The sequence below is a fragment of the Petaurus breviceps genome, unplaced genomic scaffold, assembly GCF_028583685.1.
Source record: "Petaurus breviceps papuanus isolate PSGF00001 unplaced genomic scaffold, PetGlider_PUasm1.0 164, whole genome shotgun sequence".
In the NCBI taxonomy this organism is placed as follows: Eukaryota; Metazoa; Chordata; class Mammalia; order Diprotodontia; family Petauridae; genus Petaurus; species Petaurus breviceps.
In genome coordinates this window covers 14,268,423-14,396,607 of record NW_027185735.1, presented here as the reverse complement: position 1 = coordinate 14,396,607, position 128,185 = coordinate 14,268,423, and the positions used below count along the sequence as shown (strand labels likewise).

Sequence of the window (128,185 nt, the reverse complement as noted above, 5' to 3'; positions counted from 1 at the left end):
CTACCTTTCAGCGGGTATAGCTATTTATATATGCCTCGAGAGGCATTTTAACATTAAGAATGTAGAACAGGACATAGCTTTGGGCGTCAATGAATGTCACAAGATCAAAAATTTTATTTGTTTACCAGCTTTTTTCCCTGAAAACTTTAAAGGGGGCATTGCTGCAGTGTAGTATGGTGACAAATGAAAACTCATAGTTTTTGCTTTCTAGAAGCAATTTTCTATTCCAAGATTCACAAGATCTGTTATTATTATAAGGTGGTTTATCCCTGTTTGAACTGAATTTATCCATGCATTCATGGCTTAAATGTAAGACTTAATTGTAGAAGGGTCCACTTTCACTAGTTAGATCTTTTTTGGAAGCATAACTAATAAAATAACCCATTAGACTTCACATATAATTGTTCCAAACAATTTTTGAGTTTTGAACCTTGTATTTTTCTCTAAAGGACATATGTTTTGGGGGAAAGTTTAAGTGGATCATTAGTCTAACTTAAACAACTGGAATGTTAACATTTCTACTTGATAGGATTCAGAAACAACAGTCTGTTTTCTGTATTCCTCACTTAAACTACTCTAAATCTAATTCTTAAGTTTTAATTCATAAGATCATACAGGTAGAGCCAGAAGGGACCTCAAAGGCTATCTGATCCAAAACCTTTGTTTTACATGAGGAAACTGAGGCCCAAAGATGTTAAGGGGCTTGCCAAAGTGACACAAAGACAGTATTTGAATTCTTCTGTCCCATGGGTGGACATTATTTTTTTCTTTCCCTTCTCCATTACTGAACAATTTTTTTTTTTAATGTACAAGAAACCTTTTAAACTTCTGGGAATTAGAGTAACAGTTGAAAAGAGTAATGTTGAATCCTACATCAAGATAAATAGGAATCCATGCATGATGTTAGCAGGTGATTCTTTTTGTGTGCTCCTCCCCCCTCTTCCCCATTACCTAACGACTAAATATATAGTAAATATCTATAAACATTCATACAGACTTCCTTGGTCAATTACAGTCATGATGCAAAATCACTTGTAGGTAGAACAAATAGGTATGGGTGGCCCTATCCCCAATATACAAAAGTGTTCCCCGTACTAGGTTAGCTTTCCTAAGTAGGCCTTACAATCCTCCCTCTCCACCCACCCCCACCTCTTTTTGAGGCTCACTAACTCAATGGAAAGATACCTGCCCTTCCCTGGGGCTACAGGAAACTCATTCAGTTCAGTAATGAATTAGAGCCTTTTGTTTTTGAAGGAGTTGGATTAAGGGCAAACAGTTTACTCTGAGGGAGTTTAGGGCAGACAGACCACCTGGTAACATTCACAGAACATTCCTGGATTTTTTGGTCTGAGTAGACCAAGGGTCAAGTTAGACATCAATCAAAACAGGAAGACCTTACTACTTATAACCCAGAATAATATGGTTGAGACCATAGGTAAATATTCAGAATTTTTCTCATAGCTTGAATTCAGGTTACCTTCTCTTAAATTTAGATGTATTTCTAACATCTTTCACAAAAACCTGTCACATTCTTCTAAGTCTAGTGAAACTGATGAAGAAACTTGGGTAAACACACAAATCCATAGGAATAAAAACAAAGCATTTATAATGCCTTATTAATTTAATTTACTGCCCTTGTAACTTGTCATAAAAGAGAAGCTATATAAGTAGAATTTGTGTAAATTAAAGACTTTTAAATGTTCTAAAAGAAGCTTATTTCCTACACTTCTGTCTATCCCCACAGCATCTAGTCCTACTCTGTGTATAATGATAACTGGTTTAATAAAGCAGAATCCTTTGGAATGAATTTTAATTTGTTTTCACAATTTGGGTTTTCTTAAAGTGTGTTGGGGGGAGAGGAGTGAAACATACACCCTCATTAAGCTGGGGGGAAAATTCTCTTTATCCTCCAAACAAAACTGAGAGGCAAATGCTGTTATCCCCACTTTACAGATGAGTTACTAGAAATTCAATGACTTGCCCAGGGTCAGTCACATAAGCTAGAGTTTGAGCTAAAATTTGAACTCTGGTCTTCCTGACTCCCCATCCATTGCCCTTATCCCTGCACTACCCTGTCTTTATCACAAAATGCGTATTAGTGCTCTAAATTAGTAAGACTCCTTATGAATAATACTTCTAAATGTATACTGTAAAATATTTATTTTTCCAACATTATTTTAATAACTTTCCCAACTTCATTGTTAGGAATAGAATTGAATTTGTCTTCCTGTTCCTTATGCATAAATTATACACACATTTCTATGTCATGGGTTTGTATGTGCATATTTGCAGATGCTTTTGTAATTTTAGAATTCTGTGCATGTAGGGAGAATAACTTAAGTTGGCTCATTTAAAACTGTCTTACGTATTAATGTATAAGACGTTGATAAAGTAATGCTAAATTCTGGAAAAGAAAATGGCAAACCACTCCAGTATCTTTGCCATGAAAACTCCATGGACAGCATTGGGTGCTATGGTCCAGGGAGTCATGAACAAGACTAAACTGAACTACAATGCTAAATTCAAGGACAAATTGACTTTGTTACCCAGTAAAACCAGTTCTCCACTAAAGGCTGGAAAAACTGGTCCCTAGTGGGATGGATGAGATATGGCCAAGAACTTTATCTGCTTAAAAAAGGCCAGAGCAAGAAATACAGAACACATAATTTAGATTCCCACCTATCCCAAATTGTTACCAAACCCTACTATGAAAGGATAAAGATCAAGATATGGATTTAGCCTTATTTTCATGCTCTTCCATGTGATTCTTTATTCAATTGAAGTGGTTTAAAGTATAGCCCTTTAAAATATTCCACCCACATTTTCTCAGCAAGATGATTAAGGGGAAAGCAACCATTTGTTTGTAATGTTACTCTGTTGCTCAACCTAACCCAGAAGCATATTGTGTATTTAGAACTTAGAAGAGACAGTAGATGTCTTCCAGTACAGCCCTTCATTTTTATTCAGTATACAAAGAGATCAAAGCCCAGAAAAATTGAGGTTTGTTTTGAGCAGTTTTCTGAATTACGCAAGTATATATGTTGACTAGAAATGTGAGGACTGCTAATATAGGATCACTGGATTCAACTCCGATTTGGTTTTTATGAGGTCGTATCCTCACCAAAATTTTAGAACAGATAAACAATTTACAAGTCCTGTACTTGAGCCACAGAGCATCAGTCTATGTATGGTCAAGATACTTTCCCAATCTCCCAAGCTATCGATGATACAAACTTAAAAGTACGACTGCTATCCCTAATTTGGTTCATTATGACCTCTTGTTCTTTTATATAAATTAAAATGTAAACAAACACTTTTGACACCATAGTATTGACCATTTTTATGCATTGCCTATATAATGTGTATTACCAAATAGGAGAACAAATTGATGGGCCCAGATTTAACTATATTCTACTAAGCTTCTCAGAGATCATCTTCAATTAAACCCTAGCCTATAATAAAGATGCTCACTATCCTTAGAAAAATATACATTAAAAATATAACTCTAAGACAAAAATGCTATTAGGGAGCTACAAAAGATGTAGATAGTTTGCATGTAGTCTGCTATACTAAGCATAGGATATTTATTTCCCATTCTTAAACTTTATTTTGATCATTCTATACGATATTTGCACCATTTTTCTTTTTGGAGGGCAATTGGGGTTAAGTGACTTGCCCAAGAACACAGAGCTAGTTCTTGTGTGTTAAGTATCTGAGGCTGGATCCGAACTCAGGTCCTCCTGACTCCTGGCCAGCCCTCTACTGACTGCACCACACCCCTGCACCATTTCTTAAACCTAGTTGTCTACCCTTCTAATTTTTTCCCCAAGCCACAAAGGATGCTCATAATTGAAACTGTATCTTAACATATGGGAGGCAGTGTGGCAGAATTTAAAGAGTGCTGGATTTATAATTTAAGTGATCTGGGTTCAAAAGCTAGCTCTGATACCTATGAGCGATGTGACCCTGGGCAAGTTATTTCACTTGTTTCATCATCTGCAAAATTGGAATATAAAAAATTCACAAAGTTGTAAGGTTTTACAAACCTTGAAACGATCAGGAAATTTGAAATATCTTCTTCTTGGTACTTTTCGACTATCACTTAAAAATACTAGATAAAGCCAAGGACAACTTTGGTTTGACAAATTGCTTGATGGAAACATTAACTGGCTGTTTAGGTGACTTTCCCTTAGTAATCTGCTTATTAAAGTCTATGCTTTTGAAAACAAAGTGGAGGGAAGGGGGGTAGAGTTAGCTACACTCTACTGTGTTCATTGCATTTAATTTTCAGGTTAAATAGCTGCAAGAAAGCTAAAGCAAAACAGCTTTAAAGTTGAGTCTTAGCTCTTCACTTTATGACACCATAGATTTTCAAAGATGTTGGCAAATCACCAATCTCAGTACCCCCAAATCTATTTGGCAATAGGCAAATGATATCAGCTCCAATTTATATAGTGTTTTAAGATTTTCATAGGTCATTTCTTTAGAAGTGAGATTAGTATTACAAGTAACCCCATTTTACAGGTGAAAAAACAGGTGTAGAGAAGTTATGTGACAAATCATAATTATAGGTTAGCAGATGTTGGGGCTACAACTCAAATCCAAATTTAAAAAAAAAAACAGAAAAAGGATTAAAAGGTAGCATTTTACAAATCACTTTTAAAGTTGCAGGAATGCAAGAACATTAGTATCCTTGATAACTTGCTTTAAGACTAGAGTCTCAGCCAGGGACTGTCTTTTAACAAAGTTCTTTTGGCACTTCAGTATGTAAATACTTTTAGATAGGCTAAAGACAAATCATCCTTATACTAAATACTATTAAGTTTTAAATAAACCAAAAAGGGCCAAAAATGCAAATACTTTTAAAGAGTAAATTAAAGAAGAGAGGTAGATTATATATCAATAATAACAAAAGTTCTACACGTTTTCCTTTCAGGAAGATCATTGACTCACTCAATTGGTTTATTTTCTGGGCAGTTTTCATGAATTTTTTTAATATGGTGCTATCTATAATCATTCACATGCCTTTTTTTCTTTCCCCTGAATACCAACTCTACTAAATGGAGTCATGATTTTCAAATCCTGGATATTTTAGTTTTTCAGAAGGAAATAAGATTACTTGCATTTCTCCAAAATTTAAGTATGTTTTTTGTTTTTGTTTTTAAGGAAGCTTGTATAAATGATAGAGGACCACTGGCAAAACCTTGTGTTCCTACGATGATTTTAAAATTGCACAGAAGCCATCCCTTGGTTCTATCATTTAACATGTAACATTAGAGTTGAGGGGAAATACACTTGGGCTCTAGAGAGTTGACTGGATTCTAGAGACTGAGGTCTAAGGTTCAAGCTCTGACAGAAGTGTTGTGTTCTTGGGCAAATCACTTTTTTTCCTTTTAGGTAACATCAGTTCTCCCGTCTATGGATTATATTACCTCTAAGGCTCCTTAATTCCAATGTTCTATGATCTATGATGCTTGACATTGAAAGTTACTGCTTTCTTAATGTTACCACTACAAATATATGAAGCAAACTCAAATTGAAAAAAAAAAGTCCAAATGTCTAAAGGATAGTGGAGAAAATGGGGTTAACCCCCCCCCAAACATAGCTTTGCTTTCTCAAAATTAAATGATTCCTCTTATAAGGAGCAAGTCAAACACCTGAGAAATTTAAATGCAATTTTATGTAACTATAAATAGCTTCCCAACCCTTCCCTCTCTTCCTCCCTCCCAAGAATAGACTATAAATTGCCCAAGTGTTGAATATTATTTAAATTTTGGTCAAAAGTTACAGTGATCTTACCTTTATAATTCTGGTAAGTGATCAGTGGTTAAGTGATCTGGTAAATGGTACAGTGATCTTACCTCTATAATTGTTTTCTGTATAAATTTTAAGGACTTCTGTGATCTTTAGAGAAACTTTAAACATAAAAACATGATATATACAGTTTTAATGGAGTGTGTATGAGTGTGTTGTCTGCATGCACAGGCAGCCTTCCAATACTTACAAAACACCTTGGGCAAGTTACTACTCCCCTGGGCCTCAGTTTCCTCAACTGAAAAAATGGCGAGGTGGGAATAGATGGGCCAAGGTCCCCTCTCACTCTAGCTCTACGATCTTTATTAAATTTGCCACAAAAGGTCACTAATCCCTGTACTTGAAAAGTCACCCCCCCACCCCCATCCCAGTTTTTACAAATTTGGTATACCTGAACATTGAGAAGTCATAGTTTTAAGTCCATTATTCCCAGTTAAGTGTGCTGGTAGCAAGTTTTGTGTATTCACACATTAAAGAAACAACTTATTTCAACTTCTGATTTCTACTGGGGGACCTCTTCAAAGGGTAGTGCGTTCATATCATACTTAATGTCCAAGAAGTTAAGAGGGCATCGAAAGGCCCCATCTAGAGTTATATACTGAGAATGTTTACCCAGTTTTTTTCTTTGGATTTTGGTAACTTAAGTCAGTAGCCTGATCTGACAGCTATACAAATTGTTAGATTTTACACTGTAACACCATGTTACATATACATAGACATTTATTTAAAGTTCTCTCCTCTTCTCCCTACCTTCTTACCAAGGACCTCTGATATCAAGTTTTAACCTCTTCAAGAGTAACCAAAAACTTTTATCAGATTTGTTGTCTATATGGCAGCAAAATCAAGTAAATATTTGAGAGCCCAGAAGCAGTCATTCTGAGACCAGTTTTGCTTTTTACAATAATTGACAATCTGTCAACTAGCATCTAATGATTTAAAGCATTCATTAAAATTGCAAATTGTTCTTATAAACTTATGAAACTTATTTTTAAGCTAACGAATCAAATTTAAAAGACACCAATACATAAAAATTAAGCAGGTTAAGCTTCTCAATATTTTATTGTTACCAAAGCTTCCATAGGACAGGTGGGAAAACGGTTTTTTATAGGTGTTTTTTTCCTCCCCAAACAAAATCTTCATGCACAAACTGTAAGTATTAACAAAAATGCTCAAGTTAGCAAACACACAAAATGCATTAAAGACAAACCCTGAACATTAGTTTTTTTTTAATAAACAATCTTTAGAACTAACCTTTACTAAACTAAGTTGTTGTACCTTTGCTTTCATATGCACACAGCAGGCTAAGATTTTCTTCAATAAACTTTGTACTTGGCACACTGACACTTTAAAGTATAAACGAAAAAAAAAAATAACGTGTAGAGAATGGTAAAGGTTTGCTGTTAACTGGGAGTGCATGTTTTAGTCCACTTCTTCAATGGTTGGTCCCCCAGAGGCACCCGAACCGCCTCCACCCGGTCCTCCTTGGTAAAGTTTGCTGATGATAGGATTGCAGACTCTTTCAAGCTCTCTCTGCTTGTGTTCAAACTCATCTTTTTCTGCCATTTGGTTTCGGTCTAGCCAGCTTATCACTTCTTGGCACTTGTCCAGGATCTTGTTCTTGTCCTGTTCGCTTATCTTGCCCCTCAGTTTCTCGTCTTCGACGGTCTGCTTTATGTTGTAGGTATACGACTCCACTGCGTTTTTAGCAGCAACTCTATCACGATTTGCTTCATCTTCTGACTTGTATCTTTCTGCCTCCTGTACCATCCTGTCAATATCATCCTTGCTTAGACGGCCTTTGTCGTTGGTTATGGTTATTTTGTTCTCTTTACCGGTGCTTTTGTCTGCTGCAGTGACATTGAGAATGCCATTGGCGTCTATATCAAAAGTTACCTCGATTTGGGGCACCCCTCGGGGAGCTGGAGGGATACCTGTAAGGTCGAACTTGCCGAGCAGGTTATTGTCCTTGGTCATTGCCCTTTCTCCCTCGTATACCTGCACTAAGACGCTGCTCTGGTTGTCGGAGTAAGTTGTGAAGGTCTGGGTCTGCTTAGTGGGAATAGTGGTGTTTCTCTTAATCAGGGGAGTCATCACTCCACCTGCGGTTTCAATGCCCAAGGACAGCGGAGTAACATCAAGCAGGAGGAGGTCCTGCACATTCTCTGATTTGTCTCCGATAAGAATGGCTGCTTGAACAGCTGCTCCATATGCTACAGCCTCATCAGGGTTTATGCTCTTGTTAAGCTCCTTGCCGTTGAAGAAATCTTGCAGCAGCTTCTGGATCTTAGGGATACGAGTGGAACCGCCCACCAGCACAATCTCCTGGATCTGCCCCTTGTCCAGCTTGGCATCTCTTAGGGCTTTCTCTACCGGCTCCAAGGTCCCGCGGAAGAGGTCGGCGTTGAGCTCCTCGAATCGGGCTCGGGTGATGGAGGTGTAGAAGTCCACGCCCTCATAGAGTGAGTCGATTTCAATGCTGGCTTGAGTGGAGGAGCTCAGGGTGCGCTTAGCCCGTTCGCAGGCGGTCCGGAGGCGCCGCACTGCTCGCTTGTTGGGGCCGATGTCTTTCTTGTGCTTGCGCTTGAACTCTTCAGCCAAGTGACTCACCATGCGGTTGTCAAAGTCCTCCCCGCCCAGGTGGGTGTCTCCGGCCGTCGACTTCACCTCGAAGATGCCGTCCTCGATGGTCAGGATGGACACGTCGAACGTGCCGCCCCCGAGGTCAAAGATCAGCACGTTCTTCTCTCCCCCCGCGCTCCCCTTTTTGTCCAGGCCGTACGCGATGGCCGCGGCCGTGGGCTCGTTGATGATTCGCAGGACGTTGAGGCCGGTGATGGTGCCGGCGTCCTTGGTGGCCTGGCGCTGGGAGTCATTGAAGTAGGCTGGGACCGTGATGACGGCGCTCTGCACCTTCCCGCCCAGATAAGCCTCAGCGATCTCCTTCATCTTTGTTAGGACCATGGAGGAGATCTCCTCCGGGAAAAAGGTCTTAATCTCCCCCTTGTACTCCACCTGCACTTTCGGCTTCCCGCCCTCGCTCACCACCCGGAACGGCCAGTGTTTCATGTCCGACTGCACCGTCGCGTCTTCAAACTTGCGCCCGATGAGCCGCTTGGCGTCGAAGATGGTGTTGGTGGGGTTCATGGCCACCTGGTTCTTGGCAGCGTCGCCGATGAGGCGCTCGGTGTCCGTGAAGGCCACATAGCTCGGGGTGGTGCGGTTGCCCTGGTCGTTGGCGATGATCTCCACTTTCCCGTGCTGGAAAACGCCCACGCACGAGTAAGTGGTGCCCAGGTCAATCCCGATGGCGGGGCCCCGCGCAGACATCCTGACTGAAAGAAAGCAAAGGGGACGGGAGACAACAGGCGATAAGAAACAGCGGCGTCAACGGTCGGAGGCCAGGCTTCCCTCCGTCCACCCACACCGCGACACCCTCCTGGCTAGCCTTGGCTCTCCCGGCCGCACCCCCCCCCCCCCCCCCCCGCGACCACCGCTTTTATAACCACCTCCCACCGCCTCCTAGAAACCACCAGGACCAATCTACTCCCGGGCCCGCCCTCACAAACCCTTCCAGCCGGTGCCACAGGCTTTCCTCGGCCGGAGTGATGGGCGGGTGGCCCAACAGATTTCAAGCAGGGCGTGGGGCGGGACTTGAGCCGGCGCGAGGAGGCAGGAAGGCGTCCGTTATGCAAATGAGCCCCCCACCCCACCCCGCGCCCAGCCCTCGCTGGCGAGCCTGGGCGTCCGCTTCTCGCGCCTTCTGGACGGGTCGGGGGAGGGTGCGGGGGGGGGGGGGGGGGCGCGTTGGGCTCGCGACCCCACCAGTCCAGGCTCTTTTCTACCGCTTCCGAGCGGCCACAAGGCGGGGTTGCCTGACGTTTGCTTGATTGACAGGGGGCGCAGCCAGTGAGCGGAGCCCGGTACCCAGGGCGGTTGACTGGGGTTGGGGCCGCTCGGAAAGAAGGGGGGGAGGGGGCAGGGAGGATAGGAAAAGCAGAGGTGGGGCGGGTGCGCGGGCACCTGGAACGGACAAGCAGAAAGGGGGAGAGCCTCGGGGGCGGCCAGGGTGATTGACTGCGACGTCCGCGCTCCTTCTGGAAAGTTGAGCTTAATGGCAGATGTCACGGTTGAGCACGCAGAGGGCGCGCGCTCGAGCGAGCTTGCAGGGGCGCGCAGGGTGCTGGTTACCCTTATTTGGTGACTGTGGAAAATTCCAGCGGCTCTGAGGGGTGAGGAAGGAGCGAGGCAGCCGGGACGTCCCCCTTCCCCTTGCCAAGGAAAGGTGGTGTGGGAATAATGCTAATTGCCCTTATTGATTGCTGTATCGCTTTTAAGGTTTGCCGAGCGCTTTTACAATAATCCCTTTTTTGCCCTCTCTTTAACCTTATGAAGTATATGCTGTTTCAAATAGGTTAAGAGGCTTGCCCAAAGATTCCACCCCCACCTGCCACTATCCCCCCACCCTACCCCTATCTGGAAGGAGAGGGACTGGGTTCAAATCCTTACTAAATGTGTGACCTTGGGTCACTTAACCTCTCTGGGCTTCAGTTTTCCCGTCTGTAAAGTGGGTGAGGGAGGGAACGGTGTTGTGGAATAAAATGGTTTCAGAGGAATCTTCCTTCCAGCTATGAAACTGAACATCTAATTCAGGGCCCCTGCTAGGGGAAGGGAGAGAATTGGGTGCTTTTAAAAAATGAAAGTGACCACTCCTGGACGGTCTGCGCCAGTAATTATTCTATGCATCACCTCACGGCAATTCTTAAATAGTTAATGGTCTCTAAAACTTGAGCCCTAAAAGGCCAGCGGGGAATCAGGGTTTCACTTACTTTGTGTTTCTGAGGAAGGGAAAATAAAAACCCTGGGGCTGGAAAAGGTTAATGCATTACAAAGCCTATTGCAAGCCTTCGAGTCCCAGACTGGCATCGTGACTTTTACACCCAGAAATCTGTAGTCAGTAAACATTAATTAAGCAAACACTTCCTAAATGCCAGGTTCAATGCTAAGTACTAGAGATAGAGACAAGCAAAAAAAAAAACCCCAAAAAACCTGACCCTCAAGGGGCTTACATTTCAGTGGGCAGATACCGTATGAATAACTTTGTTTGTACATGATGTATACAAGATAAATTGGAGGTAATGCCAGAGGCAAGAATCTACTATTTAGGGGGACCAGGAAAAACATTCTTGCAGAAATAGGGCTTGAGCTGAGATTTGAAGGAGGCCAGGAGACACAGTTGAGGAAAAGCACACCAAGGCATAGGGTGTAGGAGGGAGGCAGTCACTGAAAATACACATGGTCGGCAAGATGGACCGTCTTAGGCAGAATCGTGGAATCAGTAGTGCTCAGGAGCTTGAAATGACCACTTTCTGTGCCTTGGGTTTGATTTTTGCCTTTAGTCGTCTCTACTTTACCCCCCGCCTACATTCTTTCTCTTGCTTCCCGTATTTTCAGTTACATACAGATGGTGCTCTGTAAATGGTACCTCTCACTTAAGGTACCACCTCCATTTCCAACCAGACTACATAGTCACCACATTGTGACTCTAAATTTGACTTTTATACTTTGTGTCAACTGGTTGAGCACTCTTCATTATTTTTTTCTTTTGTTGAGTTGACTACAGTATTAGGTTTAATTAATAACTGCTGTAGTGGAATGAAGACAGGACCAAGTAACTCTTTTACTACCTATTCTTGAGTGACCTTGTATCAAAATAACTTCATTTCTCTAGGCCTTACTTTCCTCATTCCTAAATTGAGGAAGAGATCTCTAAAGTCTCTGTCAACTCTAAATTCTGTCTTCGTTTGAATTGCAGTATTAAAAGAAAGGAGAGATATTAGAACTCTAGAGTCCTGATTGAGAAGTGTTTTGTATATAATACACGTGGGAGCAGTAAAAAAATAATGCCCTGCAAACTCTGGCACTGAGAGTTTAGGGTTCTCTTAGCTGGTCATGGCAGTTTCCGATTTTAAGTAATTTCTTGTTTATTTCTTTTCATTCTAATTTTTTTACTTCATCTTTTTAAAACCACAAACAGCAACTCCTGGGATCCTTCTCTCTTAAGGGAGTTGAAGTAAAATGGAAGAAACAAAGTTTTAAAAGTGTGTGCAAAAGAATGATAAAATTGACAAGTATCTACAATTCTGCTGTTTTCGAATAGTAAGTATGAAGGGCTTAATACCCATCTTATCTTTTTTCATTTATTTTTAAAGTCAGGTATGAGATCACACATTTTTATTTTTAAGTTAATGAGAGTAGAGAAGCCAGAGGCAGAAATGAAGGCACCTATAGAAATTATTATGTAACATGACACAGAGAAACTTTTTGTCAAAACCATAAATACTTTGTTAGCATGGTGAGACTCATAAAAACCTTGCTTACATCTTTGATAGACAGGTGGGACTCTTTCATATTTTTGGACCAGATCTATAGTTTCATTGATCTGAGGAGCTCCCGGTGAAGAAACTCTCTACTAATGCAGATTGACCCCTGCTCTCAATTCAGTCTTAAAGAGTAGCCAGTGAATCCTGAAAGTGATTTGCCCTGATACACACTGCCAATACACATTAGAAGGAGGAATTGAACCCATCTTCCTGATTCTTGAAGACAGCTCTCTGCAGGATACTCTGATACCTATCTGGCATTCATATTTACCTCTAGCAAAAATCATTCCATAGTACATAGAACTTCAGAGCATTCAAATAATTACTAGACACAGCTCTCACAGACAACACAGAGAAAGCATAGTATAACCACTACAAATATCTTTAACACTGTTTTCTAAAAACCACAATAAGTTTTCATTTTCATTATCTATGATGTCTTGAGTTAGCATTTTGCCTGCTAAAGTTAATTGTTTCTTACTTGAGATAGTACCCTAAACTTTGGGCAGGGGGCATTTGCATTGATGTGGTCTGAAGTGAACATTTGCAATACTGGGACTTTGGGAGCAGGGACACCATCTTTGAACGTAGACGGTAAATATTTATTAAGAGCCTACCATGTGCCAAGCACTGTGCTAAGTGCTTAAGATGCACAGAAGGACAAAAGACAGTCCCTGACCTCAAAAAGCTTATATTTTTATGTGGGAAGACAACGCAGAAAAGGAAGCTGAAAAAGAGAGGATATAGAGGAAAGATATCAAGCATGGGAGCACGATAGGAAAGTCCAAAGTAGTGCAGTTGGCTGGGAAAAGAAGAGATAGGGCTGGCCTACTCTTGGTCTCCTTAAATGGAAGTTCTGAGAGTTCTCTACCCTCCCATGAGAGGGAGGTGCACCTGTGGGAAGAGTCCTGAGGAGCTATAAATTCTAGGCTGAAGTGATCTTCCAGGAGGAAGAGGTTCTTTGTGCATGATGAAGTAGTCCAGGGGAGTACATCTGGGTGGGAAATGAAATGATCCATTTGTTTAATCATTCTTTTAAAAAGACCCTTGGTGCTATGGAGAAAGAACTCAGCTATGGGAAAGAATATTTTGATAAAATAGTGTACTAATGAGACACATTTTAGTTTAAAGAATAATTACAAAAACAATTTTACAATGTAAAGAAATAAAGTACTAAAATAAATTAGCCTTTTAGATGCCTGTGAAGCATTTTATTTCATTTGGACATATTAATTTTTAATGATTTAAAACAATAAAGTTAAATCTGTTAATTTTGACATCTCAACTTTAATATCAATTAAGATTTTTAAAAATTACACTACAGTCACCAAGAAAGCTTCCCAATAAGATAAGAGGTGAAGCAACGAAGCCCATTACCCACACTATTATTCAGTATTGTACTAGAAAAGTTAGCTATAGCAATAAGAGAAGAAAAATAAATTGAAGAAATTAGGATAGGCAATGAGGAAACAAAACCATCATTCTTTGCAGATAATATGATTTTATATTTATAGAATCCTAGAAAATTAACTGAAAAAGTAGTTGAAATAATTAAAAACTTTAACAAAGTTGCAGGACATAAAATAAACCCACATAAATCATCATCATTTCTATATAGAAACGACAAAGCCCAGAAGCAAGAGAGAGAGAGAAATTCCATTTAAAATAACTGCAGACAATATAAAATACTTGGGAGTCTTACCTGCTAAGACAAACCCAGGAACTATATGAACACAATTACAAAATTACGAAAAAATTACTTTTTATATAAATAAAGTCAGACTTAAACAATTGGGGAAATATCAATTGCTCATGGATGTGCCAAGCTAATATAATAAAAAATGACATTTCTATTCAAATTAATATACTTACTCAGTGCCATTCCAAACTACCAAAAAGTTTTTTTATACATCTAGAAAAAATAATCACAAAATTCATCTAGAAGAACAAAAGCTCAGGAATATCAAGGGAATTAATGGAAAAAAATGCAAAGGAAGGTAAACCAGCAGCACCAGATCTCAAACTAAATTATAAAGTGATAACCATCAAAACTGTTGGGCATTAACTAAGAAATAGAATGGTGGATCAGTGGAATAGATTAGGTATACAAGACATAGTAGTAAATGACCATAGTAATCTTGTGTTTGATAAACCCAAAGATCCTAGCTTCTGGGATGAAAACTTACTATTTGACAAAAACTGCTGGGGAAAGCTAGAAAGCAGTATGGCAGAAATTAGGTATAGACCAGCATCTTTCACCACATACTAATAAGGTCAAAATGGGCACATGATTTAGAAATAAAGGGTAATATCATAAGCAAATCAGGACAGCAAGGAATAGTTTACCTGTCAGATAATATAGAAAAGGGAAATTTATGACCATACAAGAGATAGAGAGCATTCTGAAATACAAAATTGATCATTTTGATTATATCAAATTTAAAATATTTTGCTCAAACAAAACCAATACAACCAAGATTAGAAGAAAAGAAGAAAGCTGAGAAACAATTTTTGCAGCAAAAGTGTCTCTGATAAAGGTGTAATTTCTTAAATATATAGAGAACTGAGTCAAATTTACAAGAATACAAGTCATTCCTCAATTGATAAATGAGGAATAATATAAGCATGGCAGTTTTCAGATGAAGAAATCAAAGCTTTCTATAGTTGTATGAAAAAAATGCTCTAAATCACTATTAATTAGAGAAGTGCAAATTAAAACAATTTCGAGGTACCACCTCACACCTATCAAATTGGCTAATGTGATAGAAAAGAAGAATGACAAATGTTGGAGAAGATGTGGGAAAATTGGAACACATGCAATGTGGGTAGAGTTATGAATCGAGCCAGTCATTTTGGAGAGCAATTTGTAACTATTCCCAAAGGGCTATAAAAATGTGCATGCCCTTTGATCAGCAATACTACTACCAGGTCTGAATCTCAGATATCATAAAAAGGGAAAAGGATCTACTTGTAACAAAAATATTTACAACAGCTCTTTTTGTGGTGGCAAAGAATTGGAATTTGAGAGAATGCCCATCAGTTGGGGAATGGCTGAACAAGTTATGGTGTATGAATGTAATGGAATACTATTGTGCTATCAGAAATGACAAGCAGTATTTCAGAAAACCTGGAGAGACTTACATGAACTGATGCAAAGTGAAGTGAACAGATACAAGAGAAAATGGTACATGGTAGCAGCAATATTGTATGATGATCAACTGTGAACAACTTAGCTATTCCCAGAGTACAGTGATCTAAGAAAATTCCAAAGGATTCATGTGGAAAAATGCTATTCACATCCAGAGAAAGAACTGATGGAATCTGAATGCAGATCAAAGCATGCTCTTCACTTTTTTAACGGATTTTTTTTTCCTTTTGGTCTGTTTGTTCTTTCACACCATGTCTAATATGGAAATATATTTTACATGATTGCACATACATAACACATCAAATTGCTTACCATCTTAGGATGGGGAAAGGTAGGGAAGGGAGGAGAAAATTTGTAACTCAAAATTTTTAAATGTTAAAGTTTGTCTGTACATGTAATTAGAAAAATAAAATACTATTAAAAAATTACACTACAATCCTGTTAGAAGAATTTCATCTGTGACTATTTTGACTTTATATGTAAAGTAGCAATCAGAATATATTTTGTATTTTGATAGGTTTGTCTAACTAAAGTCCTTTGATTAGCATTCTTTAATGGACAGCCTTCTAATTTTGGGTCTAAAGCTTTACCTTTTTTTTTGGTTATATCTTTGTTTTGTATATATGGCCAAAGATCTTATGACAATATGCACATTTTATTTTAAAAATTTTAAACTTTTTATTGTGAACTTAATAAATGCCAACTGGAATGAACTTTTCTGTATGTATAATAGAACAGAAAACTGTAAACCTCTTATGTACAGATTGCTTTTCTTTTTATGTAGTATGTACATTTTAAATAAACCTTAAATCTTTTAGGTATTTTAAGTTCCTTTGGAACATAAACTATATAATAAAAACCAAGCCCTAGTCTAATTTTAATCTAATTTTCAACATTGCTTCCTGTAGTCTCTCTCCCCTGGTGGACTGCTGTGCTTTTCCCATTCAAAGAGCCTCTGAATGGTTAAGTGCTCAAAAAAAGATAAGGAATAGTGGTTGGTTTAATAATTTATAATGATATAAGTATACTAAATAATTTGATAAAATATGATAGTGAAATATAATAATTATAATAATAGTAGTGCCTGTGTGCCAGGCACTGTGCTAAGTGCTTTGCAGATATTTTATTTGATTTAGTTTATTATTTTAGAGAGCAGAAAGGATTGCACTATGAGGCCCAAGATGTGATGAATAGTTTATCTAAGCTCAGAATCTGTTACCTCTTTCTCTCTCTTGTTTTTCTCTGTCTCTTGTTTCCTCAGCTCTTTGTGTGAAAGCGGGCATGAGTAAAAAGAGTACTGGATTGGTGAATGCAGTCAGAAGAGTGATGGATTAGACAGCTTGGAATTCTATCCCTGGCAAATCAGATATTTAACCTCTTTAAGCCCCAGTTTCCTCATCTGTAAAATGGAGATAATGATAAGTGTATCATTTATTTATCTTATAGAATTGGTATAGGAGCAAATAAGATAATAGTACCTGACATTTTTCTTCTCTTCTACTCTCACCCTCTGTCAAGAAGTCCAATTCAGCCAATATTTATTAAGTTCCTAATATTATCTAGGTGCTGCAAAGAATTCAAAGTTTAGAACAAATATATTCTCTGTATCATGGTGTTTGCATACTAGTAGGGAAAATCAATACACAGACAACTAAAATAGAAGTGCCAGAGATCCATACAAAGTGCTTTACCAAGACAAGGCACCAATTTAGGGGGGGGGGTGAGAAATCTTCTTGGAGAAGGTAACATTTCAGTTGAACTTTAAAACAATATAGGAATCCAATAGGCTGCCCATGCATCTTTTCCCTTCCAGCCCCCTAACTTCCCATAAGACAAGATGTATGTTTTGAAACTCACCATTCATTGTATTTATTAAATAAAACTTTTGTTTCCCTGTTCTAAGGTATAAAACGGATGAATTTACTCTAAAAATTAAAACAAAAAATCTCCTCTACCTGCAGAATGTTGATATTTAACTTTTTATTCCTGTATGGTTCTCAGTACTTCCTATTGGTTAGTTACAATAGAAAAAAACAGGGGTGGCCAGGTAGCACAGTGAGTAAAGAGCACCGGCCCCAGTGTTGTGATGACCTGGGGGATCGAATCCAGGTTCAGACACTTAGCATCCACCCAGAAACACCTGGCCGTGTAAACTTGAGCAAATTACTTAACCCCAATTGCTTAGGGGTGGCCAGGTGGCTCAGCACCAGCCCCAGTGTAGGGATGACCTGGGGGATCGAATCCGGGTTCAGATACTTAGCACCACACCCAGAAATAACTGTCCGTGTAACCCTGAGCAAGTTACTTAACCCCAATTGCTTAAAAAAAAAAACCCTCTGCCCCCTTCTATCCGATCTGTCTTCTTTCTTACTGACTCACTCAACCTACTCTTTGTTGTCACTGTCTTTTTTATCCCTTCTCCCATTCCATCCGTACTGTTCTGGGCACACTTTCCTCCTTTTTAGTCTTGACCTCTGTTGTCAACCAATCAACTGTAGTCAACAGGGTGCTGCTCTGGAATTGTGAGGGTCATAGCTTTAGAGCTAGAGGGGATCATAAAGGTCATCTAAATCCTGCCTCCTCATTTTACAGATAATCTTATTTACAGATAATCATCTGACTGAGGCTCAGAGAAGTTAAGTAATTTGTTCAGGCTTTTCATATAGGTTGACAATCCATAATGATGATGATAATGATGACAATAAGTAGCATTTATATAGAACTTTAAATTTTGCAAAGTAAAACACTGGATAATTCACCCTGATGTTAATACTTAATTCTGGTTCTCCTACCTATTTTTTTTTTTCTATTTCCTTCCCTGGGTAATCATCCTACTCCTTGAACCCTTGGTATGGATGTTCCCAGAGCTCTGTTCTTGGCCTTTCTTTTTCACTGTACATGTATTCTCTTCCAGGAGATATCCTCTGCTTTTATTAGTTCAAGTGATAGATAACAACAACAATAATAATAGCTAACATTTATGTAGTACTTTAAGATTTGCAAACAGCATGTATTATCTCATTTGGTTCTTACAACAACTACAAAAACTAGGAGTTATTATCCGAATTTTACAGATGAGGAAATTGAGGTTGAGAGAGATTAAATAATGCCCATGATCATACAGCTGGTAGGATGAGACAGGATTCAAACTTAAGTGCTCTTGACTCAAGACTCAGTACTTTAGCCATTATACCACTTAGTTGCCAAGTATCTTTGCTCATATATACTATTCTCACCATCTACCTCCTTTTTTCCCTATTCTTGTGCTGCTGAATGAAGCTGAGGAAAAATCACACCCTGTATTGATTAGGGCCACAACAAATTCATTATCTAATCTCAACTGATCCCTCATTGTAGCAGAGTAGTTCTTTTAATCTTCCCCTATTTGGCTCTGTATGCTACTTTCTATGGTGGGTGTTCCAAACCTCTTCCTAACTTCACACCTGAGGACCTTGCCTCATAATAAGCCAGAATAGAGATCATTTACCGTATTCTCCCTCCTTTCCCATTTTCCATATCTCACAACCATTTGACATCTTTGCCCATTTTTTCCTTTACTCCAATCTCTGGTGAAGGGGTGGCCCTTCTCATTACCAACATGTATTACATATACTTTTGATCCATCTCCTTTTTTTTCCCTAAAGCAATCGGGGTTAAGTAACTTGCTCAAGGTTACATGGCCAGTTATTTCTAGGTGTGGTGCTGAGTATCTGAGCCCGGATTTGATCCAGGTCATCCCGACCCTGGAGCCGGTACTCTTACTCGCTGAGCCACCTGGCCGCCCCTAAGCAACTGGGGTTAAGTAACTTGCTCAAGGTTACACAGCCAGGTGTTTCTGGGTGGGTGCTAAGTGTCTGAGCCCTGGGATTCGATCTCCAGGTCATTCCAACACTGGAGCCGGTGCTCTTACTTGCTGTGCTACCTGGCCGCCCCGATCCATCTCCTTCTATCTCTCCAGCAGATTGCCCTATCATCCCTTCCTCCCTCTTTCCATATTTTTATATACACACACACACACACACACACACACACACAGTCAATCTCTGTCCATCTATTGGTTCCTGTCATCTCGTCAGAACCTACCATATTTTTTTCTCCCTTTCTTTGCCAAATTCCATGAAAAAAAGTTGTCTATACCTATTGACTGCATTTCCTCTCCTCAATCTTTTGCAATCTAGTTTCTGACATCATCACAGAACTCCAACAGTACTCTCCAAAATTAGCAGTGATGTCTTACTTGCCAGATATGATATACTTTTCTTAATCGTAATCTTTCACTTCTGTTGACTCCTTTTTCTCCTAGATATTTTCTTCTTTCTGGGTTTTCTTGACTCTGGTCTCTGAATTTCTTTTATTCAGAGATGAACAAACACTAGATAAAATGGGCATTTCTAATATGTGGAAGAGAATAAAAAAGATTGCACATAAAACTGTGAATCTCATGTGTAGCTTACTTTTCTTTTAAAATATTTAATTTCAACACACAACTTTCAAAATGCCCTACTAGTCTGTAATGTTTTCTAGCCTTTCTGTATTCTGTGCATTCTTGTAAAGAGATGTTTAAAATTCCCTTCTTTTCTTTATTTTTCTTTTTTGTTACCTTATCCTTGTCCTCTATTCATTTCATACTATCCATCTCAAAGGAAGAAAAGAAAAACAAAATATTTGTAGCAATATGTATAATTAAACAAAATGAATTAATACACTGGCCTGGAGTTCCTATGTCATTTAGTATGTAAATTGTTCTCCTGGTTCTGTTCACTTTACCCTACATTAGTTTATGCAAATCTTCCCAAGTTTCTCTGAAATCTTCCCCTTCATTCTTTTTTACAGCACAATAGTATTCTATTACATTTATACACCATAACTGGTTCAGTTATTCCCCAGGGTTCAGAGGGGACACATGTATCAACTCCCATTTTAGAATGTAAGTTTATTCTTGTTTAGTCCATTATGATCATTCATGTTTAACTTTTTATGTTTTTCTTAATTCCTACGTTTGAACTTCAAAGTTTAGCCTCTTATTTCATTAAGGGTCCATTTTCCTCCCTTGTAGAACCCTAAGTGCCTGAGCTAGATCTGGATTGAATGAAAGCATGCTGAGATAAACAGAACAATTGGTAGCAAAGACCAGGAGCTGGAATCAAGGCAGTTCACCTGAACTGTTCCTGGGGTTTGCAATATAGCCCCCCAAGCAATTGGGACCTTACCTATTGGAGTCATGAGACAAGTCTCCAGTGACTGTGACATGATCTTCAGGGGCAGGAAACTCAGTGTGCTGAATATTAACTTAAAATTAAAACCCTGGCCGGGGTGGGAGTGTTACTCTTACTATCAATTAGCATGGGCATTTCTCCCTACAAAGAAGAGAAAAAAAGAGATTGTATATGAAAATATAAGCTTTTTTTAACAAGCATATAATAAATTCAGTAGATTAGTTTCAAAAGCTATCCTGTTTGTTGTTGTCCCTCTCAGAACCTCCAACTATTGTTTTCAAATGATTCATCACTATCACTTGCTCCTTTCCCTACTCAAGACCTTCCAGAATAAAAATATAACTTCCCCTTATATCAAATAAGCCCCAACACAGAAAGCAAAACTATTTATCAGCCATGTCCAGAAATACATACCATGTTTCCCTGATAATAAGACACTGTCTTATTAATTTTTTTGGACAGAAAAACACCAGAGGGCTTATTTTCAGAGGACGGCTTATTTTAATGAACATTGACAGCAATTTTAATAAACAGGTAAATGTGAACAAAAAAATGTACCTTTATTCAATAAGCAAATCACTGAGGAAGAACAGGATGACGCACTCACTGCTGCAGCTCTGATTGGATGCAGCTTGGAGCGCGGGCGTGCGTTTCACGGTGGGGGGAGGGGACAGTGCATACAGAGGGTACCGTAATGTAGCATGTAGCGCAGGGGATCACCTTCACTACAGTAGCAATCTCAATAGGGCTTATTTTCGGGGGAGGGCTTATTTTAGAGGAATCTTACACAGTAAGGGGAGGGCTTATTTTAGGGATAGGTCTTATTATCGGGGAAACACGGTATTTCACTCATAATTTCTCTGTCAGGAGATGGTAACATGCTACTTCATTAGCCCTCAAGAACCAAAGTTAATCATTGTATTAAGCAGAGTTCTTTTTTTTTTCTTTACAATGTTGTAGATATGGTATATGTTCTCTTGATTCTGATCATTTCACTCCCTCGGTTCATGCAAGTTGGTACATATTTTATCTGAATCCACTCCTGTCATTTCTTATGGCTTAGTAATATTCCACTACATCAATACACCATAATTTGTTCAGCCACTACCCAACTGATGAGCACCCCTTTATTTTCAGTTCTTCATAATAACAAAAATCCTTCTTTTTATTTTTGGGGAGTTATATATGGGTCTTTTCCCTGGTTCTGTCAAAAGATATGATCAGTGTAGTGATTTTTGGAGCATGGTTCCAAATTACTTTACACAATGAGGAATATTTCATAGCTTCACCAGTAATGTTTTAGTGTGCCTGTCCTTTCTCATCACCTTTGACAATCATTTTCCTTTTTTATCATCCTTGCCAATATAACAGGTATGAAGTAGAACCTCAGAATTGTTTTAATATGTATTTCTCTTGTTATTAGCAATTTATAGTATTTATAACATGGTTATTGATAGTTTGGTTTCCTTCCCTTCAAAACTGACTTTTCATATTCTTTGACCTTTTAATCTAATTGGGGAATAGCTCTTATTATATATTTGAATCACTTCCCCATATGTCTTGGATATCAGACTTTTACCAAAGAACTTGTTGCCAAGATTTCCCCCATTTAACTCTTTTCCTTCTAATTTCACCTATGCATTGATTTTATTTGTGTAGAGGCCATTTCCATGAAGAAAATTATTCATTTTTTTCTGGTTGATTTCTTTACCTTTTTTCACTTCAAGTCCACAATCATTTATTAAGCATCTACTATGAGCCAGTAGGTTTTACCCCAATGTCTAGGCTCAAAGCCTATGCTGGTAGAACACTAGCTCTGGCAGGTTTTAATAAACTGGAAAAGCTTTGAGTGTAGACCAAGTGATTGATGTTTGTCTGTCATATTAGTACCTAAGTTTAGAGACTCATGTGTGAGTTAACCATTAGGTTACAGTTGTTTTTAAGACTATCAACTCATGAATATCATCTACTAAGGAGTAGAGGAGCTGCAAGTGGAGCAAGTGCCCATACTAGTGAAACATTAGATTCTTGAAGTGTTAAATTATAATTAAAAAATAACTTAAGGAAATCATGGCAGAATCAATCATAGTAAGGTCAAGTAGGTTTTATTTTTATGTGGTAGCACTTTAGGGAAAAAACATCAAATTTAGTCTTTCCTAAAAATTATTTATTGCAAAAATTATAAGGTCACTTAGCATACCTGAGTACAAGTATAAAAAAAATGATAATCAGTGGAAGGGGATAAAAGAAGGGAATCAGTATGTAGGTCATAAGAGGTGACAGGGATGTTGGAATGGGAAGGGGTAATTATAGGCATATGATGTTCAAAGTGAGATTCCCAGGGAAAGGACCAAACAACACATCAATTCTACTATACATCTGTCATGTCTTGCAAACATGCTGCTATTTAGGGTTCAGGTTTAGTTAAAAAATGATAATTTGGTAGCAGTAAGTCACTAGCTCATTGTATCTATAAAATATCATCCTGGATTAATGATTCATGTTTAACCTTTTTCAATACTTGGTTACATTGGTAATCTCACTGGCAGTGGTACAAATCATCACTCATTCACATCTTCTTACCCTACATGACTCTTGTCCATATTCTCTCATGCTTTACAAAGGATCTGACCAATATTTTTGATCTCTTGGCAGTGAATGGGTAATTATGGACCATGTGGGCTGCCCATTAGTCACTCCTTGCTCTCACTACATGACTAACCAACTACCCTTTCTTTTCTTTTTTTAAATTTTTTTTTGGTCTTTATTAATTTGTTTGTTTACTTTTAGTTTTCAAGATTCAGTTCCACAATCCCTTGAGTTTCAAATTTTCTTCCCCTCCCTCTCCTCCGCCCTGCCTCCCATGGCGGCATGCAATCAAGTATAGGATCTGCAAATACTTTCACATTAGACATTTGTCAGGTTATAAAGAAGGATTGTAATGGATGGAATGAACAATGGGAAAGAGGAACCAAACCAAAGAAGAAAAAGAGCAGGTAGTTCAATCTGCATTCTGCTCTTTCTAGTTCTGAAATCTGTTCTTTCCAGTTCTTTCTCTGAATGTAGACATCTCTCTTCATCATGAGTCTTTTGCAGTTGTCTTATAACCCTGCATTGCTGAGAAGAGTCCATTCCATCAGAGTTGGTTGTCACACATACATTGTGTCTCTAATTGTGTACAAATTTCTCCTGGTTCTGCTTTTCTCACTCAGCATGTTTGTAAAAGCCTCTTCAGGTAAGTATGAAATCTATCTGCTCCTCATTTCTTATAGCACAACAGTATTCTATTACATTCATATACCACAACTTGTTCAGCCATTCCCCAATTGGTGGGCATCCCCTTAATTTCCAATTCTTTGCCACAATAAAAAGAGCAGCTATAAATATTTTTGTACATATGGGTCTTCCTCCCACTTCTATGATCTCTTTGGGCTACAACCCTAGAAGTGGTATTGCTGGATCAAAGGATATGAAATTACTTATAGCCCTTTGGGCATAGTTTCAGATTGATCTCCAGAATAGTTGTTCACAACTCCACCAACAATGCATTAGTGTTCCAATTTTTCGACATCGTCTCCAGCATTTGTCATTTTCCTGTTTTGTTATCTTAGCCAATCTGACCAGTGAGATGTGGTACCTCAGAGTTGCTTTGATTTTCATTTCTCTAATCAATAGTGATTTAGAGCATTTTTCATATGCTTATAGATATCTTTAATTTCTTCCTCTGAAAACTGCCTGTTCATATCATTTGATCATTTATCAATTGGGGAATAGCTTGTATTCTTATAGATTTGACTCAATTTTCTGTATGTTTTAGAAATGAGGTCTTTATCAGAGACACTGGTTGTAAAAATTATTTCCCAAATTTCCACTTCCCTCTTAATCTTGATTACATTGGTTTTGTACAGAAACTTTTCAATTTAATATAATCAAAATTATCCATTTTGCATTTTATAATGCTCTCTAATTCTTGTTTGGTCATAAAGTCTTCCCTTCTCCATAAATCTGACAAGTAAACTATTCCTTGATTTCCCAGATTGCTTACAGTATCAGTCCCAACTACCCTTTCTAATAATTTTTTGATATTACCTTTTATAAGCTATTTCTGAGACACAATTCTTCATTAGTAATATGCTGCTGTCTTTTTGTGCTCAATGTTTATCCCCCCATTACTCTTTAGAATACCCACAACTTGAATTCCTCAAAGACTTTAGTACTTCACAACCTGTAGCTGTATGGCATCACTAGAAGAATACTAGTGTTAAAAAAAATAGGCCTTTTATTTTTGCTAAGAAGCCTAGAGTCATTTAAAGCACCGAACAATGTTGTAAATACTACCTAGCTTGTTGTACTTCAATTTTGAGCCTAATTCATTGTCTATCTAGTGTCTGTCCGAGATATATGTGCTATTACATATCACAGTCTAAGGGGTTTTGAGTGGAAAACGTTTAAGAAGACCTGGTCTAGACAATAGGCATTCTTCATCTATCTGTCAAACACTTTTGAGTAATTATGGATCTCCTTTAGGGGATTTTGAATGTTCTGGAGCATAATAGGATTAATATGATGTTCTGTGCAAACAAGTACATTTGGAGGACTTATTCATCGACAGAGAATTCTTGTCCAATTTAGATTTGGTGCTAGATGCTGTTCAAGAGAACATCAAACACATTCAGTGAATATACATCTCCAATTGTTAGGCTTTAATGATATCTTTAAGTGGAGGATTATTGGACAAAATTATCTGTTATTTCATCTATCAAGGAATTTTGCACAATTTGAATGCATGCAGGGGAAGATACTTTGTTGGAAGAGAGCCTCTAAGGTAGCATTTGCTCTTGGCTTTTTTATGGTCTATAAAAACAAAGAAGCTCTGTGGGGTCATATTCACTGTGTATGCTTCAGTCATTTGTATTATTATAAAGATGTGATCTACTATAGAACAGTTTACAAAAGCTTTTTTCTTCCCTTCTCATACCCTAATCAAGGATGTCCACACACACACACACACACACAAATGCAGGTCGATAATTATTGATGTTTTCTTGATCACTGTTTTCCAGCAGTCCCAACACCCATGTTTTTTTTTCCTCCTAAGATATTTGGTATCCTCTGTTTCAGATATCTTGATCCATCAAAATCCTCAAAATTGTGTTGTATTTAGGTGGAATTCTTCTGTATGTAATTGGTTTAGTCTAGCTATTTTTTTCCTTCTTATTTTCTTTACACAGTTAAATTAATCTAAATATGGCATCTCCACTGCCATTGGTGGAAAGAGATTTACACTATGGAAGTCTTAACAGGTCTTTTCCATTTTTTATCTGGAAACTTTTCAGTTTCATCCTTAAAATGCTTTGAGGACTTGGCTTAAGTGGGCCACTTTAATTCACTAGATAATTACTAAGTACCTACCCTTTGCAAAGAACTATCCTAGATACAGACATAAAGTAAAGTTGTCCTTGCTCTGAGGAATCTTACTTGGTGGGGGACAGTTTGCAAACGTGTATACAAATAAGTACAGTAAAAGGAAAATTGAGGCAGGGGGGAGCACTAACAACTGAGGGAAAACTTTATGGAGGGGAAGTTAAATTTGAATTGAGATTTGAAGGGAGATAAGAATGCTGAGGCAGTGATGAAAATTCATTCATTCATTCATTCCAGGCACAGCTAACACTTAGTATAAATTTGTGGTGATGGAAGTTGGACTATCAAGTTTAGGAGACAGTCAACATTTTTGTTTGACTGGAATGTAGGGTTTGAGAAGGAAAATAGTATGGAATAAGGCTGGAAAGGTAGGTGGCAGCTAGATCAGGGGCTTTGTCAAGCTGGGCTTTTATTTTATTCTATAAGCAATGGGAAATCATTTAAGTTTTTGAATGGGAGTGACATCGTCAGACCTATGATTTAGGACAAATATTTTGACAACTATGTGGAGGATGAATTGGAGAACAGAGAGACTGAAAATGGACCAATCTGGAGGCTATTCCAATAGTCCACGACGGTAACTGGGGTCTAACATGTGAGTGAAGATAATTTAGAAGAGGAATGTTTTTGAGACATCAGTAAGAGTAATTCAATAATAAGGGAAGTGAAGGAAAGATTCAATAATTATAAACCTGTGTGACTGGGAGGATGGTGGTTATTTTTCACCAGATTTCCTGTAAATGCTTTCCCCTTTACTGCTTTTTGTTGTTTTGTGTGATAATACTACTTATATCTTCCATCTCCCTCCTCTTTTAAGATTTTGCAAACAAGTTTATAGTGTCCTCCTTGTGGCAAATTATTTATGTGCATTAAGCTTCCTTAGCAAATGTCAGTAGCCTGTACTAATGTTGGTTCTTTTATCCATCTTTCCTCTTTGGGTTACCAATAGCTTGGTTAAATGCCAGATTAGAATTCTTTTAATTGAATATTTCCATTTTTATTTTAATTTAGTATTTATTTCTCCCTGGACTTCTCAGTGGTCTGACTGTATATAAATAGTTGATTTGGAAAGTGACTTCCCTATCAGTAATTAGCTGTTTTCTGTCAAAATGTAATCAATTTTATTTTTTGGTGGTTATTTCAGTACTCATCATGTCCACTATCAACTCTCTTCTTGAAAAAAGTATTAATATTAATGAGTATTAATGATACAGATGTGAAGTTTTTTGTGTAGGCTACAGGTATTTAGCTTCTTTTGTTTCTTCCAAACCATATTTTCCAACTTGCATTGAAGTCAATGGATATTAAAGTATGTATTTGGAGTCTTATGGAATTCTTCATAGAATTTATTAGAAGGTAGATCATCGACATCAGCTGTTGGCAAATAAATTCCAATTGTTCCCTTGATAGACTTTTTACAAATACTTACATACACTGCAATACAAGATAATTAAATGCCTATACAATGTTTCTTGATTTCATTAGCTGCATCATAAAGTAACTTACCATTTTCTTTAGTTGCCTCACAAAAGAAAACCTTGTGAAAACAGTCAACCTTCCATTTAGCTGCAACTTCCTTCCTTCTTTTGGTTTCCTTTATAGTAAAAATGTTAATATCCACACAATTCATTTTTCCCACTATTATGCCCCCTTATTGGTCACTGGACAAGGATAGTTTGTTTATAGTGCAAACAGTTGTTTCTAGATAGTCTGAAAGTTGTGATTCTTAGCATCCTCTGCATTCTTTTCATTACTCTCTCACTATTACTGCAGAAGCAGAAAGGGGTTACATTATATTGAAGATGGTTTTGTATTTTTTAAAGGAATTCATAAACATATATGCTTACTATTCATGTGCATAACACTTGATCATACAATATGGAATCATACCATTATAGATCTGGAAGTGATTTGAGACGATTAGGTACAACCTCATTTTACAGAGGTAGTGTAGTGAAAAGAACACTTGGCTGTAAATCAGGTAAGACCTGTGTCCAAATGCCACCTGAGACTTACAAACTATGTGAATATGGGCAAGTTACTACAAACTATGTGAATATGGGCAAGTTACTTAAATGGATATGAGCCTGTTCCATGATAAGGAAAATAAGGATAATATTTATATTTACTTCACAGCATTGTTGTTTTTTTTGGAGGCAGGGGAAAAGACTATTTGTGATTTTACTGGTAGTGGGAATTCTTGATGAGGAAACTTTCCGCCAGGTGTGGTCACTTCTGCTTTGTAATTTAGAGTCTCTTCAGGAGTTAGTTGGGGAACTGAAAAGTTAAATGACTGTTCAGGGTGACACAAACCACTTTGCGTCAGAAGCGAGGTATGAACTCTGGTTTCTTTGACTCAGAGGTCATCTCTATCCATGGTACCTGTCACAAGTTTATACTGAGAAAATTGATAATATACATAAATTGCTTTCTAAACCTTAAACTACTGTTAATACTATTTATACACATGAATATCATTTATATAGCCTTTTAAATTAGCAAAAAGCACCTTACAAATATTATCTCACTTTAATTTCACAACTGTTACATAGATGGGGAAACCAAGGCAGAATGAGGTGAAGTGACTTGCCCAGGGTCACACAGCTAGCAAGTGTCTGAGGCTCGATTTGAATTCAGGTCTTTTGATTCTGGGTCCCAGCACTCTTATTCACTGTGCTACCAAACTGCGAATGAGGACCAAAGGTAAAAGGCCATCCAAGATTACAAAGCTAATTAGTTTGTAGAGCTAGGACTTTTAATTCCTAGTCCATCACAGTACTCTTTCCATGCTTTTGCCTTACAGCCCAGGTATATTTAACATTTTTATCAATGACTTGAAAGAAAGTATAGATGCCATAAATTTTCAGATGACAAGACTGGGAAGCATAGCAAAAAAAGGAGCCTTGACAGGTTAAAATATTGGGTTGAATCTAAACTTAAATATGGAAAATTGTTAATTCTATACTTGTGAAGTTTATTTTTTAAACCAAATATAAGGTGAGAAATGTTGCTAAACAAGAATTCTATGAGAAAGATGAGGTTTTGTCAACATGAGTCAGTAGTCTGATATGCCAGTCAAATAAGCTCATGCAATTTAAAACTATTTAAAACAGGCTTAGGGTCTAGGACTAGAGAGGTGACTGTTCTCTGCCCTGGTTAGACTGCTTGCATGCAGGCTCCACATATTAGAAAGAACTTTGGTAAATTGGAGGACATTCAGGAGAGAACTTCCATAATGGTGAAAAGATTCAAGTACATGCCTCATAATAACTGGCTAAAGGAATTGAGGGTGTTTGGCATAAAGAAGCACTGGGAATATCAACAGTCATCATGCGTCTGAAAAGCTGAATTGAAAGGATTGAACAATTTGGTACCTAAATAGGCAGAATTTGGAGTAATGAGTTTAAGCTGTAGAAAGACAGATTTGTGACTAACACAGGGAGAAACTTCCTAACAGAGATATACAGAAAATATTAAGGGCTGCTTTGAGCAGAGGCTGGATGGCCAATTAATGGAAATGTTGGTAGGGGGATTCTAGGTCAGATATTGGTTGAACCAGATAAATGTCTTCTAAGATCCCTGAGATCCTGTAATTTTTTGCTGTTTTAGTCCCTCTATAATTTTATCACTAGACATTCTAGAATTCTGCTATTTTGTTTGAATCTATTAGTACTCATTCATTTAAGTTCACACAATAACATTTACTATATACTGTATATCATTCTTCTTGATATTTTCACTTTAAAGTGGGAGAAGGGGAAAGTATTTATACCACTATCTAAGACCTGATAGCACTGCTACCCCTGGACAACTTTCATTAATCTTTTGAGAAACCTCACTCTAATACATGCTGGAATTACATGGCCATCACTGGAAAATTTTGAAATTGCCTAATATTTCTCCCTTTTTTGGCTTTTTGGAGGTGGAATGTAGGGCAATTGGGGTTAAAGTGACTTGTCCAAGGTCACACAGCTAGTTTTTAAGTGTCCAAGGCCGGATTTGAACTTAGGTCCTCCTGACTCCAGGTCCATGCTGTATTCACTGTGCCACCTATCCACCCTCTCTAAGATGTCTTGCAGTGTGATTAGCATATAGTAGGCACTTAATAAATGCTTGTTTACTTGGGGGGGGGAAGGTTTTAAGAGAAATAAAGGAGGCATGATCTTTCACTTTAGGTTTAGTGTTCCTTATTCCCTATTGCATCTCCTTATGGTTGAAGTTACACTAAGGGAGGATCTTCCCATTTCAGAAAATGAGAGGCAAGAGGTAAGCGGATTCAGGTATAAGAACACTGACTAGTTTTCTTCTACCCCTACCCCACAAATGGCAAGATGTAGCCATCAATAAATGCTCACTTACTCATTTTGTTAGCTAACACTTTGTCCTCCTGAGCAAGTAAAAATCTACTTTTAAAAGCCTCTAATGGCTATTTGGTTTCAAAGTAGGAACAAAAAAAAAAAATAGTATGTGTGGTGTTTCTGTGCACATAATGTGGAGTGGTGGTGGGTGAGGAAACGGGAGAAGCATTTAAATGAGCATCAACTCAGTCTCTTATCATCTATAGACACTTCAGTTTCATAAACATAATAAACCTTTATCCTTGTTATTGGCAGGTCAGTCATGGATAGCAGATCAAATTATTGTAAACTAAATTCTACTGCATCAATGGTAGTAGTGCTTTCTAAAAACGATTAGCAGCCCCTTTCTATATAGGAAGAGCAATACAAGAGAGATTCAGGTGACTCAGAAAATCCATTCAATCATAGAGACAATTTTAGAGATAGAAGTGACCTTTGAAACCATTCTAGTTTAACTTTTTTATTTTTTTAGTGATAGTGAAATAAGGCCAAGAGTAGCTGTGACTGTCGCACAGGCATTGATAGAAGAAAATCTTATCCAAAACTTCTAATTCCAAATCCAACATTTGCATTCAGAGGGCAATCTGCATTGCACTGTGCTGCCTCCTTATTTATTCAACTAACAATTTATTAAGCACTTACTTATGGCACTGTAAGATAAAATTATTTCAAGGAAAAGTTCTATTCAATAGTATACAGTAATCACAATTCTGAAATTTTGGTTTTGTCAGCTGCTACCTAACTTTAAAAACTATTTCCAGGGACCTGCACTTAAAGTAACACTTTTGTCCCTCAGGTTCTCTATTGTCATTTGGTATTCCCAATTTTATTTTTAATTTGTATTTTCAAAATCTGTTCATTATTTTGTAAACAACATTAGATGGTTGTGCCTTTAGTAACATACTGTCATGAGAAGTTAATATTCTATCTGAAAAGTATCTAATGCTAAGCTGGGTCACTTTCTATCATATCCACAAAAATTGTTCTGCCTTCCAGGTTGTTATTTGCTGTCTTCTGGATTTTTCTTATTTTTTTTTATGATGCTGCTTGTCATTAAAAAAATTCTTATTATGTTGCTCTAATTCTGCTTTATCTCCTGTTATCTGGCACCTCTCCATAGCATTGCAAATATCTTAGCTCACTGTGTGTGTACTACAATACTTCTCTTTCAACCAAGCCCGTGCTAGCATCCCAGTTCTCTTGGCCACTTTGTCTATTTATCTGCAAAATGTACACAAAAATACAACTTGTGTACCTTAAAATTTCAATGTGAAACAATAATTTTAAAAAATTGTGTACAAAACATTCAAAAAAATATAAAATGCTGTTTTAAAAAAACATTCCTTTTCACCATGCATTTGTATCATGCATTTAAATGGGTCCAGGCAATAAATTTATTTTTAAAAATCACATGACAGCTTATAAAGTGTTTAAAAGATAAATTTTATGTCATTATCTTAGCTCACATGTAATTAAATAGACCCTGCTTTAGCATCTAACAATAATACTGATTTGACTATAATACACTTCAGGTTATACTCTGAACCACATCATTTTATAGATATAGATATATACACACACACACAGATGTGTATACATATACATATATTTGGCATTGTCAAAAATTGTATAAGCCTGTGACAGAAATAGCATGATTAAAAACAAGTATTTGCCCTGTTTTCTCCAAAGTTTAGATAATATATAAACATACTAATATTTGCTCTTCAAGCCTTGTGCTTTTATAGAATAACCATATTTAGAATGGATTTCTTTGTTTTTATTAGTTTTATTAATATACAGTGGTTTAGCTAAAATCTTTTAAAAAATCAGTTTCAAAACTATAATTTTAAAGACAAAAAAGTCATCTTCCTTTTGCTAATTAGGTGACAGTGTTATTAAAATCCAGTTATAAGCAATAAGTAATCAAGTTAAAGTAGTGTGGAATTTAGGACATTTTGATTTAATAAATTTTAATATTGAAAGATACATAGTATAGTTTTTCATTATAGTATTTTGATTTGTAGCATATTAAGTGGTTGGTTTATCCCCACTAATTATATAAGTTGTTTCTTTACTCAATGTACTTTTAAAATTAAATTCATTCAGGTCTTTTTCACCTTTTTTCACTTTTTCCCCTCTTTTTTTTTTCAGTGTATGTTTCTAGCCTATGTAAATTATAAGGTTAGATTTGGCTCAACCAATCTACTTAATATCCTTATCAAATTCAGAATCTGGACTTCATTAATGATAAGAATAAGATCAATGATTAAGTCACTGCTGTATTGACAGAACAGTTACAAGTAGCTAGTCTCTCGGAACTGATTTCCTTTTTTAAATTAAAAAAAAAAAAAACAAAACCCAAGGATGTCCACTGATGTTGTATTTAAAATTTCACAAGACAACTTTTAAGGAAAAACACATGGAAAATAGTGATATCATCATCTTAATTGATATGGAACTATGAGTTTAATAAGTCATTGAAGGGACAGCATTGTGCTTTTAGTCTACATTTAAATGTAATTTTAATCATAGCTAAGGCAAAAACTAAAAACATAAAAATTTCTATTAGCAGTAAAAATAACAGTAAAAATGATAAACATGTAACATGTATATGCTTAACGATCCTAAACAAAGATATTAAAAGGTAAAAAGGTCATAAAATATGCTTTTTCCAACAATTCATTTTATAAAACCAAATTCTAATATATCATATTCCTTGCTTTGGTGTTTTGTTTATTGTCAAGTTAATACTCTTACAGTAGGAATTATTTATGTTCTTTTCAAATGCTTGGCATTATAATGAGATCTCATATCTTTTCGTAAATTAAACTTTGCTCCACATATTCCACATGTATATAGATGAACATCCATGTGCTGCTCCAACTGTTCATTATTTGGAAATATCTGAAAGCAGACCTGGCATATAGTCTCTCCAGAAGATAAATGAGAAATCATATGCCGTACATGGTCATGTTTTCGGAAGTTTCCTTGATCACAAATGGAACAGACATACCTAGCCATGCCTTTGTGCATATCGTTATGTAGTCGCAACTGACGTTCTCTTAAAAACTGCTTTCCACATGTCTGACAAACAAATTGTTTTTCCTTGGTATGGACCGTATAGTGTTCCCTTAAGTGACAACGCTGATAAAATCCTTTTCCACAAAGATTACAGAAGTGTTTTCTTCTATGATCTCTTTCATTCTCTTCTATGATGGCATTCTTAAACATATCTTGGTCTAGGCAGCTGGACATATGCTCAACCACTAGATTTTCATTTTCAAAACGTTGACCACAATTAGGACACCGAAAAGGACATGCAGAATGTTTATATAATTGCTTTTGAGGGAGACTATTTATTTGGAAATGATTATCCCTGAAATCATCTAACATCTCAACAAACATATCTCTTATTTCAGACTGCTCATCAGTATTCTCTTCCATGTCCATTTTTTCTTCACTGTTTCCTAACCCATTCACTGTCAAATCTTGGGGTTCTCCACATCTTTGTGCATGTTCTTGAAGTTGTCTACCTTTGACTAGTATTTGACCACATTTTCCACAAGCACAGATATTTTCTATGTGTTTTGATAAATAATGAGATGACAGGTCTTCTTCAGTTATTGTTTGTCCACACAGTTCACACGATGCACTTTCAGTATCCCCTTGTACAGGACTGTCCTTGTTAGGGTGCCTTATATTTTCCAAACTGCTTCTTTCATCTGTGTTTACAGACATTCGAGGCTTTAAAAGTTTCCTAGCATTTTTCTTCATATTGACCTCTTCTTCAATGTAATATCTATAAAATGGCTCTTCAGGTTCATCTTCTAATTCATCATTGTCAGTGGATTCATTGCAGTCTTTATCAGAAACTTTAATAACATTGAAGTCTTTAAATTCATCTTTAGGATGATCTTCTGGCTCCATCTTGATGATAATCCTTTTCCTCTCAGCAGCTCTGCTTTTCTCTTCACCAGCTACTTCAGACTCTGCTGTACTGCTTTTTCTATTTCCAGTGGCTGATGATGAATCACTGGTGGCCTGACTTGTGTCCCCTCTGTATTTGTCTATTTGTACAGAAAATGTTTTAGAAGAATCCTTTTCACAGGAGTCAGTTTTGGTATTACTGTCTTTTCCATCTCTAACATCTATTATTCTATGATATGCCCTTGCATTTTGATATGAATGTCTATTAGTGCAGGTTAACACATGCTCATCTAATAACTTTTCACAGCTAAAGCCAAATCCACAACTGTCACAGGTAAAGCTTCTTCCAAAGCGTCGTGACACACGATCCTTTGGGTTAGATAATTTGGACACCGAGCTTTTTTTACATACATCAAACAACTGTTCTGGAAAGTTGCCTAACTGTAAAGACTCTTCATCAGGCTCTTTGTTTTGTGATGTATTTACCGTTGAACTTGGCTCCACACACCACCTGTTTGCTTCACTGCCATTTTTAGCTACAGTGTCATCATACATTCGTACCCCAAATATCATTTTGTTATTGTGATTGCTGGAAGCAGAAGATGAACATTTTGAACTAGAACAGTCTGCATCCTGTATGTCTTCTAAACAGTCAGGAACATTGTATAATTGTAAGTAGTTCATTGCCACTTTAAACTGCTCAAAGTTGGCAGGGGCTGTCATAATTTTTCCTAAATACATAAACTGCAAAATTAGATCAAAGCATTCAGCACTAATTTTCATGTTGCTAAGATTCAGTTGTGCAGTGGTGTGCTGATGGTTCATGAAAAACATCCTAAAATAAGAGCTGCAAGCAGCAAGAACTGCTTTGTGTGCTTGAAAATAAATGTCATCAATTGCAATACAACAGTCACAGAGAAAACCCCATTCCCTTTGGTTGTTTAGCTGCTGAAGGACGTAGCTGCTGTGGCTGGGTCTTGCCATCTTCTACTTTAATTATGGACCTATATTTAAAAAAAAAAAAAGATATTAAGATCAGAAAAGGTAGCAGAAAAATAATAAAAGGATAATTTCAATTAAAATTAGGCTCATTTGACTTCCCATTATAATCAAATTAGGAATGCTCATATTAAATATAAAAATATATATTAGAAGCCATTTATATAAGAATAAAGGAAACCCCATTTTTTTGTTTCAGATACTAATGTTGGTTTCATATTAAGAAATGTGTTCAAATCCGGGCTCAGATACTCAGCACCACGCCCAGAAATAACTGGCCGTGTAACCTTGAGCAAGTTACTTAACCCCGATTGCTTTCAAAAAAAAAAAATGTGTATCAAAAGCCAATGCCATTTAGACTTTATTAGAAATACATAGGGGATAATAAATTTAAATTTTAGAATAAAAAAAAAGACCAGAAAAGACATTTGCTTCATAAGGTTAAAGACCATAAAGTGAAAATAACAGTAATTTAAATAAACCAAAAGAGATCCAAAGTAAATGGTTAGCTAGTACAATATTATAAAGATGACCAAGAAATCATCCCAAGCAGTTATTAAGGTTTTGATTGTTGTGGTTTGGTTCCCCCACCTATCCACCCACCCCCATGTCAAAGTGAACCAATTTTGGTTCTGTGAAGGAATGAATACCACTATACACTGCTCAACAATATTTAAAGGAAGCAGGGCTTCTAGAAGAAGATGGCTGGCAAATTTTGTGCAGACTTGATTTTAAATGAAGAAGAAAATGTCCCCAAAGATCTTTATTCCTACAGAAAGCTATAAAATTAATATCTAAATTCAATTTGAAGTAAAATATTAATTGGCATTATCTAAAACTTCTGAACCTATTGCACTCAACTTGGAAACCACCTTTACTCCAAAAACATTATCAGAACAGCTCAAACTAGGTGCAGCTATATTTTTTTCCAAGTTTACTTCCCCATCAAAACTTTTATTTGGTTTTCCACCTTTTCTTTACAAATCAATCAGTTACCATATTAAGCACATTTGTGTGTGAATATGTATATGTACATATATTAAAATGTGTATCATATATAAATGGGTATCTATCCATTTCTCCTTCATTTTCCTCAAAGACAGAAAGGACCACAGAAGAGACAGAGCGTAATGAGGTTCCTTACTGTGTTGTTAATGCTGTAGAAAGACCTATAGCCTTCATATGATTACCAGTGAAGCCTGTATCTCAAGTATTGTTAGTGTAGTATTTCAGCCTATTATTTCAGACCCTGGTCAACTTGGTAAAAATTACATAAATGTCATTTCTGAATGTAGGCAGAATTTATAGGTACTTTGCCATTTGGAGACAATGGACATCCTGAGTGCTCCACTGATAACTTCAAAATGTAAAAAGACCCAGAGGAAGACTTCTAGCATGGTGAAGGGTAAACTCTCTGCAGAGGGTCTGTGGTAAAACATGACCAAACATCACATATCACATAACATGATATGGATAGGTTGTCATCTCTCTACATCAGTGAGATCACAGATGCACTACAGTATTGAAATATTCTAAGTTGCTAAGGCTCAGATGCAGGTCAATTTTTAATAAATCAAGGTCAGTTATCTGAGTTTAGTAACTTTCAGGTACAAAATATCTCAGGCTTGAAAAGTCATTTAGGTTGTGATGGTGGCACACACCTAATCCCTGTTGCTAATGACTCTGAAGCTAGTGGATCATTTGAGTTTGTGAGTTCTGAGCTCATCAGGTGTCAACACTAAGTCTGGCACCAATATGGTGAGCCCCTGGAAGCAGGGGGCTAACTAACAGCCTGCTAAAGGAAGGGTAAACTGGCCCAGGTTGGAAACAGAGCTGGTCAAAGCTCCAGTACAGATAATTAGTCCATGAGTGGCCACTTACACCTCTGATCTGGTGGAGACAGGGAGATGCAGTCTCAAAAAAACCAGAAACAAAAAAATCAACCACACATTTAAAGCTTTAAGGTCTCCTCCTAAATGAATGAAAGTTTATATTTTTTTTAAAAGGGGAATAAGTTAGTAATGAATGTTAAAGGTATGATAGTCAAAAGATGAAAATAAGGAGAATCTGCATAAAGCAGGTGATTTTTAAAAGTTAGCCAAAAACTAATGTAGAAATAATTAGACCCAACTTCATTTTAGTAAGTAATTCTCATATACTTTCAAGGGAAATGAGCAATTCTGTGGCTGATAACTGATTTAAAAAATATATAATTTAAAGAATTCTGACCTTATTTCTAGATTAGTCAATTAATTTAAAAAGCATGTTATATTGTTATATATCTGTTAGCATCTTATTAGAAGTTGTAAGAGGACATAAAAAGCAACAGGAGCATTACTAGAAGAACTTATATCGCTGGGGACCTCAGCAAAACACCATAAGGAAAGAGAATACAAATGAGAAAAAAAAATTATTCAGGGCTTAAAATGCTGAAAGAATGTATTCCTTTCAAAAGGCTGATTAAGTGACCATGCTGTTTAGTCATGAGAAATTCTTTCTTTCCTAATCAATCAACGAACAAATATTTGTTAAACACCTACTATGCGCCAGATACTGATAGGCACTGGGGATAGATAGGACTAAAATTAAACAGCTCCAGTCCTCGAAGAGACAATATGTATATATAATCAGGAAAAGACTCATGTAGGAAGTGCCACTTGAGTTGAGCTTTGAAGGAAACTAGAAATTCCAAGAGGCAGAGATGAAGAGAGAAAATATTCCACATTTTGAGAAACTTCTATGTCCCCAAACAAGCCCACCCAAAACATTAATTTGATCGTGGTTATATTACAAATATGTATGCTACGTTATTATTTTATGTTTAAGATTGGTTTGCATTTTAACGCAACTGCAACAAATTTTACATTTACACATACACACACTTACACTTTCAAGAGGGAGCGTATATTACAAGCATGGAGAAGAGCCCATGAAAAGGCATGGAGATGGGTGACAGAATGCTGTGTAAGGTCCAGGAAAGAAAGGCCAATTTGGTTGGACAGCAGTGTATGTGAAGGGCAGGACTAGATGATTTCAGAGTTCCTTCAGGGTCTGACATTTTAATGCTAGGTATTACTTTCACATGTAACAAATTATAATTTTAAAAAATCTCTAGTCATCAGAAATTATACTGATGGATATAAAACATCACAATGATTTCAATAAATTTGCCCCTCAACCACTTATACTCAATATTTTTCTAGCCTTACAATAACTTCTTCAAGCAGGTCAACCATGTTTTTTCTTAAACTGGGTGCCAAGTTGTTGTCTAGGTCCACATTGACCTGTTTGCATCAATTGGATCACATAAAAGAATACTAATAGCTTGGCTAATACATGGCTTTAAGCTGTGCCAAAAGATGCACTGCCAAATGATGCAGACCTATGAGGTACTACTTGGCTAATAAATGTCAGAGGCAGAATTGAAAACCAGGTCTTTCCTAACAAGCACACCTTTTTCACTTGTCTCAGACCCCAAACTATAACTGAATACGTTTTTTCCTTTATTATAGAACAGGGGCTCCCATGACAGGTCTTACTGCCATTACCTTCTATGTATTTATCCCTCAGACATCATAATAAAAATGCATGCTTCATGTAGGGGCTAACCTATGTGACCCTTAAGGTCTCTTCTAACTGAGAATTTACAGCTGGAATGGACATTAGAAATTCCCTAGTCCAAGCCTTTTCTCATTGTTCAGGTGAAGGTGAAAGGAGTTTAAATCACTTCTCCAAGGTGTCCTGGAAGCATGTGGTGCAGCTAGGATTTAAACTGATGTCCTCTGATCCCAAATCTCCTGCCACTTCTACTACACAAATCGTGTTTGTCAGGTTATAAACAGTGGAATCTCTTATTTCCAGACATTTCCTCTTCCATTGGAGAACAGAAGAGACTGATCAATGGAACATTTCCCTTTTGGGATTCTTCTATGAAGTTAAATCTGTATCAAGGCGTCATGCTTACCTAAAATCTCCAAACATTAAGTACTATTAAAATACTTGGGACAGCTAGGTGGGCTTGGAGCCAGGAGGACCTGAGTACAAATACAGCCTCAGACACCCCTGGATAAGTCACTTAACCTCTATTTGCCTCATGGATCACTGACAAAAAGGTGATCCATTGAAGAAGGAAAAGGCAAACCATTCTAGTGTCTTTGCCAAGAAAACGTTCATGCGGTCACAAAGAGTCAGACATGACTGAAGAACAATAATTATTCAAATTTATTTATAAGGCTTCTGACCAAACATTTTTTGTCTTTTTAATTTTTGTAATGAATTCTCTCCCTTGTGAATGTTTTGCCTAAATACTGGAAAAAATTAAATTGTTTTGGGAACCTGGAAAACTAATAAGCAAAATCTTGTGCTCTGAGTCCTGATTTTTATTTGTATTATGTTTACATTTCTATTACTGTCACAATTATAACTGATATAAACTCGATCCCATTATTTCCTAAATTCCTATTCAATTCCTCTCTGAGTCTCAGTTTCCTTAGCTAGGTACTGAGGGTTGTGGCAAATGTGCCCTGCAAATCATAATACATTATATAAAATTGAGTTGTTACAATAATAGTTAAGTCTCCTTTCTCACTGTACTCCTAACTTCAAGCATTGTGGAACAACTATGTCATTTTCAGAGAATGGAGAAACTAAAATCTATAGTATCTAAAGAGGCATGTATATACCTGTGAGATTACACAAATTTTTGATGCAAAGTTGTGTCTCTGGTATTTTCACTTCATTAAAATCCTAATCTGATGTTTTACTCTAATATGGAGATAACCCTGTTATCAAAGACTAGGTATGTAGAAGAAAAGTACCGATGGGCCCTCCTGAGATAAAAAGTATGGTCCTGGTAAGAGTATCATCAGAGGAACATTTTTGTGAGGTTTATGACTAGATTACAGAAATTTATTAAACCCTATCTAAGGTGAGTAAGGATGCAGTCTGCAGTGACAGAGTATCTTTAATGGAAGGAGTATGGTCCAATGCAAAGAGTGTTGGATTTGAAGTCTGAGAACCTGGGTTCAAATCCCAGTTCTGCAATTACTACATTGTGTGACCTTGGGCAAATCATTTTTCCTCCTTTGCTTCAGTTTCCTCATTTGCAAAAGGAGGGAGTTGGATTAGATGAGCTCTTATGTTTCTCCAGCTCAAAATCTATGGCCCTATGATCATTTATAGTAAAAATATAAATATAAGCATAGTAAAAATATAAATATAATGTTTATAAAATAAAGTTGCCTTCATCCCCTAGTTTTTGCTATTTATATGAACAAAAACTATGCCTACTGCAACTTGTACATAGGGAGCTTAGCTTTGACAAAGGCTATTTGGAATGTTTCACTGTTGTCTGTGGTATAGCTTTTATGTCAATTATACTATTTAATTAGTAAGACAAAATACTGAATAAATTCCTGTCAGATTTAGTGTTATTACCTCTGGATGGTAACTTTTATTTTTTATTTATTGTGAGGTAAAGTCATACAGCTAGTAAGTGTCAAGTGTTTAAAGCCGGATTTGAACTCTGGTCCTTCTGACTCCAAGGCCGGTGGGTGCTCTATCTTTTGTGCCATCTAACTGCCCCTGGATGGTAACTTTTATATTTTTATAAAAATTAAGTTATCTAGACACATTTTATTCAAGCTAATTTTTTTTTGTTTTTACCTTGAATTCTTTTTCTTTAATATAAACCAGACACAAATTACCAAGTTTTCCAAAAGTAAAAATAAAAGTGCTTTATATACTCCAACTATTTCTGTTTGTATGAATAAAATATGGGGAGTTACTTTAGTTTAGTTCATGGTACCACAGTACCAATTACCTCACTAGTAAAACTGGTTTGCTATAGCAGAGAAGCAATAGGGCCAAAGCTGAACACATAAACATCAGTCTCCTATTCAAAGAATTCATTGTCTCTTGTATATAGGCAGCGCTGCTGTCCACACATCCTAAGGAGTCCCTCTGGTGGCTATGTGAAAACTTTTCCCAACTGTTTTCCAAGAATAAAGCATAAATTAAAGTGAATTCCTTTTTAAGCTGAAGTTTGCACACACAAATTTACAGAATTTGAAACCTGGAAGATATTTAAGCTTGCTCAAAAAGATGAGGAAACTGAGGTAGAAAAGTAAAGTAACTTGCCACAGATTTAGTAAGTGGGTAGGGCCAGAATCTAGAACTCCTGACCTTCAATGTTTTTTGCACAGCACTTGTACTATTCACCATATTTGAAGAGACTTATAATTTCATTAATGTTGGTAGTGGAAATATAGCAGGATTTATAGTCAGAATATTTCTATATCATATATATAGCAATATATACTATATTATACACATACACACACTCATATTCATACTGTTGCTAGTATGACTGGGCAAGTCAATTAACCTCCGATTGCCCCAGGTCTTTTCTCTATAAAATGATGGTTGATAGTCTGTCTAGGTCTAAATTTTATGATCTTTCCATACGTTCTCATCCTGTACAGTACTTGTCCATATTTTTCCATTAAGTGTTCTGGTAACAAAGACATTAAGAGGCCACATGGTAGAAGAACTATTTGGGCTGTCCATTTGTTTTTTTCACATTTTTATTACACCTTTTTCCCCCAATCATACATGTCCTGAATCTTGTCTTTTATGCCATTTTTTGCTTGGTCATCATTAGCAAGATTCTATACCCTAATTATGTCTAATTATTGAATTTTCCATCAATCTTTTTTACATTATATTTAATTTGGATTACATCAGGAGACTAGTGGGGTGAAAGAAACTTTGGTGGTGGGGCAGATAGGTGGAGCAGTGAATAGAGCACCGGCCCTGGAGTCAGGAGAACCTGAGTTTAAATCTGGCCTCAGACACTTAACACACACACAAAAAACTAGCCGTGTGACCTTGGGCAAGTCACTTAACCCCAATTGCCCTCCAAAAAGCGCAAAAAAAAAAAAAAGAGAAACTTTGGTGGTATCTAACAATATAAGGCAATTTCCAAAATACTGTTTCTCTACTTAATTCTGGGTTCATTTGCTTTACCCTGTCTAGAATATATTAAATTCAACAAGCTACCCATCTAATTACATAGAGCAAGCTAGGCAGTATGTTTTTCATCCACTTTGTTGCTACTGTGATGGTTGAAAATTCTCTGACATTATAGTGAATTTAATTAAGGGACTTTTATAGCGTCCTAGAGTTTGATGCAACTAATGCAACCAATTTTTATTTAATTTCTCTCAGACTTTCTGTTAACCATCTTCAAGGTCCAGTCTAACTTTTCAGAATTGAGCTAATTATTAAAACTACTTGTTACTCACCTGCTACCCCACGCTAACAAATTACCTCAAAGTGGCTGACTCTACTCTGGTCAGATCACATCTGGAATAGTACTATGTTTAGCGCTCCCTCCCATGTTTTAGGAAGGACAATGATTAGTCAGAGAGTACACAAAGGGATGGCAAACCAGGATGGTGAAGTCTCGAATTCATGCTGCATTGGGGTCAAATCTATTGAAGAAAATGAGAATGTCTAGAAGAAAAGGCCTAGGTAGAGGACGAGTCAGGAGTACACGATAACTGCATTCAAGTTATTTGAAGGACTCCATGTAGAAGAGGGATCAGAGAGCAGAACTAGGAGCAATAGGCGGAGGTTGCAGAGTCAATTTAAGCATGATCTGAGGTAAACCTTCCTAACCAAACTGATCCCAAAGTGGAATGGGGCACCCCTACAGTGATAGCAGTGTTCCCCCTCACCCCTGCTTGCAACCCCCTTACCAGAGGTATCTAGGGAAAGGCTGGATTTTTGGGGGGTATGTTATAGAGGGGCTGCTTTTTTAGGTTAAGAGTTAAACGACATGGTCTTTGAAGTCTCTTGTACCTTAGAAATCCTGTGGCTATGAAGGACCAGGATTTGAATTACCATATCAGAGGTGGGAAGGGACCTCTTGAGATTATTTAGTCTAATCCATGGCTAAACTGGTCTCCCTTCTACAATACTGCCAATTCGTGGTCACCTAGCCTCTGCCTGAAGATTTCCAGTGTGAAGAAACCTACAACCTTCCTGGATGAGGTCACTCTGACCCTAGACAGCTCTAATTGTTAAGTTTTTTCTTCTACATGGAAATGTGACTCTTGCTCCATCTTGGTTCTCTTAGGTCAAGGGAAAAAAAAATCTGATCCTCCAACTGCTCCTCAAAAACTTGAAGATAGCTATAAAATCCTTTTCCCCCATTTTCTCTCCTATGGACCTTGGCTTTTAACTTTTAAATGAATTATTTCGAATCCCTCTATTCTCAGTTGAAAGCATTTTGAAATGTCCTTTGTATACTAAGCATGGGGAATGGGTGGGAGGTTACTATTTCAGGTTTTTGGAGTAGAAATAATGGAACAGAATAAAGTACCAAAATAGAGGGAAAGGACATTACTCTAGAAATTGAGGGAGCTGAAACATCAAGGAAAAGGAATTTCAGGTGGTAGAGTGAGTAGGTATAAAAAGGATTTCAATAGTGTTATTTCCATACTTGAATAATTTCCAGACATTTCAGAAATGTTTTATTCTAATTTTTGATCACTTCTCTCCCTTTCCAGATTGAGTCTTTCATTAAGAAAAAACAGCTTAACAAAAAGACCTGACAGTATATGAAATATTTTATCCTAGCAATGCTTCCATTCTTTAGGAGAGAGGGTATGTTTCATTGAGCTCTTTAATGAATTTTTTTAGATTTTTTTTGAGTTTGACTTCCTTTAAATTGTGTTTTTATTTATATATATTTTTTGTAATCAGTGTGTATATCTGTAAAACTTGTATAACTACTTCTAGTTCTCTTTATTTTCCTCTGTAGCAGTATATGAGAAGTGTGGCAGAGTAGATAGAGAGCTAGCCTTGAAGTAGCAAGGTGATGCTGTGGGCAGAGGGAGAGGCCTTGGAATCAGGAAGACCTGTGTTCAACCCAGCCTCCGACACTTAACCTGTTTGCCTTAGTTTCCTCACTGTAAAATGGAGATAGTAAGAAGATTTGTTTTTCTCATCAACCCAGGGTTGATATGAGGATCAAATGACACGATATTTGTAAAACACTTAGTACCATGCCCAGCACATAGCAGGTGCTATATGTGCTTGTTGTTCTATCATGTCCAACTCTATGAGACCATTTGGGGTTTTCCTGGCAAAGACACTGGAGTGGTTTGCCATTTCCTTTTCCAGCTCATTTTACAGGCAAGGGAAAGCGACTTGCTTAGGGTCACATAGCTAGGAAGTGTCTATGGGTTGGATTTGAACTCATTAACGGTATATTAACTATTATTACGGAAGCCAAAAAGACCTGGCCTTACCTCCAAGACATACTGGCTTTGTAACTTACTCTCTCACTGTTCTAAATATTTTCCTATAAAATGTAGAGAGGGTACTACACTATCTTAAGAGGGATTTTCTTCATCTGCAAGTCTGATTCTTATCTCCAGAAGTTCACAGACTGTTCATTTGGTGGTCCTATGCCTTTCTGGATTCATTTATTATTTTTTTACTGCATAATAATATTCCATTACATTCACATGCCACAGTTGGTTGTTTTCCCCCAATTACCCAATAAGTGGGCCTCTGCTTTGTTTCCACTTCTTTGCTACAACATAGAATGTTAATACTGGGATCAATAGCTTAAAGGCTATAGGTAGTTTGGTCACTTTTCTTGCATAATTCCAAAATCATATCCAGAACTGGATCACTTCACAACTTCACTAATTGTGCCTCAGTGAGCCTATATTTTCCACAGCCCCTCCAACACTGACTTCCCTTCTATTGTTGAGTATGCTAATTTGTATGATGTGTGATGATTTCTGATTAATCTTCAAAAGGCACTACAATATGGCTTTAAAGTTCCTGTCAACTAGCTCCAGGTCTAAGAATGATTTTGTGCAAAACAAATATGAGTACTTTCCCTTACTACATAAAAGAATTTTTTGTAGTTATTTTGTAATACAAATAGCAACCCTATAATTTGTTTTCTGAAGTTTTTTACAGGGCACAACTAAGGCATACATAGTACTTGCATTATAGAAAAGGGCAGAGAAAGATTTACACAAGGTGTTAACGCTCTAGCTGAAAAAAGGACTACTGTAACGTTAAGAATAAATAGTGTTAATCCTACTGTATACTCTGCCCTGGATGGAACACAACTGGAAAAAATTGTATAGTTCTGAGTGGTACATTTTAGGAAGGATGTAAACTGATTGTGTGTCCAGAGATTGGAGCCATCTAAGGATCAGACAAAAAAAAACTAGGGATGTTTAGCCTGGAAAAGAAACTTCTTGGGTCATTAAGTATTTGAAAGGCCTTCATGTGGAAGAGTAATTAATTAGACTTGTTCTGTAAGCTCCCACAGGAGACAAGTAGGATCAATAATTAGAAGGTGCAGAGTCAATTTTCTTCTTGATGTAAAGAAGAAATCTAACAATCACAGGCTGAACAAAAAAGTGGAAGAAAGACTGCCTTGGGTTTCACTTTTCTGGAGGTCTAGCAGAGGTTGGCTATCCATTCATCAGTTATATTAACTGCAATTCTTGGTCATTATATGTTGGATTAGAGGGTCTCTTTCAAATTTTAGATGCTGAGGTTCTGAGCAGTAGGATGAGAATTAGTAACCTCACTTCCAACTCTGTGTCTGAATTATTTAGCTGAAATCCTTTTGAGTCTCACCTGAGTTTTTAATACATATTTATTCTTTCATGTATTTCTATGCTTAGTTTTACATTACAGTGTGTATGTACATCATAAATGTAAGCAAAGCAGAGATTCTTAACCTGGGTCCATGAAGTTTTAAAATAAAAAAAGCTTATCTTCCAATATAATTGGTTTATTTTATAATGCTATATGTTTTATGCAATTAAAAACATTATTTTCAGAAGGGCTTTATAGGTTTCACCAGACTGCCAAAGGGGTCATGCTGGAACTAGAGGGACACGGTCTACTCTTTATTTTTTGTAGGGGGAACGGCAGGGCAAATGGGGTTAAGTGACTTGCCCAGGGTCATACGGCTAGTAAGTGTTAAGTGTCTGAGGTCAGATTTGAACTCAGGTCCTCCTGACACCAGGACTGGTGCTCTATTCACTGAACCACCAAGCTGCCCCTACTCTTTTTATTTTTTAAAACATGTATCTAAGTAATTTATAGTAACAGTGAAAAGAGTAGCCCCATTTTACAGATTAGGAAACTGAGGCTAAGGAAAGTAAAGTGATAACTATACACTATCCACCCTACCCCTGGCCAGTCTTTACCATGTAACTTATTTAGAAAATTATATGGTACTTTTCATGATCTTAAGCTTTTCCCTATGACCAAAACCCATTTTTTTGAAAGTATAATATTTTCCTGGTGATGTTCTAGGCCTGCAAATAATATCACAAACCCCAAAGAGGTGTTAATTCTAGATGGCCCAAAGGACCTACAAGGTGAGTTTAAGGATGCAGGTTACCACGATAACATCAAAACAAAGTATAAAAGACTTCACTGAAAGCATATATAACTGGAAAAGGAAGTGGGGTGGACATATAGAGCTACTGGGAGAATTGACCCATAGACAGCCTGTGAAATATTAAAAAGACTTAGGAGGCCTTTATTACACTGGGCAGATTCTTTACAGAGGACTTACAGGAAATGGACAAGAAGATGAAAAAGATATAAATTGAATTGTGACATACAAGGATAGAATGCATACCTACACCCATAAAATCACAGATTCACTGAGGTACCTAAGTGTGTGATCACTGATTTCCATCTCTGGTTGGGCTACAAAGATTAGAGAAATTGTGTAGGGCTCTGGGTTCAACACTACAATGGGATATTCCTTAATCATAAAACAGCTGTCTTAAAAAAATTCATTTATAAGAAGGCTATCTGGGTCTGAGAAACAATGTTATACTTTTTTAGGTTTCTAGGCTAGCCTACAATTGAATCTATCTTGGTCAGGCACTGCAACTGGACAAAGACCTGGGTCCAGAGTTAAAACAGGAAGAGAAGAGTGGGCTAGATTGAATGTAGGAAACGAGATAATGCCTTTAATGACCCCAAACTTCTTCCTGAAACAACTATTTTTTAATAACAATACTCTTCTGGTAATGCTGTATAGAGTAAGTCATGAAATATCAAAGTTTTGAAGAATTAAAGTTACTAGTCACCCAGAAGGCAATGGAGAGGTGCCCAGTGGTAGGTACAGGTAGCATTGTACTGAGGAGGAGGAGGATGTCATTAGAAAATGAGATGACTGGAAAAAATTAAAATGCTAGTCATCTAATTGAGAGGCTGGTATAACTGACAGATGATCTACTGTTATCCATGTAATTTCAAGAATTAGTGAGAAAGACCCACAGCCTACTCTTCGACCCATGAATCTCTTCCATGGAGTACTTATGGAAGGACAGCCATACAAAGGGTCACAAATCCAATCAAGTATTGAAGTAGAGTCAGCTAGGCAGAACAGTGGCTAGAGTGCTGCACATGGGAGTCAGAAAGACCCAAGTTCAAATCCAACCTCGGATATTTACTAACTAACTCTGTGACCCTGGAAAAATCACTTCACCTCTGTCTGCCTCAATTTCTTTGTATGTAAAATGAGGATAACAGTACTCACCTTCCAGAGTTGTTGTGAATATAAAATGTGATAATTCTGGCAAAGTACTCTGCAAACCTTAAAACACTATATAAATGTTAGCAATTATTATTTATAGTAGTTCTATTTTGGGTCAGATATTCATTCCAAAAAATATTAAATGTCTTCTCTTCCTCAGTAGAAAAACTTCATGAGGTTTCATAGCTGAAAGTTCACTGTCAAATATAGAACATTTCACAGATAAGCACTTCACATTATCGTGTTAGATCCTTGGGATTAGCCTCTCCAATCCTAACAAGGCTGGTATTTGAGAGTCTGAGGCTCGGCCCTTAGTCAAGTCCTCCCAGCTGGACAAGACTGACTATAATTTTGCTTTGCTGTGATGGCTTTTGGGAAATGAGGGTCAGCTCTGGGCCACCTGCTGAGGCCCTGGAGTAGGTGAAGAATTAATCATAGTAATAGCATTACTACTACAACATCTCATTCACCCAGAATCCTTTTAGTGCTAAACAAACCATTTTGGGTATGTTCTCCCTTGCTTTCCTAAGAATATATTGAATGGTATTTACTTTTCACATTATTTTTGGCTTTTCCTTCCTTTTCACGTTCCTATCATGTATCACTCTATCAATGAGCCAGTCTCTAGAAGCCTTTTATTCATCCTAATTTGCTCCTAGTCTGCTAATGGAATGAGGTGAAAAAAAGTTAAATTTGTAACCATGTCCATCTAAATCAGAGTTAAAATGTTCTTCTAGAAGTTCTTCTGATAGGGTCTTCTAGGAATTTTCAAGTGCTTGGACTTTGTGATGTATTTTTTGGATGCAAGGAGACTTTTTTCTTTTTTTAAATAGACAAGGAAACTGAAGTTAGATGAAGTTTTTCCAAAATTACAGTTAGTGAATAGCAAACTCTAGACTTGAATTTTTATCTTCGAAATTTCAAACCCAGGGCTGATTCTACTTGACATGCTGCCTCTCAGATGTAATTGTGGCTTGATAGTATTTACTGGCCTTCTCTATTCCTCATTGATGATACTCCATTTCCTGTCTCCATGTATTTGCACTGGTCATTACCCATACTTAGAATGTGCTCTCTTCTCACCTCCACTTCAAAAAATTTCCTCATTTCCCGAGAACTAAGAAAACAATTTATACAACAATACTGTAAAGACAATTTTGAAAGGTCAAGCAACTCTGATAAATGCAACGACCAACCACAATGCTATAGGACTACTCATCTCCAAATGGAGAGTTCAGAATGAGACACACACACACACACACACACACACACACACACACACTCACTGCCATTGTTATTATTATTATTTTTAACAATGAGTTTGTTTTCTTGCTTTCTCAAGCTGGTAGGGAGGTGAAGTGAAAAGGAGGTATGAGGAAGAGAAAGCAGATTCTTTTGGGAAAAAAACTAAAAAACCTCCTTACTTCCTACAAAGAACCATCTTCTATATGAAATCCTTCCTGATTCTCCTAGCTGCTAATGCCCATCTCCCTCAACTATCTCATATTTACTCAGTCAGTTAATAACCATTTAAGCACTTATTATGTCCCAGGTACCAAGTTAAGTCATGGGGATATAAAGAAAGGCCACAAAAGACAGTCCCTACATTTGAGAATCTCACAATCTAATGAGGAGACAACACACAAGCAACTATTTATTGTGGGAGTGTGTTGTCCACCCCAATAGAATGCAATTAACTTGAGAATAGGTTGTTGGGTTTGTTGTTGTGTTTTTTTTTTTTGGGGGGGGGGGTGGAATTTGAGTGCCTAGTAGAGTAACATAAAGGAGGTATTTAACCAGAGCATGTTAATTGATTGTGGTAGAAGGAGAACTGAGTTGGGAAACCTACATTCTGATATTCTGTAACTATGTATGAACAAGATCCATTTATTTTATTTTCTTTACATCTCAGATTTTTCATTAGAAAGGCAAAAATGACTCCTCTATTAAAAGGCAATGCATTCTAGTTTTCCTTCCATCTATTAAAAAAAACAACACCACAGGAAATATCTCTTTTTATGTACCTTAGGCCCAGGGGACTTCTGAATACCCATAATTACTCTGTTCCCATGGATGAAGTCCTGAGAGACACTTCTCTCGGCTCTGAGAGTAGCTCAGCTTTTCTCTCGCCTTTAGCATTCCCCAGTCAGCTAATATTTTAGTTGTAATTTTATTGAATTATTACCCTCCCCCCCAATTTTGTGGTTACAATGTTTTCTCATATGTGGCTTTTTTCATGTTCAATTCTATTCTGGTTCTAGGACATTTCACAATATATATATATATCTCCTGATTAATACACAATGAAATGAAACAAAGAAAAGCCCACAACAAAATACAAATCTTTTAACTTAAAGAAGCACATAACAAATTTTAAACCTTTAAGTATATTTAACATACCAGTGTACGTCACTTTCTCTTTTCCTACAAAATCTTTATGAAAATAATGAAGGACGTATTTGATGAAGGTAGGAAAAAAGGAATAAGTAAACTTGCTACAAACAAAATTCTGCAGCAGACCACATATTTACAGATGCAGAGAAAACAAGAGCTATGTCTGTTAACTACAAAGAGGTGGATGGACAGCACATATAAAGCTAATCCATTAGTATATCTGATGCTGCAGAAAGACCAGGACCAGAAATGAATAAGAGGAGGTGAACAGGCCGAATTACATCTGGTAAATGGTAGTGCTTTAAATGACCCCGAACTTCTCTCCAAAAGAAAGGTCCATTTTTAAAATACCAATTTACTGACTGACTAAATATTCCAGTGATGCTAAACTGCTACAAATCATAGAATAAGAGTCTCTTCAGAATTAGTCACATCACCCAAAGAGCAAGAGAGGAAAGCCCTATGGGTAAGAAAATGCTGTAATATACTACTAATGAAGGGAATTTAAGGAGACTGCCAAAGATATGGCCAAAAAGGTCATCAGGTTCAGAGATTATGTGATAACCAGCAGACCGCCCCTCATGATGCAGGGGTATTCCACATAATGTCTAATGATATAGAGAGAAGTTCCCCCACCCCCACTCCTGCCCCATGGGCGTGGACCAGTCATAATATAACAAATGGCTTGTATTCCCTACTGTTCCAGGAAATGCCCACACTGATGAGATCACAGATTCAGCAAAGTATTAAAGCCTTGTATCAATTCCAAAGCACACTAGGGGAATGTATAACAGCAAAGGCAATCAGGCATATATTTTTTCTATTATTCGTTTCAACCTTTATTTTCACTTCAGTTTTGTGGGTGAATATTACCTTTGAATCCTTCCTCTGAAATATCTAGGACCAATAGCTACTGTTGTTTTCTCCCTGGATCTCCAAGCTCTTATCTTATTAATCAACAAGCATTTATAAAGTTGCTACCAGTGTTCCAGGTGTTACTGCTAAGTTCTGAATATGCAAAGACAAAAATGAAAAAGTCCCAGCCCTAAAGGAACTTATTTTCTATTAATGAAGACATTACATAAGTACATGTAGGCTACATAAAAACAAACACATGATAATTTGGGGATGGATAACATAGAAGCCAGGGCTTGAGCTAACTAAAAAGATCTTTGTAAAGCATAAAGTGCTATGTAAATATGAGGTATTATTCTGTCCCCTTTTTCTGGTGGGCTTCGTTGACAATCTTGTTCCATCTGTTCATTGCCATTGCTAACTAACCTTCCCCTAATATTCTGCATCTGTGCAGCCCAGAGGCCAAATTATCAAGTTCCATGGATTTCTCCCACCACAATATCTCTCCCTTTTTCCACCCAATTCCCACTGCTAGTTACAGGCTCTCATTACCAATCCTGCCAATGCTCCTAACTGGATTTTCCACTTTCAATCTGCTTCTAATGTGAATACTAGAATAATCTAGCATGGTACTCCTCAAAAATCTAGTCTTGCCTACTAGTAAATACCTGAAGCATGGGTTTTGAATCTAGGTTGTACTTCCTGACTTTAAGCCCGACATCCCAATACAACACTACTTCTTACAGTATTTCATTGCTCGCGTTATTTCTCTATGTCTATGCCTACTCTCCTCACCTGTTATATTCTTGACTATCTTTTAAAGTCTAATTCAAATGTCAGCTCTGCTATGGATCATCCCATTACTCTCCTGGTCACTAATCACTGAAATCCCCCTCCTGCTGCTACAGTATCACTTTATTTTGCAATTTTATGATGCATTTATCATGTGATATTGTATAATGTAGCTATATATTTGTTTTATCCCTTCAGGAAACTTTCAGTTGTGTGAGAGCAGAGACTACCCTCACCTATGTTAAATGAATGAATGGATAAGACTTATGAATAAAAAAATACAGAGATCAGTTAATCTGTAAACAAAAGTAACAAATACATTGTACAGAGATTACAAATATAAAATTTGCTTACAATTATCTTTTTAGCTAACATTTTGAGTCCTATGCAGTATCTTCATTATATTCTCTTGATATAGTAGAGATGCTTGATACTTATGTACTTTGACTAAAACCTCATATAAGAACACAGAATTTAGAGCTATAAGGATCACCCAGTTCAACCCTATCATTTTACAAATGAAGATACTACCTGCCAGAGAAGTGGGATAATTAGCTTAAGGATATGCAAATAATAAATTTAAAAACTAATATTTGAATCCAGGTCTTCTAAAGTCAAATCCAATGCTGTTCCCAACTAAATCACCCTCACCTATAATAAATAGCATGCTACTGGCCAAAAACTTGGGTTTATCTAGGAATCCCATCTGGTTGAGGTACCTAGGTACCAATATATAGTTGTGTGCCAGTGTCTCCCTCAGCCCCCTGGAGACCTGTCAGTTACAAATCCCCACCTTATGAACTCCATTTTCTCAAAAAACCTTTTAATTATTAAGTCTTCAAGGTACCTTGGTATCAGGAAGAGGGTATCCTGGCCATTGTACTCGAATGTTTTGGGACAGTACCCCTAATAATAACTACCTGGTGTTATTTTACAAATCAATCTTATGTGAATTTGCTTAGGTTTATTAAGTTTCCAGAGCCTATTCACATGGATGAACTGGTAAAAGTGACTTCCTGAAAGTGCAAAGTTGAAAATAAGACCCTGTACTGTGGTTTTCCCACTAAGTACATATCCTACTAGAAAACAAAACCATTTTACACTTGTTCAAACTTTCAGTTATGTTGTTTAGAGGGTCCGTTTGCCTAATATTAATTGTGCTTTTCAATTATCAAACAGAAAATGATAAATAGGCTTTCTCCTTTTAGTTATCAGTATTGACATGGTAGGAAAAAGAGCTAGCACTTCCTAAAAGGAGAGGAAAGGTTCACAAAACTGCATCTGCTACTTCTTCAATTAGAAATAGAAGAGAGTGGTGAGGAAAAGGAAATCCCTCCTAGATGGGTAGAGGAAGGGACATCAACATTTTGCAGAGCTTAATGAAAGTGAAATGAAGACACAAGGTGGCACAGTAAGAAGGGAGTATTAAACACTGTGTGCCAGGCACTGTACTAGGAGACCCTGAGACAGACAAGAACAAGATCACCTAACGGGGCTTACTATTTTAGTATAGGTGTCAGAGACCTACACATAAACGTAATGCAAATCACAGTACAAATAGCACATAAAGGAATACACAGCTCTATTTTGCAGGGGCTAGGATCCTGGCAGTAACAAAATCTATTGAGAACCACTACTGATGCACCATAGTCCCAAGCTTCTCAATTTTGGGGAAAGTCCCATAAACTGAAACTAAGCATAGCTCGGATGAGGAGTCAGATCACCTCTGTACCAAGCTCTGTAGGAGGAATATTTGATTTCCTGCTTTAACACAGTACAAGGCCTCAATTGAGGCATGGTTTCCCTCTCCTGTGTGCGGCCCTTGGACTTCCCACAAAACTATTATGCTAGAGAGTGGCAAAAGTACTAGCAAAGGTAGTTCAACTAGAAATATATCCACCATGATGTCATCGTCTGGGTAAAGAATTTTGGCTCTGGTGGACAGGATAAACATGAATGTAAACATAGCACTGGGGTCTGTAACTGACTTTTCATGTCTAACTTCTGGCAAACCACCTCTCTTGTTTCAGTTTCATCCCCTTATTTAAAAATGAGTAGACTAGCTGTTTCCTAACTAGTTACCAAAGAAAAGAGAAACAACCAAATGACAAGTTATGTCAAATGTAGCCCGTGACCTGTCAATGCTGCAGCAAGAGTAACAAAAAAAAAAAGAAAACCCCAAAACTTTAAGATTCTGAGAACCTGAGAGGTGACACCATTCCAGCACCAAAGTTTTGGCTTTTTTGCCTCAGTTTTCCCCATTTCTTTCCAATTATCTCCATCTCTGGCCCCAAATTACACTGTCCTATTTGCACAAAAAACATGTTAAGTCTGCAGCTAATCCTGGAGACTTCGGTTGTGTGCCAATGCTCCTCCACTGTGGCAACTGAATTCCTCACTAAAATCTCCTGGAGAATGTCAACTTTGGCTTAAGAAATCGATTCCGAGACACCACAAAACCCCTTGGAACCCACCCAAAGTTACAGTCTCTCTCAGGCCCAGTCCACACGCTGGTGCAACCTTCCTGCAGTGTAGCATTACACTTTTGACAGACAGATAAGACTGAGTCGAGTTGCCACGTTTAAGACTAGTCCTATGTAATTAAAATAAATTACATGAATATACGTATAACATGCATTCTAAAAAAAAAGCACTATTTCAGTAATTGCGGTAGAAGGGTTCCCTTTCCATTCTCATTCCGGAATTTTTTCTTTCTTTTTGATTAAGACTGACATTTCAGAGGTAAGGATGGGAGGAGCAGAAATCGAACTCACGACATATTTTGGGCGGTCCCGCGCTTACCATTTTTGTAGTTGGTGGAAAGCGGAAGGGATTTTTTCCACTTAACAGGGTTCAAACTCCTAACCCACGCACTTTCCAATGCATATACAACAGCTTGTTGTGCTGCGGGACGGAGAACGTGGGTGGGTGGCAGCGCAGCAAGGAAAGCCCCCGGGTCTTTGCAGCGTCCTCCCCCATCAGCCCAGCAGGAGTCAGCCTGAGCTCCGGGACATTTCCCCCTCCCTCCGATCCCCCCCCAACCCGTGGTGGGGCGCCAGCACGTCAATCAAACCGAACCCTCCAGCCAAGAAAGCAAGCGAAAAAAGAAAGAAAAGAAGAGAAGTCATTTCGGAATCCGTCCGCGCAGAGGCCGCCGGCTTTGGCTCCCCGGCTAAGACGGGCGCAAGCCTTCCCGGCCCCGCAGGCCCAAAGGCAAGGCTGGAGGTGCCCAGTCTTGATCCCGACGCAAGCCGCGTGTCCTCGCGCCCCTCCCCGGTCCTTGTCCTCGGCCAGGCCAAAGCTGCGCCGCAAAGTTGTGCGAACGTCCCGTCCCGTTCCCCCCAACCCCCACCTCCCGCGCCTAGAATCTACTCACCGGCCACCGCAGGACCTGGGGCTGCGGGGGGAGCCTTGGGAGACTTTTAAGGCAAAGCTGTGGTGGCGTAGCGGGGAAAGGCGAAAGGGCGGAAAAAAAAATTGAAGCCCCGGCAGCAGCAGCAGCGAAGGCGCCCTGGGCTCCGGCTGCTCCCCGAGCTCGGCTCCTGCTCTGCCAGGGACTGCGCTGCAACAAAGGACTTCCGCTGCCGCACAGCCGCGCCTGCTGCACCGCACTGAGCCGGCCCCGCTTACGCGGCGACTCAGGGTCTGCCCACCCGTTCGCTGGCGGCGGCGGCGGCGTCCGCCAGCTTTCCCCTCCCTCCCTTCCTCCCCTCCCGCCCACCCACTCCCTCCACAGTCACTCGTTCGCTCGCTCCTAGGGGCACTCGCGGCAGCTTGTGGGTCTGCAACAAGTTTCTGCGTCGGGGCTGGCACTATCCGCACTGGGGAGGGTTTCCACAAACTTCTAGAAAGGATAATCTCGGGATTCTCCCTTGCAGTTTTTGTTTCTTTTTCACGGCTGTATACATAGGGTAGTGGATTAGGCTAGAGTTCCCAACTCCCCCGGGGTCCGGATGCTGCTTCTTCCCCCCCCCCCCCCAGGGTCACACATGTTAGGACTCCTGATGTGTGGGGCCCAACAGTGGGACTTTCCTCGGCACCTCAGATTTACAAGTGCATGCGCTGTTTGTCTTCGGGAAACACTAAAAAGCCCGTGGGCTCTGCCCTATAGTAGGCTCGGTGGTCGCAAAGAAGCTAGACCTTAGTTCCAGTTACCTTGACAGCCCCCACCCCCTTTGGTTTGGCTGCCTGTTGAACCTGAGCACTCACCCCTTCATGGTCCGCCCTGCCCACCATAGCACTGGTGTGCAGGCGCCAATGATCAATGGTCCTAGCCATTCCACCCCCACCCCAGTTTTTATCACTACCAGAAGTCAGCTTCACTGGTCTTCGCCCACCCTCATGCTTCTCCCACGGGAAACCTGTGATTTTTGTACGCGCTTAATAAAAGTCATCGAAGGGGGACAGTATGCGCGTGCGCTCGCAAGCGTATAACCCGCCAGCCCACAACGTGCAAAGCCAGTCCCTACATTTTGGGACTTCAGCCGCGGCGGCAGAATCCACGCAAAGCAGAGCCTCGCCCGTCCGGCCACCTGCGCGCTTACCGTATGCACGCATGCCCTCATTTACGAGTCTCTCATTTCCCCCACTGCGACCACGCGCGCGGTCACGTGGGCCATCTCCGACGGCGGGGGCGGTGGGGGGAGGTGTATTGTGAAGCCGCGCGAGACCCGGGGCCGCTGGGTGAGCGCTGGAGCCGCCGCCAGGTCCCCACCTAGGAGCCTGATACTTCCCCCGCCCCCCTCGCCTGTTCCCCTCCCCCAACTCTCTTTCCCGGCCCCTCCCCCACCGAGCAGCGGGCAGTGCCGCGGCGGCACCTGGGTAAGGGACGCACCTCCATAGCCCTTTTGGGTTTCTCCGTTTCGATTACAGACTCCGGCCGTGAGCCACTCCGCGGAGGCTTGCAAGGTTTCAGCACCGGTCGCGAGACAGATGCAAGTAGCTCCGGGGAGAGGGGTGGGTTTTTTTTGTTTTTGTTGTTGGTTTTGGGTTTTTTTTTTCTTTAGTTTTGGACTTGCAAAAAAGGGAGGAGGAAAATGGCAACCAGAAGCTCTTTCCCGGGCCAGGATGCACAGGACGTCCCCCTCCGCCCCCATCCCGGCGTGGCAGCGGGTGGTGCCCTTTTGGGTCGCGGTGTTGAGTGCATTAAGCGCGGGATGGTGAGGCCGCCAATTTGGGATGGGGGCATGAAGACGGCCAGCTTAAAGGGACAGCTGCCTCTCACTAGAATCTGGAGCTTCTCTGCCGGCCTCAGGTAGGGGAGCCCCCAGGATTCTTCTTGGGCTCCCTTACCTAGAGGAAGTGGGGGGCACAGGTGTGGATCTGAGGATCCTACCTGCTGAAACAGTTTGCTTGCTTCTGGGATGGACTGCAAATACTCCTCCCTCAAAGCCCCCCTCCCCTCCCTCAAAACCCCCTTCCCCTCCTCCAGTCCTACCTGCCTGTGGTCCATTCCCATTATGCAGAATCAGTGATGCTACTTCCATCATTTAGCCCCGCCTCCCCCCATCATCTTGCTGGATTTGGTGTTGAACAATTTCTGAGGCACGAAGTTCTTCCCGATGACTCATTTCATTAGTTTATTGTCATCACCATATACCAGGTTTAGTCTATGCAGTCAAGTACCTTTATTCTCCACCTGCCACTACTTCTCTTTGCCACTATTCATTTACAGGTGTCATTGTCTTGTACCGAGTTCCGTACAGCTTGTCCACCCTCCCCAAATACTCCATATAGATTAGGCCAGTATCTCTTTTGAGGCCTCTCAAGTCCCTTCATTCCTTCTCTTCCACAGGAATTTCTCAAGTGACAAAAGTACAGTTAAGAATATTGGACTTGGAAGGGAGCTTCCAGATCATCAGGCCATCTCCCTCAACTGAGGAAACTGAGGCCCAGAGACCTGAATTAAGCAGTTTACCCAAGGCTACACAACAATGTAGTGCCATCTCCAGACTTTTAGGGTCATTTTTCTTTTCATAACTTTCACATGATAGGTACTTAAATTGTGAAATAAATGAATTTTAATTACAGACTGTCGTAAATCAACCAATGCTAGTGTACACCAATGCAAACCTTATGTTGAGAGGGTGGTTTAGGGTCAAACCAAATATTTGGAAGTGAACAAAGACTACCTGTGTTGTGATTTGAGGGGCAGAAATGTGTCAGCCCCTCCCAAAACTTCCCCTAAGGGCTTAAGTGCTCTGAAATCCTTATCATTGTGAAGGCATTGGTAGACTTTTTTGTGATCTGAGACTGTCAGCCAACTAAAAATTAGCTCAATAAACATTTATATAGGAATTGTTGTGTACACTATATTAGGTACTAGAATTAATAGATGTGTCTTTTAAGACATCCCAAACAGGCCCCTTCCTACTTTTTGAGGCTTCCTTCTCACTACTTTTCATCTATAGCTATTGTCAAACTGGACTAAATATTCCCTAGACATTTCCATCTTGGGATTTTTATTTACAGTCACTTAGAAAACCTTTCCATCATTCCCCAGCCTTTGCATTCCTATTCTTTCAAAACTCAACTTAAATGGGTTCTCTTTGATGTCTTCCTAATCAGTGAATATTTGTCAAATGAATGAAAGAATGAGGACTGGGAGCCTTGGAGAGGTGGGGGAGAGATGATGCTAGGCATCAAAAGGGCAAGTGCTTAGAACCTGAGTGTTTAGAGAAGAGGGATGTATGTGTACAATTTTGCCTGCCTCACAATTTGGCCTGGGACAGTCGGATTTGAGTATGCATTATTAATGGAGAGGGCAGTTGCTGTCTCCTCCCTCCTCCTTTGGGATTGGGAAGGAAGGCTGAGGGAAGAGGCCTGTGACTGGCTAATTGGTGCCTGTGGTTCCAAGACCTTGAAGAGTGGAGTGACACGCTACCTATCCCAGCCCCAGAGTTGGGGGATGCTGAAGGAGCCAAGCTGTCTAGATGGGAGGAGGAGCCTAAGTGTCTGGGCCATTAAAAAAAAAAAATCCTAGTCTGGACTCTGCTGGGAAGTGTTACATAATACTTTCCCCTGCTGTTATACTAAATTAATTTAATGTGACCTGGAGGTATCACTCGGTAATGAAAAATTCATCCATTTTATAAAATGGATTAGATTCAGAAAAGAGTTAGGGGCTTTACATTGTTTCCAAGTGAATTCCGTGAGAACAGTGTTATTTTTTTCTAATTAAAAAAAAGAAAGAAAAACCTACAGTAGAAAACATTGCAATTCTCCTTACTTGCTAAATTACTGAAAGTGGGAAGGGAAAAGAAGGTAGAATTATTGATCGGATTATTTTCTTCCTTTGTGTTAATTCTAAACTGTATGAATATCTTGCCTTTTAGTACCTAGTGTATTATAGTAGTTATTATAGTAGTTTATTCTATGAATTCTCTGCAATTGATGTGCTTTCTGTAACATTGATCTATGATATTATACATATAACATCATTAACATAATATTTATAAGATTAAACTCAGAGCGCTTCAAGTACAATATCTTTTTAGCCCCTAAGGAGTAATGACTTCCTGTTATATTATATAGTTGGATTGAGGAAGAAAACTAAGTTCATATCCGATCCTTTTCAACTCTTGCATTATGCTGTGGGTGTGACTTTACATTTTTACATTGCTTTTTCTTAAATCCTTCTTTTTCTTCAGATATCCATGATCTTATTTTCTATTCATGAGTAATAAAAGAGAAGTACCCTGGCAAAATAGGTGAAGGAACCTATCCCCAAGTCCAGATTCAATGCCTGCCTCTGACATATGTTAGCTGTGTGATTATGAACAGGTTATTTTGCAGATAAGTTGCTGATCTGCATCCATGAAGGGGTATTCTACACCTGGAGGATAGTCCTCAGATTGGTGAAATCAGTTTCTTCACCCCCCCCCCATCATAGTTCTATTTTTTAATTACCTAACGAGTATATATATTTTTTCCTTATTCTTTCCTACTGAAGGTTGCTGGTGTTTTTTAGCCAGTCAATTAGCTAGGGTTTATTAAGTGCCTACTATGTGCCATTCACTGTTCTAAATGCTAATGACACAAAGAAAAGCAAAAGAAAGTCCATACTGCCAAAGAGCTTACAATCTAATGGATGAGACAGCATGCAAACAACTGTGTGCAAACAAGATCTGCACATCACATTGGCCATAAATCAGCAGAGGCAAGGCAGTAAAGAGCATTAAGGGGACACAGAAAGGCTTCCTTCAGAAGGTAGGACTGTGACTGAGACCTGAAGGGATGAAGGTCTATGCTTCTGTAGCTTCTTCAGGCTGCAAAGGGACATCGAGCCAGGAGGGACCAATCAGTTCTTTACACCTATTACCCAACTCAAAGGATATTCAGTGAAGCCCCTGAAACATGGCCAAAAAAAAAAAAATGCTAACACCAGTGGTGAAGTGGATAGAGCACTGGGCTTGGAATCAGGAAGACACATCTTCCTGAGTTTGAATCCTACCTAAGACACTTATGACCCTAGGCAAGTCATTCAACCCTGTTTGCTTCAGTTCCTCATCTGTAAAATGAACCAGAGAAGGAAATGGCACATCACTCCAGTGTCTTTGTCAAGAAAACCCCAAAATGGGGTCAGAGAGAATAAAATATGACTGAATACCACCACCACCTGACCAAAAATGTAAATGGACCTAGCTGTCCCTCTCTCAGTGGGTCCTAAGGAGGAGGTTGAATGGAATGGAGCATTGGTCACATCCAGGAGATAATGGGTGATTATGGACTGTTTGCTGTCAAGTGTTAGGTAATTGGCCTGCAGTCTGAGAGACACAAATTTGATGGGCAAGTTCAATATACAGGGCCCAAGATAATCGGCAGAAAGACATATATCCAGTAACAGGAAGTTGACTAGACCAAGTACACTTTTACTAAATTATTTAGACTGTAGAAAAGAATATAATTTTAGGCTGAATAGCTCAGATCTAACACACATTTTATTAGTATCTTGAATGAACATTCAGAAAAAAATGTTCTATTCCAGGGATTTAACCTTTCACTTGACTGTGCAAGCAGGCAGATGACAAGCCCATGTATTAATTTGCCCAGGTGTTTGGGACAGATTGAAAATAGGAAAAATTTACATACCGGCATTGTATTTATATCTTTCACTGACCACTTGCTCTAATTAGAGAAATTTGTCATAAAAGGAAAAAGCAGGGACATGCCAGATGTGACAGAATAAAACATCCTTAGCTCTCATTGAATCCAGATAAGAGTCACTTTAATTCCATCTCGCAGCGAGACTCAGGCATAGCCAGGTGGAAAGCATTCCTTTTCAAAGGAAGACAATGGGGAAACTGAGCCAGGAGGGTCCAATCCTATATTGAGGCTTTTCCCAAAAGCTAATCTGCACCTGTAGTAGGATCATGGAGATGAGAGGGGAAAGAGTTCCAGGTCCATTTATATTTTTGGTCTGCTGATGGTGGTGTTGTCATGGTTGATTCTCCCTGACCCCATTTTGGGGTTTTCTTGACAAAGACACTGGAGTGATGTGCCATTTCCTTCTCCGGTTCATTTTACAGATGAGGAACTGAAGCAAACAGGGTTGAATGACTTGCCTAGGATCATAAGTGTCTTAGGTAGGATTCAAACTCAGGAAGATGTGTCTTCCTGATTCCAAGCCCAGTGCTCTATCCACTTCACCACTGGTGTTAGCATTTTTTTTTTTTGGCCATGTTTCAGGGGCTTCACTGAATATCCTTGGAGTTGGGTAATAGGTGCAAAGAACTGAACATCAACATTTGGGAGTTGCCAAATTACAATTTTCCTGCTCCTTTAAGGGTATCTGGAGCATCTCTTCCTTTCATCTCTCCTACCCTGTATCAGTATTCTAAATATTTTTTTATTAAAAGAAATTCCTGCACTTAGCTCAGAGGAATAATTTGAACATTGGTTTCAGTCTTTGTATTTTTGCCCGAGTCCAGTAATGTGGACACAATTATAGGGAGTTAGAAATTAATGATGGGGAGGCTAGGTGGTGCAGTGAATAGAGCACTGGCCCTGGAGTCAGGGGGACCTGACTTCAAATCAGATCTCAAGACACTTAACACAAAACTAGCCATGTGACCTTGGGCAAGTCACAATCCCAATTACTCTCCAAAAAAGAAAGTTAATGCTTCTCAACAATATTTTCTTGAGAAAGATTTCTTAAAATAGTAATGTACTTTGCTTGCAAGGAACTCATCTTGGGATTTTGGACTCTGAATTAGAGTTTATACCATTGATTTTTTAATATCTTTATTATGTCTGACATAAAGAGAATTGACTAAACTGAGAATATTAGAGTTAGAAAAGCTAACCTAAGTATTCCTTCTGATTTCTTGACTGTTCTCAAATAAAATGATTTCTGTAGTGCCTCATATATCATACACACACATGTGTAAGAGCACACACACCTTTAAGCATATGTATTTCTATGAGAACCTCACATCAGTGTATGTGAAAACCCTTTGAAAAGTATAAAACATCATACACATGCAAGATTATTATAATTTTGTCAGGCATTTTAAATTTGTTGACCTTTCATTATTGTATATTTACGGGCTCAGAAAATATGTATTAGATCCTCTGTAACATATTCATATGGCCCAAAGGAACCTAAGGGAAAATTTAGTTCATCAAACATTTATTAAACACTTATTACATTCAAAGCACTGTATTTTAAGTAGGGGACAAAAAGACCAAAATTGAAAATGATTCCTTTCTTCAGGGAATTTGCAGTATATTGGGAAGTAAATATAAAATGTAACCTGACTAATATCCTGAAGCTCTGTGCTCACATAGACTCTAACAGACCCCGATCAGTCTTGACATTTCTCAATAATAATCATTTTCCTTTGAGTATCCTTAACAATAAAAAATCTCTTGAGTGTGATTTAAAAAAATAATTTATTTGTTTTTAGTTTTCAACATTCATTTCCACAAGATTTTGAGTTACAATTTTTTCTCCCTGTCTTTCCCCTGCCCCCACCCCAAAATACCTAGCCTACTCAATACCCCTTCCCCCAGTCTGTTCTCTCTTATATCCTCCCCCATTCCCCCCAAACTTTCTGGTAGGGCAAGATGGGTTTCTATACCCCAGTACCTGTATATCTTATTTCCCAAATTTTTAAACAGTTTTTAAAACTTTGAGTTCCAGATTTTTCCCCCTTCTTCCCTCCTCACCCACCCCCACTGGGAAGATAAGCAATTCAATATAGGCTGTATATGTGTAGTACATAGTAGTCCATAGTAGTTATATTGTGAAAGACTAACTATATTTCCCTCCATTCTATCCCCCCCCTCAACTTACTCTATTTTCTCCTTTGACCCTATCTCTTTTCAAAAGTATTTTCTTCTAACTATCCTTTCCCCCAGTCTGCCCTCCCTTCTATCATCCCCCCTCTTATCCCCTACCCCCCTATTTTCCTGTAGGGTAAGATACCAAATCCAGTGTGTATGTTATCCCCTCCTTAAGCCAAATTCAATGAGAATCAGGTTGTCCCATTCCATTTGCCTTCCTGCTCTTCTCCTCCATTGTAACAGTTTTCTCTTGCCTCTTTCATATTTCATAATCTATCTCTCCCTTGCTTCTCCCAATAAATTCCTCTTTTACCTCTTAATTTTATTTTTTAGATATCATCCCTTCATATGCCACTCATCCTGTGCCCTCTATTTATATATGAACATACATATACCTACACTCACACATATATTTATATACATACAGGCTCCTATACATACATATATATGTATGTATGCATATATATATATACACACACATATTCCCTTCAACTATCCTAATACTGAGAAAAGTCTTATGAGTTACAATGTTTCAATGTAGGAATATAAATAGTTCAATAAGTTCCTTATTATTTCTTCTTCCTGTTTACCTTCTCATGCTTCTCTTGCTTCTTGTATTTGAAATTGAGATTTTCTGTTCAGCTCTGGTTTTTTCATCAATAATGCTTGAAAATCCTCTATTTCATTGAATGACCATATTTTACCCTGAAACATTATACTCAGTTTTGCTGGATAGGTGATTCTTGGTTTTAATCCTAGCTCTTTTGACCTCCGGAATATCATATTCCAAGCCCTTTAATCCCTTAATGTAGAAGCTGCTAGGTCTTATGTTATCCTGATTGTGTTTCTACAATATTCAAGTTGTTTCTTCCTGACTGCTTGCAGTATTTTCTCCTTAATCTGGGAACTCTGGAATTTGGCTATAATATTCCTAGGAGTTTTCTTTTTGGGATTTTTTCAAGAGGCGATTAGTGTAATTTTTCAATTTCTATTTTGCCCTCTGGTTCTAGAATATCAGGGCAATTTTGCTTGATAATTTCTTGAAAGGTGGTGTCTAGGCTCTTTTTTTGATCATGGCTTTCAGGTAGTCCAATAATTTTTAAATTATCTCTCCTGCATCTATTTTCCAGGTCAGTGGTTTTTCCAATGAGATATTTCACATTGCCTTCTATTTTTTGGATCAGTTTTATAAGTATCTTGATTTCTCATAAAGTCATTAGCTTTCAATTGCTCCAGTCTAATTTTGAAGGAGTTTTTCTCTTCAATGAGTTTTTGAAATTCCTTTTCCATCTGGCAAATTTGGCTTTTTAAGGAATTCTTCTCATTGTCTTTTTGGGCCTCTTTTGCCATTTTAGTTAGTCTGTTTTTGGGGTGTTATTTTCCTCAGTGTATTTTTGGGTCTCCTTTAGCAGACTGTTGACTCTCTTTTCATGACTTTCTTGCATCATTCTCATTTCTCTTCCCAATTTTTCCTCCATTTCTCTTACTTGATTTTCAGAATCCTTCTTGAGCTGCTCCATGGCCTGTAACCAGTTCATATTTTTCTTAGAGGCTTTTGATGTAGGAGTTCTGACTTTGCTGTCTTTCTCCTGCTCCATGCCTTGATCCTTTTTGTCCCCCCAAAACGATTCTGTGGTCTGTTTGTGCTTCCTCTGTTTGCTCATCTTGCCAGCCCATTACTTGATTTTTGAGCTCTTTGCCATGGTAGAACTCTGCATCCAGAAAGGAGACAGATTTTTCCCAAATCGCTGAGGTTTTTGAAGCTGCTAGAGCTATTAAGAGGGCTCCCTCTCTATAGCCCTCACAAGCTCTGGATCAGTGGTCACGCACCCCAGGACTACCACTTAAGACCGCAACCCAGATCCAAGCAGGTTAATAATGCAAGAGTGCTTATCCTCTGAGTGGTGGCTTAGTGTCCCTATGATCTGTAGGCCAGGAGCTCCTGAGGAAGCCAGCCATACTTCCTGGCTTCTCACCCCATGGGCAGGGATTGTGCTGTTCTGTCCCATCCCCCCCCCTCCCCACTGTTCCAAAAGATTTCCACACTGACCTTTTAATTTGTCTTTAGCATTTATGGGTTGAGAAGTCTGGGAACTGCTACAGCTACTGGTTGATTTACTCTTGTGAAGTCCTTTCCAGCTGCTGCTACTGGTCAGGACTTCCCAGAATATATAAGTTCTTTTCCTTTTCCCCTGACCACCTTGGGAAACAGATCTAATAGTAATATTGTATATATCAAAGGATGTACACAATATTTTTAACTCTTTGGGCATAATTCCAGATTGCTCTCCAAAATGGTTAGATCATTTCACAATTGTACCAACAGTGTATGTGTTCCAATTTTTCCATATTCCTTCCAACATTTGTCAATTTCCCCTCCTATCATTTTAGCTAGTCTGATAGCTGAGATGATACCGCTAAGTTTTTTAATTTGCATTTTTCTTATCAATAATGATTTAGAGCATTTTATATGATTATATATAGCATTGATATCTTCATTGAAAAACTGCCTGTTCATATCCTTTGACTACTTTTCAACTGGGAAGTGACACATTCTTATAAATTTGGCAAAGTTCTCTGTATATTTGAGATATGAGACCTTTATCTGAGAACTGTCTTTAAAAATTTCCTCCCAATTTTCAGCTTTCCTTCTAATCGTGTCTGCATTGGTTTTATTTTTATAAAGCTTTTTAATTTAATGTGATCACAGTTATCCACTTTACCTTCACATTAAACATATTTTCACAATAGTCAAGTTGTAAAAAGAATTATAACCCAATGAAATGAACCACAAGAAAGAAGAAACAAAACAAAAATTATCCACTTTACATTGCACAGTGCTCTCTCTCTTGTTTATTCATATGTTGTTCTCCTATCCATAAGTCTAAAAGGTAATATATTCCATGTTCTTCTAATTTACTTATGATATCTTGCTTTATATCTAGGTCATGTATCCATTTTGACCTTATTTTGGTTAAATCCACAATTTTCTTTAACACTTGTATTCCATGTTGACCTATAACATCACTGGAAGTCTTTGTATTAGATATATAGTCACTTAACCTCGAGTACCATAAAGGAGTGGTCTTTAAACTTTTTTGATAGTGTTTTCTTATCAGCAAAACATTTTTGAGCAGGTATTCCTAATATGTGTATACTTATTTGTAAATTACAGTTATACTACCCTTTAATAATTATGCACATCATAAGGGTTTTTTGTGTTTTGTTTTGTTTTTTTTGAGACAGTCAAAATCAAGTGACTTGCCCAGGGTTGCATGTCTAGTTAGTTGTCTGAGGCCAGATTTGAGCTCAGGTCCTCATGACTCCAGGACTGGTACTCTATCTACTGTACCACTACATTATAAAATTTTTGAAAGGATAAATTAAATATTAACTCTTGATCCCCCAGGGTCAGTAGGGAGCCACTGGAATTTATTGAGGAGAGTGACAAGGTTATATCTATACTTAAAGAATATCACTTGACAGTTTTGGAGGGATAGGGGAGAGACCTGAGGCAATTGACTCAGTAATACAGGGGAGAGGTGATGAGGGCCTCACCTAAAGTGATTGGCAACTGATTGGTTATTTGGGGTAAGAGAGGGTGAGGAGATCTTGGGGAAGAGAGATAACATAAGGAGATCTGCTATGATCCATGTGGGCCACCCAAAGTGAAAAAGTCAGGGAGACTTATTCACTGGTCACTGTCTCAGAGACCAGAACCCAAGCTCCGATTGTTAAGTCGTTTTCAATTGTGCCTGAACATTTTTGACTCCAGTTTGTCTTTTCTTGGCAGAAATACTGGAGAGGTTTACCATTTCCTTCTCCAGCTCCTTTTGCAGATGAGGAAACTGAGGCAAACAGGGTTAAGTGACTTGCCCAGGGTCACACAGCTAGTGAGTGTGTAAGGCCGGATCTGAACTTAAGTCTTTCTGACTCTAGATGTAGCATTTTATCCAATGTGCCCACCTACCTGCCTCAGTGATTATATAGTCCTCTGTTCTTACAAAGTGTTCTCACATACATAATTGATTGTTGAAACAACCGTGTGAGACAAATAATGGTTCTTTATCCACTATGCCACTTAGCTGCCTTAGTATCCATCTTGGGAGGTCCCAAAAACAATGGAATCGTGGGTCTGGACCCCCCCCCACACACACCCCACAAGCACTTTTAAATTTCCCTCTGTGCTAGTATTGTTCTGACCCCATGTTTGTAATCTTCATAAAATTATATACTATTTTTTTTTTTTAAAGCAATCGGGGTTAAGTAACTTGCTCAAGGTTACACAGCCAGTTATTTCTGGGTGTGGTGCTGAGTATCTGAGCCCGGATTTGATCCAGGTCATCCCAACATTGGAGCCGGTGCTCTTACTCGCTGAGCCACCTGGCCGCCCCTAAGCAATTGGGGTTAAGTAACTTGCTCAAGGTTACACGGCCAGGTGTTTCTGGGTTGGGGTGCTAAGTGTCTGAGCCCGGGATTCGATCTCCAGGTCTTTTCAACACTGGAGCCGGTGTTCTTACTCGCTGTGCTACCTGGCCGCCCCAAAATGATATACTATTGATTATTCAGTAAACCATCTTTTTAAAAAATTTGACAACTCATTTCAAATTTCCACTAGTATATCAAATGTATCTTATGAGAGTTATACACACAGAGATACACAGAAAACCTGTCTCAGTTTCTTTTGCAAGGAAAAAAAAGATAAAAAATATTGGTGAGAGATATACATTGAAAAATGGAACACAGCTATAGCTGTTGTTAAAAGCTCCACATTGGAATTATGCTGACTCTTGCTCATCCTTTGAAAACCTGTTCTGGAAGCACATAATTACATTTTTAATCAGATAAATTTGTTTGTTTTATAACCTTTAATATTTGATTCCTTTAGTATTTGATTCCTTTGACTATGTTGTATTTTCTTTGCATTTAAAAAGTTCAGTCTAGGTATATGTTGGAAATTCTAATATAAAAAGGGAAAAAATTGATTTTAGTAGTGATTTCCCCTCCTCTTTATATTTTCCAGAAGCTACCACTTAATATGATAATTCAGTAAATAATAATCACAGGTACAGGGAAGAAGTAAGATGATTGATAAATTAATAACACCCCCCCAAGTCTATTATATTATACTTTTTCAAGTCATTGTTCCTCAATTCCATTGGGTTCATCAGCTGTGGAATTAATTGTGGGAACTATAAAAATGTTTTACTTTTTTTTTTAATTGGCAAGGCTAAATTAAAAATATGTTAACTTAAAAAAAGTTTTATCGTTAACTTTGCCTTTTCCATTGTTGTCATCTCTCTGTTTAGGGCAGTATATTTCCTTATTAGGAATCTCTAGGATCTATATATAGTTCATCATAGTTGAGTGCTTTTTAGTGCTACTGCCTGTCTTTATTAGTTATTGTATATAATGTGCTCCTTTCTGTGCTTTCATCAGTTCATAGATGTCTCCCCGTGTTGCTAAATTCCTCATATTTGTTATTCTTTACAACGTAATAATATTCCATTACATTGAATCAGCATCATAAAATGCTAGAATTGGAAGAGACCCCAGTGGCCATCTGGTCCAACCCATCTCAGAAAAGAAATCCTCACTATTATATATGTGATAAATTATCTGGCCCTTCCTTGAAGACCTCCAACAAAGGGAAACTCCTTGCCAGCAGAGGCTACCCATTCTTCTTTTGGAGACCTCTGATTGTTAGGAAGCTTTTCTTGATGTCACATTCCACCAGTGGAAGTTATACCCTCTAGGGCCAAATAGAACTAGTCTGATCCCCTTTTCCCATTCAGTTAATTAAAGTTAGGTATCATGTCTTTGAGTCTTCTCCAGGCTAAAGACTCTTTGTTCCTTCAACTATCAAAAGAACTAGGACCTTTCCCTCTCCTGGTTGACCTCTGGAAGCTCACTAATTTAGCAGTATTCTTCCTAAACTAGATTCCAGAGCTGAATGCAGTATTTCAGATGCAGTCTGATTAAATTAGAATACAAAGAGATTCTATCTTCTCCTTATTCCAGGAAGCTATGCATAAGATCTCATTAGATAATATTTTTGTTGTTGTTGCCACATCACACTGCTAAACAATAATATTAAGTTTGTGGCCAAGTTAAAAAAAAAAAACCATCCCTTTTGAAGACTAAACTACTGTCTATGCCTACCTCATCTTGTACTAGTAAAATTTATTTCTTTTGTACCCAAGTATAGGATTTCATAGCTGTTTTTATTGGATGTCATTCTAGATTCAGTCTAATAGTTGATCTGTTGAGATCTTTTTGGATCCTTACTCAGTTATGTGGTGTGATCAGTTTCAATCCCAGCTTTGTATCCTCTGAAAATTTGGTGTGTGCCATTTAAGTTTTTATTAAAGTCATTCAAAAAATGTTAAAAAATGAAAGTCTAAGTGCAGATCCTTTGGGCAATATAAAATTCTCTTGCCAGGCTGACAGGGAACCATTAATAATTGTTCAATCATTAAACCAGTTCTAGGTCCTCTGATTATATTATGATCTCGATTACCTATTTTCACGAGGATAGTTTCGAATGCTTAAACAATAAACATTTATTAAGCATCTAATAATGTGCTGAGTGCTGAGAATACAAAAAAAAAAGGCTCTCTAGGAGTTTACCATCTAACGGAGGATTATAAAATGAATTCTCATGTAAAATTTGTTCATCTGTTTTGCTGTTGATGAGGATGCATTTTGTTTCCAATTTGTTTTTTTGCTACCACAAAGAGTGCTACTATGAATAATCTGTTGATTTTTCTCTCTGTCATTGACCTTCTTGCCCAATAGTGAGATCATTGGGTCAAAAGTGAAGAAAAATCTGGTGACTTTTCTCATATAATACCAAACTGATTTCCAGCATACTTGGACCAATTCCCAGTCAAGTATATATAAAATTTGCAACAATGTATTTCTTGTATGTCTACCTCTGAAACTCATTCTGTTGTCTTCTATGTATTTTTAAACAGTTTATTGATAATATTTTTCTTTTTTTTCTCTTTTTGGATGTAGTTATCATTACCTTACCATTCCTTCCATAACTCTTCCCCCTTCAAAAAAAAAAAATCCTCCCTTGTAACAACAAGCTTAGTCGACTAAAATAAAATATACACATTGTCCATATCTGAAAACTCATGTCTCATTTTGTATTAGCTTCTTACCTCTCTACCAAGAGGTGTGAAATATAAATCATCCCCAGTTTTTTGAAGTCATAATTGGTCACTTCATTGATCATTGTTCTTAAACCTATTACCTTTTACATATAAATTCCTTTATATATAAATTATAAATCATTGCATGGATTTATACAAGCCCTCTCAACTTTCTCTGAATCTAATTTTTTTGTGTTATTTCTTATGTCCCACTAATTTTCCATTACATTCAAATACCATAATTTGGTTAGCTGTTCCTGGGTACCCTCTTCATTTCCAGTTCTTAGCTGTAATAAGAAAAAAGTGCTGCTATAGATATTTTTGTTCATATGAATCCTTTCTTTCTTTGACCTTTTTGGTAGTATAGGCCTAGTAGTAATATTACTTGGTCAAAGAACATGAGCTAAAATTTTTTTAAATTTATTTTTATTCTGAATTTTAACAAGCATTGAAGAAAATGGGTATTTCCATTTGTATAATAGGACAGAAAAAGAGGATTGTAATGAAATTGCAGATTCCTATTATGTATAGTTTTATTTTTTAAGCATATATACTAAATTCAAACTGCAGCTTTTAAAATTTTTCTACTTTATTCTTTTTGGCTTTTTTTTTTTTAAGCAATCAGGGTTAAGTAACTTGCTCAAGGTTACACAGCCAGTTATTTCTGGGTGTGGTGCTAAGTATCTGAGCCCAGATTTGATCCCCAGGTCATCCCGACACTGGGGCTGGGGCTCTTACTTGCTGAGCCACCTGGCCGCCCCTTGGTTTTGTTGTTTTTTTTTTAAGAGACGCCACAATGACCCATTTTTCTTCCTTCTTTCCTTCCTTCCTTCCTTCCTTCCTTCCTTCCTTCCTTCCTTCCTTCCTTTCTCTTGGCTACTTTATCCTTCTCATCCTTACCTTTTCACCCTTTCCCCATTGGAAAACAAAAAGGAAAAATAAAAACCCTTGTAAAAACAAATCACATTACCATATTGACTCTCTTATTCTGCATCTTAAATCTAGCACCTTTCTGTTAAAAGGTGGAAGTATGCTCCATAGTAGCTCTCTGGAATACTAATTAATCATTGCCTTGATTAGAGTTTTCAAATCTTATAAATTATTTTCTTTATAATATTATTGTATAAATTGTTCTCCTTGGTTTGCTAACTTCTCTCTGTGTCAGTTCATACAATCTTACCAGTTTTCTCTGAAACCATCCTTTTCATAATTTTTTAGGGTACAATAGTATTCCATTAGATCTATATAATATAAATTTGTTTATCCATTCCCCAATTAATGGGTGCCCCCTTAATTTCTATGACTTTGTCACTACAAAAAGAGCTTACTCTTAGGGGTAATTGTCTAGTAGTGATTTTTCATGAACAGTTTTGTGGCTTTTTGGATATAGTTGCAAATTACTTTCCAGAATGGTAGGAACAATTCATTTCCACCTACAGCACATGGGTGTGTATCTGTTTTCCTGAACTGCCTCCAATGTGTCATTTTCCTCTGTTCTCATTTTTGCCAATCTGATGAGTGTGATGCCACCTCAGAGTTGCTTTAATTCACATTTCTCTAATTATTAGTGATTTGAAGCATTTTTTAATAATGGTGATAGGTTGTATTTCTTCTTTTGAAAACTGCTTATCCCTGTCCCTTCCATTGAAGAATATTTGAATCAATTCCTTATTAAATATCATTAATAGGACCTTTTTCAGAAAAACTTGCTATAAAGATTTTTTTTTCTTTTGCTTATTATGTCATTCCCTTCTAATTTTAACTGCATTGGTAGCTTTTTTGTTTCCCTCTCAGGGCCTGGAGTTTGTTTTGTTTATAACTCATGTCCAACTCTTTGTGACCCTGTTTGGGGTTTTCTTAGCAAAAATGCTGGAGTGGTTTGCCATTTCCTTTTCCAGATGAGGAAACTGAGGCAAGCAGGATTAAATAACTTGTGCTGGGTCATCCACCTAGGAAGTCCGAGGATGAATTTGAACTCAGGTCTTCCTGACTCCACTGCTTTAGCTACTGCTCTACCATAACTACTTCCTCATTTATCCTGCCCTACCTCTTAAATCTTCCCTACCCTTTCCATGTATCCTCTGTTTCATTAATGGTTTATTTTTCCCTTTAGGATTGTATTTAATTTTGCCTGATAGGTTATTTTTGGTGATCTTATTTGTTTTGTCTTTTGCCATGTCATATTCCAAGCTTTTGGCCAGCTCTAGCTCTTCAAAGATAATCTTTTTCATCAGGAATGCTTGGAAGGCCTCTTTAGTGGAATACTAAAGGTGATTTTTTTCTCCCATAAGATTATATTCACTTTGACAGGGTAACATTCCTGGGTGAAAGCCTATATTTTTTGCCTTTTGAAATACCACCTTCAGGATTTTCTCTTCTATGTCTTAGTTTCACCGTAGACATCTGTGAACCTGAGCGGTTCCTCGTTATTTGAACATTCTAGCTTCCTGATATTTTTTCCTTTACACTCTGAGTTTTTGGCTGTGACATTCCTGGATGTTTTCAGATTGGATTTTCTTTCAGGTGCTGATTGGTGGACTCATTCTATTTTCACTTTATCCTGGTTTTTTTTCCTAGATCTTGACATTTTTCTTTTGTGATTTCATAAAATATGGTATAGTCTGATATTTCTTAATTATCTGTCCTTGATCTGTTTTCTAAATCATTCTTTTTGCTAGTAGGTACCTGACATTTTCTCCTATTTCTAATCATTTGACTTTATTTCTAATATTTGTTGTCTTAGGAAGTCATGATATTTTTAGTCTGTTTTTTTTTTTAAGGAAGTCCATACCCAGGGTAAGGTTTTCTACCTTCTGCTGTGTGCTGCTTATTCTTTGTAGTAAGCCAGGCCTAGTTTAGTCCGGGCTGGTTCATTAGGGTTGAGATTCAAATGAAATGAGATACTTGTGATCTGACAGTTAATAGAAAGAGGTTTACTTAGCAATAGCAGGAGAAGGATGTTCAGAGAGGTAGAGGATATTGAGGATGCCACTGAGTTGCCACTTTGCCCAGCTAATGTTGGTTATTCTGTGGTCTCCAGGGAACAGCTCCTCCTGCCTTGACTTTTTAAAAAATTAAGTTTTTATAGATATTTTCAATTTTGTTACATCATCAAAGTTATCTTTCCCAACCCCTCAGAAAGTCTTCCCTATAACAAAAAGTACTTTTTTTTTGAAGAAAAAAAAGGAAAAAATCAGCACAACTTCTGAATTTATTGGAAAAAGCCTGAAAACAGGTTCAATGTGTTAACACCTCTAAGACTTCCCACCTCCATAAAGTGTGGGTTAGATGTGGTCCTCTCATATTTCTTCATTTGAATCCTGCTTGATTTTTATAATTTTGTAACATTCAGTTTTGATTTTTTTTATATGTGGTTGTTCTTTCCATTTATATTGTTGTAGTTATTTTGTACATTGTTTTCTTGGTTTTATCTCACACTACATTTGTTCCTGTATATTATTCTATACTTCTCAGTATTTATCACATCATCTCGTTACATACGTGTGCCACAATTTGTTCAAACATTTCTCAATCTGTGTATATCTTTGTTTCCAATTTTTTGCTGTTACAAAAAATAGTACTCTAAATATTTTGGTATATATTAGAAGTTTCTTCTTATCAGTTCTTGGGGTATAAGCCCAGTAATGGAATCTCTGGTTTAAAAGGTGTAGATATTTTAACAGTGTGTGCCAATTAGTCCACATCCTCTCTAACACTGACCATTTTTGGTCATCTTTGCCAGTTTGCAAGGTGTGAGGTTGAAAAACTGGCTTTGATTTACATTTTCCTTAACATTAGTGATTTTGGAGCATTCTTTCATGTGGTTGTGAATCCTTACTGTTTTTATACTCAGGCACCAGCCACTTACATCTAGTGGAACCCAGGTCTTGGAGGCAGTTTCAGTACTTTTTTAGGAAAAAATTAACCCATCCTGTGTTATGATACTTTTTTCTGTGTGGTTCTACTCTTACTTGTGAAATTGTTCTCCTTGACTGGAATTACCTCTTGGGATTCTTTTAATTGTATTTCTTCATTGTCTTTTGGGTTTTCTTCTATTTATTCATATTTTCCCTGATTTGGCCCCTCTCCCTATATTTGAAATCTTCAGGTCCATATATTGGGGCTTTTATGGCTTCCCTCTTTCAGGCACTGCTAGCTTCTGGTCATCTTTTTGTGAAGTTCTGAATTGGAGAGAAGCACTTAACCTCTGTTTTTTATTATTATTCTCTTTTGTGTTCTAAAAATAATTTATTTTCCTAAAAAGATTTTGCCTTCTGGAGTGTAGGAGAGCTAGGCTTTTCTACAGACTTTCACATCATCATCTCATCCAGAAGCATGACATGAAGTGTTTTGTAGTCTTTATGGGGTGGGTTTGTGGGGTAAAGGCTAGAGGGTATTGTGCCTAGGTGCTGGCAATGTGAATCGAGGCCATTGGAAGAAGGAAGGCTTCTGTTGGGTCCGCATGGTCCAGTTCCTGAATAGAAGATGGTTCTTCTGGTCTCTTGAGAGGGTAGGGTGATGATAGGGTGGGAAAACCTGAAGAGGACCCTTGCAGCCCCTGGGCAGTCTCTTGACCAGGCAGATGGCTGTGACGGGGCCTCTGTTTAGCTTTTAAAAAACAATGTATTTTTATTTATATATTTTGTTTTTATGTTACCTAGATTTTTCCCCTGTATCACTTTATCTTCCCCTTTCCAGAGACCATCCTTTATAACAAATTTTTTTTTCAGAAAGAAGAGAAACATTCAGCAAAATTTATCAGCATATTGAAAAAAAAATATGACATTATATTAAATATTGAATATAATGTCATATTTTTTTCTCAATATGCTGATATTTAATATTTAACCTCCAAAGCACCCTATCTCTGTAAAGGAGTGAGAGAAGATAATATCTCTTATTTCCTCCGTAGGTCCTATTTAACTTCAACAAATTCAGTTATTGGTGGTTGTTTTTCCCGTGTTCCTTGTTGTAGTCATTATGTACATTGTTTTTCCTGCTCTGCTTGCTTTACTTTTTATCAGCTTATGTAAGTTATTACATGCTTCTCTGTGTCTATCCCAGTTATCATTTCTTACAGCACATTACTCAGTTACATTCACATTCCACAATTTGTTTAGCATTCCCCAGTCGATGGGAATCCACTTTGTTTCCCCTTCTTTTTTTTTTTTTTTAAAGCAATCAGGGTTAAGTAACTTGCTCAAGGTTACACGGCCAGTTATTTCTAGGTGTGGTGCTGAGTATCTGAGCCCGGATTTGATCCAGGTCATCCTGACACTGGAGCCAGTGCTCTTACTCGCTGAGCCACTTGGCCGCCCCTAAGCAATTGGGGTTAAGTAACTTGCTCAAGGTTACACGGCCAGGTGTTTCTGGGTGGGTGCTAAGTGTCTGAGCCCAGGATTCGATCTCCAGGTCTTCTCAACACTGGAGCCGGTGCTCTTACTCGCTGTGCTACCTGGCCGCCCCTTCCCCTTCTTTGTTACAGTAAAAAGTACTTCTATATTTTGTTGTATATGAAACCTTTCTTTTTTGTCAGTGACCTTGATGTATATGCTTAGCAGTGGAAGCTCTGGGTCAAAGTGAATGGGCATTAGTCACTTTATTATTACTGATGTTGTTTTTTCATTTGTTTCCAACTCTCCATGACCCCATTTGGGGTTTTCTTGGCAAATATACTGGAGGGGTTTGCCATTTCCTTCTCCAGCTCATTTCTATGAGAAAACTGAGGCCAACAGGGTTAAGTGACTTGCCGAGGGTCTTCCTGACTATAGACCTGGCACTCTACTGTACTGCCTAGCTGCCACTTAATAATAATTCTTAATAATTCCAAATTGCTTTCCAGAATGTTTGTACCAATTCAGAGCTCCACCAACAATGCTTGTCTTTCTACAGCTCCTCCAAACATTGACTTTTCCCATCTTTTGTCCTCTTTGCCAGTTTCCTCAGTGTGAAGTGAAACCTGAGACCTATTTGGATTTACTTTTCTCTTATTATTGCTAATTTGGAGTATTCTTCAGTCTGGTTATTCATAGGTTGCAATTCTTTTGGGGGGAACCATTTGTTTATATAATTTGACCATTTGTGTATTGAGGGATGGCTTTTGGTCTTACACATTTCTGTTAGTTGTCCATATATCTTGGATCTCAAACCCTTATAAGATATATTTAATACAAAGATCTTTTTCCCCATTCTACTACTTCCTTTCTTATCCTAAGTGGATTAATATTGTTTGTGCATAAGTTTTTAAATTTAATCTAATTAGAATGATTTATTTTTTCTTTTATAATTTTCCTCTTTTATTTTGTTAAGAATTCAACCTTGACCCATAGCTGTGAAAAGTATATGATTTAATTTTCTTCTAATTGTTTTATGGTATGATCTTTAACATTCACATTGTCTATCCATTTTGAATTTATTATAGTCTACTGTGTAGCTGTTGTATTATTCATTCTATTATTGCTCTGTTATTTCTTCCAGACTTCATTCTGGTTTTCCCCAAAGTTAACTTTTGAGAGTTCATTCTTAGGTAATTTATATTTTCAAGTTTATTGAATACTGGGTTATTGAATTAAATTATTTCTGACTCTCATACCAGATGGTTTTGATAATTGCTGCTTAATGACATAGTTTGAGTCTTGAAGAGACATTCTTCCTTTATTCCTACATTTTTTCATTATTTTCCTTCATATTCTAGATCAGGGCTTCTTAAACTTTTTCTACTTGTGAGCCTGTCAAATGCTGCTTAAACTATGGATCACAACCCCATGTGGGGGTTTAAGAAGCATTATTATAGTTTCTTCCAAATGAATTTTATTTCATCTAGTATTGTAAAGTATCTCCTTAGTATTTTCGTTGATATATCATTATATCTGTTGTACTAGTACTTTGGTAATAGTGTCATTTTTATTATATTGATATGCCCCAGCCATGAGCATTGAATAGCCTTCCAGCTATTTAAGTTGCTTTTTAATTTCTTTAACAAGAATTTTGTGCTTTGGTAAACTGACTCTAAAATATTTTATGTATATTTTAGTGCTTTTGAATGGGATTTACCTTCCTTTTATTGCCTCTTTGATTTTGTTACTAGTATATAGAAATGCTGTTGATTTTCATGAGTTTCTTTTGTAGCCCTCGACTTTGCTAAAGCTATTAACTGACTCAATTCCTATGCTGATTTTTCTTTTTCTTTTCCATTTTTCAAATGCTTTATTAACTTCTGATTTACATCATTCGTTTCCTCCAGATCTTGAGTTACAAATTTTCTCCCCGTTTTTCCCCTACCCACTGCCCCCAAATAGCAGTCCCACAGGATATCCCCTCCTCCAATCTACTCTCTCCCATATTTTCTCCCATACCCCTTTTGACTTTTCCAGTAGGGCATGGTGGATCTCTATGCCCCAGTGCCTGTATATCTTATTTCCCAATTACATGTAAAATAGTTTAATAATAGTGTATATATGTGTGTGTGTATAATATATATTTAAATATATATTTATATATTTAAATATATATATTTATATATATTTAAACATTTGATTTTAAAACTTTGAGTTCCAGATTCATTCCCTTCCTCCCTTTGTCACCCATTCTTACTGGGAAGATAAGCAGTTCAGTATAGGTTGTACATGTGTAGCTAATGCAAAACAATAACATAGTAGATATATTATAAAAGACTGACTATATTTCCCTCCCTCCCATCCCACCTCCCACTTGTTCTATTCTCTGCTTTGATCCCATCCCTTTTCAAAAGTGGGTGCTTCCAACTTCCCTCCCACCCAGCCTGCCCTCCCTTCCATCATCTCCCCTCTCATCCCCTTCCCCTTTACTCTCCTGTATGGTGAGATACCCTATTTAGTGTGTATTTCATTCCCTTCCCAAACCAAATTCAATGAGAATAAGGTTGACCCATTCCCTTTTGCCTTCCTATTCCTCCCCTCCATTGTAACCATTTTCCCTTGCGTCTTCTATATGAGATAGTTTACCCCATTCTGTCTCTCCCCATCTCCTCTCATTATATTCCTCTGTCACCTCTTAATTTTACCTTTTAAGTAACATCCCTTCCTATTAAATTGGTCCTGTGCCCTCTATGTATACCTGTAAATATATATACACACATTCACATATGTATTCATATGCCCATATATCCTCATATATAGACATATATATATACATATATATTTCTATTCCCTTCAACTATTTTCATACTGAGAAAAGTTTCATCAGTTACAATTATTGTTTTTCCATGTAGGAATGTTAATAGTTCAACTTTGATAAGTTCCTTATGATTTCTTTTCCCTGTTGACCTTCTCATGCTTCTCTTGCTTCTTGTATCTGTCAAATTTTCTATTCAACTCTGGTTTTTTTCCTCAAGAATACTTGAAAGTCCTCTATTCCACTGAATGACCATATTTTCCCCTGAAACATGAGACTCGGTTTTGCTGGGTAGGTGATTCTTGGTTTTAATCCCAGCTCCTCTGCCCTCCAGAATATCATATTCCAAGCCCTTCGATCCCTCAGTGTAGAAGCTGCCAGATCCTGGGTTATCTTGATTGTGTTTCCACAATATTCAAATTATTTCTTCCTGGCTGCTTGTAATATTCTCTCCTTGATCTGGGAATTCCAGAACCTGGCTATAATATTACTAGGAGTTTTCTTTTTGGGATCTTTTTCAGGAGGTGATTGGTGGATTCTTTCAACCTCTATTTTGCCCTCTGGTGCTAAAACATCAGGGCAGCTTTCTTTGAGACCTTCCTGGAGGATGATTTCTAGGTTCTTACTTTGATCATAGCTTTCAGGTAGTCAAATAATTTTTAAATTATCACTCCTGGATCTATTTTCCAGGTCAGTGGTTTTTCGCATGAGATATTTCACATTGCCTTCTATTCTTTCATTTGTTTGGATCTGTTTAACAGCATCTTGTTTTGTCTTAAAGTCATTAGCTTCCATTTGCTCCAATCTAATTCTGAAGCACTGATTCTCCTCAGTGAGCTTTTGAGATTCTTTTTCCATCTGGCAAATTAGACTTTTTAAGGCATTCTTCTCTTCATTGCCTTTTTGAGTCTCTTTTGCCAATTGAGTTAGTCTATTTTTTAAGGTGTGATTTTCCTCAGTCAGGCTGTTGGCTCTCATTTCGTAATTTTCTTGCATTGTTCTCATTTCTCTTCCCAATTTTTCCTCCACTTCTCTTATCTGCTTCTTAAGGTCCTCTATGGCCTGTGACCAGCTTGTATTTTCCTTTGAAGCTTTGGATGCAGGAGTTCTGACTTTACTGTCTTCCTCCTGTTCCATGCTTTGATCCTTTTTGTCCCCAAAATAGGAGTCTAATGTTGGAATCTTCTGTCTGCTTCGTTTCCTTTGCCTGGTCATGTCACCCCTCAGTCACTTGACCCCAGGGCTTTTTGCCATAGTAGGACTCTGCCACCAGACAGGGAAGTTGTCGTCCCAAACGCTGGGGTTTTCTCAGCTGCCAGAGGTATTAGATGGGTGCCCTCTCTGAGGCCTCCACCAGCTCTGGCAAGCTGGACACACGCCCCAGGACCTTCACCCTAGACTGCAATCCAGATCCAAGCACGTTAAAGCAAGAGCAATTACGGTAATCCCCTCAGACTGGTCACTTGGTCCCCCTACACTCTGCAGGCCAGGAGCTGAAGCTGCCATGTGGTGCTGGCTGGCTGTGCTGGGCATCTCAGCGGCTTCTCGCCCCGGGGGCAAAAGCTGAAGCACTCCCACTTAATGGGTCCCAAAGTCCAGACTGCACTGACCTCTCACTTTGTCCTTCGCATCTATGTATTGATAATTCTGGAAAAGGCCACAGCTGCTGCTGATCTGGAGTCCCTCTGGCCGATGGCTGGTCAGACCCACCCTGGGACTAAAACCTCCGGCTCTCTGGGGCGTGGGCTGGGCTCCTAGAGCACTGCGCTGACCGATTCCAGCCGACCTGCTGGGCTGTCCTCAGCAGGAGATTAGCTTCTCTGTGTCATTTTGTGGGGTCTGCAGCTCCAAAGATTTTTACATTGATTGGGGAAGGTGGAAGCCAGAGCCCCTCGGAGGTTGTGCTTCTACTCTGCCATCTTGACTCCGCCCCTGGAACTCATCCTATGCTGATTTTTCTAGGATTTTCTAAGTAAACAATTATGTTAAGAGTAAATAGAGATAGTTTTCTTGCCTCTTTGTTTATTTTAATATCTTTAGTTTTGTTCTTTTATCTTATTACTCTTGCTAGCATTTCTAGAAGGATATCAAATAATAGCATAGAAAGGGTCCATTCTTGCTTCGCTCCTCTGTTTATTAGAAATCCTTCTAACATATCTCCACTGCATATAATGCTTGCTTTTGGTTTTAGATACTTAAAAAAAATCATATTTTTAAAAAAGCTTTCACTGTACCTATATTTTGTAAGATTTTTTTTGTTTTTTTTGTTTTGTTTTGAATATGAATGTGTTGTATTTTATTAAGGCTTTTCCCAAATCCATTGAGATAATCATGTGATTTTGGATATTCTTTTTGACTAATCAACTTCGATGCAACTCTATAGTCTCTTTTTCTCCCATTCCTCTCCACCTCTTCCTTCTTGTTTTTAACCTCTCTATAGTGTTAGCATTTTATTTACTGATTTCTTTTTCTTTTATTTGGTTATCTAATTCTTCCCCTTTTTTACTCATTTCAATTACATGGTTTTTTCAAAATCCCCTCCCCTTCAACTTATTTTGTTTATTAGTTTTTCCTTTTCTGAACCTTTTACTAAGAAAGATTTGTATACCTTCTTCTTTTCATAATGATCTTCTCTTTATGCCTATTCTGAACTTTTATTCTTTGGTTTATGATCTATATATTTATTCCTTATTCTTCTTATTTTCCTTATGGAATTAAAGCTTTTGAAGTACCAAATTTGAGCTTCTATTCTAACCAATTTCTGTTAATGTCTTCATAGATTGTTCTTGCTTTCATCATCCCTTTCTATGTTGTGCATCACTCTTAGTAGTATCAATTTATGAGAAAAGTGATGAGGATAGAAGCATTGCCCCATAGTAGAAATTACTGTGTCTAAATCTTGCTGTATACTTTTACCTCCTTCCTTTTCTATTATTGTCCTCCCCATTTGTCAAGTAGTCAGTGTCCTTCCACCCTTCCAGATGGTATGATTCCTTCTTTTCTGAGGAAGAATGTTGTCCCTGGAGATGCAATACTCTTTCAGATTAAACCCATTGTAGGTTTCCCTCTTTCATTATAGTGTTCTTCAGTAGGACTCCTTTCTCTGTTGGATTGAGATATCTGCCCTTTTCATTCTCCCTTTAAAAGTTTTCCCTTTTGATACTTCTTCCACTCTCCTTTTTTTTGGGGGGGGGGGGAGGAGGCAAGGCAATTGGGGTTAAGTGACTTGCCTGAGGTCATGCAGCTAGTAAGTGTTATCAAGTGTTTGACACGGGATTTGAACTCAGGTCCTTCTGCCTCCAGGACCAGTGCTCTGTTCACTGCACCACCTAACTGTCGTCTCTCACTCACCTTTACCCTTCTTGTTCAGACACTACAAGAGTTAGAACTTCCTTTTGTTATTTACTCATAGACTTGATTAGTGTATATCACACATTCTCCTCTATCCTCTACCTCTCTTCTCTTCATTTATATGCCCTACCATTCTGGAATTTAGTCCCACAGAATATATTGATTCTGTGGGAGGGTTTCTGGGGTTTATTTACCGTTTGATGTTTAAGGCCTGCTCCTCTATCATTACTTCTATTTCCTTAAATTCTGCTTTTATCTTTAGCCTCCTGCATACTTAAGAAAATCTCTTAAAAGTCTTGCTGTTTAATTTTTTTAAACCAGTAAGTCAGTCTTTTTCTTTCTGTACTTTGTCTTTCTTTGGTGTTGTATTTGTTTACCTCTTATGTTTCTGTTTAGAATGTTTGCAAGTCAAATAAATATTAAGATTTTTTCATTGATGGTTAGCCTCAGATTTGCATGGGATATGCTATTTTGAGTTGCATCTTGAGTTCTTTTACTTCTTGGAATATATTTTTGTATAATGTATAGTGCTGTATTATTTAAATTTCCTTTCCTTTACATTTCAGATCTTTTGCCCAGTTGCTTACAGGATGTGTTGTTTGTCGTCATTGGAATTGTTAAGCTTAGTCAGAGGGTTTTGTCTTAGAGTTTGAAACATAAATTTTTTCTAGAAGCGATCAATGGATTCTTTCATTTGATGCTTTGTTTTTTTGCATTCAGAAATTCTGGGTAGTTTTCTTGCAATATTTTCTGCATTATGATGTTTATCTTTTTCCATTTTGCAATGTTCTTTTAGGAGACCTGTGATCCTTAGGTTGTCTCTGTGCATCATCTTTGAAAATTAGTGTCTTTTGCTCATATGGAGATCATATTTTGTTTTAGCATTATTGCTTCTTGCTTGTCTTCTTCATAATTGACCTTTATCTCAGTATATTTGTATTCCATATCTATTGTTCTCTCTTTTATCTTGGGAGAGACTCAGTTTTTCTGTTCTGTTAATTATTCCTTCTGTGTAGGCCATAAATTCTGACATTTATTCCCTTCTAACTTCTCTTATGGTTTCCATTCATCTTTTGAACAATTCTGGAATATCTTGTTGTGGTTCCATGCTCCCTTGGGATTTCAAGGGGCACTGTTTCATCAAGCATTAATTCAGTTTATATATATATATGTATATATATATATAAATGTAATATAATATATATAAATATATATAATATATATATATTTCTTTGAGAAGTTTGTAATCTTTTTGAGGTTTTAGTCTGAATGCTTCCTTCTAATTTTAGTATTGTTCTTGTTGATCTGTCTCTTTGTTTTCCAAATTCCTAATGGAATTTTCTTCTTCTGGGAATTTTTGATGACTTTAGCCTTTTTCCCTTATATTTTCCTTTCACTTACTTTCTGACTCTTCTCCCTTTGATGGTCAGAATACTAGAATGCACAGCCTTCTCCCATATAGTTGGGCTAAAGTTAATGTCTGCTTCCTGGCAGAATATATTCAGTAAGAGAAGAATATCTTTAGAAGTTCTCAAGCCCAGTCCTATGACTGGCTTTGTGAGGCCTTGTGGCAGCTGGTGAGGAAGTACTGCTAAAATTGCCTTAAGGATTCTCTAGTGGTCATCTTACTTTCTTCTCCTGTGAATTCAGCTGTAATTACTCTACCTCTAGTGTATAATTCCTACTTTGGATTTTTTTTTGGCCGGGGTGGCGGGGGGTGGAGATTACTGAGAGAAGATGGAGAAAATGTTTAGTCTTATTGATCATATGACTTGAAAGTCCTACTTGCATCAGATAGCTGTTTATTATGTGTATTTATTTTACTTTTCCAGGTATAGTACACATTGCTCTCCATGATGCTATGCTGTATGTTTCTGCCAAACCAGTCTTCTTGCTATTCTCCATTAACTACATTCCATTTCCTTTCTATATTCCTTTGCACTGGCTATTCCTCATGCCTGAAAATATACCCCTTCCAACCTCCTATAGGAAACCTACCTTGAATCCTCTAGTTGTTAGTAACCTGTTCTCTCCAAAATTATTTTGGATTATACATATATATTCATATATATGTATATATATTTATATAGTATGTCTATGTATATACACCCTATATATGTGTATGTGTGTGTGTTTTCTTTTTTACCTTTCCAAGTTGTGTGTATCCCTCTCTCAAATATAATGTAAGCTCCTTGAGTGAAGGGAAATGTTTCATTTTTTAAATCTGCTTTGTACATACTAGGTACTTAATAAATGCTTATTAAATGAATGAATCTTTAATTTACTTTAAATGGAATAAGTATGATTTTAATTAAATGGAAATAGTAACCAGATCTTGGCTTGAGCCTCTTAAAGAACAGGGATTAATCTGGTCTCTGTAGCATGAATTATAGTTTTCCACAGTGCCATGTGAAATTTTTTAATAAATGTGTTTGGATGAGATGATGGGGGTGAAATGAGATAGAGAAGAGTTTATTTTTCAGGGTGGGAAGAAGAGGTATGTAGGAAGAGGCCAGTGGAAAGACTGATAATTTAGACCTCTTTTATGAAAATGTAATTTTAATGAAGGCAGCTTGAATTTCATGTTAATATTAACATTTTAAAATAAGTTTGTATTGGAAAAATTTTTACATTGCCCCCTTGTGATATGGTTACCAGTATTGAGCAGTTTTTAAGGTTTCCAGTTTTGGAGAAAAATGTTTTTACACTTTGCTCTGTTCCTTGTAATCTCTGCAGGGGAAATAAACTGAGTTGTGTGAAGATGCAACTGACTTTGTTAAGCACACATGTACATGTCATCCTTTCTTTCCCTCAGAGCCACCATGGATACTGCTGGCCATAGCCTTGTCCTCCTGCAGCAGTTGAATATGCAGAGGGAATTTGGTTTTCTCTGTGATTGCACAGTTGCCATTGGAGATGTTTACTTCAAAGCTCATCGAGCCGTGCTTGCTGCTTTTTCTAACTACTTCAAAATGATATTTATTCACCAGACTAGGTAAGGTTATAAACATTTATGTATTTATTTGCTAGTTAATATTTTTTGGTTTTTTTTTTAAAAACACACTTCCTTTAAGCCCTGTACAGCCATAGGACCTTCCCTTTATAGCAAAGGACAAGTTAAAGGCAATAAGCCATCACAGCAAATGCATCTGATAGTCTGTGCCATATTTTCTACCTTTAGTCTACCACTTCTCTACCAAGAGGAGGAAAGTGTGTATCACCATACATATTCTTCAGGTAAGGATACATTTTTTGTAAATCAGAACACTTATTAATATTAGAAATCATTAGAATTCTACCATAGTACTATACCTTATGATGTGAACCTTGATGTGGGACTGCCTCAGTTAATAAAATTATATTATCTTTTTAAAGAAGCATCTTTTTGTTATATCAGTAACTGAAACTTGACTCCTTCATTCCCCATTTGGGTCTAATATAGACATGCCTTTTGAATTCTACTACATAATTAATTATGTTATATAATATGGTTCCATTATAATAGTTATGGTAACACCTTGAATTCAAATGAAAACTTTTAAAAGGAGTGTAAAGTCCTTCTATATGCTATCTCATGTTCTTCTAACATCTCTTTTAGGTGGTAGGTGTATATTAGTTCTCTCATCAGTAAAATGTGAAGAATGACTCCCAAAGAAAACAAGTAACTCATATAGCAGTAATTGGTCACAACTAAGTTTTGCTTTAGAGTCAAAGTTTTGCATACGTGTACACACACAGCTAGGTGGTGTAGTGGGTAGAGCACTGAACTTGGAGTCAGGAGGACCTGAGTTCAAATCCAGCCTCAGATACTACACACACAGAAAGATACTCCAATATCTTTGCCAGGAAAACACCAAATGGGGTCACAAATAGTCAGACACAACTGAAATGACTGAACAGCAACAATAAATGTGTATACACACAGACACACAGAGAACCATATATAATCTGCATACATATTCCTCCAAAGGATACAATTTAATTTTAAGATACATTGAAAGATGGAGGAAGGAGGAAAGTTCTTATAAAATCCAGTGTTGAAAGTCTGGATCCAAGCCTCTGACATATACTGGCTGTGTGACCCTGGATAAGTCATTTAACTATCTATTTAAGTTCATCCCAGTTTGGTAGTGGCCTGGATTATTTTAAAGAGTAAAGAAAACTTGGATGAAATTGAGAATTAATTTCACAGTATCAGTGTTTCTGGGAGATAAAACCATATGCTCATAGAGTTAGACTACAAAGGATAACAGAGGTCATCTAGTCTAACTCCCTCATCTATGTGCTTCTAGACACAGAAGGGGAAGTAACTTGTTGAGGATCGCACAGGTAGTAAATGGCAGAGCCAAGATTTGAAGCCAGGTCATCTGAGTCCAAATCCAGTGCTCTTCCTTCTCATTGTATGCTGAATCCTTGTTAGCTCTTTTTATCAGTGTCTAGCATAGAAAATACCTTTTTCACTTTAGAAGTAGGACCTTCAAGGGGGCAGCTAGGTTGCACAGTGAATAGAGCACTGGCCCTGGAGTCAGGAGGACCAGAGTTCAAATCCAGCCTCAGACACTTGACACACAAGCTGTGTAACCTTGGACAGGTCACTTAACCCTAGTTGCCTTGCCTTCCCCCCTCAAAAAAAAAAGTAAGACCTTCAGATCAGCCTCCTGGGAGAGATTTTTATTTTCTCAGGATTTTTTTTATTCTTCATCATGAAATCATACTTTATCACATTGGATATCAGATGTACCTTTGATGATTGGTCCTTAAAAAAAAAATCTGACCTTGTTTATAGTCCATAGGTGTCCTTTTTTAAAATTTATTTTTATTCTGAATTCAGACACCAAATGAAATGAACTTTTCCATATCCATGTTGTTTCAAAAGTCTTAGTGTAGCTTTAAATCTTAATAGCTTATATTAGAACAGAAAAAGATAATATTATATGTGTGTGTAATTATAACCTGACTGTTTCATATTATATATATGATATATATCCATATATCCAGATACATATATGTGTGTATACATACATACATACATATATATATATATATATATATATAGAGAGAGAGAGAGAGAGAGAGAGAGAGAGAGAGAGAGAGAGACGGAGAGAGAGAGAAAGACAGAGAGAGAGAGAGATCTGGTAACTTTCAAAGCTGTCCTGCTTATCTGGCTTTCTTTCTGGTATTCATTTTGTTTTTCTCTCCATTTTTTAAAATCCTAGGAAAGTTTTTAAGATTCTTGAAATATGGTGAGTTTTTTTTGTATAACTAGCAAATCTTAGTTAACAGAAATTAAGTGGTGTAAAAGATATTATCCTGGAAATGTGTGTTTGCCATCAGAAATGAGGGTGGGTCAGTCACATAATAATAGGGAGAGCTCATAGATGGATAGCTTAGTTCTGTACTAGTATCTACAAAATGTTAGAAAGAGAAGGGATTTCACTGTATTGGGTCGATAGAGCTCCTTTGGAGGATTTATGGCAGCCCTGTGCACCATATGGCCCACCAAAGGATTTCGAATGGCCAGCAAAAAATGTAGAGGATGTAAAAGAAGCCTATACGAGATCCTGACCATGGGCTACTTTGGAGGGCTATAAGCAGCCTGCAGGCTCTATGTTGTCCAGGCCTGATTTATGAGAAGATATAGATTCTCATAGGAGCAGGTATGAATGGGTCATAAGTTGTACTAATTGAGGGAGTACCCACATCAATGAAATCAGTAGCTCCATTGAATAAAGGAACTCTTATAACTGGCATAAAAACTACTCTCAGCAGACCATTTTGATGGGTGTGGGCCAAAGAAAGTCCACTGCTGGCATCATGCCTTGGCCAGCAATCCCTTTCCTTTACTGTTAACATTTCATTAGGGGATGGGAGTGGACAGCTCCCCACAGTTTTTAGGTATTTCACTAATTTCTTTCTATTACTTGAATGCTAAATTTACCTACAAAGATTAGGTGTTTTGTGGGGGTTTTGTACATTTATTTGTTCAACAAATGGTTTACTTTATATCTTAGTGGGGTGTTTGTATAAGTAAGGGATAGGGTGCTGACCCCCTAGAGTCAGGAAACCAGGATCCAAACCTTTGAACTGTACTGGCTGTGTGACCACATGTAAGTCGCTTCACCAGTCCAGTGCCCCACAGAAATATAGATGCCGAGCAGTTTCTGGATCTTTATTAGTAAAGAGAGTTTTTTCCCTGGAAATAACCTATACCAGTGCAATCATAAGTCAGATCACATACATGCATATGTATACATATCATCATCATCATCACAGGTAGATAATTTAGAGACAGAAATAAGTCCAGTAAAATAATTATTAACATTTTCCATTTTCCATCTGTATACTACCTTCTAATTTTGAATTTTTAGAAACAGAACCATGACAAAAAATAAATGAAGAATTGCTAGTGGACCTGAAAGTGATAAATATAAATTCAGGTTACTCTATCCAAGGAGATCCTCAACTCTGGTATGATTACAAAGAAGTACCTTCAGCTTAACATTGTATCATTTTGTCAAAGTAACTTTGTTAAACATGGGGCAGAACAGTTGTCTACTTTGACAAATTTAATTTTGTGTTTTCTTCTTTTAAACAGTGAATGCATAAAAATCCAACCAACTGACATCCAGCCTGATATATTCAGCTATTTATTGCACATTATGTACACTGGGAAAGGGCCAAAGCAAACTGTGGATCATGGCCGTTTGGAAGAAGGGATTAGATTTCTTCATGCAGACTACCTTTCTCACATTGCCACAGAAATGAACCAAGTATTTTCTCCAGAGACTGTGCAGTCTTCAAATTTATATGGGATTCAGATCTCAACCACACAAAAAACCACAACCAAGGAAGGACTGGAGATGAAAGAAAACCCTTCCAATAGCAATGGAAACAGAAGCGTTGCCCAGGGTGACCACCCACAGTTACAGCTCTCTCTTGCTATTGGGCTAGATGATGGCACTCCGGACCAGCAGATATCTCATGCTTCTTCCCAGTCAATGGAGGAACTCCAGAAACCTCCAGTGTCTATCAAGCAAGAGAGGTGCGACCCTGAATCTGTTGTCTCTCAGAGCCACCCCTCACCCTCTTCAGAGGTAACAGGCCCAACTTTTACTGAAAATGGCATCAAAATTCACTTGTGCCATTACTGTGGGGAACGCTTTGATTCACGTAGTAACTTACGAGAGCATCTCCACACCCATGTGTCTGGGTCTCTTCCTTTTGGTGTCCCAGCCTCCATCCTGGAAAGTAATGACCTTGGTGAAGTACATCCAATCAGTGAAAACAGTGAGGCTCTCAGTGAGTGCCACCGGCTCAACACCTTCCTTGTCAAAGAAAATGAGCAGCAGCCTGACCACCCAAATCGGGGCAGCATGGAACCGTTACAGATCAGTCAGCTGTCTCTGATCTCCAAAGACACAGAACCGGTGGAATTAAACTGTAACTTTTCTTTCTCGAGAAAAAGAAAAATCAACTGTACAATCTGTGGTCATAAGTTTCTCCGGAAGAGCCAGTTGCTGGAACACATGTACACACATAAAGGTAAACCTTATAAATATAACCGGTGTCGAGGTTTTGGTAATACAGTGGCCCAGAGATTTCAGCCATATTGTAACAGCTGGTCTGAGGGCTCTCTGAAAAGTTCTAGTTTGTCTCAAGGCCACTTAGATTCATCGTGTACTTTAGAGTCTGATCTCACGCAAGAAAATGTGGACACCATCCTAGTAGAGTAGCTATTTCCCCCCTGAAACAGCATCATTAGCTTTGAAAACAAGGGGGAAAATTATATAATAATTTTTATTTTCAATTCCAACCTCCTAGCCCCCTTTCAGTATTACTGGTTTGTTTACTTTGTCATCCAAGATTTCAAAAGCCAACAGATTTCATTTCCAAAGTGGTAACATTAATTTAAAATCAGCATTGCCCTTGATAACAATACAACAATGAAATGACTAATTTAAAGGCAAACTTTCCATTAATTAGCTGGATAATTCTTTAGAAAGCATCTAAAATAGTCAAATGGAATTCAGGAATTTGAAATTGATCATTTAAGTTATTCCAGAACGTAGAGTTTTAAAAATTGTCCTATGGAGTTTGAAGTAGATCAATTATGTTATAAAAGGGTATTTCAGAGCCTAACTATTCGTTAATATCTCACATAAATCACCAACTCTACAAAGAAGATTCTATAATGTTTTCATTATATAGAAAATAAGTAATTGTTAAATAAACATGCTAAATACAAAGTACCAGAATTGGGTACTGAAGCATAACTTTCATTAGTTATGAGTATGGTTTTTAAGTTCCTTTTTAAAACTCCCAATCCCTAAAACATAATGATATGAATTAGAAAGATTAAAGCATAATAAATGTAGAGCCATCTTCCCTTAGTCTCAAGAAGTCACCCACACAACAAAGATAATTTTTTAAAATAGTTTTTTTAGTTTGCTATTTATCTTGTCCCAACATTAAAGAACTAAAGTCAGTATTCCATGACCATGTCTAAAACCTAAAACCTTCCCATTCATAAGTTTAATGTGACTCCCATTTCTAATAGTACTCTTCCTAAGACTAAGACAAAACTAAAATTGTCAGAAGGAATGATTCATTTTGCTACTTTCACTAGTCTTGTAGACTTCAGTTATTAGAATGCCAAAGGAGTTTAGTTAACTTATTTTTTATGTTTTTAAAATATGTTAAAACACTCAGAATTCCAAAACAACCAATGGTGGTTGTAGTGATTTGTGATTAAGACTGAAATATAAGAAAATAATAGATTCGTTTAAGCTTCTTTATTGCATAGTGTTGTTCCCTGAGTGTACCATGACACTTGCCTACCTTTCAGTAAGGAGTCAGTTGAGAAGACTATTTCAGCTAGTACTGATAAAGATGATTTTTCAGGGAAAGCATTTAAGTTTAAGGGAATAAGCTTTTTCCAGATGCTGATTAAAAGAAGGCAAGGGTCCACTGAGCTTTTTAGTTTCAGGGTTGGTACATAGGGAACCACAGCCCAGTGTCTCTTGCTGGAGAGTTGTGATAAGATTGCTGTTTGGGGTATTAAAGTTTATTAATCTTTAACTTTATTCTTTTATTTCAGTCAGGCCTCAGGCCACAACTGGCCACATTTAGTCACAAGTGTATTCATAATTTATTTTAAAATAATTCATACTTTAAATTAAAATGTAATTGTTTCCCTTTAAGAATATGTAATTTTCCTGTTTTTTCACTTTATTTCTTTAATTCTTCCCCCTATCATTGATATAAGTCACTGAATAGGAAGTAGATAGTTAAACAATGAAATTAGTTATATCCATCTTAGGTGTTATTGGGCATAGAGCCAGGGAAAAGAAGAATGAAGTTATAGGAGGAGGGCTGCCAGACATCCTAGCCTTGCCCCCAAGCAATCTCAGATTGAAGAATATTGATTTAAAGAAGTTCATTTTGATTTGTTTGGATGGTTTTGAGAAAAATATTGGTTGGCTAAAATGCAAAATAAGTCTATATGTATAGTCTTTCCTTAATCCTCATGCTATCTCTCTGTTTTAGGAAGTGGAAAAGCACTACTAACTCCATTTTACAGAAAAAACCCCAATACCTGAATCCCAGAGGTCAAGTGGTGGTGGTGTGGGGAACTGAACCCAACCTTCATTTGTTCATTTATTCATACATACACACATACATACTACATACATGCATTCATTTGTTTAGCAAACTTTTGTTAAAGCACCTTTTGTGTGCTTCACACAATGTTCTAAGTCTAGTGTTATAATAGACACAAAGACTGGCAAAGAAAGATGTTTTTAAAAACAATCAGTGAAATAATTTGGGACTTCATTTTGTCTTCTTCCACATAGGAGTGCAGCATCAACCTACTTCACAGGGATGTAGTGTAAATCAATTCAGTAGTGAGTTTAGAGTTCTTCAGAATACATATGCTATATAAATAAACTGGGTTTTTTTTTAAAGCAATCAGGGTTAAGTAACTTGCTCAAGGTTACACGGCCAGTTATTTCTGGGTGTGGTGCTAAGTATCTGAGCCCAGATTTGATCCCCAGGTCATCCCTACACTGGAGCCGGTGCTCTTACTCACTGAGCCACCTGGCTGCCCCTAAACTGGGTTTTTTTGGCCTATAATTCATCAGTATGGGAAATTCCACTGAATTCAGATCAGTGACTTGTCTGTGACTTACTTAGAACCTTTGGGGGTTGCCCATGGTCATGGACAATAAGCATCAGAGTCTGGGCTTGAACCTGGATCTGCCTAACCCCGAGGCTTTCTGACTATCCATTCTGCCACTTTGGCAATAAGCATTACCACATTATTAAACAAATACAATGCACAGATGTCATTTATGAATCATCTTTAGAAATCTCCCGTCACTTTCCAGACCTTAAATATAGTGGGTTCCTTGTCTTGCATTTACCATCTGCTAATTCAGATGTGACAGCTGTGGACCCAAGCAGATTCCAGAAAAGTTCTGTACTTTTCAGAGATGTTGGTTATGATGTAATGGCATTTTAAAAAAAAATCAGATAGACTGTGTCTGATGGTTGTTAGGGATTTTGTCAGTATTTAGAGAAAGTTAATTTCTTCTGCCTTACAAGGAGACCAAGAACTTTCTGATTTATAATTGGCCAGATTATTATTTCTTGCTCTGATCTTGTTTTCCTATCCTTAAAAATTATAAGAGATAAGCCTACTTCACAGGTGTTATGAGAATTAATGTATAAAACTGTCAAATTGCTCAGTCTTGCTAGTCCCACATGCAGGAGAACTTTGCTGTTCCTTTCCTCTGTTCTTTAGCTAAACATGGAATTTCATTATTTCAACCCTTAGAAACATGAAAATTCTCTAGCTTGTTAAAGCTTCCTCTTATGAGGCATCAAAGTTGAGGAATGAATCCCTAAAATCTGAGACTTGGGATATGATATATGAATGTGAACTTTAAATGTGTTCTAGTATCACTAAAAATCAGCTAATTTCTTCTTCATACCTTGGAAGACACATTGAACAGTAACAGAAAAGCCCTTTGCTTTCTAGGTAATACAAACAAAAAAGGAAAAAAAGGATAATGAAACATATCATCAGTTCATGTTCTTTTTTATCCATGCTATTGGAAGCAAGACCTCAAACAAGGTTAAAGGAAATATAGTAGTCTTAGGATGGTACAATTTCAGTATAAAAAAGCCTTTTTGCTTAGGCAAGTTCTTGATGTTGAAACTGAAGACTTGAGTGTCATTTTAGGTAGTAATTTAGGTGAAAATACAGTCTGCGTGAAGAGTACAAAAAGCCCCACCTAGTTTAGTCTTTTGTCTTTATATGTTTTAAACTGTAAATGTAGCTGTATAGTATTTTCTTATGGCCATTGACTTTACAATTCTTCATACCAAAATCCATAAATGATTATTCTGTGATATAAATCTATGTTTGTACAGTTGGACTTTAGGGGGAAATTGTAGTGAGGTTATCAACCTTTCTCCCCAAACCACCTCTCCCAAGATTTAATCTTTTAAGTACCAGAAAAGCCAAGCCTATGATGTTTCAAAGCAAGGAGGAGCCAATCCATTGTGCTTTACTTGGTATGTGTCTATGATGAACCTTGTACACCTAGGCTAATGCTTATCCAGCTACATTTCTTTCCTATTACTGACTCATCTCTGTTGTATGCCTGCTGTTTTGTCAGGTAGATAAAAATATGCGCTGGAGGCATTTTTAAAAATACTTGGATTACAAAACTTGCATAGTTAAAAAAAAAAATAAAGCCCCCATAAGAGAGCTTTCAAGGGATAGGTAACACATAGAACAGAGAGCAGACCAATGCCAATAATAAATACACTGTATTATTGCATGACAAAGTTATGCAGTTCAATTTATGATGAATTTAAAATGTTTAGAATACCTGTTCCTTTAAAAATAAAACTCATCTTTTAATTGGAATGGAAGCTATTGCATTTTCATGTGTTTTATCAAGAAAAAATAAATTTGTGTGACAATTTACAGTACTGTTTGATTGTTTGTTTCCTTAAGCGTTTGATTTGTGAAACATGTTTGAAAAACATATGGATTGTGATAAACCACTAAAATTGTTTTTTATTTTTAAAATATTCAGCTTATTTAAGTATATGTTGATGTGAAGAAGTGAAAAAAATTGGGCAGGTGGTCTATTTGCATTTACTCACTGACACTTTACATTTCAGCTCTGAAACTGAAGTTGCTGGGCTCTCACAGGTAACCTCCATCTTTCATATGATTTGATAAATATTTGTAATCCCAGTACAGACAGAGTTGTGGTTTTTAAAAAGAATACCTCACAACCCACATGGAGTTTTATGAGATCAGCTTTTTATTCTCAGAATAGCTCTCTCTTCTACTATCCTTGGTTGATTCCCCCAGTCACTTGGCTGATGTATAATTTGGGATTGTAAACTAAATCTTTAATAAAACAGGCATACCTTAGAAACATTGTGGCTTCTGAATATTGCAACAAAGTGAGTCACAAATTTTTTTGGTTTTCTAGTGCATATAAAAGTTATGTTTATACTATACTGTAGTCTTTGAAGTATGCAACAGTATTATATCTAAAAAAAGTACATAGCATAATTTAAAAATACTTCATTGCTAAAAAATGCTAACCATCATTTGAGCCTTCAGCGAGTCATAATCTTTTTGCTGGTGGGGTGTCTTGTCTTGGTGTTGATGGCTGCTGACAGATCAGGGTGGTGGTTGCTGAAGGTTGGGGTGGCTGTGGCAGTTAAGATAAGACAACAGTGAAGTTTGCAGCATTGATTGATTCTTCCTTCTTTCGAGAAAGATTTCTCTTTGGCATGTGATGCTGTTTGATAGCATTTGAACTTTTTTCAAAATTGGAGTCAGTCCTCCCAAAACCTTGCTGCTTCTTTATCAACTAAATGTAATATTCTTCAGTATTATTGTGTCATAGGGAATAGGGAAGCCCAAGGAGAGGGAGGGAAATGGGGGAACGGCGGATGGGAATTATCAGAATACAAACAACATTTATTGATTGTTTGCTGTCTCATATGGACATGATTCATGGCATCCCAAAACAATTACAATAGTAACATCAAAGATCTGTGATATAATTAATAATGAAAAACTTTGAAATATTGTGAGAATTACCAAAATGTGACACAGAGACACAATATGGGCACATACTGTGTCAAGAATGGTGCCCATAGACTTACTCCATGTAGGATTGCCTCAAACTCTGTCAGTTTGTAAAAAACACATTAACTGCAAAGCACAGTAAATTGAAGTACAAAAATGAGGTTTGCCAACATTAATAAACCAGATGAAATGGAGAAGGTACATATTAAGAAATACAATTTAATAAAGAAATGTAGTTAATGTTGAAGCCAAATACAAATGTGTTTGGCAAACTGTTTTAGACCAAGGTTACAGAAGAAAAAACCGAGTTAATGTATTTTAGATTTATTTTATCATGTGGGATCATGTTTATTTAAAGCAAAACTAAAAACCTTTTACTTAGTTCTGTTTAAAGAATTAATTTTTAGTTTATAGCAGTGTTGTAGAGCAAATGCTGCATTGGAAGAGGGTGTTTCTTACCAGGAGTTCCCGATATCAATGAAATTTCAGGTTCTCTCCAAAAAAAATACAAAGTAATTTGTGTGTGTTTGTGTTGGTGGGGATCATGGGGAAGGTAGTGGGGAAATTAATTAGCCAGGAGAGGTCAGGGAAGGCTTCTCAGAGGGGATGTCATTTAATCATTCAGGCAAACATTTACAGTTATCTCTTCCACATTGTGACTTTCCCCATTGTGGTTTTATATGTTGTGGGTTGGCATAAGACATTCAATAGGAATTTTGTGAAAGCCATAGACAGAATGTGAAGGTCAGCAGATAATAGAGCCTATGACCAAATACTTAACCCAAATTTTACAATAAGGCACTGTAAATACCCCATAAAAGAAAAATAAAAAATTCAGACTTCTCTAGTACAAAGGAAGTTCTAAAAAATTTTACATGAATGCCAGATTGCATGGGTGCTGTGCCCCTACCTCCTGATGTGGAAGGAATAACTGTATTAAGAGTCTGCTGTATGCCAGGCACCGTGCTGAAGTGCTGGGGATACAAAGGAGGCAAGAGATAGTCCCTGCCCTCAAAAAGCTTATAGTCTAATGGAGGAGAGAACTTGCAAGCAAATATTTACAAAGCAAGCTCTATACAAGATCAATAGAAAGTGATTAATAAAGGAAAGGCACTGGAATTAGGGGTTGGGAAAGACTTCCAGTAAAAGGTGGGATTTTAGTTGGAATTTAAAGAAAGTCAGGGCAATCAGCAGTTGGTGCAGAGGAGGGGGCAGCATTCCAGGTATGGAATATGAGCTGAACTTTGAAGGAAGTTAGGGATTCTTGGAGGTAGAAGGGAGGAAACAGGTTTTTTAAAGCAATTGGGGTTAAGTAACTTGCTCAAGGTTACACGGCCAGGTGTTTCTGGGTGGATGCTAAGTGTCTGAGCCCGGGATTCGATCTCCAGGTCTTCTCAACACTGGAGCCGGTGCTCTTACTCGCTGTGCTACCTGGCCGCCCCGAGAAAGCAGGTTTAAGGCATCTGGAACTGGAGAGAAGGCCACTTTGGCTGGACTGTAGCATATGAATGGGGAGTGAGTGTAATAAGCCTGGAAAGATAGATCAGATAATGAAAGGCTTAAAATGATGAAACAAGCAATTTGCATTCTCAGTTATCTTGGAATCAGGTGAAACCCCCGAAAGCACAGCCTTGAACTTTGGAATTTTTTTGTCCCATTTATCTTACAGTCAATCTGCTGTAAAGTGTTCTCCGGGCATTTGAACTGTGCTGATTTCGAACCAGTTATGGATGAGCAGTAAGATAATTTTGTTAGTTTTTAAAAATTCACAATCTGCCTATTTCTTGAAACATGGAGAGGTTAAGTGATTTGTCCATGATCACAAAGTCAGAGACTTGAACATAAACTTTCCTGCATATTTTGAAAAGGACCTCTTTTTGTGAGCTGAGATTTTCATAAAAAGTGAGATTAAATTTCAGTCTGAAAAGGGTACCCAATTCAGCAAAAATGGAGAGGTGTGTGGTAGTAGGGCATACATCAATTAAACTGATCCTCCCAAAAATATGATTTTTGTAATGGCTGGAAAATATGCAATAAGTGAAAGTACGAATAGTTTTTGGAGAGGCCTAAGTAAAAGGATGTTGAATTTTCTAATTTAGTCGGGAAGAAGTGAGCTTATGGATGTTTTATAATTACCTATGACATTAAAGTATTCAGAGTAGTTTGGTTAAATTGTATGATCTGTTCTTTTATGTTGAGCTGCTATGAATATCAATAGAAATTTTGAAGGTATGTAGATTAAAAAACTTTTATATTCAGATGACCTTTCATTTGGACCGTTTATTAGTCCCAGTGGGTTGGTCCTGTTTCTATTTATTATCCACTTTTAAAAATGAAATTTACACTTCATATTCATGTGCTTTGTTCCTTCCTGCATACTTCATGATTTTTCTACCTTGCAAGGAAAATAAATTTAACCAGAGTAGACCATCCCTTGTTGCAGGCATATGGCAGTAAGCTACTTGAGGGCTGCTGGGACTGTCTTTTCCCTCTTTTTCTACCCCCAATGCTTAGCACAGTGCTTGGCATATGGTAGGTGTTTAATAGATGTTTATTGAATTGATACAGTTCTGGAACTAGAGTCAGGAAGACCTGATCAGGTTCAAGCTTCCAATACAGAGCAAGTCTCCTCAAATGTAAAACTTAATAATTCTTAACTCATAGGGTTGTGGGGAAGGCCAAATAAAATAGTGTTTGTAAAGTGCTTAGGACACCTAGTTGTTGTGTGTCCTTTGTTCTTTGTTCTTTTTTTTTTTTGGAGGGGGGGAGGCAAGGCAGTTGAGGTTAAGTGACTTGCCCAAGGTCACACAGTTGTCATGTATTTGAACTCAGGTCCTCCTGATTTCAGGACTGGTGCTTTATTAAACTGCGCCACCTAGCTGCCCCTTGTTTTTGAAGAGGACCATAACGTTAAGAGGTGATACCATGACTTGCAAGTGACTTGGATTTAAGTGAGGAGGGCTCTGCATAGTCACTAGCCTCACTTTTTCCTCTGGAGCCATCTGGGTCCAGTAACAAGATATAGATCAGGACAACTGAAGATGGCCCCCTTATTAAGGACCAATGATCAGGATAGTGGCTTAAACCTAAAACTTACTTCCCTTAGACTAACTATATTTGGAGGGGCAGGGAAAGATATAATTCTCACCCAGTGACCCCTCGTTGATGATAGCAGAGTAGCTAGCTTCATGGCCCCAGTCTCCTGCTCACCTCCTGTCAGAAATTAAAGCCTCCCTTGGAGGAGGAGGATGGGCAGAAATGATTTCAGAAATATCCATTCATGCCTCTATTTGAGTCATATCTAAAAAAAATATATGAACACTCAAACTACATGGACACAACACACATAGACATATCCTATGCTTTTGATGACTTCTTTTAGATTCTCTACCTTAATGTAAAGTCTTGGGGGGAAGCACCTTTTCTCTCTTTACCCCCTCTACCCCCACCTGTTCAGGGTCACACAACTAGTGTGTGAAGTCGAATTTGAACTCAACTCTTCCTGACTCCAGGCCAAATGTGCCCTCCATGGTGCCCCCTAAGCTGCCTCAGAGTTATTAACACCCTACTTTACTCTGCCCTGCTCAAACCCTACCTGGAAGACTGGGTTCAGTTTGGGGCAATACATTCTTGGAAAGATATTGATGAGGGACATGTCCTGAGGAGGTGAGTGTGGTGAAGGACCTGAAGATTGAAGGGCCCAAAGATCATACCATACATATGAAGATCACTTGGATGTTTGTTTAGGCTGGAGAAAGAAAGACAAGTGGAGAGAGAGTACATGGAAGGGTGATTCCATTTCTGCTGCTTGACACCTAGTATGTGTGCTGATACTTGGTTGGCCAGAAGGTGGCAACACTGTATCATTTATGCCAAGTTTGGGGGGGGGGGGGAAGACATGCCTGCATTTAACTTGAGTCAACCTAATGTTCATAAATTCAGTTTTGTTATTATTTTTGGCTTATCACCTGACTTTAGTCCTTTCTAGGACTTGCTTTATTTTGCATAGGTTTGAAACCAAGGCAACATCATCCCCTGACATCTCCAGATTTAGGATAGTTCCAGTTTGTAGTTAAATGCATTATAGGGATAAATGATTTGGCTCAAGTGATTATGCCAGTGCTTTAAAGCACGTCTGCAAGTTTTTATGGCACCAGTGACTCTGGGGCTTGGATTTCCATCTCAGATATTCTTAGAGATTCACGGTCAGGCAGCCTTATGTGCAGTTTGTGATGTGCTACAAAATTAGGGGAGGAAGCTAGGGCCAAAGTACTGGCTGGTCTGTTCTTGCTTCCTTTTGTTCCTCACACGTGGGCCACCCTCATGAAGCAGGCCCAGTATTCTGGTTTCCAAAATTGGCTTTCTTCAATTCACTGTTTAAGAAATGACCTTTTCCCTTTTATTTCCTTTTATCTAGTTTCATTGCCCTTTGTTGTTGTTATTATCCAGTTGTTTCAGTTGTGTCTGATTCTTTGTGACCCCATTTGGTGTTTTCTTGGCAAAGATACTAGAGTGGTTTGCCATTCCTTCTCCAGCTCATTTAACAGATGAGGAAACTGAGGCAAACAGAATGAAGTGACTTGCTGAAGGTCACACAGCTAGTAAGTGTCTGAGACCAGATTTGAACTCAGGAAGATGAGTCTTCTTGACTTCAGGCCTGGTAGCTCCACTGTGACACCTGGCTGCCCCATAACCTTAACTCCAAGTAAGTTTTGGTTCCTCATTCTTTTAAAAAAATTCTCATTTTTGTTTTTCCTTTCTTTAACCCCTTCCTTCCTGATTTGTAGACCTGAGCCCTGTGTACATAATCTAACTCCCTTCCTTATTTACAACCTTCTTCTGTCTGTAGTATTCATGACCTTTGATCACAGGCACCCAAATTCCAACAATTCCTTCACCTTCAGGTTGCCTTGATTTCCTTATCCATAAAAAGATGAGGTCAGATGAGATAATCTTTAAATTTCTTTTGAACTCCAAATTCTCTACTTTCTACTTTTCTTCTCACACTTGCTTTGTTGCTGGATGAACCAGTCCCTCAACATCTTCAGAACAGTACCTTGACAAGGACAAAAAATACTAAATGAAAATGACTGCTATCTTATGGTACTGTATCACAAGCATTTAACACCAGCAGAGATTTGATTAGCAAAATGGTAAAGGGTTTGCTTCCTCCTCATCTGAAATAGCCACAGCTAGCCCCTAGGGTAACATTTGGCTGGCTTGACCAGAGGTAGCTGATGCTTCTTGTGGCAGGCAGCCTCTATTAATGGATTCGACTAAGATCCTGCTTCTTTCTCTACATATCAAGAACAACTTGGGACAGCTAGGTGGTACAGTGGATAGAGTACCTTCCCTGGAGTCAGGAAGACCTGAGTTTAAATCCAGCTTCAGACATGTTCTGTCTGTGTGACCTTGGGTGAGTCACTTAAACCCTGTCTGCCTCAGTTTCCTCAACTGTAAAATGGTGATTATATACCTCCCAGGAATATTGTGAGAATCAAATGAGATAATATTTCTCAAGTACATAGCACAGTGCCTGGTACATAGTAGGTGTTTTAACAAACTTTTGTTCCTCGCCCTTTACAAATAGCAGTGAACTCCAGCCAGTAGATAAAGAGCTGCCAGTAGAGCTCTTATCTAGTGAATCTCCAAACCAGTCACCATCACCAGCCACCCTGAATGTGAAGAATTCCTTCTTTCACATGGCCCTCATTTCACCATTAACCTTACTATACAGTTCTCAGAGCTTTGAAGCTCCAGCCTCTGCAAACCCTTCACAACTTTGCTTTCATCTTTCAGTTTAAGAAATATACATTTGAATTTCTATGATCAGCAGCCCTGGGTAACATGTCCAGGAAATGTCCTAAGAGCAAAAGATGCAGGTTAAAACAAGGCATGGGGTTAGAAAGAACTCAGGTCCATGCATTTGACAGCTTTGAGTACTTAGTAAGAACTTGAGTATAATTATGACATTTTACCCTTAAGCTTTTTGTTAGTCAAGAGAAGTGTGTCAGTCAAACATTGAAGTTGTTTGCTCTGTTATTCTAAACAAAGTCTTTTTGGGAACTAGAAAAGAAAAATGCTACATGCATTGAGGTAGCTAAGGTGGCACAGTGACTAGAGTGCTGGACCTGTAGTCAGGAAGATCTGAGTTCAAATTCAGCCTCAGACACTAGCTGTGTGACCCTGGCAATATCACTTAACCTCTGTTTGCCTCACTTTCCTCTTCTGTAAAATGGTAATAATAATAAGCACTTTACCTCCCAGGGTTGAACATTATATGCCTAGCACACAGCAGGTACTTAACAAATGCATCTTTCCTTACTCTTATCCTCAAAGGTGAGATTATGCTCCCGGGCTTCCTGAGGTGAATTAATTATTTTACAGAACTTTAGTTTTTCATTAGAAGCTACTATAGTAACTAGGACTCCCTGAATTAGAGACTGAAAACCTAGAACTGGAAAGTATCTTCCATGTATTCATTTACTGAGTAAATTTTACCGAGGTCTGTGAGGACCTGTCCTAGAGTAGCACTGTGTTTTCATGGGCAACCTGCAATTTTCTGGGGTCACCCCTTTATGTGTTGTAGCATGCTTTGTGTGCCGAGGAGCTATGAAGGAGAACGAATGGGGAAAGGCACTTAATGGGTGTGTGCAAGACACTATGCTAAGTGCTGGGGATACAAACAGAAGAACAAGGCAGCCCCCACTCTCCAGAAGCTGAGACCCTAAAGGGGGTGGCAATATATTACAGGAGGCCTCAGATTTGAATCGGAGGAGAAGGCTTGGTGGCATTTAAGACAAAGGGGCAGAGCAGATGGGGATACGTCTTCTTTAATGACATTCCCATTGATAAGCCATTTCTAAGGCTGAGTCATTTGGCAGTTTCAAGGACTTTGGTGGTGAGAGCTAGTAGCAGGGGAAGTGATGGCACTTTCAAATTTTCAAAATTTCATAATTTTCATGTCTAATTATATGTTTCATATTTTATACTTTTTCATTTTTAAAAAGGGCTATTTAAAAGCTTTTTATATTTAAATGTGTATATACACACATAGTGGTGCCTTATTGGCAAAGTATGCAAATTATATATATTACATGTTTTATATATATATATATGTATATATATAGTGTCTGTTTTATAGTTTATACTTTTTATTTAAAAAGGGCTACTTAAAAACTTTTCATACTTAAATATATATGTATATACACATACATATATACATACACACACAGTGGTGCCTTATGGCAAAGTATACAAATTATATATGTTACATGTTTTATATATATATTTAATATATAATGTCTGTTTTATAGTTTATACCTTTTTTATTTTAAAAAGGCTACTTAAAAGCTTTTCATACTTAAATATATATGTATATACACACACATATATACATACACACATATAGTGGTGCCTTATGGCAAGGTATGCAAATTATATATTAAATATATAATGTTTTTACATGTTTTTTGTTTTAAAAAGGACAACTTTAAAGCTATTCTATTAAAAAAAAAAACAACAAACAACAAAATATCTGATACCACTTGGACTGGGGTAAACAAACAGGTATTGATTTCTAACCTCTCCTTTTTTAGTTCTATGTATAATACTAAAGTACTGGCCAGCCTTCCCTTTGTATAAGGAGCCACTTTTAGTTTTCCTGAAACCTTGAGATTGGGTGGGGGGGTGGGGGGGGGGGGGAGGAGAGCTGGGAGTTAAGTAGGTGGTAAAGCAGGAAGTGGGGAGGAGATACCATTGCCATCTCTGTTTTCCTTCTCCATTAGGAATACTGTGGAAGCATGGGGAAAGTGACCTACTTGAAAGGCAACCCTAACCATATCTAAATTTCTGAACTATGTATATAACTGTGTATATAACTATATTATCTATAACTATACCTTAATAGCAACTATTCCTAAAATGAAAAGAATCCAATTTGTCTCATTATCAGGGAACTAGATAAAATCATCCCCACTCCAAAGATTGTGTTTAATATCAGGAATGTCATTCTGGCTCTGTCCTTGTTTGTGACAACCTGATCTAACATTTAAATAGCTCTCCACACATTTATGGGTTTGGGGGTTCTTTCTTTCCTTAGTTTCTCCTATAATTTGGAAAAATAAAATTCTACCTCTTTCTACAAACTTGTAGCTTGTATCTTGGACAAACTCCAGTTGGTTTCATTGTGGTTGTTTAATGCTTGAGGTTGTTACTATTTTCACACCTGTACCATTCTGTCCACTGGAATACTGCTTTGTCCTATCCTGATGTGTCAGGAGGGAGCCTGGAATTCTCAAAAACTAATGTAGTGGAGTATAAAGCTCTTAGAGGCTTACAATGGACCACTTCTCTCTTCAGACTTAAAAGCCTAGTGATATTTGGAAGGGGGAGGGCAATTGGGGTTAAGTGACTTGCCCAAGGTCACAGGGCTAGTAAGTGTTAAGTGTCTGAGGCCAAATTTGAACTCAGGTCCCCCTGACTCCAGGGCCAGTGCTCTATTCACTTCACCACCTAGCCACCCCATAAGCCTAGTGATATTGGAAAGACTCATCACCAGAAAGTTAGCTGCTAGGTAGTTAATTTGTATTACATTTTTGACCACAGAAACATGTACCACCGTAAGAAGTGCCTTCACAATGATGAAAACAAAACCTTTCCAAAGGATTAAGGTATCTTTCAGTTATGAGCAGGTATGTAGCTCTGTACAAATGGTATTGCATTCTTCAACTGTGAAGCCAAATTTGGAATCCCTGCTGACCAAAGGGACCATGTGAGTAAGGGAGGCCTCTACAGAATTAAGTATAACACTCATGCATATGTAGCACCCTTTTGGGTACCAAAGAGAAATAGACACTAGAGAGGAACATCTTCTGGTCAAGATGGAAGTTCCCATAGTGTTTCTCTCCTTAATCCCTCACGTGGACTGAAGAGAGCAGACTGTGATGGACATGTGAGACTTCCATGAACTCCTGTGTTCATAACCCCAGTTGCCCTTGAAGGGGCAGGTAAGTCAAAAGGGAGGCAACAAGTGGTGGAAGGGCTTTGGGATGGAGTGTGTGCAGGAGGGTATTAAACCATTACTACTACCCCCTTGAGAGCCCAGTGGAGATGACCCAAAACGCTGAGGACGGGAACCCTGGGAAGATAGTGCCTCCCTCCCCCCCACTCCTCGCCATGACTGACCTGACATCCTGACCTGGGAAGCAACATTTGTGATGAAGCAACCACCATCTACAACCACCACCACCACCACCACCACCATCCACTACCAATGTATTGCCACCAACCAGGCAGCCAGGTGAGTCTAGTGTAATGTTAATGGTATATAAGATCTTCCCCTGCCCATTAATAGGCCTCAGGTGGAGCCCATTAAGAGAAACTTGCTTAGGGGAGGCTTGCTTGTAGGAAGACTTTCATACCTTTTGTTAATTTCTAATTAGGCACCGAGTCATGAGGGTTATGATGCTCTCTGGCTCTAAAAAGGGTATATATATTCTGAGGTTAGCATTTTGCTTTGAGGCTCACTCACTGGAAGAGTGTTCATGTGATTTAACTAGATGAGATTCTGGGTAGCTGTCAAGGAGTCTCCTGGCTTTGATAAACCCAGATGTTGGTGCTTCTCTCTATAGTAACTATATATGTATTGCCTTGGTCAGACAGTTGGATCTGTCTGTTGTTCTGTGCTAATATCTCAGTTTTTAGAAGCCCTGTCTGTTGGTCTTTATTTCTCTGCTTATATTTTCTCTATTTTCTTTGTTTTGATTTTCTCTGAAGTACAGGGTGCTGATTTTTTTCCCTGAACTAATGAACGTGATTAAAAAAAAATTATTGACCCCTTGAACTGCTATCTTTCCTAGTAAAGTAGATCTAAGAACCTGTGCTAGCAGCTATCCTGGGTATGCCAGTGTGGTTGCTGCTACATCTGGCTGAAGGAACAAGGCACCATCAGGGAGAGTCAGGAGATAGCACATGTTTGTTATATGTGTATATATACATATGTGTGTATCTATTGATATAAATATAGTGGTACCCTATGGTAAGGTATGTAAATCAAGGCTACTAGGTGGATACTGGAGTCAGGAAGACCTGCCTGAGATATCCACTGTGTGGCCCTGAGCAAGTCATTTAATTTCTCCATGACTCATTTTCCTCATCTGTAAAAATGGGGATAACAATACCCACCTTCTAGAGTTGTGAGCATCAAATAGATAACACGTAAAGTGCTTTGTAAACCTTAAAATGCTATATAAACACTAGCTGTCATTATTACTACTATTGATAGCATCATTTTTCCTTTAGAATAGGATTTGGCATTTATAAGGACCTTATTATATGTCACTTAAAAGACACAGATGTAGGCATAAACACCCCAAAGAGAGTGTTATACATAGAGGTTCCAATAGAGTAGCGAGATTCTAACAATGCATAAGAAGAAACAGAGTTGGTTAACTTCCTCATTAATTACAATGGATAGATTAGTGCTTACCTCAGCCTCAAGGAAGTATAATGTAATTTGCCAGCCTCTAAAAGAGGCATTTTTCACATCAACATTGTCCAAAAAAATAAAGCTTAAAAAGGTGATAAAAATTACAATGAATGAAAGTAATAAAAAGTCTGCTGCAGTAAAAATGGTAAAACATTAGGAATGTGGCTCTTTTCAAAATCAGCAACTGAAATGCATCTGAAATTGGTCCCACCAAAATCCTGATTTGTTTACTGGTTTCCCCTTGGCTTATGTAAAATTCACTACTATCTCCTTCATGTTTTAAACATATGTTCTATCTTTTACTGTAGGTGTACTCATTCAAGAAAAGGTTATGTCATAATAAGACAGGGCCATGATGTAAGGCATTGACTGACCTCTCTTGTTTTTTGCTCACTCAAAAGTATAAATGAAAGATGAGCTTTTATAGCTGAGCTATGTTTAGTAGTTTAATTATGAGCCTTCTGTGCTTAGAAAAGAAACATAATGTATTCATATTTCACATACAAGAGATAGACCAGCCATTTTATACAAAAGACAACATGGACCTGATAAAGCATATTTAATCTCTATTAGTAATTTTTACATATTCAGTTTAAGACATCTCTTTTTTCTCCACAATTTCTTTGACAATAGTATCTGTTCTACAGAAATATAACTCTAGCCATTTTAATGAGAATCACAAATGCAATGTGAACTTTTGTAATATCTCTTCTACTTAACATTTTCAAGACAAAGTACTACTATAAATATATGTAGCATTGAATTTTGTTCCTGCACCTGTTCACATATCCAAAATGAATACATCATGTAGCTGTTTAAAAGCTCTCTATACTTTCAGATTTACTTAGTTCTGGCTAAGTCAAGACAGAAATAATTACACTTAATAATACTTTCGTTTGATAGTAGAATCACACAACAAAGGTTCTTAATTTTTTTGTGTGTCATAGACCCCTTTGGCATCTGGTGAAGTCTATAGACTCCTCAAAATAATCCTTTTAAATGTATCAAATAAAACACATAGGATTATAAAGGAAACCAAAGGTTAGTGAAAATAAATGTGATTTTTTTTCCCCGTCCAAGTTCATGGACCCCACAAAATCAATCTTAACTTAAGTTAAGAATCCCTGCCAAAGGCTCATAGACCTTTAGAGTTAGAAAGGACCTTAGAGGTCATCTAATCCAATCCCTTCTTGTTTACCAGATGTAGAAACAGAAGCCCAGACAGACAAAGAGATTTGCCCAATATCTGAGGTGTGATAGAGATAAGAAGAATAAGTCTGACTCCCAAGTCCAGTGCTCTCTACTGCCTCTTAGAAAAATTCCAGTTACTACATGAGAACGATTTCTCTAACAAACAGTCCCATTTACAAAAGTACACAGTCAAGGTCAGGCCAAGATGGCTTGCTTGAACAAATGCAGGCACCCCAGCTCCTACATATGTATTTCAGCAAAAACTTAAAAATAGCACCAGACTGAGTAATGATCAAGAAGTCTACTGAGAAACTACAGTAAATGACTTCATCCACCCCAGAATTAAAGTCAGCCAGAAGTCTTTAGGCAGTAAGAAAAGGGCCCTTCCAGAAAAGCCTGTGCCATAGGCAGTCAAGACAATCTTCCCAGAACACCCAAAGACAGACCAGAGAAACCTACAGCCTGCAAGGCTTTGTATCCAGAGACAGCAAGAGTAGAGGGTTCTCCCACAAGAAATAGCCAGGGTGATCTCCCTGGAGTATACTCAGATTGGGACACTCCTTGCCCAGGGGCATTGAGGTCCATAGAACTCTATCCAGAGATGCTATAGAAGGGCCCTGATGATTTAACACATTGAATCTCAAAGATTGAGAGGAGCCTAAAAACCAACCCTGTGCATTTAGCACAGATCCACCCTGGGAAGTAAAGGTCAGTTCAAGAACTCTAGTGACTTGGGTCAAGACCAGAAGGGCTCTCCACCCCACATCAAAGTATAGCAGAGCACAGCCTGCTATAATATAATATAATATAAAATAGCACAAAGCCCCAGTTTAGGAACTAAGGCTGAAGATATGAATAAACATAAGACACTGACTACTATAAATTGTTATAGAACCAGAGATAGCCAAATCTGCCATCTAGCAGAAGAGAGGAATTCCACAATTGCAAGCAGAGACAAAAAAAAAAATCTTCCACAAGGACCAAATGAATACCCAGAAGAAATGAAGCAAGAGATCAAAGATCTGGAGGAAAGAATTGGAAGGTGAATAAATAACCTAGAACAAAAAGTAATAAACCTTTCTCAAGTAATGTATTCCTTGAAAATTGGAATAGAAATCAAGAGTTTTATGAATTAACAAGAAATATTAGAACAAAATAAAGCCATTAGGAAAAAGTAAGGCTATTCACTATCAAAAGTAACTGACCTGGCAAACAGGTCAAAGATAGATAATTTAAGAATCATCAGACTCCTTGAAAATCATTTACAACAACCTGGATGCTGTACTTCAAGAAATCACTCATGAAAACTTCCCAATCTATTAGAACCAGAGCACAAAGGAAAAAGAATTCAACAATTGCCAACTGAAAGAAAAAAAAAAACAAATCCTAAGCTCAAAACACCTAGGAATGTCAAGCCCAAACCCAGAACTCCTGTATCAAAGACAAAATGTGGCAAGCAACCAGAAAGAAAATTCAAATACAAAGGTACCATAGGGAGGATACCATAGGAATCACATATCTACTTCTATTACAAGTGAGAGGAGGTCTTGAAATACAGTAATTCAAAAAGTAAAACATGTTGACTTATAATCAAGAATAATTTACTTTGTAAAAGCTATGTATAATCCTGTAGGGGGGGCAATGGATTTTTCATGGAGTAGAGGACTTCTAAGCATTCCTTATTATACCGGAGCTGAGTAGGAACTTTGAAATGCTAACATGTGAGCAAAGAAAAACTTATAAAGGGCAATGTATTTGAGCCATTGGAAGGGGCTATATTATGATAAAGCGTTAATATTCTAATGGGGAAGAAGAAAATCCTAGGTATTTTGTTGTAATATGGCAGAATCACAATTGAGCATGCAGGAATTTCTTGAAAGTTTAGGTTTTCTCTTAGAGTCAGACATCAGTTCTACCAAATGTGGAATGAAGACCTTCTGTCTGTGTGGGCTCACACAAAATGTGACCAGGTGGTTTTAAAAAATTAATTTAAATCCCTTTAAATGAAAATGCAAAAAAAAAGTACACAATCAACTACAGTATCAAATACAGTCTTCAAAACCCAACTTACACATTAAAATGGAATTATACTACAAAATAAAACTTAAGGTCCTCTAGGGAGATTCTTAACCTCTTTTTGTAACATGGACGACTTTAGTAAGGTAAGGGCCTATGGACCTCTTCTTAGAATAATGTTTTTAAATGCATAAGAAAATACATAGGATTATAAAGCAAGTCAATTATGTGGAGATAGTTATCAAAATAGTTTTTGTTTAAAAGTTCATCCACCCCAAGTTAAGAGCCACTGTTCTAGAGGGTTAGAAAACTACAGATAATACCTAAGTAATTGGGTAGCTAAAATCAGGGAATCCTAAAGGTAATGAAATATTGTAAAGGTCGGTCTACTTTGGTCCCTAAGAAAATCAGGTCTTAACTGATTTACAATGGCAGTGAGTCCTGAATTGTTTTGAAGGGGCAAAGGGAAAAAAAATTTTTTTTAAAGCAAACTGTTTAAGATTAACACTAAATTGCACTCAGTAGCCTAGAGTAGACAATAATCCTATTTACCAGTACAATTCACAGGGCATATATGTCAACTAATTAGAAGGACCCTATGACTCTATTAAATAGACTTAATTAATGTAGTTGACATAAGTTGGTGATCACCTCAAAAGATAATGTGCATAGCTCTCTTGAGCCTGTATCACACAGGCATAAATTTCTGCCATATGCTTATTATTCTCTGAAGAGGGGGTGGTGGTGCTAGAGAACACTTTCTATTTGAAGGCTCTTTTGTTTTCTGTCACCTTTACTTAAATGTTACTGGATACTATTTTTATACCTTGTTAAGAGTTTTGAGAAAATGCTAAGTGAATAATGTGCATAAAACAGAGGGGAATTTTGATATTCATGAGACTGTAACCAGAACCAGCCAAACTAGATAACTGACTCTCTCAAAGCCAGAGCAGGGGAAGAATTTTTTTTTTTTTTAAATGAGCCAGTAATCTACTATGGCTAACAAAACTTTGAGATTTAAGTGAAACTCAGAAACATAGCCTATGGATTCATATTTGAAGCCTATGGATACATTTGCAGATCAGCAATTTTATGAAAACTAATATCTTCCCCTTAGCTTGCCTATCGATTGTTTCAATAATATTAACAAATGAATTAGAATTAGAATAAAACAACTTTACAGGGGGTGGAGTCAAGATGGTGGAGTAGAAACAGGACCTCTGCAATGCTGTGGCTCCCACCACCTCCAATTCATATAAAAGGGGACTCTAAACAAACTTTAGAGCTACAGAACCCAAAAATGACACAGAGAAGCTAACCTCCTGCTGAGGACAGCCTGGCAGGCCAGCAAGAATCGGCCAGCACAGCGCTCTGGGAGCTGAGCCCAGTCCCACGCCCCAGGTTTTAGCCCCAGGGCGGGCTTGACCAACCATGGGCTGAAGGGTCTCCAGATCACCAGCAGCTTTGGCGGTCCAGAATTATCAACACATAGATGCTAAGGACAAAGTGAGAGGTTAGTGCAGTGTGGACTTTGGGACCCAGTAGCTGGGAGTGCATTGGCTTTTGCCCCCAAGGTGAAAAGCCACTGTGGGCTGCAGCACAGCCGAGGCCACATGGCAGCTTCAGCTCCTGGCCTGCAGAGTGTAGAGGGACCAAGTGACCAGTCTGAAGGGTAATTGCTCTTGCTTTAACCTGCTTGGATCTGGATTGCAGTTTAGGGTAGAGGTCCTGGGGTGTGTGACCAGCTTGCCAGAGCATGTGGAGGCTTCAGAGAGGGCACCCAACTAATACCTCTGGCAGCTGAGAAAACCCTGGCATTTGGAACGAAGCTCCCCTATCTGGTGGCAGAGTCCTACTGTGGCAAAAAGCCCAGCGGTCAAGTGACTGAGTGGTGACATGACCAGGCAAAGGAAGCAAACCAAGAGGAGCAATCAAACATTAGACTTTTATTTTGGGGACAAAAAGGATCAAAGCATGGAACAGGAGGAAAACAGTGAAGTCAGAACTCCTGTACCAAAAGCTTCCAAGAAAAATGCAAGCTGGTTACAGGCCATAGAGGACCTTAAGAAGCAGATAAGAGAAGTGGAGGAAAAATTGGGAAGAGAAATGAGAATGATGCAAGAAAATTATGGAATGAGAGTCAACAGCCTGACTGAGGAAAATAACACCTTAAAAAATAGACTAACTCAAATGGCAAAAGAGGCTCAGAAAGGCAATGAGGAGAAGAATGCCTTAAAAAGCTGAATTTGCCAGATGGAAAAAGAATCTTAAAAGCTCACTGAGGAGAATCATTCTTTCAGAATTAGATTGGAGCAAATGGAAGCTAATTACTTTATGAGAAATCAAGATGCTCTTAAACAGATCCAAACAAATAAAAAAATAGAAGGCAATGTGAAATATCTCATTGGAAAAACCACTTTCCTGGAAAATAGATCCAGGAGAGATAATTTAAAAATTACTTGACTATCTGAAAGCCATGATCAAAGAAAGAACCTAGAAATCATCCTCCAGGAAGTTCTCAAAGAAAACTGCCCTGATGTTTTAGTACCAGAGGGCAAAATAGAGGTTGAAAGAATCCACCAATCACCCCCTAAAAAAGATCCCAAAAAGAAAACTCCTAGGAATATTATAGCTAATATAATATTATTATTATAATGTAATAATTATCATGTAACTATTATATAATATAAAAGGTTCCAAAATTCCCAGATCAAGGAGAGAATATTATAAACAGCCAGGAAGAAACAATTTGATTATTGTGGAAACACAATCAGGATAACTCAGGATCTGGCAGCTTCTACACTGAGGGATCAAAGGGCTTGGAATGTGATATTATGGAGGTCAAAGGAGCTGGGATTAAAACCAAGAATCCAGCAAAACTAACTATCATGTTTCAGGGGAAAATATGGTCATTCAGTGGAATAGAGGACTTTCAAGCATTATTGATGAAAAAACGAGAGTTATTGAATAGAAAATTTGACATTCAGATACAAGAAGCAAGAGAAGCATGAGAAGCTAGATAGGGAAAAGAAATCATAAGGAACTTATCAAAGTTTAACTATTAACATTCCTACATGGAAAAACGATAATTGTAACTGATGAAACTTTCCTCAGTATGAAAATAGTTGAAGGGACTATATATACATATATATATATATATATATATATATATATATATATATATAAAATGTCTATATTGGAGGGTATACGGGCATATGAATACATATGTGAATGTATGTATATATGTTTACAGGTATACATACATAGAGGGCACAGGACCGATTTAATAGGAAGGGATGATACTTAAAAGGTGAAATCAAGAGGTGAGAGAGGAATATGAGAGGAGATGGGGAGAGACAGAATGGGGTAAACTATCTCATATAGAAGACGCAAGGGAAAATGGTTACAATGGAGGGGAAGGATAGGAAGGCAAAAAGGGAATGGGTCAACCTTATTCTCATTGAATTTGGCTCGGGGAAGGAATGAAATACACACTAAATAGGGTATCTTACCCTACAAGAGAGTAGGGGGAAAGGGGATGAGAGGGGAGATGATGGAAGGGAGGGCAGGCTGGGGGAGAGGGAAGTTGGAAGCACCCACTTTTAAAAAGGGACAGGATCAAAGTAGAGAATAAAACAAGTGGGAAGTGGGATAGGAGGGAGGGAAATATAGTCAGTCTTTTACAAAATATCTACTATTGTAATGTTTTGCGTTAGCTACACATGTACAACCTATACTCAATTGCTTATCTTCCCAGTAAGGGTGGGTGACAAGGGAGGAAGGGAATGAATCTGGAATTCAAAGTCTTAAAATCAAATGTTAAAAAAAATTATATATATATATATATATTACTATTATTAATACTATTTTACATGTAATTGGGAAATAAGTTATACAGGCATTGGGGCATAGAGATCCACTTGCCCTACTGGAAAAGTCGAAGGGGGTATGGGAGAGAGCAGATTGGAGGAGGGGATATCCTGAGAGACTGCTATTTTGGGGTGGTGGGTGGGGGAAAAACGGAGAAAATTTGTAACTAAAAATCTGGCAGAAATTAATGATATAAATCAGAAGTTAATAAAGCATTTGAAAAATGAAAAAAAAGTTTAAAAAAACTTTATATTTCTTTTAATTGGTTTAATGTATTTAAAGTCAACTAATTTAAAATACTATTATTGCAGGAAATCTTTGACATAAATATTTCTAAACTCTAACTGATATCCCCTAAATTCCAGCATACGAATCATATGAAATGATTTGGACAACTCATTAGATGACATGTCAAAATTTAGTCTGTAACTGAGTAGAATCAATCAGTCTACATTTGGACTAATTGTTTTGGCTGGAGTCCTATTTAACTTAATTAGCTGATCACTTACAATAGGATAATGAAAGAACAAAAAGTTTAGTGTGCAAGCAACCAAAGATATATCTCATTGTAAAAGTAATCCAATATATGCTAATGACTGATATTAAACTGGTGAAAAACCAATAGCAATTGATAGAGCTAATTTAAAAAGTCATTTTCTGCATTTAGTGAAAATGTTATTTTCATATGCTATTGGTACAACATAAAATTTTTATTGTAAATTTTTCCCACTTAAATGTATGGCACTCCTTTCAAAACATTTTAAGTGTTTAGTAAAAGCTCTATCTTTCATATGCTATGAATGATTATTTAAAATTAAAATAAGCCCACTGGCACAAAGGCATTGACAATAAATGGATACTGTATCCATCATGAAACTAAAGTACATAAGGATGTACATAAGGGTTTTTAAATTCTTTATTTCATAAATATGGCATAGTATTTGCTAGTAGTTATAAAAAAAATCCAAATCTGTTAGTACTACATAGAGTGAATTAGAGATACTGTGATCAAGATAATTGACCAAAGTAATTTTTTAAAAAAAGTAAAGTCTATACAATTTTAAAATTTTGATTTTGGGTTCTTTCCTCATGTTTCCTAAAAGATATTTCCTGAACAAAACTGTGAATGATATATTTGACTGCATGAGAAACTGCTGGTATTGTCTTTCCAGATTTGGAAGCACAAAGGACACACAAATCTGGGGGGCAAATTTGCACTTTTATGTTGGAGTAAAAATTCTTGCTGTCACATCTGTCATTTAATTTAATTTTCTCATTTCATGGTAAAGAATTTTCTCTGCTGAGAATGTGTATATGGAATGGAACCAGAGGGATTTTGTAGGTCATACTAGTAATATGCACTACATATGACCCATAAAATATAAGAATTCGCATAGTAAATAAAGCATTTCTAATTGTCTGGTTGACTAATTGTTTTTTTTTTTTCCTGACATGAAACTGTACTGTAGATACCTTACATATCTAGCCAAAGCTTTTTGTTACCTTCAGGAACACTCCATTTGGAGTTTGCCAGAATTAAGCTCTAGGACCTAAACCTGTGAGGTAGAATCTCATGAAACATTGTGGGCCTTTGTTCTGGTAAGAGACTGAGGTGGTAAATGACTCCCTCTGAGCTAGAAAGGTAATCATTGATAAGACCAGAAATCATGAGCTCTCTTCCCTCGCCTTCTTAACAATGCAGCTAACAAGAACCCTATGCTAAATTATTCCTGAATAATAGTGGCTCACGTCTCCTTTCAAGATTGTCTAAATTGTGCCAGTCATATCTATTATTTGGTTCAACTCTTGCAATGACAAAAGGTAATTATGTGGTTTTTTTTTCCTCTTCTTTAAGGAAAAAAAAAACTCCTTTTAATTAGTTATACAGATCACTTCTATAGTTGGTGTAGCTAAATTCTGAAAGGAAAAAAAAAAGCCTTCTTCTCTGAATAGAATATGGAAAATGCTCTACTCATCTTTTTTTATCACAGAGCTGCCGATTTGTTTAAAGTAAAAAATATTTCCACAAACACCAGAACAGTTTGCCATGATTTTCTGGAAACATCACATGTATCTTAATAAAGGAGATAAATAACTTGGTATTTTGGCCAAATTTGACTGATACTTTCCCAAAATAAAAATGTTTGAGTTCTTCAGAGGGTTTTAAGCTGTTAGGCTATCTTTCTTGGAATTTGCTATCCTTCTATGAGGCCATCTACTTGCTATGAGGGATGGGGAACCACAAATGGCCAATTCCAGGGTGATTTCTTGAAGGAATGGGTTTCATTTAGTACGTGTCAATTAGGACGAATGATGGCACAATAAGTAAAGATGCTTCACCATTCTCCCTATTCCCTCTATCAAGGAAGCCTCTTGTAAAAAAGGAGTAATTGTAGAGAGGAGGAAAACGGGAGAAGTCAAGGTAAGCATTTATAGCTGCCAAGCTATTCACCAACTATTTGAAGGCATTTTAATGAATTTTTTGCAAATAGCTTAGAAGAATCAAGAACAGAAAACCGCATCTTCCTAATAAAAAATATTCATTTTGTGAACTTACACATATACCACTGAAATTAAGATGTGATACGTCACGTTTCTGAGGTAAGACCATTGGCCAGCTGCTCAACTACAATAATTCACACATCTACAAAGCTAGCTCATCTTACTCACAATTATAACAACAAAATTGCATTGTAAAAAAAAGAAAAAAAAAGGTTTGAAACCAAACGCAGGCTTAATGTATATGCAGAACTAAATTGCTTTATGAAACAAGGTTCTGTCATCAAAAGGACATTAAGGAGCAATATAATACATTTCTGGGCCCGATTCTCATCTCCAACTTGACAGGAGCTGGTGCTGTTGAGTTTGGAGATTGTAAATATCCATAAATGATTCTTCTAAATTAAAGATGTCATAAAATGTAAAATAATATTTCATTAGGTTTCCATTAAAAGAAAACACGATCTGAAATTCTGATCTTTTATATAAGATTGCTTTTTTTGTTATCATCAGAATCCATTTCATTCACCAGTTGTTCTATAGACAACTGAATGACATTCTTGACAAGCGAGCAAGCAGTTTCCATTAAAAGCTTCTCATACTGCTCAGAAGTTCTGCCCTCAAAATCATTAACCCCTTCGGATAACACAGCATTAGAAAATGGCTCACTTTGCTGATTTTCAACTGCTATTAAGAATTTCTTAGGGACATTTTTGGATTTTTTTACGTCAAATTCACTGACTTCAGTGTCTGTGACAATAATAGCAATTGGTTCCATCCTTTTGCTTTCTTCTAATTGGGGCATCTTTGGACCTACTGCATTTTCTTTGAAATCTGATTTACTGAAACACACTATGGTGTCCTTTGTCTTCTTTTTTGAAGCAATTACTCCATTTTCATGTTCTTTCTCTTTTGGTTGCTGTTCTGTAACATCCTTAGATGTTTCTTCCATGATCTGTGTCTCTAGGGTTGCGGGTGCCTCTGTGGGGGTTTCACTGGGTGCCACAACAATGTTGACTTCCGTATTCTCCTTAGGGAGCTGGTGTCCCACTTCTGAAGTCTCAGGGAGGCTTCCTTTATGGAGGTTTACAACCTGTTTTTCTTCTGTCTTCTCAATACCTTTTTCAAGGATCAATGCTGCTGTATGAATGGCACAAGATTCTGTATCAACCCCAAGTTCTACAGAAGTCACATTTTCCTCAGAAGAGCTGATGTTACTAACTTGTGGCACACTTACACTCTCTATCTGGGAGCTACCACCACTTATGTCTGCAATTAATTTATCCTTTACAGCTGGAGCATCCTGAGGAGTCTGAATCTCTGTACCTAAACTGTCTGTAACTTCCTTTACTTTCATATTGCATTCAGATTCCTGAACAATTTGGGAATGCCTGCATTTTTTCTTGCTTCTGGAGAATTTTATGCAGGGGATTTTAATCCTGGATCGAGCCTTTTTCTTAGCACGTTTGGTGTCTTCAGTGTTTTCTTTAGGTTGTGTCTTAGCATCTAAGGGGATTTCTTTCTTTGAAGGTTTTGACCTTTTCCGTCGAGTGACAAAGCATCTGAGTGCTGTCCAGGTCCCCCCTAGTGACTGAAAGTGATCGGAAGCTTCCACGTCCATGTGATCCTTGGCACTGCATGGAGCAGTGTCGTGGGGCGCTTTTTCAGAACAATTCTTTGATTTCAAAGCTTTGACTGATTTCTTTCTTCTTTTAAAACAAATCATGGATTCTTTTTCAACCAGCTCCTCATCCTGAGGACTCATCTCTACAGACTCCTTCTCGTCCTTGCTTTCTACTTGAATTTCTGCCACTGTTGTATCCATTTTTTGCATCACACTCTTTCGGTCTCTAGAAAACAATATTTGCTCTTCTTTTATAGCCTTTTTATGGGAAGAACGTTGACAAAAATGTCACCCCAAAGGGCAGGGGATTTTTTGGTTCGTCTTTTATTTTATCTCTTTTGTGAGTACAAGTGGTTTTGTTCCACACAGCTGTTTTTGGTGGCTCTTTCTGGGCATAAAAAAGTCCAAGCCCTCTCTTGCTGGTAGTTGTGCTCTCTCCATGTAAGAAAGAGCTTTGGGAGTTTGGCTTCCTTGTTTCTTTCTTTTTTTTTTAAAGAGCACTCTTCTGTACTGGTATGTTCAACCTGGAAAGGAAGAGAAAAGTGATGTTTCATTTCACTGTTTTCTGTAGATGCTTCTGTTGAATAACAATACCCACCATGTTTCTGTTGTGAAAGCTGATGGCAAAATAAAAACAAATTGGCCTCAAACTTTTGCCATGAACAAATTTTTTTCCCTGTTCTTTAAAAAAAATTCCTTTATTTATATTAATATATTATACAAAATTGAGTCATTACTCAGTGATTATTTTTGTAATTTTCATAATATGGATGCAGATAGACATAGGAAAGATAGCATTCAGACTCATTTCCTTATGAAATATATATTCCTTAATGGAGGTCATAAAGGCCTCATTTTTCTCTGGGGGGAAAAAAAAGACTATTTTTAAAGGAAATTAAAGTTCTTCCATTTCTTCTAATTCTCTACTCCTGCTTGGTTTTAAGTTCATATATACAGAAAAATTAAACTTTTCTACCATAAAAAGCATAATGAAGTTCTAACTAGGTTCTAGGCATTTATATAGAAAATGACCTGTTTTAAAGGATTAATCCTTTTTAGTTGTTTGGTTATTTCTGACTCTTTGTGAACCTTCTTGGGGTTTTCTTGGCAAAGATACTTGAGTGGTTTGCCATTTCCTTCTCTAGCTCATTTTACAGATGAGGAAACTGAGGCAAACAGGATTAAGTGTCTTGCCCATGGTCACACAGCTACTAAGTGTCTGAAGTCATATTTAATTCAAAAAAGATAAGTCTTCCTGATTCCAGGCTCCTCACTCCTCACTCACTGTATCACCTAGCTGCCCCTCATTAATCTGTAGTAGTCCTGTGAGTAAAAATCTCATATGCTTGCTTGGGGCTACCTCCATTATAGAGTAATCATAAAATAGCTGTCAATGCTTAGGGAAGTATGTTTTTAAAAAGTAGGTTATTTTGACCACCTCCTTCTGGGTATAAATGGGTTGGTTGTTTTTCATTTTTTATTTTATTTTATTTTATTACTAGCATTTTCAAATTTGGTTCTGATGCTCATTTGAAAGCCGTCCACTGAAATAATTCACTAGACACAAGACATTGAAGAGTTACTCCACTCTGTGAGAATTACTAGTATGAAAGTAGTAAAGCAAGTGCGAGATAATCAAAATATTCATCAAAATCCTGGGAATTTTCATTAATGACCATTAAGAACACAACAGGTAAGGGACTTTTCCTTGGAAGAGGTCTGTGAATCTTTTGTTGATAAAATTTTACTAGCATGACCAATTTAGGCCTAGAGTCTATCCTGAGGCCTTTTATGACATAGTTACCTATAGTTATACTTATTTAATCAAATACTACCCATCTGTGATAAACATTTAGAAAGTCATTATTATAAAAGTAGTACTGATAGGACCAAAATAAGAAAATATTATGCTGTTTTTCTAACCCCAATTCTAAATGATAAAAGCCAGAAAAAATATCACTTTACTCTCTCATAACACATTGAGTATTATCAAATTATGTATTTGTCTTTTTATTTTGTGTGAGTTCAATGTACCAGAAGTTTTCTTGAGCGGATATAAAAGTGAAGGCTACTGGAGCTTACTATTTTGAGGAACATGGCTTCTGAAATAAGACTATAGCTGTATAGGCAGTCTTGAATGGCCAACACTTTAGCTAGCGTGCATGCTAAGTAACTAAGTGTTTGTGATATAAACAGAATGCTGTACTTGAAGTTAGAAAGACCTGGGTTTGAATTCTGCTTCAGACATTTATATACATGACCTTTTAGCCTCAGTTTACTAAGCTGTAAAATAGAAATAATAATAGCATTTACCACACAGGGTTGTGGTGAGGATCAAGTTAAATAACATATTTAAAGCTTTTTGTTAACCTTAAGGCATTACATAATTGTAGGCTATTATTAAGTAGAAAGGGTAAAGTGAAAGAAAAGTACATTTTGTAACCCACACATATAGTGCTTTGTAGTGTACAAAGGGTGTTATTTTCACCCCCAACCTCTTTGAGACAAGTAGTATTATCCCCATTTTACAGATAAGGAGACTAAGGCTGAGCAGTTATGTGATTCAGCCATAGTCATTCAGGTTGTGATTCAAATCCAAGTCTAATGCTATTTCAACTACACTGTGCTGCTTCTGTGGGGTGGCACAGTGACTAGAGCACCAACCCTGGAATCAGGAGGAGCTGAGGTCAAATCCAGTCCTCAGACACTAGCTGTGTGACCCTGGGCAAGTCACTTAACCCTATTTGCCTCAGTTTCCTCATCTATAAAATGAACAGGAAAAGGAAATAGCAAACCACTTCAGTATATTTGCTAAGAAAACCCCAAATGGAATCACAAAGAGTTGGACATCACTGAAATGGCTGAATGAGACAACACCACTCTGTTAAACATCATTGCATCTAGGATGATCACAGGAGAAATGCAAATCAAGGGAACCTTATTATACAACCTTACACAGAAAACAAAGCAAAAAAAAGAAATCGTGACATCTAGGAACTGACTGGGTCCACTACAAACTTATGTTACCTAAGCTCAACTGGGCTCTCACTGTGGCAAGGCAATCTTCTCATGCTAATGAATCCCTAATGGATTCACTGTCCCATAAACCTTTTTCTCCCTCCTCAAAGCTCTCTTGAATCCCACTCTTTCACCCCCCTCTGAACTAAGAACTTTGCTTTGTATTTCATTGAAAAAATTTAGGCCTATTGATTAACATCACTTGTATGTTCTCACTTCTCACCTCTCACACTGCTACCACCCTGGAGCAGGCCTTCATCAGCCGGACTATTTCCATAGCCTTCTGGTTGGTGTCTCCACCTTAAGTCTCCCCCCAATTTGGTGCATCCTCCACTCAGCTATCAAAGTGATCTTTCTATAGTGCAGGCCTAACCATGTCACCCTCTTCTCAATAAATTCCCTGTGTGGTTCCCCATCACTTGGCTTTTGAAGCCCTTCAAACCTGGTCTCTTCTTACGTTTCCAGTCTTACTCTATCTTACTCCCTCCAAATACTCTATGATGCAGTGATACCAACCTCCTTGACGTTCCTCACACAAGACACTCTATCTCCTGAATCAGGGCTTTTTCACTGGCTGTCCTCCATGTCTGATATTCTCTCTCTCCTCATCTCCATCTCCTGGCTTCCTTCAAGCCTCAACAAATATCCCACCTATTCCAATACCCTTCAGTGATTCTCTTTGGGAATGAAGGACAAAGAACACCACACACAATATTCTAATAACTTTTCTCTGAGATTACCTCCACATTACCCTGTCTAGATTTGGTTTGTATATAGTTCTTTGCATGTGGTCTCCTCTTTCTTTGTATCCCTAAGGATTATCAGTGCCTGGCACATAGTAGGCATTTAATAAATGCTAGTAGACCTGTCAACTCAAGGAAAACAGGCCTTCTGATATAATGTTTATGTGACAGAAGGCTGGTACAAACATTTTGGAGAGTAATATGTAATGAATCACAGAACTGATAATTGCTTTTGATACATCAATTCTAATAGTAGGACTTTATTCCCAAAATAATAATAATAGTAAAAATAATAATAGCTTGCATTTATATAGCACTTTAAGGTTTGCAAAGTGCTTTACAAATATCTCATTTTAACATCACATTAAGCTTGGGAGATAGGTGCTATTATTATCTTCATTTTGTGGTTGTTTAGTCATTTTAATCATGTCCCACTCTTTGTGACCCCATTTGGGTTTGTTTGTTTTTTTGAGGGCAATTGGGGTAAGGTGACTTGCCCAAGGTCATATGGCTAGTAAGTGTTAAGTGTCTGAGGTCATATTTGAACTCAGGTACTCCTGACTCCAGGGCCAGTGCTCTATTCACTGTGCCACCTAGCGGCCCCTTGGGGTTTTCTTAACAAAGATACTGGAGTGGTTTGCCATTTCCTTCTCCAGCTCCAGGAAACTAAGGCAAATAGGGTAAAATGATTTGCCCTGGGTCACAAAGCCAGTAAGTATATGAGGCCACATTTGAATTCAGGCCTTCCTCACTCCAGGACTATCCTCTATCCACTATACCACCTAGCTGCCCCTATCCTCATTTCACATTGATTTTATAAAAATGAGAAATATTAATTATTTAAAGAAATACAGAAATATATATATATATACACATAAGAACACATATGCATGCATGCATGAGTGCACACCCACATACACACACACACACACCCATACACCCACACAAAGCAAAGCTGGGGTAGTGATGCCTCAGAGAGATCTAGAAGGTGATACAAAACATGTGTTCCCTTGGAAAATCACTTAACCTCTTAAGTGCTCTCAACCAGTAACCTCCAAAGTGGAAGCCCTGGTCTGTGCCCAAGGAATGGGTGATCAACCAATTGAAGGGTCAAAAAATAGCTCTTATCCCAACACCTCAGTGATAGTTCATCTTGGGGCTTGTTTCCATACAACACACCTACCCTTATCTTCTAAGACTCCCCCATCCACTTTGGCTCTGCTCTCCACTTGCTTAAGGTCCCAGTCTCCCCTTTGGAGTTAGCCCCTTTGGACAGTTATACTATTTCTTGGGCACCTATAGACTCTATTGGGAAAATTCCCCCAAATACGCATTTTCTGTACTCCAGGTCACCCCCTGGCATTCCTACTACATGGCTCCAGGGCAACAACTCTGCTCTGTTTCCCCTTTTCATTTTGAGTAGGTCGGAGTAAATCACACTGGATGGCTTTTATGTATCATAAATCTCATTGCATGATAATTCTCCACAAATCTACCTGCCTTCTGAACTTCCAGAGTTCTTTTGAGAGCACCACCCTTCCAGTCACTCAGGTGATCATATCTGGTACAACTTTGGTGATCCCTTTGACATGTCACTCTCTCTCACCCCACATATCCAATCAATTGCCAAGGCTTGTTCCTGTTCACCTCTACAACACCTCTCATATCTGTCTCCTCTACTCACACAGCTACCATCTTAGTTCAGATTCTCATCACCTCTGACCTGAACTATTACCATAGCCTCCTAATTGATTTCCCTGCCTGCACTCTCTCCCTTCCAGTTTATCCTCCATTCAGTTGCTAAACTGACTTTCCTAAAGTACTGGTCTACTTCAGTAGCTCCTTATTGGCTTTAATATAAAATATTATTTAATATTTATTTCATCCTTTAAAATTTTCTATTATTTGTATGTTTTTATAATGTATATAATTATCACTACAGTGTTAAGTCATTTTTCAGTTGTTTCTGACTCTTCATTTGGGGTTTTCTTGGCAAATATATTGGAGTGGTTTCCTATTTCCTTTTCTAGCTCATTTTATAGATGAGAACATTAAGGCAAACAGAGTTAAGTGACTTGCCCAGAGTCACATAGCTAGCAAGTGTCTGAGGCTGGATTTGAACTCATGAAGATGGGTCTTTCTGGTTTCAAGCCCAGCACTATCCACTGTACTACCTATCTGCCCTATCACTACAATAGTACATGTATATAATTTACAAATAAATAAACATACACATATTGCATGATCAAAAAAAGGTTTTGCAGATAGAGTTAAGCATAAAAGTTAGGAGATGATAGTGCTAAAACAACCTCATACTTTGCAAGAGAAAGTGCGACCTGCATTGTAGAGTTTCCCTAACCAGTAGTTCCTTTTATCACTGAAATCACGGGTTCAGTCCTATCCTGTTGGCAAGTTCATGATTTTAAAGAAATTTTAAAAGAATTCTCACATGATCATGGATTTAGAACCGGAAGGGTTGTTAGAGAATATCCACTCCAACCCTTCCATTTTACAGAGAAGGACACTAAGGCTCAGATGTCTGTGTGGCCTCAGGTCACAAAGGCAGTCAGCAAACATTTAGGTGCCTACTTTGTGATACAAAACAATAGCAAAAACCAAAAACACCAAAGCCCAGTACCAGTTCTCAAGGAGCTCACAGTCTGTTAGGAGAGACAGCGTGCAAACCACAATGTAGAAGCAAGATAATCTCAGAGGGAAGGCATTAAGTGGTACTGAGTGGAGATCTAACCCAGGTACTGTTGATCCAAATCTAAGTATGCTTTCCACTATACCACACACTGTTCCTTTCTTTACATGCTATTTAAATTATTTTCTAAAAATCTTTACAAAAAGGGAATAGCCTTGCAAGCTATGTCCTCCCACTGACACAGTAAGCAATCCTCCTTTCCTTGTACAGTGTACTGTTTGTAGCACTGCATAAATCAGAAACCAGTTAAAAGGTTCAGAAAGATTTCTCAGCATGAAGAAAGATCCTACAGCTTTCTAGCTTTCTTATCATTCATTTTAGTTAGCCTGCTGGCTGCCACTTCTTTCTTTTTTTCTTCAAATAATTAGTGTATCGGCAGCTTTTTGTGGAACTATAAACTATCTGAAATGGCAAGTGACCTTTGGGGTCATTTAGAGATCATTTCACAGGTGAAAGCATGGTCTAGTGGAAAGAGACCTGGGGTCAGAAGACTTAGATTCAAATCCTACTCTCAACACCACTGGTATAACCTTAGACTGGTGTCTGAGATCCCCTTTTACTCTGATTCTATAGCTTGTCTAAAGTCACAGAGCTAGTGTATTACATAGCTGGGAAATCACCTGACTCCAAGCCCAGGGCTATGACCACTCTATCACACTGTTTCTTAGTGGAGCTTTGTTTCCCATATACTCTCTGGAAGAAAATGTATTTACACTTTCACAAAGTCTCCCCCCTCCCCTTCCTCCCTTCCCCCCCTTACTTGCTTCAAACAAAGAGGACACAAAAGGTGAAGAAGCTGGGTTTTTTTCTTCCTTTCTTTTTTATTTTAGATGCAACCTCACTGATCCATAGGGGAAAAAATGGTGAAACCACTATTAAAAGGCAAATTACAACTAATCTTCTGGTTTGTAGAGAGAAAAATATGAAGCATTAATCAGATCATAGATTTAGAGCAGGAAGGGACTTCAGCTGGGTCATTCCAAACTCAGAACAGGGCCTAAAACTCCATCCAACAAATACACAAAACACATCACAATGTACAGTAACAGGTGTTCCTGTCAGATGCGACTAAATTCTAATTGAATTCTGATCAAAATGAATTTATATCTAATGTAATTATATTTTCTCAGTTCCAATAAACTCCACCTGAAAACACTGAATGTACAAAATAGAATACACTTTTAAAGAATGAGATGCAGTACAACACAACTGATCAAGCATCCCTCTAGAAACTAACTACAGTGGCCATGTCACATATTTTCCATAAGAAGATTGGGGTAGAGGGAATCCCAATCTAACAGGCAAAAATTCTACAAAGCTGTGATAAAATGGAGGTCTTTTCTAAGGGACAAAAGACTACTGGGTAGGAGAGCAAACCCTAACCATAAAGGAACCTCTCTAAGGATATTTCACCATCTCCCCCATTAACTCAATATAGTCTGGGAAGTAGAATTCCCCACCCACTCCATCTCCCACAAGGATACAGTCACGTGTATTTTTTGTCACCTGCCAGCCCCTGAAACCTTTGGTGCCCTCAGCTCCTTACCTACCAAAGGGTGGTCATGGTTCCTTGCAAACTCATGTTTTAGAGCCGGATCAGCTGGATATTTCTGCTGCCACTGCAAACTCCTGGATCCTGGAATACTGCACTTGAGGGTACCAGGAGATGCCCACAGACACCCCGCGGTTCACACCTTTTGCCTTTTCCAGGGCTACAGACGCCTTTCCAATCCCAGCTCCCTGGGAGCGGGAAGCTGAACCTACCGCTCCTGTACTGCAGCCCTGGACAGATGTGCAGCTCGAAAATGGGTTACGCCCCTTCCCCAGCTCATTGCCGCGGAGCTAACCCAGGCAGACTGGCAGAAGGCAGCACCAATAGATGGGGAGCCTGCCCAATTGGAGGGGGCGGCAGCCTCAAGTGTAGAGGCGGCAGGGCTTGCAGCAGGAGGGTAGAACGAGGGAGGGAAAAAGGAAGGGAGGGAGAGAAGAGGAGGAAAGGACAGCAGAGGGTGGGAGAGCCCGTGTTTCGGTGGCTGGGACCAGGTCTGGCAGCGGGGTAGTCAAGGGAGTACTAGTCGTGATGACACTGAAGATGGGGATGGGGATGTATGTGGGGATGAACGAGGGGGCGGGAATTCTCTCCGTGCACTAAGAAGTCACCTCAGACTAGCGGGGCTGACATTCAGGGCATCTAAAGGGGAGACAGCGGACACTAGAGAAGGGGCGTGGAAAGAGAGCCTCTGTGAGAACATGAAAATGCCACTCAGAACAAAGAAAATGGAAAAGAGCCTTATAGGAGGAGGCTGAATTTATTGCTCCTTTCCACATAGACTCTCCAAGGGAGAAAAAAAAAATAGGGTGAGATGGAAGACTAAGGAAAGCTGTGACAGGAAGGTGAGAGGAGACTGGAAGATGGATTTACATAGGCGCCTGGCACTTAATTGGGGGGCGGGGAGAGGTCCTATAGCCGCAAAAGCATGTGACTTGGCAAGAAATGAAGAGCCCTTCAGAGCCCAGCAGGAAAGGGGTCTGTACTAATACAATCGCGAAGGTGATTGTAGGCAACAGAGAATCCATTCGTGCCTTACTCTTCTGCTGTCAGTCAACCAACCAACCAATCAACAACTATTAAACATTTATTATGTGCCAGGTACCATTCTAGGTGATGTAGATGCAAGTAGCTACTTGCAAATGAACAAGTAATTAAAAAAAATATGTACAGCATAAATACAAATATATTCAAAGTCATTAAATACAAAGTAGTTTGGGAGGTAAGACAGTGGCTGTTGGGACTCAGAAAAGGTTTTATGCAGAAGATAGTGCCTGAGCTGTTTTAAAGAAAGGGAACAGGTAAGGAGGAAGCAATTTTAGATGTGCGGCATGGTCAATGCAAAGGCTCTGAGGGAGGAAATAAAGTGTCATGTCTGAGAAGCAGAAGGAAGGCCAAATTGGCCAGATTGCATTACTGTCAGAATTGCTACTGAAACCCTTATCTTCTGACTCCAAGAGCATCTCTCTTCCCATTACACCAAGTGCTGTGGTGATGGGTTTCTTGGAAAGCTGGAGCACCCTAGGTCTCCAAAAAATTCCCATTTTTTTTTGTTTTATCTAAGATCCATTGGGCTGGGGACAAGAAACATAGTCTAAAGGGTCATTCATAGGTTTCACAAGCCACCCATTCTTAACTCCTGATAACAGGCATCCAAGCCCCATCCGGATTACCATTTGGCAGAAGGGTAGCTACAAACCTTTCCTAAGCTACTCTGCAAGGAGGGCATATCCTGTGTCGGGCTGTCGGATTAAAGGAGGTATAAGACACAGCCCCTGTTCCAGAAGCCTCTATGGCTTTGTTAAAAAAAAAAAAAAAGTTAAGGATACCCTATTGAGTGCAGTGCAGCAGCTAAGACTTTCCCCTGGGCCATCCAAAATATAGGGATTGCTGACAGTGCTTGCTTGCCTCGTTAGTAAGAAAAATTAATTAAAATAGGATGCCATCGGGTGAGGATTTCTTGCCTTTGACTGTATTCCAGGTGAGTATCTCTGCAGGTTGCTGCCCTCCAGGCAAATTCCTGGAATCTTTTTCCTCTGTCCCTTCATGGGATCGCATCCCTGGCTCTACTATCCCTCCTTCCAAGAGAACTGTCCTTGCAATACATTTGGGACTTAGGACTTGGAATGGTATTCACCCTTTTAGACAACCTGCTCCAAGAACAGCAGTCTCCCACATTCTGCACAAAGCAATGAAACTAATAACCTTCAAGTAGGGGTAGTTGAAGGGCAGAGGAGGTTAACTTTTTAATACCTTGATGTGTAACCAAGTTCCCCACTGCATTTTCTTAGTCCTTTCTTGGATGGATTTATGATTTCATCCACATGAATACTTTTTCCCCAGCAGTGCAGATGGTAAACCATCCACGATGTCATCAGTGTATAGCTATTATCCATGTCATTCCAGAAGTCCTCCATGGGGGAAGGGAAGAGCATGAACAAGAGAATGAATACTGTCCACTTGTTATACTGAGCTCTTATTACATGATTTTCTTGCCTTTTTTGTCATTATTTTCAAATATCTCCAAGGAGCTATCCTATATATGCTTCTTCTGGCTTGCAATTTTTCATTAGCAACATATTGCTGCCCACTCATTGCTGACGATACACCTCTCCATTACATTCTGGTTGGCTTGCAATTAATTCTTCAAAGATTGTGGTATATTATGACTCACAGGCATATAGAATCACTGGGAGATATTAATTTTAAAAAAGCCTTATTTCAGGAAGAAGCTTGGTGTCATTAAAAGCACTGTAACAATTTCTCAAATATAATACATTTTGATCTAATGAATTCTGGGTCCGATTCATTGTTTATCTGCTTTCAATCAATCAGTCCATCAATCAACAAGCATATATTAAATGTCTGCATACCAGGTACTGTGCCAAGGCACTGGGAATACCAAAGAAAATTAAACAGTCCCTGCCCTGAAGGGATTTATACTCCATTTGGGGGATGAGGATGAAACATAAGTATATGAAAAAGAAATACAGTATAATGAAGGGTGGCAGGGGTGGGGTGGATGGTGGTCAAAAAGGCCTCAAATAGGTGGTGGGGCTTGAGCTGAGTTTTGAAGTAAATCAGGTATTCTAAGATGTGAGGCAGCTAGGTGGCACAGTGGATAGAGTGCCAGGCCCAGAGGCAGGAAGACTCATCTTCCTGAGTACAAATCCCACTTTGGACTAGCTATGTCATCCTGGGTAAGTCATTTAACCCTGTTTGCCTCAGTTCCTCATCTATTAAATGAGTTAGAACAAGAAAAGGTATCTTTGCCAGGAAAACCCCAAATGAAGTCATCTGACTGAAACAACTGAACTAGATGTGGAGGTGAGGAGGGATGAATTCCAGGGAGGGAGAGCAGCTTGTAAAAAGGCAGTTAGGAAATGGAGTTATCTTGTGAGAGAAACATCTAGGCCAATTTGACTGGGCTAAAGTGTGTACGAAGGGGAGTGAAGTCTACTAAGTCTAGAAAGGGAAGGCTAGGGCCAGATTAT

The 128,185-nt window shown here is 38.0% G+C and overlaps 4 protein-coding genes and 1 long non-coding RNA gene across 15 annotated transcripts; 2 read left to right on the top strand and 3 right to left on the bottom strand.

The window, feature by feature from the left end:
• Positions 1 to 6,854: 6,854 nt before the first annotated feature.
• On the bottom strand, positions 6,855 to 9,321 carry HSPA2 (heat shock protein family A (Hsp70) member 2). Its single transcript, XM_069082372.1, has one exon. The coding sequence runs from the start codon at positions 9,139 to 9,141 to the stop codon at positions 7,234 to 7,236; it is 1,908 nt and encodes a 635-aa protein (XP_068938473.1). The 5' UTR covers positions 9,142 to 9,321; the 3' UTR covers positions 6,855 to 7,233.
• A 470-nt stretch (positions 9,322 to 9,791) lies between these two features.
• On the top strand, positions 9,792 to 17,297 carry LOC138156882 (uncharacterized). The gene is made up of 3 exons (XR_011167242.1): positions 9,792 to 10,149; positions 11,849 to 11,970; positions 16,604 to 17,297. It is a non-coding gene; the product is annotated as an uncharacterized lncRNA (long non-coding RNA).
• Positions 17,298 to 31,697: 14,400 nt separating this feature from the next.
• Positions 31,698 to 56,864, bottom strand: ZBTB1 (zinc finger and BTB domain containing 1). 4 transcript variants are annotated; one of them, XM_069082364.1, is made up of 2 exons: positions 56,746 to 56,864; positions 31,698 to 35,271 (listed from the first exon to the last, which is right to left on the bottom strand). In XM_069082364.1, the coding sequence occupies exon 2, from the start codon at positions 35,249 to 35,251 to the stop codon at positions 33,110 to 33,112; it is 2,142 nt and encodes a 713-aa protein (XP_068938465.1). In that variant the 5' UTR covers positions 35,252 to 35,271; positions 56,746 to 56,864; the 3' UTR covers positions 31,698 to 33,109. The 4 variants fall into 4 exon arrangements, with proteins under 4 accessions (XP_068938465.1, XP_068938464.1, XP_068938463.1 ...); XM_069082363.1 differs by lacking the exon at positions 56,746 to 56,864 and adding an exon at positions 56,456 to 56,591; XM_069082362.1 differs by lacking the exon at positions 56,746 to 56,864 and adding an exon at positions 55,288 to 55,559.
• ZBTB25 (zinc finger and BTB domain containing 25) lies at positions 55,875 to 93,859 on the top strand. Of its 7 annotated transcripts, XM_069082368.1 has the most exons (4): positions 55,876 to 56,456; positions 84,675 to 84,854; positions 88,455 to 89,401; positions 91,406 to 93,859. In XM_069082368.1, the coding sequence occupies exons 1-4, from the start codon at positions 56,320 to 56,322 to the stop codon at positions 91,456 to 91,458; spliced, it is 1,317 nt and encodes a 438-aa protein (XP_068938469.1). In that variant the 5' UTR covers positions 55,876 to 56,319; the 3' UTR covers positions 91,459 to 93,859. The 7 variants fall into 7 exon arrangements, 5 of the variants coding, with proteins under 5 accessions (XP_068938468.1, XP_068938469.1, XP_068938471.1 ...); XM_069082367.1 differs by having other exon boundaries at positions 55,875 to 56,456; positions 88,455 to 93,859; XM_069082370.1 differs by lacking the exon at positions 55,876 to 56,456 and adding an exon at positions 56,674 to 56,732 and having other exon boundaries at positions 88,455 to 93,859.
• An 18,970-nt stretch (positions 93,860 to 112,829) lies between these two features.
• On the bottom strand, positions 112,830 to 124,937 carry AKAP5 (A-kinase anchoring protein 5). Of its 2 annotated transcripts, none has more exons than XM_069082360.1 (2): positions 124,689 to 124,937; positions 112,830 to 117,198 (listed from the first exon to the last, which is right to left on the bottom strand). In XM_069082360.1, the coding sequence occupies exon 2, from the start codon at positions 116,882 to 116,884 to the stop codon at positions 115,532 to 115,534; it is 1,353 nt and encodes a 450-aa protein (XP_068938461.1). In that variant the 5' UTR covers positions 116,885 to 117,198; positions 124,689 to 124,937; the 3' UTR covers positions 112,830 to 115,531. The 2 variants fall into 2 exon arrangements, with proteins under 2 accessions (XP_068938461.1, XP_068938462.1); XM_069082361.1 differs by having other exon boundaries at positions 124,693 to 124,937.
• Positions 124,938 to 128,185: the final 3,248 nt, after the last annotated feature.

Coding starts and splice junctions, on each gene's coding strand:
- ZBTB25 (XM_069082367.1), top strand. CDS start 56,320: ATGCGCGTGCGCTCGCAAGCGTATAACCCGCCAGCCCACAACGTGCAA. Junction 56,457..84,674: donor CGGCCACCTGCGCGCTTACC/GTATGCACGCAT, acceptor TCTTTCCCTCAG/AGCCACCATGGATACTGCTG. Junction 84,855..88,454: donor ATATTTATTCACCAGACTAG/GTAAGGTTATAA, acceptor TCTTTTAAACAG/TGAATGCATAAAAATCCAAC.
- AKAP5 (XM_069082360.1), bottom strand. CDS start 116,884: ATGCAAAAAATGGATACAACAGTGGCAGAAATTCAAGTAGAAAGCAAG.
- ZBTB1 (XM_069082364.1), bottom strand. CDS start 35,251: ATGGCAAGACCCAGCCACAGCAGCTACGTCCTTCAGCAGCTAAACAAC.
- HSPA2 (XM_069082372.1), bottom strand. CDS start 9,141: ATGTCTGCGCGGGGCCCCGCCATCGGGATTGACCTGGGCACCACTTAC.